The sequence below is a fragment of the Limanda limanda genome, chromosome 9 (assembly GCF_963576545.1).
Source record: "Limanda limanda chromosome 9, fLimLim1.1, whole genome shotgun sequence".
Lineage (NCBI taxonomy): Eukaryota > Metazoa > Chordata > Actinopteri > Pleuronectiformes > Pleuronectidae > Limanda > Limanda limanda.
The window spans coordinates 12245663-12376165 of record NC_083644.1 but is presented as its reverse complement, the minus strand read 5'-3'; the positions used below and the strand labels follow the sequence as shown (position 1 = coordinate 12376165).

The 130503-nt window shown below is 42.1% G+C and overlaps 3 protein-coding genes and 1 long non-coding RNA gene across 5 annotated transcripts; 2 read left to right on the top strand and 2 right to left on the bottom strand.

The window, feature by feature from the left end:
* Positions 1-14332: 14332 nt before the first annotated feature.
* Positions 14333-16466, bottom strand: nmur1a (neuromedin U receptor 1a). Its single transcript, XM_061078668.1, has 2 exons — positions 15554-16466; positions 14333-14718 (listed from the first exon to the last, which is right to left on the bottom strand). The coding sequence occupies exons 1-2, from the start codon at positions 16464-16466 to the stop codon at positions 14333-14335; spliced, it is 1299 nt and encodes a 432-aa protein (XP_060934651.1).
* Positions 16467-24669: 8203 nt separating this feature from the next.
* Positions 24670-25312, bottom strand: LOC133010936 (uncharacterized). The gene is made up of 3 exons (XR_009680705.1): positions 25237-25312; positions 25024-25117; positions 24670-24932 (listed from the first exon to the last, which is right to left on the bottom strand). It is a non-coding gene; the product is annotated as an uncharacterized LOC133010936 (long non-coding RNA).
* Positions 25313-42206: 16894 nt separating this feature from the next.
* Positions 42207-47708, top strand: hykk.2 (hydroxylysine kinase, tandem duplicate 2). Of its 2 annotated transcripts, none has more exons than XM_061078091.1 (5): positions 42207-42268; positions 43142-43446; positions 44318-44460; positions 44763-44943; positions 45063-47708. In XM_061078091.1, exons 2-5 carry the CDS (start codon positions 43143-43145, stop codon positions 45503-45505), a joined length of 1071 nt encoding a protein of 356 aa, XP_060934074.1. In that variant the 5' UTR covers positions 42207-42268; position 43142; the 3' UTR covers positions 45506-47708. The 2 variants fall into 2 exon arrangements, with proteins under 2 accessions (XP_060934074.1, XP_060934073.1); XM_061078090.1 differs by having other exon boundaries at positions 42208-42268; positions 43139-43446.
* Positions 47709-51078: 3370 nt separating this feature from the next.
* Positions 51079-117593, top strand: LOC133010648 (hydroxylysine kinase-like). Its single transcript, XM_061078245.1, has 10 exons — positions 51079-51085; positions 53338-53634; positions 54893-55035; positions 55656-55836; positions 57005-57449; positions 60622-60818; positions 99754-99851; positions 100030-100088; positions 100415-100521; positions 117508-117593. The coding sequence occupies exons 1-10, from the start codon at positions 51079-51081 to the stop codon at positions 117591-117593; spliced, it is 1620 nt and encodes a 539-aa protein (XP_060934228.1).
* Positions 117594-130503: the final 12910 nt, after the last annotated feature.

The window sequence follows — 130503 nt, the reverse complement described above, 5'->3', positions numbered from 1 at the left end:
GTCAGATTCCACTCTAAGAAGGTTATACATTTAAACAGATGATAAACGTAGTGATGAGGCAACATTTCATTGGATCTATGAAGCATATGAGGCTGAAAACACAGCATTCAACTGATGTTCCTCACAAAGCAACACTCCATTATTTCATTGGAGAACAAGAAGGGACTAACACAAACAAAGACAAAACCCAAAAGATTCAGTATCTTTCATAATAAAATATCTATTGTTAAGTGTTAACAAGTATTTTTGTATAATTTTTAAGATATGACTATAAATTTGTGGCATGTTTGCGTCATCAAAGTGTCTCAGTCTACTGCAATGTGTTTTCTGCTCATTTCATGTTAGCTGTACGACTTCTCAAAGCCTGATAATTACCAGCTCTTCTCTGCAATTTTTTGGTCAAATTAAAACGCCTGTCTTCAGTTATACATGATGACATTTTCGGATATTCCTTTGTTCTGGTAGTTACTCCTCCATCTATCCAACCATCATCTATACTGTTTATCCTTTGAGGGTCACAACGGGGCTGGAGCCAATCCCAGCTGATATTGGGCGAGAGATGGAGTACACCCCTTGCGGATTTACAGAGACACACATTCACTCTCACATTCACACCTACTTTCAATTTAGTCTCCAATCATTCTAAACCTAATCTGCATGTGTTTGGACCGGGGCAGGAAGCCGTAGTACCTGGAGAAAACCCAGGAACCTCCCTGCTGTGTTGGGACAATACAACCACACCACTGTACTGCCATGTAGTAACTTGTGTTTTACCATTTATTTCAGTAAATCTGCCTCCAGCAAGCAAACTAAGATGCTTTTCAGACTGTGTATAAAGACAAATGAGACAGAAGTGAGCAGTCAAGGTGATTAAGCAATGCCACATCAATTAGTCCAATGGCTCACACTCTAATTACACATAAATGCTTGATGATTCTGTGATGCTGCTCTATTTCTGGTTGCAGAGTGCAGCTGAGTTGTGAATGTCGTGTTAGAAACTCATACCTTACAAATATGATTGGTGATTGCAATTCCTTCTAATTAAGTGAGAGAGGTGACAGAGAAAGTGAATTTGTTGAAGATCAGAAGAATGTCAGCAAGGTGTAAAAAAAATGATCCATAAGTTCATTACTTTTGTGTAATTAATGATGAAAAATATTGGAATATGACTAAAAAAGTATTCGCACAAAAATATACACTGTTTTTCAAACTACTCTGAACGCCTTTGCAACCTAATAGGCAGCTATTTGCATTTTCACCCCATTATGTCTTCATTATAATTTATTATCTCCACTTGCTGAGCACCCAGTGGGAACTCCATATTAAACCTGGGTAGGACCTCCCTTTGCTCTCAAAACACCCACAGGTTTTCGTGGCATTGATTCGACCAAGATGTTGGACAGAAAATAAACCTCCAAAAAAAACATATTAACAGGTTCAGAGAGAGCCACATGTGAGGGATGCCTCTCCCAGGAAAGATGCTGCGTTTAACTTACATGACACTTGACAATTGTGTCAATGTTTAAAATATTTATCCATGAACAAATGTCTGACAGAATTAAATGAAGCAGCAGAGACAATTGAAATGGAGGAATTATGGTCAGTAATGGTTGAGAATGTGAGTAGACATATTGTATAGAAGCAGCCTAGTTGTAATTATAATTCTACGATCAGCTGCCGCCCCGATCAGGATCCAACTACAATCAGATGCCGCCACGATCCTCTGTTTACTGTTTACTCTCTCATCCAGAGGCTCGGTTTATCATATCTTTTTGATGCAGTTTGTGCTACAGCCCCAGTTGCTACGGCAACTGCCTTTGGGGAATGGTGCAGCTGGACCCTACCAGTGTCCTCACAGCCATCCTAGAGACACACAACATCTACTGTATACTGCCTTAGGGCCCACTTGATAGTAGTGCCTCATACCTAAATTCCTTCCCATGCACAACCCTGCAGAAAGCTCAGTGGAAGCCTCACATTGCTCCCCAACTATTTGAGCAGTCCATAAGAATTCTTTGTGAATGTGTTTGTGCAGTGGTTTGCACAGCTGCTCTTTACATTTTAAACAGTGGTTTTGATGTTGTTTTTCATTGTGATTCCACAATGACAGATGCTGGCTTTTGGATGTTTACCACTCAGGGAGCAGTGATTGTGGCGAGTTGTGTAAACCCTCTATTATCCTCTGCTCTCTCCTTCTCACTGCCTGTTGTCTTGGAAGTAATAGTATTGAATTACAGACTAATACTTTACCCAGTGAATAGGATGACTTCGCTTACTTGACTTAAGGCCAATTGCTTTATTTAGTGGATGCTGTTTTATTGACTTAAATTAAAAATCCCTGCTTAATATTCAGACTAACACCAGTAAACACTTCAGAAATGCACAGAACTGAAACCATTGACTAAGAATGTCAAGGTCGCACTGCAGAAAATGCTCTGTCAAATTTAAGCCCTAAATATCTATGTTTTACTCAAAACAAGCAAATTCGAGTCATTCTAGCTTCTCATTCACCGAACTAACCTCCAAACAGGCAGGTTTAGGACAGACCCAATACCAAGTTCTTTCGTTCCTTTATGACTCAATGGCCTTTTTTCCCTGATATGTGTGAAGAACATAGACAAGTTAATATTCCTCACCCTTGATGCCACCTCGGGTTATCTAAACCTTTCATTCTCAGCCCGCAGTTTCTCCCATAGGCCTAAGTGGTGAGTAAGCAGATCTATTGATTTTTCAGGGAAAACCCTGATTTCTTTTATTGATTTTGGGGCTTAAATCCAACAGATTTACCTGAATACATAGAACATAGAACATAATTCACAACCGCTCGTTGGAGAGGAAACAAGAGGACCACACCAGGCAATTCCCTGTGATATCTAAAGGTGTGAGTAAATGTGAGACTGAGTGACGTCGAAGTGGACACTCACTCATGCCCACCATGACTAAATAAATTCAATGGTTGAGCTGCCTGAAAATAGAAACACATGGTGACTTTCATGGTCTTATTTAATGCATGTTCTCACTTTCATCACCTCCATCAATGTCACATATTAATCTCACAGGACGTTTGATGCAATCATATAGATTTGTCTTAATTGGCTCCGACAGATTGGAAACCTAAACTATCAAAGACATGTACCCCTTCAATCATTAAGTGTGAGTTTCGGAGGGGTTTTCTTATTTGCGCTTAGTTTTATGTTTTACGTTTGAAGGCGTGATTGTATGAGTCATTCGCAATCATCAGCATATCACTCATCACTCACTGCCTCAAGTTAGCTGTGTTTTACCCCATATTTCATTTCAAAGAGTTATTAAGATTCATGGGCACATGTTTTACAGTTCATGAACATGGAATCTTTGGGTCACAGGTTTTCAGGTATCAGGAATTCTCTCCACAGCCCCCACTCCTTTCAAGGATTTGCATAGGTTATTCATCAAGGCAGACGAAGCAGAAGCAGAAGAAAACCTCACTGTCGACTATATTCATTTCTAAATGATTTGTCCATTTACATTGTTGGTGATATGCTGAACGGTATTTTTACCTAGAGGAATGAGGCATCTGACCACTTGTATCTTCACAGAATGGGGGGCTTTTGGTGAGCTGACGTATGCCTCATTGTTTCAGTAACAAAAACTGTGAAGCTTTCCTCTTTAAAATGTTTTTCTAGTTCTAGAACTACTGGTTAATGGTTATTTTCCAATGGACTAATAGACTGAAGGATGCATTCACATTTGGGATGTGGCTTGACTCGAAGAAACAACTAAAGATATATGACTATTATTTTCTTTAATATAATCCAGGCTAACAACATGTGATCAAATCAGTTGACTGTGCTTTTCATAATGATGGTAGTCCAACCAGAAATGACAATTCTCAGGTTAATTAAAATAGTTATATCATTAATACAATGACTGTTATCTCTTGAGATAATTAATGGCGAATTTGCGTTTTTACTCAAAAGAGCACATCGCATTATTATTATACAATTTGACACATGATTGTTTTCGTTCTTATAGTAGAAATATAAAAAAAAAGAAATGATGCATCGAGCAAGATAAAGGAATTCCTGGATCCGCCGATTAACCTGCATTTGCACCTTTTTAATGGCTTTTTCTCAGTCCCAGGCTCCATTCCTTGTCTAAGTTTGGGACCAGACCAATAAACCAACAAACAGACCATCTGTACATCATAAAGCTCAGTGACATTTTTATCAACACAAAGCAGAACTTGTTTTGTGCCTGGATAAATGTTAAAGTGAAGCGAGCAAACACAGGATTTTGAAGAGCTCTGCAGAGGAAATCTTAAAATACTGATCAGTCCAATGAGACTTTTGGCATCATGTGTATAATTCAAATGTACAATGTCTAATTAGAAGTATTCAGTCTTTATGGCTCAGAGCTGTGCAGTGACAATCAAACTCCCTCTTGTTAGATATATTTATAAATGACCTATAATTACTGGACTGGAGGATTTGGATGATACAGCCATTGCAGTGTTTAGCATAATTTCTATGAAGAACATGAAGAACTGGTTGTTAGTATAATCATACATTTAATATGTGAAAAATAATAACTGGCTACAGTTTGGCTGTTCTCTTTTTAGTCCCAACTCACTCTTATTTCCCAGTAATAAAATAACTTTCTATAATTTACATGGAGTAAAAAGTATTTAATTGATTGTCACTCACTGCTTGCTGAAAGCCTAACAGCGAAATTATTGTCCATCATGGTGTGTGACATTCCCCTAATTTATAGCCAGCAGTCACATATCAACCATTGCAAGCACCTTTGCAGCACAACATGAAAATATCAGTATTTCTTCAGGCTGTATCACGATTTAATTACAAACCAAAAAGTAATTGTGTTTACACCCTGTTATTTGCTTTGTTATCACCAGTGATGAGATGAAGGTTTGTCTTGCCTCTGAACAGGAGAATATTGATGTGGAATAATTTGTGGCCAAAGTTAATTTGTTTACATTCATTTAAGCTTTTTCTCAGATAATGGAAATTGTTGCCAGAAGGTCTGCAGAGGAAATGGCTCAGTGAGATGATAACAGAAACTGCCTTCCTCTTGTTTTACATTTTCAGAAACAGGAACGAGTCCAGGTGTGTTGTCCTGTTGTAACCACTGTGGGGACAGCTTACCACAATGTTCCTAATGAATGTGTTTGTGCTTTGCTGCGTTTTGTTTGGTGTTAGTGTTCACCATTATATTTATGATTCCATCTTGCAGGTTCACCAAGTGACAAGTTGTTATGCAAACAGGGGCCTTGAGTTGAGAGAGGGCCCCCAAGAATGGCTGATTATGTCCACAGCAACGACAAATTTGTAAAAAAAACCTTATATTGTATTATCAGCTATGTACAGGTGACTGCAAAGACCCCATGGTTCAAAACCACCAAATGAAGCCCCATGTGAGGAACTCCCAGTCAAAAGCTTGAGCGTCTGAATGAGTGTATCTGATGTTCCTCGGGGGATTTCACTTTCACAATCTGCACTTTGTTAATGATTTCGATAGTAAAAAAATCGTTTAAAGATTGTAAGGATGTGGTTTTGTATCAAGTGTGTCTCACGGAGGGGTGGGATGGGGGTCAGGTTGGTTCCAGGTAGGGTCCCCACATTGAAATGTTCCTGCATAAAGCTGCATATCTTTTTCTCTATATGATCTGTCATTAAATATGGACACGGTTGGACACATGCACACACAGACGATAAAAGGTCGTCTATGTGTCACCTTCTGAGACAATTTTCATTTGAAAACTGAAAAAAAAAGATCTTGTGAAGATGTTTGATATAAAAATGTCTCATAATGGTAATAAAGGCCTCAATAATATCTCTCAATGTGAGTTCTCACTCGGCCTCAGTAAATGCTTCTTACCTCTTCACAGCATTAGTTTTATCTGCGCTATCTGATGAAAAATCCCACCTCTGAGCTTTGTTGTTTAATCCCTCCTCCACCTGCAGAATGGAACTGGTTGAGAGTCCTTGTTGCTGATGGAATAATTATCATCCAACCGTCCATTTGCTGCACCAGTTATCCTTTGAGGGCAGGAGCAAATCCCTGCTGACACTGGGCAGGAGAGAACATGGAGAGGTCGCCAGTTCATCACAGGGTGAACACGTAGAGACAAACGACCACTGAAGTCCACTGATTACATAATTATCTGCTACTAAATTAAAAATCAATAATTCTTGTCACAATGCAGTGAGAAGTGATGTAAATGATCCCTGAACAAAAGGCAGATGATGGATTGATAAAGTAGGAAACTCCATGCCAACAATTATTTGTGAACAATTATTCATTTATCCATCACCATTTTCCTATGTGCTTGTGAATTGCAACCAGCAGACAAATGTATAAACTTTTGCATGAGAAAAAAAATGTCAATGTCAATACATTTTTAAATGTTCATTAATTCCCATTTCAATGAGGAAGAACTTCACCATTTAGATCCGCTGCAATAGATCGACCTAAAGTGGACACTGGGGAGGGACACATGTTGACTTTCACCTTCATACTCAGTGAGACATGTCCTGGTTTCCATAGCAACATCATATGATGACTGAGCCACATAATCTAAACTGGCAGCCTGCGGTGTTGGGTAGTGTGGGAGAAAAAATGTAACTTTCGTATACTTCTCTTGATATTTCCATAATACACCAATTTCAAGTTCCCTCTTCCTCCTTATGACACCGAGGTCTGTGCTGAACTGTTTAACATTAATTATAGAGAGGGAGAGGGGGTAAAAAGACTGACCAAATGGGTTAGTGGCAGATAGAAGCACTTTGTATTGTTAATCCTTTCTGTCAAATTGCATTCTCCTTTTGTTCTCACGCAGACCCTGATGTGTGGCTCATTCCACAACCTATTGTTTAATATTTACTTTAAAAACCTGCTGTGAATGTTGACCAGCAGAAAGGAATGTGTTGCCTTGCTGTGACGCTTTACAAATATAATTTTTTTGTTAGCAGGAAACTAATGTATGATCACCCACATTCAGGGCTGGACTGGGAGAACAAAACGGCCCGGGCATTTTTTGGCTCAGACCGGCCCACGTAATTAGCCGAGCACATCTGCCATTAAATTGACGTAACTTATGTCTTCTAAATGTCTTAAAGTAGCTCATATTAAAAGTACTTAAGTATCAAAAGTATCTGGTGTTGAAATGTACTTAAGTATCAAAAGTACAAGAACTAAAATAAAAAATGCAAAGCTCTTTTTATAGTAGGTCTATACAGACACAAAACAACCCAAAATGTTTCTCCTCAAGATTTATCTCAACTGACTGAAAAATTACAACAACAATATGCATATAATGTATAATTTTACCAATTTTGAACCCTAGATGCTGAGGTTCAAATAGTAATGGACCAGTGCATCTAGAGAAAACAAATAATTAACTATAAACAAGTGCCTCTTGTGTCTGCCCAAGAACATTAATAAACCGCAGTATAACCACTAAAACATTCTGTAAATATCACTAAACATGGACCTCTCATCAGTAGCAAGAGTGATACACAATGCCCCTTATGATAACTTAGCAAAGGGAAACCAGATCTAGGCACACAAAATAAGACACTATCTCTTATCCTATTCTAGAGGAAGTAAAAGTCGTAACAAGATTTCTGAAGGTGAACCTGCGGAGGGATAGACCAACCCCCCCCGACGGCAAACACGCCACCGGGACCTGCACATCTCAGGAGGGAGGGGGCAGCGAGTGAGAGAGCGAGAGAGAGGTGCGCCGTGGGTAGAGGCGTGCGACGCCAACCTCCGCTGCTCAAGTAACGAGCCAGTTTGGAGAATGTATTGAAAATTATAAAATGCGCGCTCACATGTCTGCCTCCACTCGCTCATCATTGTCGAGTCCTCCTCGCTCGTCTCCCGATGCTTCTCAGCGCCACCCGGGCGTTTTTTTACTCTTATTATCCATTAAGTTAAGTTTCTGTCTCAGCAGCAGCCAGTCCCGCGACTCCCCCCCCCGCCCCCGGTTTGTATTGTGATTGACAGCACTGTCGGGGCTCTCTGAGCCTGTCAGCCCATGATTGATTGACAATGACAAACAATAGACCAATAATATGTGTCGATGCTGGCAACACACTGCTAGCCCTCTGTAGCCAATTGGCCGGCCCAATTGGAGGGAATTTAGAGAGGAAGAAGAGAAAAAAAAACAAAACAACAACATAGCGGACCAGACCGGCCCACATTGGGTCAACGGCCCACCGGGATTATGCCCGGTATGCCAGATGGCCAGTCCACCCCTGCCCACATTGTTCAAAGTCCTTGGAGTCCAAGTTGTACAGAGGCAAAATCACCGCTTTGTACAGAAGAGAAATATGATCAGACATTGTGCATGTGAAGCTGCTGAGGAATCTCTCCCCTGTGACATGGTTGTATCTCATTCACTATCATATGTGCCCTACAAGATGTAATCACCCCATCTTATCACAGTCCAACTCCATGTGGTTTTGAAGGCTATACATGTTTTGTTCACTCTGTTAGGATTGTTCAGCTTTCTAGTTCCCCGCCAGCTGATGGTTTATTCATGAATCATGCATGAGCCTGTCTGAGAAGAGGGGTTTTTGTGGCTTTGTTATGAACAAGAATGCAGCCTGGTTTGCGATTTACTGTCCGAACGTGTCCCAAGAGAAAACTCATTTACAGGGACATGCAATGTTAAAGAAGATATAAGGCAATGTGACCAAAACCCGAAAAGTCAAAGGTTTTGTCTGATCTCAGTCCAACCCGATGTGTCCCAACAGATCCCTATGGACTCAGGTCACATTGTTGGAACACAATGAACAGAACTTGACACTTTGACGCTGAAATGTTGAAAGCAAGCTATATTAAACTGATAAGACATTATAGCAGCTTAGCTTCAGTCCCCACTTCGTTTGCCCCTGTCTTTTATTCCCGATTACTGAAACCTGCTCGGTGCAATCTTCAGTTAAGGTCATAGTGCAGTGAGGCGCTAAAAATACAGTCTCAATGTTCAATTCAGAGGTTATTATTCTTCTCATGTAAAAATGTATGTTCATCTCAGAGTCTTGGTTTGTGATCTTCCAGATGGGTTCAGAGTTGTGTGTCTGTGTTCATCATCTCCTGATGGACCCTGCTGAGAGTTGTGTCACTGCATTAATGAGGCCGTATTCTCCAAGCAACGGGTCCAAGGGTTTCAAGTATTTTGCACTGAACTCAAGACATGTTTCCATTAGGATCTGAGGCAGTCATCGACATTTCTGAGAATGTGCCAGGGTATGCCATATTTTTGACTTCCGTCCTTTAGCACAATGTTTTGAGAATCATCAATGCAATTATCAAGACAAAACCACAAGCAGTGCATAGCAACAGTACAATACAGATTGTTCATAGTTGCATAGCGTTTAATTTCCTTTAATAATCTCACTCATTGAGTGTTTTGTTTTATTTTTTTCTGTGCTTTGCCTGATACACCTCTATCGTTATACTCTTTAACTAATCATCTGTACATCCGTGTCCTATGTGACAATTTGTTTTCATATGTCATACAGTGACATCAGTGATTTAATCGTTATTCATGCTCAGTGTCTTGTGCATCTGTACTTTAATGCATGTAACATTTTAATTAGTAGGTTTTAAAGCTTCTTTTTGGAATACGTCTTCACTGTTGGAAAGAATATTGTATTTTAGCTGAGAGGACCAAAAATGCCGGGACAGACGCTTGGCTTGTGAAAACCAAGAACTGAGTGGACAGTTGTGGCTTGGTAGGTAGAGCTGGTCGACCACTGACCAGAGGCTCCAGTGCAAAGGATGAAGTATCCTTTAAAAACATACGGAACCTCAAACTGCCAACATAGGTGTGAATGCTATTGAAAAGGTAGAGCACGTAATGTCACTGTATTATTGGGTAAATGCTGTTTGTACTGTAACGCACTTTGGTTGACAAGACAAGAAAAAGCTCTATACTGTATGAATACAGTTCATTTACCATTTTATTTACAGCCTTTGTTTCTTCTGTCAACAAATATTATGCTTTAATTGTAAATAGTTTAATTCAATCTATTGAATGAATTGAAATTCAAAACCGAAGCTGAGCACCGTGGCAGTAAGATAATACAACTGCACTGAGCAAAGTGAGTAGATGAAAAGCAGTACCTACTTTGATCATAACGATTCAAAGTGCTATTTCTCCAATGACTCATATTCAAGAGACGTCCCACTGCTCTGTGATTTCATTTTAACTCCACAGAATTGCGATTGAGGGAAGGCGGGAGCTGTCACTAAGCTTAAGGTGTAATTTGAAGCCTTGAAAAGCTTTTGTGGTAATCACATCAAACTACAGCCTCTAGTGAAGCACCCCCATTATTCATCTGACTGAGGGCAAGACAGTTGCTGCCTCCGAGATATTTGTGCCATGCAAATGTGCTGCATGTAGGATTTTTCTCCTTTGGCTGTTTAGCACATGCAATAGAGTAAAAAATTCACGAGATGAAGGCAGGTGCGCCGTGAGTGTAACTTAACAACATTCTGTGTCTCTTGAGCTTAGGGGAAAAGGTAGATAAATGAGCTGGGTACAGCTAGAAAGCATCAGATGTTCAGATTAGTCCGATGAATCATGAAAAGCTTTAATTATTAATTCTTTAATGCCCTCATAAATTCCCCTGGTAAGACAGGATAGCTTTAATAAGATCTATAGCATGGTAGGTTCATGGTCGAGCTGTGGAGCTACACTTGTCGAACTCTGCACTAAAGTCGTTGCTTGTGATGCATTGGGTCTCAGTGTAGAAGAATACATTTTCGTCTGCTCAAGGGCAAAAGAGAGGATTAGTGTTGCTGCTGCTGACTGAAGGCAACAAGCTTGGCGCTAAATACTTTTCAGCTTCTTAGCCTTCAGGGTACATGTGAATACAAATCACATTAAGTGCAGAATGGGCCTTTCAAGTGAATGTCAGAGTAGATGAGGGTCTCCAGTGTTCAATTCAATTAATTTCCTGACAAAGAACAAAATGCACTAAGGTAAGTACAGTGGTGAAATCACATTAACTAGAAATACTCACAATGCCTGAGAACAGGTGAATTGTATTCATTGACAACATGAAGAAATTAGGAAGGCAATCAGTAGGGTTAGGGGGTTAGGGGCAAGTGCATACCTCCTACCAAAAAGGTATTTTGTTAGGTCAGTGTCCTTGACCTTTGGCCACAAAAATAAACCAATAAATAAACTTTTGGAACAATAAAATCCACAAGCCCGACTGCATGATGGTAACAAATTTGAAGAAATTCCCTCAAGGTGTTATTGAGATAGCGCGTTCACAAGAATGGGACAGATGGACGACCCGGGAACATAATGCCTTGGGCCACTGGCTCTCGCCAGCAAAGAGGAATAAATAGCTGCTGAGAAACAAGACAATGCAAATGTGGTTGTGCTGCACAATCAGTGCAGCCTCTTGATTAAATAAATTGTCAGTTAATAGGAACCAAACATGTTATTTATGTAGACAAGGCTCCTGAAGACACCACCGCTTTACCGAATATTATACAGACACGCAGGTTGATGCCCTTGGCGATCCTCTGCACACTGAAATGTAGCTGTGGAATGTGACATGAAATGGGATTGGACTAGTCTGCATTTCTAGAGAGTAGTTAGCTCTCCAGCCACTGCCAAAGTCCTGCCGCAGCCTGCTGCATCACTGCAGGCATTTCTTTTGTGGTTCACTGTGCTGAGGTCTTCGTCATCACCGAAGTTCATCATCAAGCTCTGAACCTCTTTGCTTTGATTTTGTTTGTCACTGCTTTGGCGAATGACAATGCACAAAAACATGGTCAGTGATATCTGGCAGAGAGGTTACACTTACAGCTTTTTTATGAGGTAACAGACCTACAAGAACTATGATGTTCAATAGTGCCTGCAACATCTAGTCTTGGATTTGTATTATTTTATCCCTTTCAACCTATTTTTCAATTTTTATACATAGTCATCTTTTATACTACTGTTTAGGTTTTATTTAGTTTGAAAATTGTTTTAAACTGTTCTTTCAGATTATAAACAGTTTTCTTCTAATTTTGGCCGTGTTGTTTTTTAATGTCTGGAATGTTAACGAGAATGAGGCACTGGTTTTGTGTTGGTTTAGAACTTTGGGTTAGATCACTTATTATTTTAATACATTATTTGGGTTTGTACATCACATTTTAGTTTGGTTGTGTAGTTAAACGTTTGTAGTATCACAGAAGGTAGTGTTTCTTTGTTAGTTGTGATTGCGAGGCGTTGTGTTTCCATCAGTTGTGCCTGTGGTTTTGTTTTATTGGCTTTATGTTTTGCCACCACCCGCGGCCCTCTACGCCTCACTTCACTCCTGATTTGTTTGTTTGCACGTTAATGTTCATTGAACACACAACCGCTTATTTAGCCTTTTCCATCACCAGCGGTTGTTGCTTCCCTTATTTCTTTTATCTATAAACACCTGCAGGGTTGTAACATAAAAAAATTTTTTTTTGTACCCTCAGATGAATATCATTACACAGATGTTGAGACGAGAAACTACATGACATACTACTACATTCCTAAATATGATGAGTGACCATTGAGAATCTCTGCTGTTCCAGTGAAACGTGCGATGAATAGTACACAGAGCTAATGATGGTGATAATGCTTGTGGTGCAGGCACTACATTCTGCATGAAATACAAAAGTACAGGTTTAAAGGAATCTGCCTCCCTCCATTAATATCTGTAATCACATGTCACAAGTGAGAAACTGCGTGAATTCTGACCCCTCCACACAAATGGCTTTGAATAGCAAAGACAGGTATGATGATGGATGCCTCTAATTACAGTCATGGCACACAATTATCTTGTCTTCTATTGTATGCTGGCAGATCACGTACAGAGAAGTTTTTCAAAACTTTATTTCTGCAGCTTTGCCCGTACGGGTAACAATTACATTTTTTGAGGATGTTGTAACACTGCGAGAGCCACGGATGAAAAATATGAGCTGAGAGATGATGACGCTTAAACAAAACACCAACTTTTGTTCAGCAAGTTTTAAAAGCGCTTATAGCCACTAAAGCATTTGAAAGCATTTTGATTGGCTTCCTACAAAACACAATGCAACACAGAGAAATGGTACAAATGATTTTTAGATGTACTTTCACGTAAGTTTACAAATTACTGCTGTAAAAAACAAAACAACAGCATGTGTCTTCATAAAGTACAACACACTTCTAAACTGTAAAAAGCAGAAGACACTCAGCAGAAATTACTTGAACACAGATGTAAACATTCTACAGGGCTGATATGCATTTTATATGCATATTATATTCAGATTATTTACAGAGTTAATAATTTGGTAAAAATAATTTCTCTACTTACATTGTAGTTGACCATGTTAACAATATATTGAATTTTCCCTCATCTTGCAGCAGTTCTTCACATTTTTATACATGCAAGCCATTTTTAATATGTTTCTTCACAAATCAGTGCACAAGATTCAGGCTTTTTTCAAGACTCTAACATTGAGATACACTTGGGCTTCCTGTTCATCACCAAACCTATAAATATATACATTTTCAAATTCTTTCTGGGCTGGACCAATAACTGCATTTTTGAGGAAATGTGGCATCATCAATTGAATGTACAATATTTTTCCAAATGGAACGAACAAACAATTTGTTTTCATTTGAAATGACATTACATGTCTTTATAACAAACAGCAAGGGAGCGAGTGAACTAACCCTAAACATTTTGAGTTCTCAAAATGATTTTAATATTTCCCTCAGCTAGCATGTTGTCATTGGTATATTGTTATTAGTCATACAGGGTCACCATATAGGCTGTAATAAGACTGAAACTGTCAGATAAATGGAGTTATTTTGGAATCTGGCATTTGTGCAGGTTAAAACTCACAGAAATTGAGGGAAAGTTAGCTTTTTTTTTTGTTTGCTGAACCATGAACCAGTTTAGAAAGTTTTCATGGGGAAACAGAAACAGTCTTGCGTAGGCTTGCTCGTTCGGTTTTGTCCTTCACTACGGTAAACTGCACTGTTTCCTGTGACTTGAGAGCGTCTCGGTTTGAATTGTGGCACTGCAAGAAATGTGGTGTTAAACTTCAATGTGTGATTTGCTGAGTTACAGGTTAAGTTTTCTTAAGCAGCATCGTAACACTTACGCTGCATTGACAGTTTCAGCTGATGAGTGCTTTGCCCACCTGCACTTCCTCCACTCAGACGATTCTATATTTAGCTGATGCACCTGTTTGTAGTGGATGTTGATGACAGCTGACGGATGCAGTGACTCAGAACGAGAGAGTTGTTCCGTCCACCATGCCACCCTCCCATGTCCTTCAAGACTAACCCCTTAACTTAAGTTGTAAAAGTGGTCTCATTCTTCACCCTCGCTTCCCCATCTTCTGCCTCAGCTTCAACAACAACAACGCCATTGCTCAGTGGCGCATCGCTCAGGGTGCTGCGGAGCGTCACCCGGGTGACACTAAGAGAATATTTCCTGGGAGCGATGTGAAGTGGCCGATGGCACATGACCTCCTTGAACATTTCTCTAAAGCGTGTTGACATGAGGTTGTAGAGGATCGGGTTGACGGCTGAGCTGAGGTAGAAAAACACACCGGAGATGATGTGCACATACTGGAAGATCTCCAAGTGGTTTTCGGTCCAGTCATGGATGAAACTCCACATGAGGCGATCGGTGTGAAAGGGGGCCCAGCAGATCGCAAAAACCACCACGAGCACAACTGGAATAAACAGAAAAAGCAAGAAGAAAAGTCAATGGGCGACACAGTTAGACGGCATTTTAAAGGCCATTAATGGATCTTCCCGACATGCTCCCTCTGTTCTCAATCAAATTGTCTCTCTGGGGGCTGTGAGTCAGTGATGCAGAAAAAACCTCTGCACTGGACACACAGCCTTTGATTTAGTTCTAACACATCAGAATACATTTTTAGACTCATAATTCAATCAATCAATTAATCACATTTTTAAACAATATTAATTATAATGGAAAAATACATCTTTGAAGTCTTACTCATATCATCTTCTGGTTCCTTGTACTAATCCTTGGTTTTTGCTTTGCATAGAAAATATCTTCACATACGACTCGAAAACCAATAAAAAGTGTAGCTATTATGAAATAATAGGTCTAGATTTCACCTTTGTCATTTTGGCTTGAAAAGTAATTGTTTTATTTTACTTTAGGGAGACATTTCTGTCTGAGTTGATGACTTTTTTAAAGTTTTAAAGTTTTAAAGGTGTGGGGAACAAGTTTTTATGCCATTGTGCCTGTTGGGAGCAGGCTTAGCCAGAGAAAATCATATATTCAAACTCATATACCTGAACTAGCTTTATTAACACATCCATAAAAAGGGTTCCAACAATAAAGCATCTGATCTTAAATATTATACTTACATATAAAACTCCTAAATATTGTTGTTGAACAAAGACATTTTGAGCATTATTGTTTTTCGCTTATTGGTGAGTTGGGCACGCATTTCCAAGTGAGGGTCATTTGAGAAAAGGCAGATAAGGAAGAAAACCTATGGTTTTGATAGATAAGGACAGTTTGTTACTCACACAACATTTTCGTGACCTGCCGGCGACGTGCCTTCTGCTGCTGTGTGCGGATGTTACAGAAGCTGTCCTGTCCAAAGCCCGTCTTGGCCTCCAGTGCCTGATGCATCTTCTCTCGCTTCAGCTGCAGCCCGATCAACAGGTAGAGAACGCTGATGATGAGCATGGGCAGAAAGAAAAACAGCAAAGTGGTCACCTGGATGGTCAGATTGTACATCCATAGTGGTTTCACCAGTGTACAGATCGCGGAGTCCGGGATTTCCACATTTTCGTTCCCAACTTGGCCGATGGAGCGACTGTAAAGGCTGGCGATCCCATGCAGACTGGTGTTTGGAACCGCACACATCACTGACACACCCCACACCGTCAGGATGACCCGTTTGGCGTGAGTGCGTGTCACAACGTACTTTGCGCGCAGCGGGTGCACCACAGCAATGTAGCGCTCCACACTCAATGCCGTCACGTTGAGGATCGATGCCAAGCATACTGTCTCGAATAGGAAGGTTTTGAAGTAGCAACCTCCCTTCCCCAGGAGAAAGGGGTAGTTATGCCACAGCTCATACAGCTCCAGCGGCATGCCAAGCAGCAGCACCAGCAGGTCGGACACAGCCAGGCTGAACAGATAGTAGTTTGTTGGCGTCCACATCACTTTGTTACGTGCAATGACACTGCAGGTCAGCAGATTACCCAACACGCCCACCAGAAAGATCAGCAGGTAGATGACACAGACAGGGAGGAACACCGTTGATCGACGAGGACCCAGATATTTTTCCAGGTAGCCTGCCAAGCAAGCATCGTCCAGATCCATGCTGCTGCCGTTCATGCCCGGGGTCAGATTGGTACACTTTTCCCCAAGGGGACAAAGCCACCCTCCTTTTTCAGCCATTAGATCAAGAGAACAGTTGGAAGTTGACATCCTGCTTGATTAGTCACAGTGGATTCGCAATCTGAGGGAAAGAAACAAAGAGTCATCTGTGTTAAATTGGTACAGACTCACACAAGATTAACGATGATGGACGGTAATCACATTCACACAAAACCTCAAATTAAACAATAAATTCCTACAGATGAGTGGTTTTCAATCATACTTGAATAGGATTCAAATCTTTTCTAAGGAGCTTGGGTGCCATCATCAAATAAGGGAAAGAGTTGTCTCACATCTTGACAGTCGTCATTCTCCATCACATTTCCAAACCAATTTTCCAAACTCTGAATTTGAGTAGCTATGACAGCTGTTTATACCAATGAGTTTTGAACATAATATATGAGTGATTGAAAGATTTTGAATTGCCATCTGTTTCCTGCCCTTTGGTTTGAGCTCGAAACCATCAGAAAGTCTGCCTCTGTGCTTCAATCTACTCAATCATGCAGATACGTGTTGAAACTGCGTGGTGACATGATAAAAGCTACTATGCTTTAGAAATCAACCAACCAGACTAATCTGCCTTGACAGAAGCTACTGTATACTGGGAGGGTATTATTGCTGTCTGTCTGTCTGTTAGCATATTACCCAAAAACTATATAACCAATTTTCATGACATTTTGCCGAGGGGTGGGGCATGAAGCGAAGAACCCATTAAATTTTTGAGCAGATCTGGATAAACTGTTGGATGCAGGATTTTCTTTTTTTTCACCTTATACATGGCAAGAAAGGGCGCTAAATCTTGGCGGATGTACAAACTCTCTTAACACTTTATTATCCGTATTGACACTGATAAGGAAACACTGAAGTTTGCACTTACTGGAGGTGTAATTTTTGTAATAGCTGCTCTAATTAAGATATTTTGAGTTGCAACAAATGGGATAACTACAAGCAATTTGACAGGGGTGCTTGTCGTCATTCACCCACAGAAAATAACAATATCCTAATGGATTTTTACCTCGTTCTGCTAATTATTTTAGTATAGTTTTATGAATAAGTCAATCCCGAACACAATGAAGAATAAAGCTTCTGAAGAGCCAGATACAGTTTATTCATAGGAAGGTGGAGTTGGTGGAGACCAAAACTGAGAATTACATTCACCTGATAAAAGAATCCAAATAGCAAATGTTGTATTATAAGTTGTTGCATTTCAAATGCAGATTGAAAAATGTTTCCCAAATATATGGATCAAGAGTTTGGTTGCAGTGGTCGGCTCAAGGCAGGAAAGTACGGTGTTCAAACTAAATAGTCGACATTGACCATTCTAAGTGGAGTTTACATGTTCACCCCGTTTCTAAGTAGGATTTCTAAATGGTTACCCCGGCTTCCTCCCACAGTCCAAAGATATGCAGCTTGGATTAAATTAAGAGTCTAAATTGCCCGTAGGTGTAATTGTGAGTGTGAACGGTTGTTTGTCTCTAAATGTCAGCCCTGTGATATGCTGTTGACACGTCCAGGCTTCACCACTCTTCTCACCCAATGTCCTGCAGTGCTGAAAGGATAATTGGTATAGATAATTGACGGATGGATGGATGGAAAACCAATTCATCATGAACAAATGCACCTTCAGCAACATTTATGGTCACAGTGCCTTTCTCCATGGTAATAAAGAAACACGGCACCTGGTTCAGTAGTGTGTCTCATTGACGTGTTTTATTAGCTTGGGAAATTAGAGGTCTATTACTTAGACAACGCTTCATGTACGAGGGTATAACTCTATACTTAGGAGAATTAATTCATTGCTGTCTTTGGTCTATTCATGGAATTTATTGACGGAAGAATTATTCACCCTATTTCAGAATTTCTTAGATCTGTCCATCAGTATATTTGTTTCACTGGCTGGAGCATGGTGATATGAGGCCAATACAACCAAATACTGAGATGAAAGGTCTGCTGTGGTAGGATTCCTATTATTATGATTACCTTGACTCTTTGAAGCACAGCAGGAGCAGCTGGCCAGTGGGAGGGGGGTGGGGGGCTCCTGCACTTATGTGACTGACCATAATGAACATCTCTGCTGCTCTGAGTTTGTTTCTCAGTCGGGGGAGCAACTTTATTTGCTGTACTGTGAGTCCTTGTGCCACTGACTCACTAGATTTAATGGACCACGGATGGTAAGTGTAATAGTTTTGTGTGCGTGGTGTCACACCCTTCAGGGAGCCAAACTAGTGGCTCAAGGGCGAGCCTCTGGAGCTTCAGTTTTCTTTCACTGCCTGGCCTCTTATTATAAAGTCTGCAGAAGTCGAGGTGAAACACAGCAGGGGATCCCACCGCTGGATTCACTGAGGCCGAGTGGGGGTTGGATTCGGACACCCGACAGACACAAAAATGAATAAAACAAAGAAAACATATTTTGGGATGAAAAAGTGCAGCCGCACATGTAGAAGACACTGACATCTGAATCCTGCGCAGGATCAGTTGCTGTACGGACCCAATTCTCTGGAGATGGTTCGCAGGACATGTCTTAAAACAAACTTTAAACAGACTAATTAACATTTTCCCATTATCTTATTTGTTTAATCCTAACTATCAAACTCATTTAACCCCCAGCATAAATGCAAATACGTAAATGTTTAATAGGCTAATGCTTCTATTTGTCTTTAAGGGCGCATCAACATCATCGAAAAGATGTGCTGGCGCCGCACTTTGACCACCTGGACCAGATCTATCCTGCCAGTCTGGGGATCAAACAGACAACCTTTCTGTGACCTTTAGGCTGCTGTTTGGGCATTACAGGTGAAGGTGCAAATCAGCAGATTCATATTAATGCCAGCAGTATACTGTTTGTCCTTGAAAGGTACTTTACCTTCTGTTCAAAGGAAAAGCAGATCACAAAGCAGTGAGTCATTTTATATAAATCTTTGAAGGCTTTTGAAGCTCGGGCTGATGGAAAGTAACTGTAACGAAGATGATAATAAGTCAGTCTAGATCACTTTGTCCTGATTTAACCATTTATTGCACAAATGAGAATACAGTTATGCGTGGCGCGGATGGCTCCATTTTTTGGATGTTCCCTGGATTAGCCACGCAGCATGCTAACATAAAACAGGGAACACATGCAAAAAAAAAACATGCAGTGGGCGTGGCAGGCAAGATACATTTGTTCAAGATTAATACCATTTACCACTAGCATGTTTGGACTCATTGCTAAAAGGTGGAGGCAAGTTGCCGGCAGCAGCGCATGTGTGGCAGTGTGGCTGAGCAGGGATCAGTGAGGCTGTGATTGGTTTAGTGGTTGGCGAGCCCCCATAAATTTATGAGCAGCTGACAGCTTATGACAGGTGAGCACAACACGATGCTTCATAAATAATGATATTCCTGGTTGAAGATGAAAGTTCCATTAATAAATGACTGTTTTTCTGTAAAGGATTTTTTCATTAATTTAGTGGATTGTAAGTTTATTACATAAAGGAAATTTCATTTTGTTTTACAAAGGAAATTCTGAGAAAGATTATTTCCGGCCAAGTCTTTGCATTCAGTCATTCTTCACTTGACGTCAGGGAACACGTTTCATTTAGCTTCATGCAAACTTGTGACATGGAGGTGAGGTGGAACGCTATTTGCAATTTAGAACATGAGAGCTGGATAATGAGAATGACAGGGAAAGGGCTTTCCTGCCAGTTACATATGAATGACTTCTGATGATGAGCGGCGTAAAATACCAAAATGATCTTACCCTACATTTACATATATCAGTCAGAGGCCTTGTCTGTCTGTGGCTCAGAGTTTCTGGGTTTCATCAGGATGCAGCTCATGTCTGTCAACCCTCTCCATCTTGACAGAAAGTGAGGCAGGTTGGTTGTGTATTATAAAGCCACATCCAGAGCATTAAAACAAACAGCATACCAGTGACTGTTCCCCTGTGGCTTTGAGTGCAGCCACTGCTGTGCCATAAATGAGTTCACTTGTCAATAGGATTTTCACATAACAGCGGCTGCTGTCAATCAGGCCAATTGTCATAGATCAGACTGTTGGTTACAACAGCTTATTAGCATTCTGACTGGCCGTATTTCAAGAAATAAGGTGGCAGGCTTTATAAATAAGAATACACTACTGTAAAGAATGTTTCAGGATCAGGATCGACGGTGTATTTGACGCATTAATGGATGACACATCCTCATGAGCAAACATTCTACGTAGAAAATCTCTGTAACTCTGGATTCTTTTGTTTCAATTTTTTCTAAATGATTAAACACAAACATCCTCTCTTATCTAATCTTATGAATTTTTCGATTTGCAAGCAATCTTGTTGCAAAGTATTTTCTTCCAGCTTATATAAATTGATGTTCCTTCCTCAGAGTCATGACTTGTTTTCACCTAAAATGAGGGAAACAAAGTCCTAACACGAATTGTCTTAAAATCGATGTATTAAAGTGTCAGCCCTGGAAACTATTGTATTCACTCTTCTCACCTGTCAGAAATCTCCAAGGAAGGGCAGTTGATTATTCTTTATTTATCCGCTACGGGAAATGCATCTTCTGGTTTTGAATGTAATGAGCTGAAGCTATACGGAGCTCGCATAACTACATAACTACATGCACTGCACTGGTTAAAACAAAGAACATAAATCAATGTTCTATACAGCTTTTATAAGGTGCACAGCAGCCGTGCATTGTACAGCTCATTACAGACAGTATTCTGCAGTAAGCCACTCTCACTCCGATGCAACAACATATCCAGCCTTCAATAGTTCACACGGCTTGTGTCTGATTCTGAGCAAACATCCGTCGCCTTGCCCTGAAGCTGCTGCCCTCCAGTCTCTGTCCTTGTCCTGAGAGCACCGACATCTCTGTTCTTTCCTCCAGAGCGATGTCATGAATAATCCAAATCACAAGTTCAAATCGTGTGCATTTGCCTTGAGAGAAGTCAACACAGCAAAATAACTGGAACAGCAGCACAAAAGCGTTGTTTTGCGACTTTGTGGGATGAAATTGGGTTTGAGCGACAGGTTCTGCAACTGGCGCTGTTGTTCACTTTTTATGTGTAATCAGCAGTAATTGTATGATTGGTATTAAGACTGAAGAACTTCAATAACACCGCATCACTTTTTAGGATCCATCACTTAACAAACTGATTCCACAGAACATCCCCGACATCAATATATATATATTTTTTATTGTACAGCTTCTTTTTGGAAGCAGAAAGAGCCTAGAGATATTTATTTGGTCACCAGGACAGCAAAGTTTTTTTTAAATTGTGTTTAGATGCTTTTATTTCACAGGTAGCCTAGTTACACTTGGTTTAAAACAGGCTGAAGCCCCTACAATCCAGTTATATTAAACCTGGCACTGCTTTAACAGAAGGTCACCACTTAGATAAATGAAGGTCACACGAGAAATTAAATTATAGCCTCCGTGTAGTAGCCTAAGCAAATCCCTTTTTTTGCTGGTAACTTGCATAAAATACGAATGTACAGTGTCCTTGATATTAAATATGTCTGAGAAAAACCAAGTTATTTATGAAGAAAGTCAAACATAACAATAATCACTAAATAGAATATGTAATGGCTGCGTACTGATCCACTTAATTCATTCTGATTTAAAAGTCAAGTGTTTATTCTAACATCATTTATTATCTATTTAAAAAAATTGGAAGTGGAAAAATTTAAATAGCTGGAGCATTAACAATCATTTAAAAACGTGGATATATAAGTTAATGAATTGGTTAATTACATGAAGACATCCACCAGGATCATCTCATTGTCCTTTCTATGGGAAATTATGGATTTACAGTGAATTTACCTAGAACTCCTAATATCAAATTTTCCAAAGAATATAAATCGTCTTACCTCTAATGTGCTTCCCTTGTTGTTACTCCCTGGTGTAAACACAGATTAGTGTCTTGAGAGGTCGGCTTACAATGAGCTGCTCTCTCTCTGCTCCCTTTCTGACGCTTCCTCTCCTCTAGCCTCACTCATGATCACACACTCGACATTTATTACAATCTCTCTCTCTCTCTCTCTCTCTCTCTCTCTCTCTCTCTCTCTCTCTCTCTCTCTCTCTCTCTCTCTCTCTCTCTCTCTCTCTCTCTCTCTCTCTCTCTCTCTCTCTCTCTCTCTCTCTCTCTCTCTCTCTCTCTCTCATTCTCCCCCGCCTTCCGCCCTCTCTATACCACACATGTACCTGAAGACATCCAAACCTTCACTTATAATTCTGCCCACAGTTAATTGTATAGTAAAAATTATAATGACTGTAATGTTAATAGGATAATGACATGCTGCATGAATATTGAGCTTTCAGTCTTCAAGTTTGAATATACATGCATAATATGTTTCACACTTTGCTCTTGTACTATATATGTAAAGTTGTCTTTGTACCTCGATAGCTTGGCATGTTTATTATTCCGATCTGTCGAAGTGACTCCCAAAATTTAATGAACAATTATTTGTTATCTCTACATGGGCTGTGGAGATCCTGTGGTATTACTGTACAACCCTGGAAAGAGAAGCGAGTGAGCGTGAGTTGCAGGAGACTGACGGAAGGCTGTCAATATTATCTGGTGAGACTTAGTGATCGAGAGCTGTGAAGCCTTGCGATGCATTGCAGAAAGCACAAGCCCTTATACAAATTCACGTGGCCCCTATAAGTAGAAGGAGAATTGACAAACTCTCCTGTTGAGACTCTGACCTTGTTTATCAGGTTCTGAATCCAAGCTGGCCTGTACCCAAAACAAGGCTCATCACTTACAGGTGTTCCTCAGAGACAACTTGTGCGAGGCCACAGGATGCGTCCAATGTGCTCCTCCTTCTCCTGCACTCACTATTTGGTAACATTTCTTTTAACACAGCCAGAATCTGAAAGTTGAAGAAAAAAGCATCCTACACCTCCCTCAGACCAAGGCCATCTGCCCCCCCCCCCTCATCTATTTCTCTAGGCTCCAGGAGTGATGGTGTTGTGCTGTTGTGCATGAAGTGGTCACTATTCCAGCTGCGTACAGATCCTGTTGATTATAATACAAAGGTCTCCTCCTCACCAGCATAACTGGCAAAGATTCTAAATCAGTTGTTCGCTCATTATGAATTCTCGACCCTGTGAGCTGTGCCCCAACACTTTCTTGTTTTAAAACCGAATGAAAAACCTCTTTTTTTGTGTGCAAATTTAGATTAAAGTATGACAGTAACAGGTACACCTATGTATGTATTACTATTGATTGTAATGATTCTCAGGTGATATGGTGGTGCAGTGTCTAGCACTGTCTACTCCTGGTTTGAATCCCAACCTGTGGAGTGCGGCTTCAGTGTGGAGTTGATGTGGTCTCTCTGTGTTTTCTCCGGGTACTCTAGCTTCCTCTAACAGTCTAAAGACAAGTAGACTGGGTTAGGCTCTTTGGAGACTCTACATGTGCATGGTTGTTTGTCTCAGTATGGGTTAGCCCTGGGATATGCTGGCCTCTCGCTTTTCGTCAGCTGGGATTTGCTCCAGTCCCTAACTGCACTCCTCAGATGACCTGAGATGACCTTACATATAAAATATGTCAGATTCACTGAACATATAATCACAGGCATTGTTTGCTCCCACCTGATTCTGTGCTGATTGCTTTGCCTCTAGTGGATAATAATATAATATTATATTGTGGCAGGACAAGGAAAGGCAGAGACGCAGGTACTGCTTACTGTTGTTTATTAAGTAGACCACTAGACGAAAAGCAGTATTATTGTCACAGTGAACCTCTACGGACAGGCCTAATCCCCTGCTGTAACCAACTGTTTCCATGATGTTACCTCGGCGTTCGCCAGTGAAGACAAGGTGGGTCTATCGGCGTTTGCGGACCTTAAGGGGGATTTGGAGAACAAAGGAGAGAGCCGCGGGGGGGGCTCGCTGAGCCTCGCGGACCGATTGCGACGTGTGATCTAATTAGCATATGAATCGGAGTCCAGCCGCTGGCTAGAACCTCTCTCTACTCACCATTGGAGGAAACCACAGACCCTTGAAACTAATGTCACTCGTGATTGGCTGGTAGAAGTGTTGCTATTGGTCACCTTATGGGTCATTGCAGTGCACACGTGGGGTCACAGCATTCCGCACGTGGGGTAAGCCCCTCCCACACAATATTTATAATAAAAATGTATATATTAATATTTATTATTATTTATAAGTAAGCCTTTACCAAAAGCACTGCAGTTAATTAAAACTAAACATTCATGTGATGCTTGATGCTATAGGTGAACATATTGTACAGGGAACAAATTTGAACAAGGTATATGTGGAGTGAAAGCTTTATTTACATACAGCAAAAATATTGTACAAAAACTCAGATGAGGCTTGAAATGTTTCTCTGCAGCCTCTGGGTCATGACTTCTTTGTGGGACTCTGTCTGAATCTTCTCCAGTGTGTAGACGTCTGTGGTGTGAAGCTGTGAGATCCAGTGTAGCTTCCAGTCTTATATGAAGTGTGGGACACAGGTCGGTGCGCTCCTGGCTGTGGAAGGATGGATCCATGTCATCTGTCCCGCTTCAATCAGCTGTAAACACATTCAGTAAAATTAGCACAGTTCAATGACAACATACACCTTTACATGTAACTGGAAAATTATTTAATGAATATAACCTTACCCTCTTTCTTCTCTGACAACTCCTCAATGCTGATGTAAGGTCTGGTCGGATCATACTGGCTCATGGTGTGTCTTTGTACGTCATGGACAGGCAGCTGGAAAACACCACATGTAACATGACTTTATTATTAATAAACGGAAATAGCCGCGCTGCATCACCGTTGGAAGATCCACAGCAAAAAAACACCAAAACAATTCATAAACAGTTACTTACATTCAATGGCTTAATTTTCTGCACTTTAAATCCGGACTTTCAGCGTCTCAGCCTAACGCCTCTTAGTTTGTGTGTGTGTGTGGGGGAGGGGCTGAGGCTGTGAAAACATACAGAAAAAAGTCACGTTGATGAAAAAACTTAACGAGAACAAACTGTTACATCTAAGTAATTCATACATATTTACACATGCACTAGATCTGCTCCAGCACTCGATGCTGTATTCGTATTTTAGCAACTTTCTCGCTATCCCAAAGAGTGGCGGACATGCTTTCAGATGTACCAGTTAGCTTAGTGGTTAGCATGGCGTCTCTAGCTCACCGTAACTCAGGGACTGTGCATCCGTCTTCTCCGCCTCGACTCGTCCACACCGGGCCCGCGGCTCTGCTTCCACACGCACTCATCTTCTCCTCCAGGGAACAGCGTCGTGTCGACTTCAGCAAGTTATTTACCCCGAAAACAGAGTCACTCGTACGGGACAAGCTAAACACGACCAGCTTCCTGTCTGCGGGACACTCGACGCTGCTGCACGGCGTTTACGAGGCTCTGATTGGACGAGTCCATCAGCTGATGACGCGAGCGGGTGACGTGAGCAGCGGTTACTTCATATGGGATAAGTATTTGACTGAGGCCAGGTTTATTTTTTGTGGTGTTTAGTACATTTACACACATGATTCACACTGTTCTGTGTTCGTAACCTTATAGTTGAATGCACTTATTGTAAGTCGCTTTGGATAAAAGTGTTGACTGTTTTAATGGAATACTGAGAAAGTTTAATAACAACAATTAGACAATTGAAGTTCAAATTATGAAGGAATTTAAGCTCTATATTGTGTCTCCTTTATATTTAAAATAATAATCAAACTGAGTGGAGATGTATGTTGTATCCAAACAGCCGGCTGCTGTGTTTTGTCACTGTGCAGTCCATGGGGGATTAAATATTACACTGAAAAAATAAATCATTAAATCAATGAATGTTTCATAGCAATTTTGAAGGTAGTGGTGAAAAGGTACCATTTATAATTCATGGAACAGCTTAGTTTGCCATTGACATGTGAATTTGATGCCAGTATTTTGGGAGGACAGATATTTTTATGGAAAGCCAGTAGAAGTTTGGAGCTTACAGTACACAGATGATCATACCCAGCATCATTTATTTGCTGGTAGAGGTGTGGTTTACACTTCCTCTGTGCATTTAACCAGCACAATTGAAAAAGTGACTGTAATCATTCCACTCTGTACAGTTGTTGAGATTTAGGATTGTTTTGGATGACAATAAAAATTTGAAATAAAGTGCATTGTTTCATTTCTTTTGACTGCATTGACCTTTGTTCGTGGTATACAATATAATTCATTATAGCACACTTACTTACTTAAGAACAATTTAAAATTTCAGGTTTAATATTTATTTTAAGCCTGGTTTACTCAGCCAGATAGTTTGTTGGTGCCTCTTACACATTGGTGTTATCTGCTCTCAGGGAAACTGATTTGCATTTGTGAAGCTCAGAGCATTGTCATTTGCATGTGAAAGCGTCCTCTAGGAGTTGGAGCAGGGGGGGTCAAATCTCAACAGCTCACAGGCTTGACAACTGCAGGAACCCTGAGCGTTTCCTTTGCTGCCTGCAGATACGTGTGAAAGTCGTTAACCGAAGGATGTGCCAACACTTCTCTGCGACACAGATTGACACAAACGCTTCTTTTCATGCAGTGGGAAGAACTAGCACATGTTCCCCATACGGGAAGTATATATAGCTTCAGCCTTTACATTTCCCATCAACCCACTGGGTGAGAGGACACACCCATGAGTGCACGCCACACAGCCCCCCCCCGAACACCCAGAGGGAAAAATACAAAATGGGACAAAAGTCAGTACCTCTCAGGGGGTTTAACGAGGCGACCATAACGGCTACGCCGATCCCCGTCCGCAAACGCAGGGGTGGAACAAGCAGAAGGGACATCATTTACAACAGGCACAGGATCAGGAGGCACAACTGGAGAAAACAACACAGGGGTCTTAGAAGACCACGACGGGGAACCCGGGCCGGTAGCACCTCTTCACCGGCCAACAGATGAGGTGGCTTAAGTCTGTCTAACGAAACACGCTCCCTGCGCCCGCCCATGTCCAGAATGAAACTTTTAGAACCCGCCTCTAACACCCTAAACGGGCCGTCATACGGGGGCTGGAGGGGAAACCGGTGAGCATCGTGACCCACGAAAACAAACCGAGCGGTCGCGAGATCCGTTGGCACGAAAGACCGAGGAGAAAAATGATGCACGGGCACCGGTGCACAAGCGGCCTGTGACGCAGGACGCGGAAAGGGGGCCGAACTTTGAGGCAGAAACTCCCCTGGGACGCGGAGCGGCTGACCGAGTACCAACTCTGCAGGCGAGGCATCCAGGTCAGCCTTAGGAGCCGAGCGCAACCCGAGCATCACCCACGGCAACCGATCCAACCAGTTTGCATCTGAGAGCGCAGCCCGCAATGACGCCTTAAGCGACCGGTGAAAACGTTCACACAAACCGTTAGCCTGGGGGTGGTAGGCAGTGGTACGGTGAACCTGTGTGCCCAAAGACTTTGCTAGCGCTGACCAGAGCTCCGAAATGAACTGCGGGCCTCTGTCAGAGGTGATATCAGACGGTGCACCAAAACGTGAGACCCAAGCTGAAAGAAAAGCGCGTGCCACGTCCGCAGATGTCGTGGAAGACAGAGGAACCGCCTCTGGCCACCTAGTGGTCCGATCTACCATGGTAAGGAGATGTGTAAAACCCTGGGAAGGGGGAAGAGGCCCCACAAGGTCGACATGCACATGATCAAAACGCCTGGCTGGAATCAAAAATGGCTCGAGGGGCGCCCTAGTGTGCTGGTGAACTTTAGCGCGCTGACACGCCACACACGTGGCCGCCCACTCCTTGACCTCTTTGCGAAGGCCAGGCCACACAAACTTCGAAGACACCAACTTCACCGACGCCCGGACACCCGGATGAGAAAGAGAGTGCACCATATCAAAGACCCGACGGCGCCAAGCAACCGGCACCACCGGCCGGGGGCGGCCCGTGGAGACGTCGCAAAGGAGGGCAGGCCCACCATTTTGCACAACTGCCTCCTCCAGCTCCAGACCGGTACTCGCAGCTCTCAGTGCAACGATACGCGGGTCCCCAGGTTGATCGGCAGCCAGTGCGGAAAAATCAACCCCAAGATGCACAGGGCACACCAGCACCCGCGACAGGCAGTCTGCAACCGGGTTCGCTTTACCCGCCACATGTTGGATGTCCGTTGTGAATTCGGAGATCGCCGCTAGATGGCGCTGCTGGCGAGCAGACCATGGCTCTGTCACCTTCGCCATAGCAAACGTCAATGGTTTGTGGTCAACATAGGCTGTGAAAGGGCGGCCTTCCAGCAGGAAACGGAAATGACGCGTAGCCAGGTACAACGCTAACAGTTCCCGGTCAAACACACTGTATTTTCGCTCACTGTCTCGCAAAACGCGGCTAAAAAATGCAAGGGGCTGCCACGCACCCGCAACACGCTGTTCAACAACTGCACCAACAGCCACATCTGAAGCATCGGTTGTGAGGGCGATGGGCACCCGAGACGCGGGGTGCGCCAGAAGCGCCGCGTTAGCCAGGGCAGCCTTAGCCCCCTCAAAAGCCTGGATCCTCACAGGGGTCCAGTCAACCTGGTCCTTGGCTTTCTTAAGCTTCAAAGCACCATACAATGGTTGCAGGAGTTGGGCCGCACGAGGCAAGAAACGATTGTAAAAGTTTACCATGCCCAAAAACTCCTGTAGCGACCTGACCAAGACCGGACGGGGAAAATCCGCAACTGCATGCACCTTCGAGGGCAAAGGAACCGCACCCTGCGACGAAATGCGATGGCCCAAAAAGTCTATGACAGACAGCCCAAACTGGCACTTGGCTGTGTTGACAATGAGACCATGCCCATCAAGGCGCTGGAAAACCTGCCTAAGGTGCGACAAATGCTCATCAGCCGACGGGCTGGCCACCAAGATGTCGTCCAAATAGATGAAAACAAACGCGAGGTCACGTAGCACCGAGTCCATCAATCGCTGAAACGTCTGCGCTGCGCCTTTAAGGCCGAACGGCATTCGCAGGAACTCGAAAAGCCCAAACGGTGTAATGACAGCAGTCTTGGGCACGTCCTCTGCCCGCACAGGCACCTGATGATAACCTCGCACCAAATCGATTTTTGAAAAAATTGTCATGCCCGCCAGATGAATCGAAAAATCCTGAACATGCGGATTTGGGTAACGGTCATGGGCCGTAATGTTATTTAAACGGCGGAAATCGCCGCACGGCCGCCAAGAACCATCCGCCTTGGGCACCATGTGGAGCGGTGAAGCCCACGGGCTGTTGGACCGCCTAACGATCCCCAAACGCTCCATGGTAGCAAACTCCTCCTTCGCGGTGGCTAACTTCACGGTGTCGAGGCGACGCGAACGTGCGAAAACGGGCGCACCCGCAGTGGGAATGAAATGTTCCACGCCGTGTTTAGTAACCGCGGCAGAAAATGCGGGCATTGTCAGCGAAGGAAATTCCGCCAGTAAGCGCTGGAAGACATCCTTTGACGCCGCGAAATTAGCGTGTGTTAACGGCCCGGGTCCCCCTGACTGACAAGGAAAAGACGCAAAAGACACAGCATCAATGAGCCTGCGATTAGCTACATCCACTAACAACCCATTAGTGCACAGAAAATCTGCTCCGATAATAGGAACCGTAATGGAGGCTACAACAAAATCACACAGAAATTTGCGTCCATTGAAACACACAGTCACAGACTTGGTACCAAACGTCTCTATAGCCGAGCCGTTAGCCGCTGTCAGACGCGGACCACTGCCACGGGCCGAGAGGTCCGTAGCTGCAGGAAGGAGAAGGCTCTTCTGTGAGCCGGAGTCCACCAGAAACTGATTACCTGATATGGAGTCATGAACGAACAGCAGCTCCTCTTGATCACCAGCGCCCACGGCTGCTACCGAGCGCCGGCTCTTCCGTTTCCCGGTGCCTGGAACGCGCACGGAGGAACGCAGCGGCGCGCCTTGCTGCCGAAGCGCTGATGGAAGAAACACAGCTGGCCGCGCTGTGTGCGGGTGGAGACTGCAGCCGTCACTGCCGGAACCTCGTTCTCCAACGTCGACTGGGAGGACTCCACGGCCACACTCTGCACGGAGACGTTCCTCGAAGTCAGCAGGATCCGGTCCGCCTCCTCAGCTAATCCACGGAAGTCGCCGGCCGCCAAGCAAGAAGAGTTGGCGAGGGCTGCGCGCACCTGCAGCGGGAGCTGGCGCAGAAAGATGTGCGGGAACAGGAAACCCTCATCCTCGGAGCCCAGCAACGACAGCATCTCGTCCATCAGGTCCACTGCCGAACCATCACCCAAAGCGACAGTAGCTTGTCTGCTCTCTCCGCGGCTGACAAGCTGTAGCGCCGGAGGAGAAGCTGCTTGATGGCGGTGTACTTTCCCCGCAGCGGCGGGGCTCGCAGGAGCTGCATCACGCGCCGGGTGGATTGCTGGTCCAAAGCCGCGACCACCAAAAAATATCTGGAGTCGTCTGCCGTTACTCCTCGCAGATGGAAGAGAGCCTCGATGTGCTGAAACCACGGTGCGGGGTCGTTCTGCCAAAACTCCGGCAGTTTAACGTGCCCCGCGGAGCTGGTCGCTCGCGGAAGCTGCTGCGCCATGGTCGTTGTGGAAACACGGTCCACGGGAGCCGGGGAAGAAAACACGTCTTCTCCCGATGAGGAAGGGACACAATCCTCCTCTACCTCGAACATGTCCAAAAAACGGGGTCACCAATGTGGCAGGACAAGGAAAGGCAGAGACGCAGGTACTGCTTACTGTTGTTTATTAAGTAGACAGGAAGAACTAGCACATGTTCCCCATACGGGAAGTATATATAGCTTCAGCCTTTACATTTCCCATCAACCCACTGGGTGAGAGGACACACCCATGAGTGCACGCCACAATATAATGATATGGCCATAGAGAGGAAGCCCAGTCGCAGCAGGTGGAATTACTGTACGTGTGCCCTGCTGGTTCCAAACATAAGTCTGCTCCACAGAGTAAGAAAGGAGTTCCCTTCTAGTACAGTGGAAACCACTTAGTGATCATGGAAATAGTTATCATCAGCTGATACGGATCAAAAAGCTTGGGACAGATTCGTTCCTACAAAAATACCGCTTACAGAGTTGGTTTTGGGTTGCGCCCCACCTTCTCCTCCGGCTCTCCATACATTGACTAAGTTTTAAAATTATGATGTTTTAACCCAGTCTGAGTTCACACATGTGTCTGATGACACTGTTTGAGTGTGTGCGTGCGTGTGACGGTGCGAGAGAAAAATATCGATCAATATGTGATGATCAGTGTTGATATTTTGACGTATTTTGACTGTAAAAACTCAGAGATGCCAGCTAAGAGAGAGAAAGAGAGAGAGAGAGCTAGTGTGGAGTCACTGTCAGTGTGTGTGTGAGCAAGGTTACCTTTGCCTTAAGTTCCACGATTATCATACAGAAGCTACGCAATTTTGTTTATAGTAATCAACCACTCATACTGATAACTTTGGCCCTGGACGAACGTGATCACTATAAGGGGTTTCCACTGTATTTGATCAACCATCAAAATAAACCATACATTAAATCTTCGGAGGCAAAGACTTTCAGCAGAGCTTATATGTTTCTTATTCTGGTTCAGTTTGTTCTGGACAGACATCATCTCTTTTGGTTGGGTTAATTTTTGGTTCGTCGGTCCAGCTTGTGGTCCGAGGCACCTTTCTCATCTGTTATTTATGTTCAGACTCATCTGAGTAAAAGTTCAATCGAGACTGAAAGCTACAAGACTCTGCAGCGGAGTTTCTACGTCGTGTCCTGCCTCCTGAGTGCTCTGCCCAGGCACCAGCCCACGCCTGAATGTGTCCCTGTCGATGTGAACGCGTCTGACCTGGAAAATCTTTTGTTGCGTCCTTCATATGTGAGAGGCAATCTTTTGACTTCATCTTTCTGAAACATCTGAAAATGGGAAGTGATCTGCCGACAGAACAAGACAAACTGGAATGTAATATAATGTAATCTCCAACATAAAAACTGCTCGACAACACAAAAATACAATATCTTCAATCACAACAACAAAATCATTTGTTGCTGTGATTGAAGACATTTATCTCACTTATCGATTTCATTCTACAGTGAACACGCTGTCTCTCATCTCCGCCACCTCCTGTCTCTCATTTTCTCTTAATCTCCTCCTCCAGTCTTGTGTCTCTTCCCTAACAGGATGCTGAGGAGCTGTCGAGGTGCTTTTGTGTTGATGCTCATTGATCTGTAAAGGACAGTTTTTTTTAGATTGAATCAGGAATGAATGAAACGGAGCCTTTAGGTTGTAGATTTGAAAAGAAAACATTATTTCTACTTTCCCTGCTGGACAGTGGAAAGGATGGAATGACTCATTGCAGCAGGAGCAGTGAACAATTTCTTCCATCCTTCGGGCTGCAGGCGGCAGAGGAACTCATATCACGTATTTTTCCTGAAGTTAGATTAAATTTTGAATTGCCAAACTACCAGGCTGTCATTTTCCAAACCATCCCTCAGGTTCTCTGTATTAACATAAAATCAATCACTTCAATCTGAACTCATTTCTTCTTTGTTGATTCCGATTATTAAAATGTCCGTGTGATTCGTCATTAACCTCTTTTTCAGAGGATGTGAAGACAATCTCTCAAGATTAATTATAACTCTACGTTACTGCAGTCATTTATAAAGTCAACAGGGCAGGGCATTTTTTTTCCATTTCCAATCCATACTGCTAATTAAGATCAGGAAAAAAACTGCTTCCACTCTCTGAAATATCAAAACACCGAAGCCTAAGGCGAGATGATTTCATGCAGTTTACCGAACAACGCATCGGGGAGATGTCTTTAAATCTCTCTCCAGTACGTGCTGATTGCCTGTTGGGTGATCAATCTCACATGGGTGAGGAATTCCATGGTGGGGTTGCATTTGCAAAAGAAACTTTCAGGCAGTAATCCAGGTAAAAAAAAACAGAGCAGAGGCAGCTGATAAAAGTGAATAATTTAAATAGCACACAGGTATCACACAGCATTTCTGTTTTTCATGAATAATCAGTTGGTGCTTAGCAGATGTTAACCTGACAGGACTGATGCATGTTAATAAGTGACCTTTTGCTCTATCTCTCTCAGGCACACACATACTCACTTTCACAGCTTTTTATGAGAATTCACACATGGGAGTAATATTAAGTACTTAATCTAAGTACGTCACTCACCTGCCACATGACATCTACAGAAGGATGTCCTGCATGTTGAATAATGATTTGTGATTAATACTTTTTTATTGTTACTAATTATAATGACAATGATGGCAGCGAGAAGGTTCTTGGTTCAGATCTTGATCCCCATTTAGAATCAATTGGTTAATCTCTTAGCACTACGGTCTGGACATTATTCAGACAAATCAGGTGAGGGTAAGCTTCTGGGGGGAGCATCAGCCCTCAGCACCGACAGCTCCTGAAACGCATTGTCTTTCCAAGATAAAGTGTTCTTTGGTTTTTCAACACCTTCTTCGACATCTCCTTTTCCATCCTGCAATATTTTTATTATGTTTGGTATTATTTTCAGTTTAAAATTGCCCATACTATGAATGTGAGAGAGCTGTTTGTCTCTCTCTACATGCTGGAGTATGCTGACGACCTGACCAAGGTGTACCCCGCCTCGTATCCGCTGGGATTGGCTTCAGCCCACACCCTCAAAGAATAAACTGTAAAGACAAGGTATAGATGATTTTGATGATATTTGAGCAAGATAGTGTAAAAAAGAAGAAAATGCAATATGATCCTTGACCAAAATGAAATGTCCATGTTTGCTAATGCTGCTGCTGCTCACTGCACATCTCTGACCAACCTTCACTGATGAATATTTAAACATTTCAATCTATCTATCTATATATATATATATATATATGTTTCTTTTTTATTATTTATTCATCTATTTATATGATATAAGGGACCAGCTGTAAACTTTGCTCTGTTTTCCAGCATCAAGGCAGGGATCCCATTTCATTCTTAAAAACACTATCCTCTACCAATAAACATTACTGACACCTGACACTGAAACATCCACCTTCAAGTCACCCATTGCGGCAGAGAGGATGCCACACCGAGCTGGGCTGTCAGGTTTCTTGTTTAGTACACCCATTGTAGCAGTGTAGGCCATGGCTGCTATGACCATGACAGCCTAATGGCTTGTCCTTTCAGTGCAATCCATTATTTCTGACACTGTACACCACATATAAGCTTGCTGAGTCTCCTTGGGGTTAGAGATTACAAGACCACAACAGCTGATGTGTCTGTCGAGTGTCTTAGAAGTTGCACGAGGCAGTTTCACATATATATTCACATGTATAACATCCACTAACCAGAAGGTTCATGGTTTGTCGCTGGCACATGCCGGAGTGTCCTTGGGCAAGACAATCGACCCCTGACGGCTGAATTGGCAGTGTATGAGTAGGAAAAGCGCAGTTGTCAATTTACAGCATATATTAAGGAAAAAGGACATGTAGTGTAATGATGATTCATTTTCATGTATTCTTGTGAATAGATGAGGGTTTCTGCTTGTAGCTTGAACTGGTTCACCATTTCACTGTGGCACATGTAGGACCACATTAGAACATTAACAGATAGTTGCTGAAGAATATCAGGTAAGATCATGAGACTACGTCATAGCAATCAGTGTCAGATGTCTGCTATTCACCTAAGAAGGTCAAAACAAGACTTAAATCAGTTCTAATGAAATGGCTGATTAGTTTTTTTCCACATTAGAGCAATTAGGGAACATTTGACTTGACGTATAATTTATCAGCTCATATGCAGAGCATGAGTGAATTCGCACCACTAAGTCAATTGGAGAGAGAAAAATCTGATAAATGAGAAATTACAAGGAGAAATAGTAGCATTGCAGTGGGATAGAGTTCTGGGTGGCTGAAGAAGTTACGATGATGTGACACGATGACACATTCTGAGGTTAGATGTTTAGACCACCAGATTTCATGGCAAACCTTCAAGTAGTTAAGGTATATTTTTAAAAGTTATTTTTAAATGTTCACCCAGCAGAAGAAAAGTAAAATTATCAACAGATCAGAAAGCGACAAAAGGTACTCTCGTATTTGTAGAAATATTTCATTCTGGACAAAAGCTTTGCTGTGAGCGTGTCTAAGAATAAAAAGGCATGAACATTACGCTGGCAGCAACAGGAAATCCCATCAGGATGCTGCATGGAGTTTACAAAAACAAAGAGGGGAGAAATGTTTTTACGCTACAGGATCGGCACATCCCCTGTGCTTTCGTAAACAAACCCAGGATGAGCCAAATGCCTACTGATGCTCACAGGATCAGACGCCTCTCAGTCCATTTCCATTCAGATCCATCGAATCCAAGATTTTGTGTGTGAAAAGAAACAGAAAACAGTCTTTTCATTCAAAGAATCCTTTGTGGAATAGATCAATGATTGTGGAATTGATTGTTGATATTAAATAGGCACTGTACGCATGATTGAACCCATCTAGCAGTCACTAGAACATGTGCCAGAGACCACTGATCTCGAATTGCTGCATGATAAATATGCAGTACACTAATGCTGAGAGTCAACAGTTTCTGTGACAGCTGCCATTTCAGACACATGTTGCTCAGGGGACATTTGATCAAGTCATGAGCGAGGGAGAGAAGAGGTTGGGACTGGCCGAGCGGAAAGTCAAATCATAAATATGAACAGGATGTCAGATGGAGGCTGCATACATAATGCATTTGTACTTTTTCTCCCATTCTCTTGTCAGAGGCCACCTTGTGTTCAGTGAAGTTGTATTTATTTCAGAAAGGATCACAGTTTAGATTGAAAAAAGCCTTCTGCTCTGCTTTCTTCACATCTACATATCTGATATAACTGATGCTATAGTAGCAACTAACCTTTTTAGCAGCTGCCATTAACAAACAGTCACTAGTCGCAGTTGTCACCACAGATATGCCTGTAGCTGCCAATGGTTCCTCCCTCGTTAGAAGCTGATTGGTCTAAACAACTACAGTTTGGCCACAAGCAAATAGTTTTGGCTGGATGGATTCTCACTTGGGAGAAATCCAGCTTCCCACTATGGGGTGCCGTTTGTCAAGCAGCTCATGCTGAAAATAACAGCAACATTTTGTCACATTTAGCTTCAAACCATGTTTAAAAAACTGGTGTGAATTTTTGAGAGTCACTTTTTTGCACATTTACAACAATATTTGTCAACTTGGAGATATTTTAAATATTTAAATCCAAATGTTAAATGTAACACTTAAATGTTAAATGTTAAATCTAAATGTTAAATCTAAATCTAAATGTTAAATCTAAATCTAAATGTTAAATTTAAATCTAAATGTTAAATATAAATATAAATGTTAAATTTAAATTTAAATATAAATGTTAAATATAAATGTTAAATTTAAATCTAATTGTTAAATTTATATCTAATTGTTAAATCTGAATCTAAATATAAATGTTAAATCTAAATGTTAAATATAAATATAAATGTTAAATCTAAATTTAAATCTAAATGTTTAATCTAAATGTTAAATTTAAATGTAAATGTTAAATTTAAATTTAAATGTTAAATCTAAATGTAAATATAAATGTTAAATCTAAATGTTTCGGGTGAAACTAAATATTTAGCTAATATGCAAATTCAAATGCCGGTTACAGGAAGTAGTAACAAAATAAAAGCTCGAGGAAGTCTTAGCGATGTCCTGTGTGTGTCTGTGTCTGCTTCCTCCTCACGTCCCTCTGTCCCCCGCTCACTTTACACTTTAACAATAAACACCAGCGCTGATCACAAGTTATTAGGACACCTACAGGACTGATGTTATGAGCTCATACTATCTCATAATAATGAGATACTGACTGCAGGGTCTGTCATGGGAGACTGTGTGTGTGTGTGTGTGTGTGGGCTGTGTGCGTGTGTGTGTGCGTGGGCTGTGTGCGTGTGTGTGTGTGTGTGTGTGTTGGGGGGGTGTATGCTTGTCTCTGTTCCTCTTCACTAAAACTGATAATCACATGTATTTTTTAGTTATTAAACGATGATGACCGATCATGACTTCGGATCGCTCCGTCACTTTAACGCTGACGGTCCTGACTGTGCGCGTCACGTTCTGCTTGTGTTGTGTGGAGCGGGGACTACGTGCACACGGTGTTTAAACATGTGTTTCATGAGATCAAACAAACACAAAGTAAACATCAGCGAGCGCGGGACAGAGGGAAGTGAGGCGGAAGCAGACACAGACACACACAGGACAACCGGACTTTTAATGAGCGTCTGTTCTGGTTATAATGATTCAGCGGCAGCACATCGCTAAGACAATGAACGCAGCAGAAAACATGGATCGATCCTGTTATGTCTCTGTATCGATGCACAGTCGCCCACTTCCGCGAGTAGGGAGGCTGTCCCCGCAGCCGCTCAGCCCTGCTCTGTGGCGCCCCGCCCACAACCCGTATCTCATAATAATGACTTAATATGTCATTATTATGAGATACCCGGATGTACATTGTCCTAAACTTTCTCGGGATCTCGCAAAAGTCATTTTGCTGTCCTCATTTCCCCCCGTGTCCCCTGGGGGGCTCCGTAATAAACACACTCTGACTTCCTCGAGCTTTTATTTTGTTACTACTTCCTGTAACCGGCATTTGAATTTGCATATTAGCTAAATATTTAGTTTCACCCGAAACATTTAGATTTAACATTTATATTTATATTTAGATTTAACATTTAGATTTAAATTTAACATTTACATTTAAATTTAACATTTAGATTAAACATTTAGATTTAAATTTAGATTTAACATTTATATTTATATTTAACATTTAGATTTAACATTTATATTTAGATTCAGATTTAACAATTAGATTTAAATTTAACAATTAGATTTAAATTTAACATTTATATTTAACATTTATATTTAAATTTAACATTTATATTTATATTTAACATTTAGATTTAAATTTAACATTTAGATTTAGATTTAACATTTAGATTTAGATTTAGCATTTAGATTTAACATTTAACATTTAAGTGTTACATTTAACATTTGGATTTAAATATTTAAAATATCTCCAAGTTGACAAATATTGTTGTAAATGTGCAAAAAAGTGACTCTCAAAAATTCACACCAGTTTTTTAAACATGGTTTGAAGCTAAATGTGACAAAATGTTGCTGCTATTTTCAGCGTGAGCTGCTTGACAAACGGCACCCCATATCCCACAAGGTCACTAATCTGTCATGCCTAATAAATCAGGCTGGGTATCAAGGGCCCTCCAACATCACAATCATGACTTTCAAAAATACAAGCTTCGACATAACATGATATTCAAAGCTTGATGTCTAACAGTGATCATATATGTGGCGATGTTTGCGAGCTAGTTCATGCGGCCAACTGGACCTGCACTGTTCCGATCACGTGATGTGAGTCACTCTGCACAGTCCTTTTTATTACACACCCTCCCAATCTGGCGATTTATTCAAGCTGCAAAAAATGTCCCATCACTCCCGTTGTTTGTTTGTAATAATATCCAGGGGGAGTGATGAAGCTGGAGCTCAGAGGCCAAACACTAACCCTGCTGCAATAAACACTTCAAGGTGAGTTATTTGACTGAAATGGCTTTACTGTATAATGTATAAACAAGCAAAGTAAATTTGATGTTTCGGGTAAAGTAGAAGAAAGCGCATTGCTATATCCAGGCATTGAAAACATTGCAATGTGCAGGAAGCATCATATTTAGTGCCCTCAACCCCAACATACAGCCAGGTCATGAATAAAGTCAGGAGTCAGTGCTATCCTTTGGATGAAGTAAAGAATCAAGCTAGTGGCTGGTATATACAGTAAATCAACCAGCTGGCATTTTCTCTGCGCCGCTGCTGTCGGTGTCGGTGATGATTTGTGACAGGTGGTCTGAGATGACCCCATTTTCGAGGCGACTGACCACAAATACACACACACGTTCACATCTGCCCATGTCTGAAAAGCATTGCCCTTCATCTAACAAGTTGCACACTCTGACAATATCTTTATAATGCCAAGACATCAGGAAATAAATAATCTATATATAATATGCAAAGCATAAGCGACAAGTGTTTAGATGGGTGTACCAAGTGGGTGATAAGCTTTCAGTAACTATCATCGGCTCAAACTGAGAATTACTGTCATTAAAATCTATTGCCGAAGCCGAAAATATATTTTCCTTTTAATCTATGAAAATTGTCATTAGCTTACTTTATCTTAAAGTCCCTTCAAGGAGTTTTTGATTGGTCTTTTTTTAATATCGCTGCCTCTTTATGACCTACAACAGCAAATGAAACACTCAGGGAGAACATTCTATTTTTCTATAAACTATTCTCAATGACTGGTCGGGACGGATTACTCACAAAGTCGGAGCAACAATTTAAGCCAGTCTGGCTTAAATAGCCTATTGGAGGGAGAGGAAACACTACCGCTTTTGTCCACAGAGGCGCCAAAATCGACAAAAATCTAAACATCCTTGTAGAACATTCAATGAAGTTATTGGTGTTGATAATTAAAGTTGAACCAAGTAATATTTGAGTCAAATGAATTCAGCGTGTACAAACCCACAGAGGTCTGTCTGACCTGCAGGGAAAATGCAGAGGCTTGTAGAAGTCAGGCCTAATGAAATGTAAAAGTGGCTGAGTAACAGGACTAAAAGCCAATGTCAGAAATACTTACTTCAACTGTCTGCAACTTAAAACAAGACATGAAAAATGCAAACCATCTCCTGGCACTGTTGTAGAAAATATAGAGGATATAGAAATGTTAGTTTGGCTCACTTGCCTGCACAAACTGTAACTGCAACCAATTGATACATTCATGAGCGCTTTCACATCCCTTTTGTTCAGTTGGGACCTTCTGACTTTTTAGCCTCTTCATTTCTAATGTCAATTAGGCCATGGCAGTGAGGTGAATCAAGGAGACAGTGTGGAAACCTGAGCAGGTAATCAGGGGATCCTGAGAAAAACCAGGGCTACAGCACAAGCAGGCAGCGATAAGAACATGATCCAACAAACTGGACAGGGTGTGGACGAAGCATGCCATAAAGTAAGGCTGAATCTCTGGAGAGGGGAGGTGGCGATCGGACCTGAGCTTGTATACTGCAGCAGTTATGTAGATGATTGCAAGATAAGGGACAACTGCAGGTAGTGATTGACAGGGAGAGGCGGGAACTGGAGGTCACGGCCGAACGAGTGGCACACCCTGTCAGGGGAAGAAGTGGGGTCTACAGCAGCTAGCAGCAGGGTTGATACCACATGAGTCTGTTCACAAAGTCAGCTCACTTCTCCTGGAACAATTGAATTAGCTTTTTCTATTAGTCCAAACCCACTGCAATGCAACTGAGCGGCTGGAGGGAATGTGAGGAGGTTATGGCTGATCATGCCCACGTATTTCGGTCTTTCCGAAGGTCTACTTACAATAATAGTGCATTAGATCATTTTCAACATAGAGAGAACTTTAATTCCCACAGGTTCCAGGATGTGAGAGGTCACTAGCGTTGCAATGGTGTAGTGTTGTTTGGAGAAGTTGTTTTACTTTTAATTAGTTTAAGTCACTTGTTATGAACAGTGACATGAAAGACAACTTTTGCATTTATTTCTTATGCAGATTTTGCATCAATAATCATCAACGTTCCGGGTGATGCGGCGACTTGATGACCTTTTGAGTCAACTCAGTCATCTATGGGCCAAACGTTTCTTTGTACACTGTTACTTGGAACAGCGTACAACCACCATTATAAAATTAACATGATTTGACCTGAGGCCGTTTGCAAATATCGCTGTATAAATATTACAGCTTGCCAATAGTAATATATAAATAACATTTTATTAGCATAATTTACACTGTTCTGCCATTAAAAAGTGCTCAATGTGGTTGATTTCTTCACTTTGAATTGTTGTTACAGAGGTATAATCTCTGTCACCATCAGCGTCTTCTCTGACAGGGGCAGCACCGAGGAGGCAGAGCGTAATGACACGTCTGATGCAATTTTTGCTTGCGTCTACCCTGCCCTACACCACTGTTGTGAGGTAATCCAGAATAAATGCAGGACCAAGGACCCGTAGCCCCAAAATATAACCCAAAAATTTTGTAGATTTTCCATATATGGGGGAAAAAACAACAGATTTACTCAAATTAAATTAGATTTGCACCTTTTCAGTTGTTGCGAAATGCCTCTCTTTGATTATTTGTGACGTCGATATTGTGGTTTCACCCGAACATATATCGTTGTAAATCAACCGATATCACCACGAGTAGTTAGAAGCTACTACATTTGCCAGGTTTGATCCTGCTGGTCCTCCTTCAGATGGTCACTCCACTTAATGTCACTTTCCTTAGACCTCGAGGGCTTTTGACGACTCTGCCGCAATCACTCGTAAGATAAAATAAGAGAAATTGGATATTTTACATCCACCAAGGAGGTCATGTGCTCGCCTCAATTGTCTGTTAGTTTGCTACTTTGGGCAAAAACCACTGATTGTAATGAAACTTGGTTGAAGGATTCGGATCCAGAATGTTTTTTTGCCTCTTTCTTTTGTATAAAAATGTTCATTGATCTCTAATCGAATAATTCATGGATCTTGGTGAAAAAAATATCAGGCATGTTTACTTGGCTGACATTTATGATTTTTGTGCAGATCCAAATCCACATATGGATGAATAAGTGCATTTAAATGTGGTTTCATTAGCAGACAGTTGGGACCTTCTAGTTTCGTTTTCATTCACTTTACATTTGCCTCATTCACTCCAATACATCGAGAGCGACCTCGGGACTGTGGACAGGAAGTGGAAAGGATTTGCTTTTATTTTGAAATGCCTCTCCGGACATAAATAGTGCGGCTGCACATTGTTTGCACCACACGTGTCCGGTAGTCAAGCGACGTAACGTTTCCTATGATCTGACCTCTGGAGTCTGTGTGTAGCTGCAGGTGAGTACAGATCAAAACATCCCTCATAACCAAACATGCTTTAGTCTGTGGATTCAGAAAGATGCTCCGCTGTAGCATGTTTCATGTACAGACATGCACCGGCTGTCACATGCATGTGCACTGTGTGTGTGGCTCATGATCTTTCCCCTGCTTTACCCTCCTGTGTTATTACCTCGAGTCACACTATAGTGCTCGAACCGGGGACACGTTGCAATTTGACCCGAGCCACCTGGTGTAAACCCAGCAGGAAAACAACCCGAGCACATTCACAAGTGTTGGAGTCGTTATTTCTGAAAGGAGCTCAGAACCTTTTCAGGATGATGATGTTGCAACCGAGTTTAGTTTTCAGATTTAATAGCGAGAATAAACTGAGGAAAAGTTGCTATTACATCATGTTTCTAGAGTTCAAGATGTCATCTTTTGTTTACTGTTAGGACACGAGAACAGCAACACACACAAAGCAAAAGGATTTGGTTTAAACAACAACATTTAATTCAGTTTTTAATGATACAAGTCTCAGATTTGCAGATTTGTATTATTTTGTATATAATCTAGTCATTATCTGTGATATCTGTGATAAATGATTAGTATCTGTGTTAAATGACTTAAAAGTAATGGAGTATTTAAATTGTTGCTCATTAGTACACAGTTTATCTAAAAAGTTTAATAGGAGAGGGAATTCACAGATGGAACAATTAACATACATTTATTATCACAATCACTCAACAACAGCAATAATAGTAAACTGCAAAAAAAAACAATAATGGCACAATGAAAAAAAAAACTTAAATTGGTAACATGCCAGACAGTTTGTTTAAAAACAAAAATTGCAAAAAAACCTTGTTTTTCTCATGGCACTTTTCCATTTAGCAGAATGTCAGGGCAACATTACAAGCCTAGCCTCAGTGAGCCTCAGGCGTCTGAGCTGGTGCAGAGAGTCTTCAGCCTGACGCCATCAGAGGTTCGCCCTCTGCCCAGCTACGATGACCAAAACTTCTATGTGGCCACGGTGGAGAGCGGCGAGTACGTCTTGAAGATAATGAACTCGGAGGACAGCAAGAACCCCAACATGATTGAGGTGCAGACGTACGCCATGTCCTTCCTGCAGCAGAACGGGCTTCCTGCCCAAACAGCCCTGCCCACCGCCTCTGGAAAGCTCATGAGTCTGGAAGAAATAGGTACGAGTTCAGCCACGCTTCTCTGCCCTGAGTAATGATGTAATCTAGCACGTTAGAGACATGTTAGAGATAGTTGTCATATGTTTAAAAATCACATCCTTGTTCTGTAGTGTGTTAAATCATCTGCTCCAGCACAATTTCTCACAACAGTCTCAGTCACTATTTTCATTTCATTTATACATTTAATTCATTCTATCATCCACCTCACAATACATCATACATAGCCACAAGAATTATCTAAAGTAAAACCAAAGACTTCTGTTAACTTTGGTACTTTGGTAATTTCCCCTAAAGACAACTAAAGGACGATTATTTTATCCTTTTTTAACTTATCTTATCCCTTGAGCAAACTTAAAACTGAGGCTACAATGAGGATTACAGGATGGCAATTATGAAATTAGAATTATGTGAGAATAATTATTACATGAAGAGATCAAATATATTATTCAATGTATAGATATGTGCTGATTTCTCTGACGGTCTAGAAGGCTCTTAAAAGTTCCTCAGTAATGGGAACAGATCTATAGGATACTTAATAAATAAATAAATAAATATATATATATATATTTTATATTATCCATCATCAGTGTATATTTCTATGGGCATGTGTGGACATGCTGACTATGTGAGACGGTTGCTGGTTCACAGAGCACATAAAGATAAGTGATGGGCTACTCAACCACCGGAGAAGGTACTCTGACATTTCCTGCCTCTTGGCGAGCAAATACCTTTCCCTCTATTATTTACACTACAGGAATGATAGATGTTCCTTTGATCAAGGCTGCAGCACACACGCTTTAGTGCAGAGACTTTAAGAGAGAGGGAAATGATTGTAATGCTAATCTAATGTGTTTGTTTTGACCTTCGGCAGACTCTGGCAACGGCTGTCAGAAGTGCCTGGTGCGGCTGTTGACTTATCTGCCTGGCACCACAGTTTCCAAGCTTCATTTAACGCCACAGTTATTGTATGAAATCGGCAGCACAGCAGCCAAAATGGACAAAATCCTGAAAGAGGTATGCTATTCACTTTGATTTTAAAATGTCCAATGTTATGTAGACGTCAAATACTGCAAGACAAAAACCCAATCATTGTTTTGTGAATAGTTCACACGTGATGAACGTTCAAACCAAATCATTATGCCACTTCACTTTCCCCAATGCCATCGTCTTGGTGTCTTCACTACTCATCAACCACGAAACGATAAAGCTCTCAACTGACAAATCTTAAATTATATTTTCCTGTCGTGTAGGTTTTTTTTCTCCTTCCTTCTAATTCTCAGCATTACTTCTGATGCCCCCCCCCCCCCCCCCCCCAGATGACACACCCTCACCTCAGCGTGCTGCAAAGGGAGGGGTTCAAGTGGAGTCTGTCAAATGTCCCTCTCCTGGAAGGATACCTCTATGTGTTGGATGGAGACCCTCTTCAGGAGGTTGTAAAGTCTGTCATTCAACAGTACAAGACCTCTGTGGCTGGAAAATACCCTGATTTCCGCAAGTGTGAGTTTGGTATTAACTCATTATACCCCCCACTTTGATCCCTGTCTGTCACTGAATATAGTAGTCAATAATATATTTCAATTCACCTAACAAATCTTTTTTTATTTCTCTTTTCCAAGGCAATAACCACGGCGACTTCAATGACCTCAATGTGCTCATGCAGCCTGATGAGACTGACTGCTACAGGATCTCTGGTATCCTTGACTTTGGGGACATGCACAGCGGCTACTACATCCATGAGTTAGCCATCGCTATCATGTACATGATGATAGAGCACCCTAACCCCATTGAGGTGGGTGGAGCTGTCCTTGCAGGCTGGGAGAGTGTCCTCCCCCTCAATGAAGCAGAGAAAGAGTGTCTCTATGTGCTGGTGTTGTGCCGCTTCTGCCAGTCTTTGCTGTTAGCTCGTTACGCCGTGACCTTGCAGCCAGAAAATGAAGAGTATTTGATGATTACATCCAGGAAGGGCGTCCGAATTCTCCGTGAACTCCTGGAGCTCGGAAAGGAGCAGGCCGAGAAGGCCTGGTTCCAAAGTGCTGCTCAGTTTGCTGACAAAAAATAAGGAATGTGTGAAGGAAGCCATTCACAAATTTCTACGCACAATAACTTGATTCCACTGGAGCGTTTGTGCAAGTGAATGAATTCTAAAAGCAAAAGTTAAAACAATAGATTAGAATAAGTGAGACAACTATAGACAAATATAGAACCGCTTTGTTTTCAACATAAGCCAAACTAGAATAATATTGCACATTGCACACACACATAAATATCAGTACCCTAAACATGCCTAATGTTTTTCATCATGATCCATGTATTATTTTCTGAGAAATTAATCCTTCAAATGTAGAGGAAAACACAGCCTAAAAAGAAATTCTGAAGTGTGTCTGAGTTAGAGATGAGCAGATTAACAAAAACTGCAATAGGAAGTATTGATACTGTATGTTAACAATGGATTATATACTGTAAAAGTAGCCAGCAACCGAACCAGCAGAGGGTGAGTACTAAAAGGTACAGTGTGTAGAATGTAGTGACGTCTAGTGGCGAAGTTGCATGTTGCAGCTAAATACCTCCGCTCACCCTCACCTTACAAACATGAAAGATAACCTGTGGAGGACCTGAAAAACAAGGAGGCCTCTGTCGAGAGGACCCGCGTCAGATGTAGACAAAAGGCCCATTCTAGTGTAAATAAAACAATTCATATAATTTAGATGAAACACACTAGTGAAAACCTCAGTAGTTTCGTATACTAAACATATGCCAATAGATCCCTTTCACCAAAATCTTGTACTGTTACCTTAAAGAAACATGTTCAGGAAGTGCCTAAGGTCTTCAGGGTTTATACATTTCTATGTACTTGGGTTTATACATTTCTATGTACTTGGGTTTATACATTTCTAGGTACTTGGGTTTATACATTTCTATGTATGTGCTTGTGTAACAGAATATTCCTCTGTATGGTAACGGGCTGCTTAAATGGACATTGGACTGTTTTTATTACCTGGGACTCAGCCAGAGGTCATGTAGGTGGGATATAGTCATTGTATGTTTATAAGTGAGTAAGGCCGTTTAGAATATTCTGTGGTAGTAAAAGTTTCTGTCCACATCCAGAAAGAAACAGGGTTTGATTCTCTATTTCTAGCCCAGATAATGTGATCTGTGTTTGATGAGGAGAATGTTCAGTCCACATCTTATGCCTTTAATTAGTAAAATAAACTACTGGATTCTGGAAGTGTACTGATGAGAGACATGTACGATATGTACTGTAAGATATGTCCTTTTAACCACAAAAACCAGTCAGTACATTGAGCATCCAGTAATCAGAATCAAACAGTCAACAGACACAACTCCTCTGCAATAAACTTTGTGCCTTCAGAACAAATTTGAATCTGGTTTACCAAAGACACATTTAATGCTCTGGAACTTTTACACTATTCCAATGATCTCTATAAACAAGAGCATTTCTTACAGTTTTTAATATGTTTAGTTATACTTAGATGTTATAACTTTACCTGTTTCTCATCATGAACTGAACTGGAAACTGAAAAGCTTGAGATTGTCAATTTCAATCTTTGATTCCGATCTGTGTATATATAAAGTAGTGTGCATAACGCCGTACAGATATTCTGAAGCGAATGTATCAATAATTGTTTGAAGTGAGATGGTTGATTGGATGTGAATATTGATGGAAACTCCTGTATAGAATCACTGGTGTTGAGTTTTTTGGACGATGTGCACTGAATGTTTTTCTTCACAATCCAAGAACGTTGTGACTTAATATGGACAGATTTCCTTTTGCTGTTTTCGCACTTGAATCGTTGAACTTTTTATAGCTCTAAGCTTCTGCAAATATTGAATGAAGTATACCACCAGCATTCAAAGTGAAGCGCTCCTAGACTTACTGTTTAAAATCTCACTGTGTAAACAGTTCTTTTTTAAATGCTATTAGCCTCTTCTCCGTGCTGTCAAACCACAGATTGTGTGTACCCATAAATCAGGTCAATATGGCTATTATTAAATTAATATTTACTGCTTCGAAAGTATATTTAAGCTATTAATCATTTCCACATGTGAATGATGCAGCAAATGAACAAAGAATGATGTAGTATTTTTCCAGTTGTGGCTTATTCTGGTAATGTGTTCATTGCTCATATAGTAGATCGGTGTCATGTGAATCATGAATCAGTCAGTTAACTACAAAACATTAAATATATAAGAACAGTAAATGAGCACAACCTGTCATAATCAGTTTTATACTTACTCATCTACAACCGTCTCATTCATAAATAACTGAAGTCCCTGCACTGAGAACAGTTCTGACCCTCATGTTCTTATCTTTATCTGTTGACCAGTTCATTCATTTGTACAACATTTAACCCTACATCATATAACCTGTTTGCAATTACTACACTTGTAAAACAAATGACTTGACCTTTGAACTTCTAAGCCCCCCTGGTATCAGGTGAAGAAGAAAAAAATGTGTTCCCTCAGTTTAGCTAAGGAAGTCCTTCTGCATGCAGAAGGAGGACGTTCCTATGGGCGTGGCTTTTCTGCTTAACAGTAAATATGCTTTTGCTGCAATTTTTACCTGAACCATTCTACAGAGGAGGACGAGCAGTGACTGCGACCGCTACTGACAGGTAATGTTAACCAAGTCCAGTTTATCAATTTTGTCACACAGCACAATATAGCATTAATAAACTGGACTTAGTTAACATTACTTGGCAGTAGCGTAACTAACCCTACAATCTGATGACAAAAACAAGGAACAATGATTGCAGCTATGTCTCAACAACCCAGCAAGTATGTGAAATGTTAACACCCCATTAAAACCTGTTCTGTAGCTGAGGACGTGTCAGTGACATTTGACAGTAACTAGGTAGTGTGGAGTGTTTCTGAATAACAACATGATGCAACTGCTTACATTAGGATCCCAGATTTCATTTTAGGTTTGGGAACCTAAAAGATGTCATCCGTGGTTGCACAAACTGCTCTAATCCAACATATCCCAATGACAACATCACACTAAGCCAATCCACACCACAACGATGGCTGTGTGTGCTCAGACAATACTTTTAGCAATCCAGCAAATCTCTTAACAAATACAGAAATCCCTCAAAGCTGCACGATGCCAATACGTTTTTGGAAAGTATAAAACAGAGAAACTGAACGTGTTCTCAGACGTTCAGAACAGGTCGTTTAGATACACACAGTGGCGGCTGGTGAAATTTTTTTTGGGGGGGGCGCACTTGGGCGGCGCGGTTTAAATAGCCCACCGCAATGAGAGAAAAAAAACTCCGGGGTGCTCCGGTCCTGTGCTCCGGTCCGGGACCCGGTCCGGACGTCCCCGGGGACGTGCTCCTCCGGGACCGTCCCCGGGGACGTCCCGGTCCCCGGGGAGGTGCTCCGGTGCTCCGGGAGGTGCTCCGGTCCCGGTCCCCGGACCGAGACCGGGTCGTCCCCGGGGACGTCCCGGTCTCCGGAGCACCGGAGGGAGGGGCACCTGGGGAGGTGCTCCGGTGCTCCGGTCGCCGGGACGTCCCCGGGGACGGTCCGGGTCCCCGGGGAGGTGCTCCGGTGCTCCGGGAGGTGCTCCGGTCGCCGGGACGGTCCCGGTCCCCGGGGAGGTGCTCCGGTGCTCCGGGAGGTGCTCCGGTCGCCGGGACGTCCCCGGGGACGGTCCCGGTCCCCGGGGAGGTGCTCCGGTGCTCCGGGAGGTGCTCCGGTCGCCGGGACGTCCCCGGGGACGGTCCCGGTCCCCGGGGAGGTGCTCCGGTGCTCCGGGAGGTGCTCCGGTCCCGGTCCCGGAGGAGCACGTCCCCATGCACGTTAACATGTGGTTAAAAATTTCAGCTGATTATTACTGATCGATAAAACTACACACACGACACAGTAAACAACAATGATTCTATCTGTCCACTGTCTGTCCTCTACCTGTCTCACTCAGTGCTCCGGGACCGGAGCTGCACCTCCGTGCAGATTAAAAGTATCTGCTAACTATGCAGCTCCTGTAGATCAGTGATAAGGTCTCTGATTGGACAGTCCTGTCAGCATGATGTATAAGAAACCCTTTCATTGGCTGTAGGCGCAAGTGAAGTGCGCCCATGGCTCGAACTGTCATCCGCCATTGAGAAGCTGTCCTTGCTCAAATGTTCCTGCCCCTTTTGTTGGCTTCCATAGACTTCCACTTGCCCGGCGCCCACAGGGAGGAGTGGCTTCTCTCTCAGTGATAATGAATGGAAAATATATTACCAAATATAATATATTAAGTGGTTTTTGACAGGGGCTTACGGTCTCCGGCACACATTTAACGCTTTAAAACAGTACATTTCTTATTAAATTATTTGATATATAATGTTTTTTGACATGTCATTTTTTTTTTTTTTTTTTTTCATCTCAAAATTGTAGGGTGGGCGGCGCCCCAGCGCCCTGTATGACGAACCGCCACTGGATACACATACATTTCAGATCTCTTTTCAAGTAGAATGTGTCCAATTAAAACATGTAATACAACTTTCTCACTTTTAAGATCTTGATATTTTAGAGCATATCTGTAGGATGGCTTCATCGAGAAGCTTCTGATATTCTGGATTCATATTTAATAGGATTCCTATGTAACGTTTACCCGTGCATTATTTTCTTTAAGACCGTGCTTTAAAATTGGTTTGATTAAAGTGTTTTTACTTTAAACTGACGTCTATCTATTCAATTATGGGTAAAATTAGATGTAACACTGCCCTCTGGTGGTTCTCAGACCCTCCCACATCCCATGGAGGTTGCATTGCCTTCACTTCAGAAGCAGATGCAGAACGATTTTAATTCAAATGTATATTATCAGGTCACGGTTGACATTGTCCCTGTGCTGTGTGTTAGGAGTTCAAGCAGCCACAGGCCACTTTGTTGCACAAGTTCCGTGTGGCCTCCCCATTATTTACCCCGGAGACCGATTTGTGACACTTTTCTATCCTCACCCAACAACCTTTCTCTCTTCAAGTGAAATGTTCTGGCAGTAAACAGCCGAGAGACATGCAAGAGACATGCTGCCTATAATGAAAACACTTTTAATGAGCCCTGGATATGCTGGTGCTTGTGCAAAATGTTCCGTAGCATGAAAAGTCCACAAAGGCATAACGTACAGCATGAAATCCCTGGATTGCATAGCAGCTACTCAAAGTTAGACACTTACAACATCCCGCTGCTAGAGCTCTGAGTTCACGACCTGAGGAATCTGCCAGTCGCGGGAGAGGCGTGCTGGAGTTTGCATCTCTGCTTTGGAAAACTTACTTCTGAGAGACTACAGGGAAGACTGCTCAAGGCTAACGACCTAAACCTGGAGAACCAGCTGATTGTCCCATCATCATCATCATCATCACGACCATCTGACATAAGACGCCTCACCAGAGAGCAGCAGCCATTGCATTAGAGAGATGAGTGTGTTCAGTAGACTAATGGGGTTGTTGATAAAGTACCCCCATCCCTAGAAGCCTTAAAGATAATTACATGTTTCAACCACCAAAACAACCGGTCAGACAACATTTGCTTCTGGGTGGGGCCGTTTTTATCTGGCTTATTTGGAAAGCTTAATCTCTCATAGAGTACTGCTACAGTCTCGCAACCCCTCACATCCTTAGGCAGAAGATGATGGGTAAGTGCTTGTTTTTTCTCTTCAATAATATTAAGCAGTGTCGCTGCTAAGTCTTGCCGAGAATGTGGATGTTTGCTGTGCTCCTGAAGTTCTGCACTCGGCTGCTGAGACGTTGGAACGGCCGCCCAACACGACACTTAGACCTCAAACGTGTGTAATATGTGTTTATATGTATGAATATAACCAATTAGAAAGAGTGTGGATCATACGCTTTGTACTATTTATTACAAACTGTAAAGGTGTGACTCATCTCTGGGAGTTATACTCTCGGATAGGATGGCCTGTTCAACTTTTTATACAGGGTCATTCTGCATGGGCCTGCTCCCTCGTTATCTGTGTGTCTGTGTCATGCAAAAATGCTTTGGGAATTCCTCTGTGCGTTTATTCTTTGTTCCTATTGTTTACACAGAAATTGGGGGAAATGCTTTTGCTTATTCTGCGCTTGCAACATTGAATTTATTGCAGAAGGACTTAAAGCTCAGTGAATTAATGTCACTCACCGCCTTCAAAACCAGTATGGAGGCAGATTCTATAAGATGTGGTGGTTTTTAACTTACCTGGTTGGGTGTTACATCTGTTATGGAAGTTTCCTGAAAAAGCTGGTGAAAGGAGAACTCGGGCAGCAGCTGATGTCTCATGTAGAAGGTTTTAGTGTAGACTTGATTCATCAAGTAGACCAGAAGCTGGAACAATATACAAACACTTACACAGTAACATGAGCAATTGTCACACCCAAGTCTGAAGATGTCTCCCACAGCTTCCCAGTATATCCTCCTCTACTTGCATCACCCATTCTAACCGCACATCCATGAACGGCTAGAATTGCTGTCACTCTCCATATTACATGCAGGTGTTCGCATCCTATTGGATAGTTAAGCCTAAGGTATACATTCCTAAAACATGTTGTGTCCTGACGTGTTGCTACTGGTTGAAATACCATAGAATCTGTGGAATTAGACAGGCACTATTATCCTGTACAGATATGATGTGTAATATATAGGGCTGGGCAACGATTAAAAGTTTTAATCGCGATTAATCGCATGATTTCCCTGATTAATCACGATTAATCGCATTTGTATACGCAAAATCCAATAATGAATTATAAAGTAGTGTATAGCGCAATTTTATTTTCAATGTTCTGCCATATGAACGAAAGTGCCATAACATTTGTTGTGCAAACACTTTTAACATCAGCATTTAATACAGTAGCAGTTAAATAAAATATTCAGTGTAAATCTCAACTTAACAATGTTATCAAACCAAATACAAAGTTAAAGCTCAATGCCACTGCCAGGGCATTAATGTTATCCTCTTCGTTATGAAAAACTATACTCCTCCCTGCGTCTAACGTAGTCTGCCGAAGCCTCGCTCCACTCGCTGTTTCGTTGAATGATTTGCTGATATCAACTGTGTGTTTTGCATTCAGGTGGTATTTTAGACTGGAAGTACTCCGGTGATAAGAAAATTCACCTTGGCAGTGGCTACAAATAACTTTGGTTCTGTCGACTCCGCCGTCTGGAAGAACTTTAAAATGAAAATGGCCATGTAAAAGCTCCGTACCCTTATCCATGGTTGTTTATCCGCCAATTATTTTCTTTTTTCCGGTTCCGCAGCAGTCAGCAACAGACTTTCACAAAATAAAAGCCTGACTTTCACAATAAAACAATAAATAATCAAACCTGAGTTAATGCGAGATAAAATAATTAGTTGAGTTAAATAAGTGATGAGTTAACTCGTAATTAACTAGTTAACTTGCCCAGCCCTAGTAATATACAATATACAAACTATATAGTGGCATATACAGTAATGTGTGAGGATGGTCAAATCTTTTTCTTCTAACCCCTGACCCTGCAAAGTCTCATTAAGCCGTTCTTTGAATCCTGTGAGACTGACAAACTGAACAATGCGCTTTGAGGTGAGCTTCAGCTTTACAGTCTGGCTAGACTCCGCGTACTCTCTCACCATTTGTGTCAAAGGAGACATATTATGCCCATTTACCACAAGTTGATATGGTTCCTTGGGGTCTTAATGAAATATCTGTTACATATTTTGGTCAAAAAAACACAGGGATCATTCAAAACAGCACCCTTTTTACTTTACTTGTCTAAAACAGCTCTTGGGTTGTTTTTGGGTTGGGAGACATGCCAGATACCCAAATTAACATATAGAAGCACCTAAAAGAGTGGAATTTTCATACTATGTCCCCTTTAAATTGATTTGTGTTGTTGCTGTTTTATGCATAAATCCCACAGCTGCCGATCCTAGGCCGACGCTCACCCCCCAGCAAGCAACCGAAGTGACGCAGCAGCTTTATGGAGTGACTGTGAGGGAGATCAGCACCCTGCCTAGTTACATGGACCAGAACTACCTCGTAGAGGATGAGGAAGGCTCCAAGTACGTCCTGAAGATCATGAACTCAAAAGGGAGTGAGGAGACGACCCTGCTGGAGTTGCAGACACTCGCCATGTCCTTCCTTCACCAGCATGGATTTCCTACGCAGACGCCGGTGTCCACCACCACAGGGCAGCTGATGAGTATGGAGGAAATAGGTAACAGCCAAACATCTCTCCAGCATAACATTTCACTCAAATGAAAACACAACTTATATTACTAATCACTGACCATGAACAGTTTCACGTATTCATCAATCGTATCTTACTGTGCCAACTGCCAAAATACCACCCAAATATTTTAAATGAAACGAGGGCTGAGGCACATTTGTGTTACATAAAGTTTCACTTTGAGGCAACTGCATTTCTTGGACTTGGATAACAAAGATAACTAGATCATTTTAATGTTATGGGTACAACATCCAAAAGTAGCAATTTAGTCTAGAACTCCCCTAGAAAAATAAGTCATTTTATTAGGGGCTCAAACTGCTAAATATTGATTCTATCTGATTATTTTGTCATTTGGTATTTACCAGACAAATGAAACTTGTTGAGACTGTCTGCCACTCCACCAGAAAGCAAGGAAGTTCTCAAAATGTCAAACTAAAACTGGACCCTCAAATTGGTATTTTAATGAATTGAACCAAAACCAAATTTTTTGATAGTAGTCTACCTGACTTTTTTCCTGAGGTAACTAGGTCTCATATCAAAGTGGAAGATCTAAGTAATCACTGTTGTGTCTTGACCTAGATTGAACGAAGAGAATATTTGTTGTGTATTTGTTTGTGATACGGGAAGCACAGTGTCCGGATGAATCTCTGATGATAGCTCAGGGGCACTATAAATCGCAGGTATGCTGGAGCAGGCGCTCGGTAGTGATTGAGAAATCGGAAGCCGGTACATCTATCTTTTCTGATTTGCAATGCTATGCAATGCTATGATGTATGTGCAATACTGTTATAGTGTTCCGGCAGAGGAAATTCACCTAGCAGCAGATTGTCAGAATGAGGTAGAAAAGAAAATACAAAGAGACATATAGTAAAAAATAAAAGATCTAATGAAAATCCAGGGAATATATGGGAGTATATATAATATACACCTTTCACTGGGGAAATATAGTTTGTGTATTGTTTTGTGTATAACTATATAAATATGTATGTTTATATATATAAATAAATAGGTAAATAGGTATATATGATATATATATATTATATTTAGTTTAAATAGTGCATATTCCTTTTTAAATAGTTTCCTGTATAGTGTTTTTTATGTATTTATGTTGTATTGTCCTTATCTTATCTAATGTGACCTTATCTTAATCCTTAATTGCACTTTTCTTGGAGCAAAACACTGTACTTTGATAGCGATGCTCTGGGACTGAACTGACTGTGTTTTTCTATCCACCCTATCGCCTCAGACTGTGGACAAGGTGCTCAAACCTACTGTGTGAGGTTGTTGACCTACCTCCCAGGGGAGATGGTCTCAAAGTCTCCAGTCACAAAGCACGATCTTTACAATCTGGGCAAGTTGGCTGCAACCCTGAATAAGACGTTGCTTCAGGTACATGTTAACCTCAGATCCCTTTGTTAAAGGAGGACTTTCTTCTCCACATTTGAACTCTGTCTGTCATTAGTTGCCGGGGTTAAACAGTGGGAATTAAGGGATTTTCACAAAAAAGGAAAAAACAACAACTGCATGCTGTGACTCAAACCAAAGCTATTATAGTGGTGAGACTGAACCAAAACAGAGTTGTGGGCTGTAAAACCTAAAAAATAAAAAGCTCCAGCTGGTGGGAACTTCAAAGTCTGGAGATGCTTCTCAGTGGGTTCTTCTCTGAAAGACTTTTCTTTCAAAAAGCTCAATAAAAATACCCCTTAGAATAACAGCTGCACATAATAACATTTCTATGACATACGACTAATGGCTCAGTGGTGATTAACCCGTTGTGAATTGGGCAACATCCATACTAAGATGTTTTTGTTTTAATACAATGTGGGCATTGGTGTGTCTGTGTAAACAAAGCATGCACATTTTATGTAAATGTGTCAATAAGCAACTATTTGCTAAGATGAAGCCAAACCTGGTTTCAGGGCTCATTATGTCTATTGTATATGCAAGATTCAACTTGTACAGTTCTGCCTCAATGTTGCCAAAACAGTTAAATAGTTAAAACTTTTCAGCTTTCCTCTCCAAACCTGGAGATGTTACAAAAGGACGATGAACAGTGGCATATGGAAAACGTTCCTCTTGTGGAGGGCTACCTGTCAGTGATGGATGGAGATCCTCTGCAGAGTGTGATCCGAGCAGTCATCCAACAGTTTCAATCACATGTGCAGCCCAAAATCAGCAATTTCCATAAAGGTAACAAGTCAACATTGATTATGTGCTGTAATTTTTCTTTTTGCTGTGAAACCCTGTCAGTGATTTTTTCTTATTTTATATAATTACGTTTGTGTAAACAGTGTGAAAGCTAATCCAGGCCAGAGTACCTAGAAATTAAGTTTTTTTTTAAATGGGGATGAGCAATATGGAAAAAGCGTCATTCCTCGATCTAAGTCCATTTGTTATCACAATATATTGACCTGATGCAAATTTCCTACATCTTTCCATTCCATGTTGGTGATTGCAAAGCGTTATCCAAATGATGAACATATTCTATTGTTGTGTCTTGATATTAATTGCTATTCTCAATGACATACAGTATATCATCCTATTGGACAGCCCTAGACAAAATTACTTCAGTTAACATTTGTTTTGCTTTTATCCATAACCACAATACAAACGTAGCTTTAATTAAAACATTTAATTAAGGCTACTTTAATTAAATATTATTTAATCTGAGTTTTTAAAACCCTAAACCCTAACCCTAAACCCTAACCCTAACCTCAACCATACTGCAGCTGCAACGTGCAGATATTACAGAAAGAAGGGTTTCACAGAAATTATCTATTGTTGATACAGTTATATTACAGAGCAAATTCAATTATTCATTTCTTTGTTGTAGTTTGACTGATTTAGCACAAAAAAAGAAGCAAAAAGTCTTTACAATTGCAATAGATCCCATAAACTGCAGCCTATATAAAGATGGATGACGTCTCTTCACTTCCTCTAAGTGGTGTTTAAGCAGTTGTGATCGTAGAGTTGAGCTACACTATTGATGTCCCGCCAATTTTTGGCAGTTCTATTGTTAGTCTCAGCTGTAAGTCATGACATATTGAACACTTTTTTATTTTTTAAAGAAACAGTCTTTGAGATTTTTTTTTCATGTGGACTTTAACTTTCTAGTTTGGTCCATGTCCCATCCTGTAATAAAGAGGAGGGGCATTTTTACCTTTTCTGCAGCCAGCCACCAGGGGGTGATCAAGATGACCAGACTTCCCTTATGGGAGGATGTCATGTCATCCATCTTTATAGCTTTGCAATAGAGCCAGGCCCTTTGTGTGAGGCTGCTACTAATCTCTTTCTAGCAACCTTGAGAAAAGAATGGCCACACTACATTTTAAAGATCTAAGTCTTTGTCTTTACACAGGGATAATACACGGGGACCTGAGTGACCAGAACGTTATTGTCACACCACTAACCAATGGGCACCATGAGGTTTCAGGCATCCTGGACTTTTCAATGCTCATGGCCGGATGCCACGTGTATGATCTGGCAATAATGATCATGTACACGATGCTGGAGAACCCGAGTCCCTTGGACGTAGGTGGCGCACTGTTAGCCGGCTGGGAGAGCGTCATGCTGCTCAACAGTGATGAGAGGGACTGCCTCTACCTGATGGTGCTCGGTCGGCTGTGCCAGTCTCTGGTTTATGGAAGGCACAGTGTCAAGAAATACCCCGACAACAAGGAATACCTATTGACCACAGCCAAACCTGGGACTCAGATATTATACAAACTCTGGGAGCTGGGCAAGAAAGAAGTGGAGAAGAAGTGGTTCACAGACGCCAGCACATTCAAACAAGAAATAAATACGTATCCGTGAATTAGCATGGAGGTTTAAATCCTTACAGTAAAAGGGAAAGGGACGACAAACTGTGGGATATGCAAAACGTTCCTGTCGTGGAGGGCTACCTGTCAGTGATGGATGGAGATCCTCAGCAGAATGTGATCAGAGCAGTCCATCAGGAAACGCGTGGTAAACAGTAGCAAAGCGACTGCTCTAAAATCATCTCATTACCCTGCTTGTTGTCCTTGGTTTTCTTTAAAACACAAATAAAATAAATAATCTCTACAAGGTTATAAATTGCACAATTGTATTCAGAATCATTTATATATTTATTTATATTTATATAATTATCATTAGTGTCACGATAACAAGCAATTGGCCTTTTCCTGAAAATTCCATGAAGAAAGCTGGTGAAAGAAAAAGGTTGAACACTAGATGGAGACAACCAACCACTTATCCTGCTGCACATGTTGCATAAAGGGCTCCTTAAAAAAACTTTTAAGGGCCACATATCTCGTGAGAATTTGTCATTTGTGGAAAAGTTTGTGACTTCATAGTAAGTGCTTCAAATGTGAAAACTTTTCCATCTTTACCCAAAACAAAATTATTTCTAAATGAAAGATAAACATTGTGGTGTGAAGAGGAAGGTGTTTAAAGAACATGAACAGAACGAAAGAGGAATCCATGGTTTAAGGAAGTTAATTTTAATATTGGTCCCATCATTTTGAGTAAAGCAGAACAAATAAAAAATGCACAAGATGCACAGATGAAACTGTCAAAAACTAGAGGATTCTTTTTCTTCAACTGGATCTCACCTCACAAGTGCTGCAGTGCTCCAGACACCTTCCCCCCCGCACACACACACACACCGTCTACCTTTGTATATTTCAACCTCCCACCTCAAAGGCACCATCTGCCCTCCACCCCTGCTGCACCTCTTGATATGTAACCTCCAGTCATGCAGAAAAGAAATCACAGTGTGCGTCTGCCTGCATTCATGTTTGTTCTCCGTCTGTTTCCCCTGAAGCCGGCGTCTGAGCACAGCGAGCCCAGAGAGGCACAGATCTAAACCGTTCCACAGTTTCCCTTATGAAAACGGCAGTCCCTTTCTCAGTCTCTTCTGCCTTTTCTCATCTTATACTTTAAAACCATGTTCCACAAACCAGAGATGAAACAGAAATGGCAACACTCAAAGGACTTAGCTTGATCCACCAACCCCACTTATCAGTGCCATTAATCCTCTTGGCATTTCCAAACGGAGCACCGGGTCTAAACTGCACCTTTATGAAAATGCAGCAGTGAAATTTAAATCACACTCCAAAGACCACCAATCTGCATGCCTTCAACGGCAGAGTTAAGTGTTTTAAAAATAAATGCTGCACACATTGTTTAGTCTCTGGAATGACTTTAGGTCTGAATATTCTTCCAGCTCTGTTCAAACAAAGGAAACATTGTGGTACAGTGAAAAACAACGATGACCGAAAGAGCTCAGTTACTCGTCTTTTGATGGTTTATTGATAATTCACACCTTCTTGTATTTTACAAAAGACACAACGTCTCTAGAGGCTGTCGGGGGTCCATACTGCGTCCACTCGCCAATCACAAGTATCTGAAATGACGAGCTCAGCGTTCCGGATTTCCATTTAAGTATATTTCTGTTACTGTGGTTCAGCTCCTCAGGGTCGTTTGTCTGATTTTGTTGGACCTTACAACCGTGAAGGTTTCCAAGCATTACTGCAGTCTTCACCAATCATTGACGGGGTTACTGAAAAGCCAGGCCACACTTTAACTATGCAAATTCTGGCTTGGAAAAGCTTGAAAAAAAAAAGAAACTTATTTCATTACAAACTAGAATGTGACTCAGTAGAGAACACGCCTCCTCCAAGGCTAGGAAACCACATTTCAACTCACCAGATACATAATTTTTTTAATCTGCACCAAATTGCAGAAACTCATAAATCAGTCCTATAAATATGCTTGATTTTTTTGGCCATGAATTACTTTTTGAAAAATCAACAAACTCATGTTAAAAAGAAAGTGAATAAAAAAATCTTTGATTCTCCCCATGATTCAAATCTACCCCGCCCCCCCACAAAGGTTCATGGAACTCGGTTGAGTAGAAACCAGCACACGCAGACGAAAACACGACCTCATCGTTGGAGGTAATAAACGCCATCGCCAATTATAATGACTAAGTAAATTAAGAGAGGTTTATTTATATAGCTCATTTCACAGCTACAAATGGCCATAAAAGGTTCTTAAGAGAGTTTTACAAGCTCATGAGAAAATGCAAAACAGAAAACACTACAGAGTCCAGTAAAGAGGAAGGAGGGACACACATCAAATTAGAACCCTTGGTCAGTGGCGCCACAAATTCAAAATGTCCGATACTATCTCAAACAGGCATTTTAGTATTGTCCCCCCCCCCCCTGCATCAACTGAGAATGAAAAAAAAAAGCCCCATCATCCCACCTCTTCCTCTTCCTCCTCCTCCTCAGCCGTGCCTCTTTATTTTATTGAAAACAACTGTTAGTCTCTGTCTTTAATATGGATTCATCACAGAGCTGTAGCGGCGGTGCCAAGCCTTCACTGCTGCCAAGCTGAACCGTCCGGACTAATTCACCTCATGGATCCCTGACAGACGCTCGTGTTATGCATATTACGCCCGGACCGCGCAGAGTGGCTAAGATGTCAGTGTTTGATACCAGGCTAATGGGTCTCTCTCTCTCTCTGTTAACATCGATGTCTCTCATCCATTATGTTAGTCGACAGTTTGCTTAGGTCCTAAACAGGTTTACACAAACAAATGTGCGTCCATTACTTAATTGTGTAGCCGATTGAGCGTGCAGGTGCCTGACATTTATCGGCGGGCGTTGCTTACTGAGACTGATTGAATCATACAAATTTATCGTGCTGAGAACGTGGCTTTTATTCTTCTAATTCAGTGGCAGCATTTGCATTCCAAAGAGGGAACTATTCAAGGTTGGAGTCACCTCGAAAGTGTGGCAACTTTCTAAAAGATGCATAATCACAACGGCATCCAGCCGCCAGAATCATGCAAAAAAACAAAAGGGACGCTCCGCACAGTCAGGAGTAAATCTGGAGACGAGACAGAGGCTTCAATTAGTAAGCGCTTGCCGTCGCTCGGCGGGTTCTTCAGTCTTATCAGTTTGTTTCAGAAGGGTCCGGGCTTTGCAGACGGATGCTGGAATCGGTCGTCTATCGCAAACCGTTCCCCATCCGACCTACAAAGCTCACCGACGAGAGAGCAGAGAGGCAAAGCGTCAGCGGGAATTCATTAAAGGCCTTCGCACATCACATCACGTGGCGCTTTTCAGCGGACGCCTCCACATCTGCGGAAGCAGGCGTCATGGTGGCCTATCTGCAGCGAACAGGTGAGTAGAACAGTGGCCTCTGAGAGCGCCAACATCAGGGAGGCGCACAGAGAGGGCGGCTAATCGATTAGACAAACCGGATTTACTGAGTCACAGGGAGACTGTGCAGGCCAGGGAAGAAATCTGTGTGTGTGTGTGTGTGTGTGTGTGTGTGTCGGAGTGTACTCATTTTTGTTACCTCTTGAGGACCTATTCCAGTATAAACACTGACCCTGTCTGGATGGGTAGACCTCACAGGGACCAAAGCTAATGAGGCCAAACTTTATTTCTGAGGTCCTGGTTAAAGTTAAGGTTAAGATGTGAAGGTGGTCAGGTTAAGGTTAGAGTTCGGCATGAATTGGTCATGGTTTAGGGTAGTGATTAGGTTTTGGTTAGGATGTCCACAATGAATGGAAGTCAATGCAAAGTCCCAATAAGGATTGTTATGCAAGCTTGTGTGGGTTTTTATAGCAATATCTGTGTGAGGACCATTTTGGGCACAGACCTTATGGAGAGAGGACATCTTTAGAAAGTGAGGACATTGTTGGAATTTGAGGACATCCTTGCAGGACTCAAAAGAGATGTTTAAAGGTTCCTACTTTAGAAAGTCCCTTCCATATATGAATTATTACATTATATCTGTGATATTGAATGTTTTATGTTTTCAATATTTTACAGGTGTGGTTTCCATACAGTGGTTTCTACAACACCCAAATATTTTATTCTAATATCAGGTGTTTATTATAATAGAGTAATAATATAAACTACGTGATGTCAGACTACGATGATGTGCTGAGATTGATTGTCATTGCAACTCAGCAAGCCTCAGTGATACCAAGTCCATCAAGGGAGAGAAAGAGCAGAGACCTGGGGCCGAAATAATATTTTGAAAAACGATGATCAGGACCTACTGAGAGATGTAACTACGGCTGGGTTAGAGTACATTCTCTATTTTTATTGGCCAATTTCCATGCACAAGAGATAATCATCGCAAAACAGAGTAAAAGCTTTTAACACACTTGAACTGTGCTCACAGCGGGGGGGGGGGGGGGGGGGTGTGTGATAGTGGAGCCTCTTATCTCATTATATCAGCGCACTGTTGCCACACGAAGCTCAGAACTGAAGCTTTTCACTCATACCAGCTGGATCTGTACCTTTTTATTTCCATATTAACCTTTGCACCAGCTTTCATCTCGATTACTTCTCTTTGAGCAAGGCAGGGGACTGTATTTCAGCTGTTCTTACATTGTGATATCTCTTTTTTGTTTCATTCTTCTTGCAGAAGGTGGAAATGATAATAAAAGAAACAGTTTTCATAAAGTTTTCAGCCCATTTAAATAACATAGTAACATCATCCTTATAGCAACAGCAAGTTGGACATATTAACTATCTACACACCCATTACTTTCCAATGGTATAAGTGATATTATTGTACACTTTGCAATTGTCTGTTAATGTGATTCACATCCTCGACTCTGTCTGACTGGACGTTGTTGTGTCGTTGATCCGCCCACACAGCAAATGTACAGCTGAACTCAAAGTATAGAAATTCACACTATGTCTGACTCCTAAAGATAGTTTCAAACACCCCCACATGCCCCACAGCCAATGGACACACAACTCTTGTCAGTATCATATGTTACTAAACTTTCAACTGCTCCTGCAGCGCGGCAGGATTGGTTTACCACACAAAACTTTTATAACGCTATCTGAATTTCATTACAAGAGCCAACACAAACTATGCACCCTGCTTTTAAGGTTTATTGCTTGACAGAACCAGACATAGTGTGTAGAATAAAAGTGTGAGGTTTAAATTGTATCCATGCTGAACACCGCAAAGCCGCTGACTGTCAGAAGGATGAACGCACATGCATCTGGAAGCTGAAATTCAATCCTGCCTACATCCTGCCATTTCATTCTATTCAGGAAACTGATAAATGCTTGTATGTATGCTTGTAAATGCACAAAAAACGTGAGTGGAAATATTTAGAAAACTGGCTTTTTGATTTTCATACTAGGAAGGAAATGCACTCAACATGTTTGTAAGTGTACATGTAATGCATTACTCTGAGGAAAATATGCATCATCATTGCTTGATTACAAGAAAACAGCATTACTGCTCACTTGTGACAAAGTTTGTGAGCTGCCAATGTGTGGCCTCAAGTTTTACATATTGTATCTCTGTCCATCCACGTCCCAATGCATGCTGTGCATTATTGTCTCTAAATGAAACCATCATTCACATCAGTAACATCATGCTGTATCGAAGAAGTCTTAAAACTAGACCATAAACTCCTTATGAAAATGTTTACTGACATTATAAATCAATTAGTCATTTTCTCATTCACTTCTTTTTTCAACCACTGGAGTCGCTCTCTACTGGTCAATCTATAGAATACAAGCACTTGCACCTTGGCTTCAGTTCCCAGACCCGGAATTTCACATATTTATAAATAGTCTAATGACCACACTTGTAAGTAATATCTTAGATGTAGCTGTTAGTTAACATTCATTTTTAGATTAGGGCCAATGCCAGAATAATATTTAAACCTTTTGTTTATAGAGGGGTAACTGCGCAGTCACTCATTCCTTCATTTACTGTCTTCTTTTCCTCGTTATTTGTCTAGATAAGTGGGCATTAAACCCCGAGTGGAAGTGAGCTGTGCTGAAGACAAATCCACCATGTAAGAGGCGGCTCACATTCCCCCCCAAGCACTGCCGGGGCTTTTTCTCTGTCTGACACTCACGTCATGCACAGCTCAAGGTGAGAGACACGTTCAGGGAAATGACCCAAAAACCCAACACAGCAACACATTTTTTAATTGAGGAGACACACGTTTGTAACACACAAGGGCAAACAAAGGGCGAGGGAGGAGCTGGAGAGTGAGATATGACCGTGTGATGGTGTATCCACTCAAACTCAATCACCAGCTGGTCTCAGGTGGGTTCAGCCCGATTACGTAGGAGGAGAGAGGACCACTGATCTCTGTTGGGACTCAAATCCTCTGAGTTGTTCCACAGAGTTTTTCTGCACGTCAGAGGGAGTTGATTTACATGGTGAGGCTTTTAAAAAAACAAAAAATTTGCAGGAAGTTCCTTTTCTATACCGCTTATCCTTTGAGGGTTGTTGGAGCCAATCCCAGCTGCCGTTGGGACAAACAACAATTCATGCTCACGTTCACACCTACGAAAAATTTAGAGTCTCAGGTAACCAAAAGGGGTGAAATGCCAAATTCATATTTTGTGAAAATTGTCCAGATTATATTCACTCTTTCCTTCATTTATTGTTTTCTCCTGCTAGTCTGGAAAGACGTTTACTTTATACCTTCATAAATCTAAAATAAATAGAGGCGGAGAATAACCTGACTTTCTCACAGGGGCGGATGATGTACTCCAGTCCCGCTTAGTTTTTAGAATCAGTGTAAATGTTAATAACAGAAGTCTTGGATTCTGTTCTAATTCTAAGCTTAACGTCACCAGTGCTCTGCTTTTTGTATTTGGCCCAGTGTTTGGTCAGTGTTTGAAATAGACCTTGGACTCTCTCCCATTCTGTCAAGCTTAAGGAGGGACTGAACAGAACTTTCAAATCCAAACAGATAGGTAAAAGAGGAAAAAAGTTATTTTTACAGACAATATCAATTTTGTTGGGAAGGTCGCCTGTAGCAGCATCATATGCCAACCGACGTCGTTTGTATAACCTCTGCCAGGAAGGTTACGCTCCGAAAGAGAAATGATCTTTAGATTTTTTCATTTGCTGGTTCTTTGTCTGTTTGTTATTTAGATGGTTTACGCAGAAAGTACTTCACGGATTCCATGACATTTTTATGGAGGGGTGGGGCATGACCCAAGAAAGAATCCATTACATTTTGGAGCAGCTCTAGATAAACGGACAGATCCAGGAATATTTCATTTTCTGTAACTTGGCGAGATAGGGCGTTAGCCTTTGCAGAGGTATGTGCTCTTTAAGCACACTGCTATGTGTGCAGTGGACGAGGAAGAAAACATGATTATGGTTCCATTCAGAGTGTTATAGTTTATATCATTGATTTATTATACTGATGTATTACCTTTTTTTTAAAAAAACTCTTTGAAAACATACACATTTGACATTTTAGAAGGCAAACACATCTTAACTAACAGGTATCTATAGCTTTCGGATAAACAAAGCTGAATAAAAACTGCCCACTGAATGTGAGACAAAAAGAGAAGAAGTATAAAATGGAATAAAATGAAATAATTCAAATTAAGTACATGTGCCTCATAGCTGTAATTGATTTCAGTGCTTAAGAAGAGGTATTTAGTAGCTTTACACCTGCTTACTCAATAACCTGAGTTGTGAGGTGCTTAATGTTCAATTGGACGATGGAGTTTGTGTGTGGGCCTGTGGGCTAACATTAAATGCTGTTCTGATTCATTTAGAGTGATTAACTCAAGCTCCTTTATGTGATGTGCTCCAACAGCTGTTCCGCTGTCGCTGCAAAAAAACAAGTTTTATCCTTCAACCACCTCCAGCCATTCCACTTTTTTCATTAAACCCATTGCACTGCATCTGTTTCATGTCATGAGGTAAGTGGTGAGTATGGCGAACAGAAACGCCACAAAGTAACAAGATTAAAGATTATACAGGAAAAGTCATTCGAAAGGACGCGGCTCCGTATCCGTCCTAGTTGATCCAATCTAACTTGTTAAAGGTTTTTACACGACAATTACTTGGTCCATCATCTTCCTGAGGTTAAAGCTGCATCATTAGAGTGAATGTAAACACATTTTGTGATTCAGTGGATTCATAATTGACTGTGACACGAGGTGCGGTCCCGTTCATTGGAACAGATTGCACAAGTCAAACACAGTTCATCACGTTGAAAATAATGCAGCCGTGTCTGTAGGTACGGTGGGCGGCTGTGTGGGTGGGTCAGCAGGACTGCGTTTCTGTGTGTGTGTGTGTACGTTTGGCTTATTGTCAGCGTTGGTGGGTCAGCATGCAGAGGATGATGGAGAGAGTGAGAGACTACTGCGTGGACAGTTAACTATACGAACAGATTATCATCCTGGACGACAGCCTGCAAGCGTCACTGGGAGTCTTGCTGCACAGCAACTGGAATCAAGAATCATTATATGAAAACAGATGAGTAACAGCACTAATCCCAAAAGTTCTTCTGGGAGAGAGGAAGAAGGAAAAGAGCTGAATGTCTTCCCTTCTTTAAATCCCCAAACTAAAAGTGTGTTTATCTATCTCCCTTTTGACAAATGACATCCATTAGAAGCAAAGTGGAGAAATTAAGAAAAAAGCTGGGGGTGGGAAAAACTATTTTACTGAGACAATAAAGTAATGTAAAATGATGTAGGGTGGCAGGAGTAGTTAAGCCAACACAGCTTTTTTTTTGCTAGCAGTCCATAATATTTTGTCTCTGTCGTAAAGGCCCAATGTTTATGGATGAAATTGACTTTTAATTCAACATGTAATTTCCAGTAATTCTGCAAAACCTCCCCGGCCTTTGAGGGGAAAAATTGAGGTGACGCGGGGTTGATTTCCCGGCAGTTGGGGAGATTGAGGAAACACAGTTAAGACGCTTTTCCTTTTTTCCCCTCCCGTTGTTCTTCCATTAATGTTTCAGCAGTTATAATAGGGAACATAATATTTTGATTCCTCTCCGCATTAATTTGCGGGATCTAAGGAAGCGACGAGGACATGGGTTTCTGTCGAGAGTCGTGTGCGTGTGTGTTTACAGATAGAGAGTCTGAGTCTAAATGACATTGGAGACAGAGTCAGACAGATGGCAAGAGATCAGGAGGAAGAAAAGTGAGTGAGTGGGATGTGTGGACATCGAAACTGTGAATCACGCGATCGGATTGAGGGGGTAAGCCCGACCCCAATGACTCTTCACACCCATCCACATGATGCAAAACCCCTCAGAGGCCTTTTTCTTGGCCCCCCTTCACTAGTCTGTTCAGCCAACATCAAATAACGCTGCGTTACCCATGAGGCTCTCCTGCAAACATGCAGGCTGGATCATTCAGCTTTGGCTCCGCAGCACCTTCTGAACTACAAATAATGTCCATCACAGCGAGGGAATGAGATTAAATATTGTGCTGGTGTTTTGAGAGTTTTCACTTATGATAAGTAAAAACACATGGAGTCAGAACGCCAAATGTCACGGCTCGGTTCAAGATTTCATTAAAACGACACGTAAGTGGAAGAAAACATCACAAAGCAAAGATACCTCACAGATTTATCATTGTTTGAGATTGTATGAGTGTGTTTGTTCTGGGGAAATCTGATCTTCCCCAAATCAAAGCCAGCGAGGAGAATTTCTCTTTAACATACATCACCAATAAATATTTCTCTGTAATAAAAAAACAATTGGGTTGAGCCGGTGATAAGTTTTGGATTGTGACATCCATCAATTATCTGTACCGCTTTTTCCTTGATGTTCGCTGGAGCCAATCCCAGCTGACATTGAATCAGGTCACCAGTGCATCACAGGACTGATAAACAACATTCTCACATTCGGGCAAGTCAGAATTTAACCTCACCCTACATGTCTTGATATGTAAATGATAAGACACAAAGACAATTCCTCCCTGAGTGTCAGACACCACATAAGTCACAGTCAATAGACCGACTGTGACTTATTTCACCCTGTTAGCACATTATTTTTTAAGTTATCTTCTGCTGTATATACTGTATACGTATTGTACTTATATTATTTTGCATTTTCTTATTTCTATATTGTATGATAATGCGCATATTTTTAGAACTTTTTATTTTACACTTTCACCTGTTTGTTGTCTTGGTCTGTATCTACTCCTATTCTTGGCTGGAGCGACTGAAACGAAACACAATTTTTATTTTACATCTATGTATTTTTATATGATTACTATTATATTATGTTTAAATCTGATTCTGAAGGTGATGACATGATTGTTTTAAAAAGGAACCACAATGTTGGCAACCAGTTTGAAATAGGAAACATACAACATCTCCCATGTCAAAGTTCTGTCCACCAATCTGTCGTCACCTGACTTCCTCCATTGTTCCTGTAATGATCGCTACATCCACAAGGGGGCTTTGTGACCTCAGCATGCAAATGCATGAAAAGACTAATACTGTCTTACACAACTGCTGGATGTTGCTCAGTGAAAAAACATAACTCTGGGTCTTTAGGGTCGTTATTTATGAGAGGATGGTCTCATGTCTCCTGCAGCGTTCCTGTTGCCAGTGACCGGCACCTCTTCCATTCCAGGTCTTAATCCCCTTGCTGTTCAATATGAGGCTGTTTCTGCTTCTCATTCAGAACCTGATTCTGTTTCCTGTTTCTGAGTTTGTCTGTTCAACATATTATTTCATGCTCCTCAGCCTCAGCCTCACTGTCCCAGTCTGGTGTTATCTGGTGAGTTGCAATGCAGTGCAAACATAGTCGTTTATCTTACAGGACAGATGTAATTTACTGCATAAGGGCAATTAAGATTGTGTGACAGCTTAGCAGTTTTAAAAAACACACACATTATAAATGGTCTGTCTGGCTGCGTTTGTGTGGAGCTGTGCATAAATCCTGCCCCACGTGCACCTTGTGAATGCACTAAAACACCCTCCAAAGTGTTTTTGCAAAAAACTGTTTGACACGGGTCTGCTGCGGCACCATCTATAAAAGTCTCTCTGCTCAGCGCCTCGTGATAGACAGAGAGACAGAGAACTGTGGGAAAGGAGGTCATAGGCGTTGTTGTTCTGGCTGAACGCTGTAGCCTCATAAATCTGATTGTTTATAAACTGGAAGGACACAGACGCAGAGTTGTCTGCTGGGCCCGTTGGATCAGAAGCAGGCAAACAGAAATAAGTGCTGTGTTTATACGAGTGCCGTGTGTGTGTGTGTGTGTGTTTATGTTTTTGCTCTTAGGTTTAAACATACTTGTTTGTGTACATATTTATTCTTCATTTCCCCACAGGGATCATTAAATCTCAGCTTAGCTCGCTGTGTGCCAATTTGCATGTGTTTGTGAGTAAAAATATATAGAGTAATATAATATGAATATATGAATATTCACATTTCCTGTTCGTACCAGTAGATATACATGCTACTATAACTGGTTAAGTTATAAGACTGTTTCTTGTATTCATAGGGGATTTATGGCCATTTATCTGAGTGGACATTGAAGATAATAAAATCCCAATGAAACACTAAATCTAGAAATGACGATCATGTCTGTGGAGGAGGATTTATATTCATGCTGTGAGTCATGACTCTATTGATGTGAATTGATCAATTACAGGATATTTGTTTGCGTATGAGCTAAGACTCAAACTGCATTTGGATGTGTACGGTGTATTGTGAAGCCTGGAGACTGAGTTCTCACTGACAAACAGCAACAAACCGAGTTATTTGACACACTAGCATGGATTTATGATCCTGACTGGCTTGTTTTGTTCTCCCACGGAATGATCAGCTAAATTCTGGATCTGATCAGTAGATGGGCCACGATGTGCGTTTCCTGAGCCAAGAAAGAAAACGCGAGTGCAGTCAGTGTGACTATTTGACATCTGGAACCAAGCGGGATGATATAACTGTCAAATTCCAGATTAGTACGTGCAGAATGTGAATCTGAACATTTTCCCAACATCTTTGACATTTATGTTCCTTGATAAAGAAGCAGCGTTTGATGTTTGTGGAAAAACGAACATTGTCATGATATTACGATCCATGAAATCCTGCTGCTTGTTTTTGAAACTAGAACGACAAATGGTATAGAGTGCATACTTCCACCAAGGCTCCACAGTCCCCTTAAATTCAATCAATCTACACCAAATTCCACACGCTCATAGATATCAGTTTCCTAAACATGCCAGATTTTTTCATGTGAAACAAGAGACCAGACCCACTGTGCAGAAAGAAGCAGAATGCAGAGGTAGAAGTAGCCGTTCCAAAAAGCCAATCATGTTTATTAACACATTGAAACTCCAAGGGGTTACAAGAGTGGCAGGCAGATAATTTGGAATGAGCTGAGCCTGGAGAGATCAGAGCTAAGCAGGTGATGAGACCGTCTTCAGGGAGAATCACAGGAAGGGAGATTGGACCAGGGCGAAAGAGAACAGCCGAGTATAGGTGGACCTGATGAGCAGGGAGACAGCGATTAGTCTAAAGCAAAACATGTCGAGAATCAATGCTTGTAAGGTTAGTGAAAGCACAAATATGGGACATGAATTCAATATCACCTTAAATTCCATTAATTTTAAGTATTAAAAGCGTCAACAGAATTCCCCTACATTCCCCTGTTCTGGATCCTCACCACAATTTCCTGAGTTCTTCCATGAACCATCAAGCATCCTTCTACCAAGGGGAATTCTGGGAAATGTGTTGAGTAGATCCAGCTAATTTACAATCAAACCAGCAATCAAACCAGTGGACAAACAAACCGATGAACACGGGTGAAAACTTAACCACCTTGGTGTTGAGGAATTTTTGACAATCCTCACACATAACTGTATAACCCACTATATATTATGTATATTGTATATAACATATTATATCTGTACAGGAGAATAATGCCTGTCCAATTCCACTAATTCCAGATACTCCATTCTCTCTTTAAACAGTACCCAAAGTCAGGTTGGGCCGATCACCACTACATCTTGGTGTCTAAACTTAGGGACTTTCATATCTAACTCAGATGCTCCAGACAGAGAGACACCAACTTCAACTCTCACTAAATTCAACTCTTTTGCGTATTTCACCAGCGGCAAGAGGTAAGGACACAATGTGATTTAGGAATGCATACTTTAGGCTTAACTTTCCAATAGGATGTGAACACCTACATGAAACATGGAGAGTGACAGCAATTCTAACCATTCATGGATGTGCTGTTGGAATGGGTGACACAAGTAGAGAGATATATACTGGGATGCTGTGGGAGACATCTTCAGACTTGGGGGCGACGATTGCTCATGTTACTGTGTAAGTGTTTGTATATTGTTCCACCCTCTGGTCTCATTGATGACATCAAGTCTACATTACAATCTTCTGCATAAGACATCATTTCTCCTTTCACCAGCTTCCAGGAAACAACCATAACACTTGGCGCAAACAACAGACCTACTTTAAAATTTTATTTTAAAGTTTGACAGACATAAAGTTCCCCTTTTCAACTGATGGGAAATAACTTGTCGGGTCGCATTCATGGAAACAATGGATACAGAGGAAGAATCCAGGCTAAGCCATTAAACACAGGTAACACAGCTCCACTCTCAGTGGCTCCTTTTTCAGTTTCTTCGCTGACTAAATATTTTCTTTGTTGTGCTAATGACCTTTCCACTAATAAGTCACTGTGGGGACGACCCTTTACTATAATCCTGGTCCTTCACTTACATTCTCATATGGTTCGGATTTAACAGAAAAACAACACGTTGGGTTATTTCTCGGCCCAGAGGAAGTGATGCCGCTGTGCCTGCGGCCATGTCCTGGAAGCGGCGGTGCTCAGGATGTGACCCCACAACAAGTGCCGGGCCGACCTCCGGTAGCTTCAAATTGAAAGCTGTGTCAGAGGCTCTGCAGGAGTCGTTCAATCTGACAGCTTGAAACACTCTAATGACGTGTTTGAAGCAGCGAAGCCCCAGAGAGATGGAACTCAGTATTTGGCTCGTGAAAAAAAAGCCTGGGTGGTGAACTAACAGTTTGACCCAGAGCGTTTGAGACCTGCCTCCTTAGACCTGATTTGTATCATCGGATTATTTCTTCACTTCTCTCCAAATGTAAAAGAAAAACTTCATTGGCAACAACACGTTCACCTTGTCAAACCCAGACAACTTGCCAAACTGAGTGAATCTCCAGCATCTCCAGCTCAATTAACTTTCTGTGTGAAGCCGCATCTCTCATGAATGGCACTGTGGGATTTCATCAATGTGTGAGCCAACTTCCAGGAATCAGCTTTCCTTCACAGTGTCAGCACAGCACACCTGAGCTGGTGCAGCACCAGAAACCCACACACCCACGGAGGAAAAGCCCTCTGCCATTATAGAGTGAGTTCTCCTGCCTCCGGACTGCCAACAGTCAGTGGTCAGAGGCCTTGTGTTTCGGGCTTGTAAGCGTCGGCCTATCCCAGTCTTTTGAACACGATTTCTCAAGAACGCCTAGAGGAAAGTTGCATCAAATTTGGTATGTTCTTGGTTGCAAAATCGCAAGTCCACTTTGAGGTGATTATCTTTAAATTGGTAGAAACTTGAACTCAAAGGTGAACCAGTAAGATTTGGGTGGTCAAAGGTCAAGGTTACAGAGAGAGTTTTTGTGAATGTGACATACCAGGAGCACCCAGGGAATTTCATTCCATTTAGCACAAATATTTTCTTGGACTCTAAAATGACTTGAATGGAACTTGAATGTGAATGGTCAACTCTTTTTTGCCTAATTGAGAACACACTGAGAGCTTTTATTTTTTTTTCAAAGTCTGCGCTAATTGTCATTCAGACTCAAAGAATAATACATTTGATTTGGGAGGTCAAAGGTCAAGGTCATGGTGGACTCATAAATCTAAATCTTTTTTGGTCCATGAAAATCTGCCTTAAGATAATTCCTTCAACTGATGACCAGTTGTAAGTTGGATTCAAAGATTAACTGATTATATTTCAGTGGTGAAAGGACAAAGGTCACAGAGTCCTCATCTGAGTCTGGAAAAAAGATGATGTAGACTGAAACTGCACTGGTTGTATCGATGGAAACATACAACCTTGGTGCAGTGATGCTAGTTGGCTCTGAATTAAGATTGCAGTAATTTGCATGGTGTGGTAGAGAAGTAATGAGTAGGAGATGGAATGTGAGCGTTAGAAGTCTCTAGTCACTGGAAGCAGTGATGGATGTTTCTGTGTTTGTGTGCATCACTTTATGTAAAACTACAACTTCATCATCACAATGACAGTAATTTTGATAATACAACATCCAATTTAAATTCTTATTATATTTCATCTCACTGATCAGAGGAGTCACTGAGCATCAGGATAATAACACAACATATACTCAGCAAGTGGCACTGATTCAGAGTAATGACTGTATTTTACTACTAAATTGAAGGCCTTGATAAACACATTCCACAAATAACATTGAGTAGATGTACATTCAGTCTGCTGTGTAATGCTTTACTGAGTACAAGGACATCATTTATGTATTTGATACACTCTCTTCAATACTATACATCTGGCTATCCATGCACGTTGATGTGCGTTTATGTTTTCTACTAAGTGTCTCTTTGCCTTCCAAATCCTGTAATAAAAAACGTTTAGAAAATCGAATTTCTGTCAGAATCTGTCCTCTCAGAATCCGCCCATCTTTGAGTTGTGGTTCATTTCCACAGTGAAGAATTAAAATCCTACAGAATCCAGCTTGGGTATTTTGTGGTAATGGGTACACTGAGACAAGAGACAAGTGATTTAATGTTCTATATCAACGCATAACAATTTTCTCCTCTAACTATTCATGCATATTTCTTAGTGCATGAACACGGTCATCATTTAAGCATCTCATGTGCAGACTGCATAATTTAAAGCTTTAATAAATATAATTAGTGGCCTATGGGTGTGTGTGTGTTTGTGTGTGTGTGTGTGTGTGTATGTATATAAAGATTGACTAAATGGCAGCTCCACAAAAATAAAGCCAAAGCATCTCTATCGCCACCTGGTGGCTGGCTGCAGTTGGGATAATAAATCCCGCCTCCTCCTTCATGTTAGTTGATGGGACATGGACCAAACTAAAAAGCCTGAGTTAACATCAGATATTTTTTCTTTTTTTTTTGTGAGATCATTCTCATAACAATGTTGAGGTGGTTTTTTTTTGTTATTTGTTTCAATAAAAATGAAAAGTCGTGATTGAAAGCTGAGACTGATTGAGTGGGTGTATCAACGGGACCTTGCTAGCACAGTGTGACAGTGTGTGTTAATACACACCTATAAATGTGTTTATATGTGGGTATTTAAGTTTGACTAATGACCCATTTCGTTTTTTCTGATGTTTGGTTTAATTTCTAAACAAATTAATCACTAGAAACACTTTCCCTCTTCCAAACACAAATGATTCAGGCGCCTTGCTCCCATCGTTGATTGGGACAGTTTACGTTAAGGTCATGATATTCAAATTCACCGTTAGAAGAAGACATTAGTTTTTAACAGGATGACACTGTGACTCGCTTTGGAAACCAAGCTGGTGCCATTAACAATAAACCCCGGTAGCGGTTGCATATTATTCAACCAAACCACAAGTATAAACCTCCCACGGCTTTAAACATTAAACACATCACAGCCCTTTGCTTAATCACGTTTTCCCTATAAAGTCAAACGCTGCAGAATAAAGTGGTTCAGGAAACCACACACAATCTCTGCCGCCTCCACAGATTGTGTTCTTGCTTGCATGACTCTTTGAGAAAGTCTACGAGACCGTTGGATGCTGCCGCGTTAATGTTTTTGGACACGGTGCTGGAATCCGTCGGCCCGTGTGTATTTTCACAAGACGTTTGTGACGTGAAAAATCTACTGTCGAAACGCCGGTTGTATTTCTTTGGCACGTTATAAAACAAAATATCCTTGAGTGCGCTGTCGCATTGTCTCCTGCTTCTGCCCCCTCACTGACTGCACTCGGGGCCAATCCAAGCAAATAAGTCAGCGTGCCCATGAAGATGATTTGGAAGCAGCAGCAGTGGGGGGGTTCTCTTTCTCAGCCGCGTGACTCTTTAAAAGCAGAGACGTTGTTTAACTGCTTGGAGAGGAGGGTCTGTCGCTCGGATGTTGTCCTCTTGTCAGTGAGACAGACATTACATCACTGAGAGCAGCTGTGGGACACTCTCCTCCTCTCCTCGTATGTTTTGGATAAACCAGTAAAACTCGATCGCTGTCTTTCTTTCAGTTATTTCAAAGCCGGACAGATCTACCGATTGATGCACATTGGCAAATGAGTGTCGTTTAATTTTTGTCCTCCCAAGAAAACAATAAGCACGACTACTTGTTCTGTTCTCAAATTTCACAATAATATTACGACCATCTGCCAACCTAAGAACCGTCCTTTTCGGCATGAATGGTTGGTCATTCATCTACAATTGTCTGGCGATTCATTAATTTTAATACTGTATCCATCTTCTTCAGCAGCTATGACACTGTGGCCGAAAGGTCCTGCCGAGTCAACAGCCGCAGGAAACAGGAAACCTCTTAGTAACAGGAGAAAGAGCTTTATTTGTCTTGTAAAATGTCTTGGGGACACGGGTGATGAAACCATTAAATGGTTACGGGAGATGTAATCCTGCTGACACTGATGGTATCACAGATAAGTGGGTGGGGAGCGCACCACATGAAACTCAACCCGCCGCCCCCCCGCCCGAAAGCTTCGCCGCTCACCTTGCCGTCCGCAAATCAGGGAAATGGAGCCATGAAATTCCACTCATCAGCCTCCTCCCCCCCCATCTCCCCCATCTCCCGCTTCTCTTTTTCCCCTCAGTCAATCAGGATGGGGTCCAAGTCCCCCCCCCCCCACCACTACCACCACCACCACCACCAGCGCCGCTCACTGCTCAAGCTACCATTTCCAACCCCATTCTCCTGCTGACTAATTAGTGTTATGGTTAGTTAGCATTTTTGGCAGCCGGGGGGGTTCCCAGTGACATTATGTGTAAAGCACTTGTCAAAACAGCGGTTGGGGGGAGCCGTGCTGGTCCACCGGCTGATGGGGTTGAGGTAACGGATGGGGTGGTGGGGGGGTGGGGGGGTTGGTGGTAGCCAGGGAAATTTGCGGGTGGGCTAGAGACGGGGGGGAGCGTCTGGCATCTCAGCCCAGGCCCTGACAGCTCCAGTCTCCAGGCACTCTGCCCGCCACAGCACCGGGAATCTGAAAGACAGGCAGCATTAGCCGAGTTTGGCGGCGGCGAACTGCAAACCGATGCTCGCTGCCCAGAAACAATCCGCTCCCCCCCCCCGACACATCAGGTCCTATCTGCTCATGTGCTGCAGCGCTCCAGCTCGGCTGCTGTCGTCATCTGACCATAATTTCACCGAGCGCAAAAAGTAAACAAAGGAGAGAGTATTCCAGGGAGCTTTCATCCCGCCTCTTCATATTTTACCTCCTTTTCTGCTTCTTCACCGTCTCCCCTGTTGTCTCCTACTCCCTTTTTTTCCCTTTATTCGTTTGCCTCCTCCTCTTACCCTCACTTCTTCACACTCTTTTCTCCCCTCACACACTCCTGCTCCTCGCTTCTCCTCTTTCCTCCCTCTATATCAGATTAGACCTTGAGCTGGTGTTTTTCCATGTGTCTTCTGTTTGCCTGGAGTCGTATCTCCTGCTCACCGCCCATCTACCTCTGATCTGAACTGATGCCCCACTGACAAGCTATCAGTCATGTCAATAGGGAAATCCCTTCGTAATGTGGCTTGTTATGAGAGTCTGGGAGCATGTTGGGCTCCAGAGAGGAGACGGGTTACACATTCCCTCCGGCACAGTGAGGAGGTCATATGGAGCACAGAGGTGACCTTTAGGCCTTGTCCAGATTGTATCTTTTTGAAGTGGTAATTTTCCCTACGGAATATAAATCAATCTCTGTCCAAACGAGAACACAATAACAACTACAGTCGCTCAAAGAAGCATAACAGTCCAGCCGATGGACTTAAGGTCGACATCAATGATCCATCAAATGCCAGAGAAAAACGCTGCGGGTAACATCGGGCAGCGGTGTTTAATTTAGCTGGAAACTTCTAAAGATCTTGTGTGTAGAGACACCGGTAGACAGCCGCCATTGTTGTTGTTGTTTCTCGCACATGTTCATTACATAAAGCAACTGTGGGCATGCAGGACCAAATACTCTTCACTGACATGTTGTAAATTGCTTACAAAATTTGCTTATGTAAACTTATAAGGAGTTCCCGTCTTTGCACATCACTCTTTTAGTATTTTATTGAGTTATCAAACTGTCAATATGACTCAGAGCATTCTGGGTACGAGATAGGAGTTGGCCTTACTGAATTTGTCTCGAAACCGATGATGACTGATACTGATACATTTTATTATTGAAATTGACAAATACACAATGTTGTTTTAAGAGTTTAATATCTCCTTTACAAACATAGTCACTGCCAAATATTTTCCTTCTCTGTCGGTCAGTTAATCACATCATTGTGTGAATTCTGTGGGAAAACAACAGCAAAGAAGCAGAGAGATCATGTTTTCGTGGGCCAAGAATGTGAAAGTGAAAGGCCTGAGAGGAATCCATCATTCTAACAATATGTAAAGACTTGCAGAAATGGAAGAATTTTATATTCCAAATATAACAACCAAGATATGAGAGAATACAAATGCAGTATCCACCTTAAAAAGTAATAACTACAGTTTTTATCAGTGTTATGTACAATTTAGAACTGACTTAATTTTTATGTTTATAATATTTTTTTAATTTGGCTAATGCAAAAGCTGAAAATGACTAATTCCTTAAGAAAATCTTACTCGAAAAATGTGTATTTAGAATATTAGGGCTGGGCAACGATTAAAAGTTTTAATCGCGATTAATCGCATGATTTCCCTGATTAATCACGATTAATCGCATTTGTATACGCAAAATCCAATAATGAATTAAAAAGGAGTGTATAGCGCAATTTTATTTTCAATGTTCTGCCATATGAACGAAAGTGCCATAACATTTGTTGTGCAAACACTTTTAACATCAGCATTTAATACAGTTGCAGTTAAATAAAATATTCAGTGTAAATCTCAACTTAACAATGTTATCAAAGCAAATACAAAATTAAAGCTCAATGCCACTGCTAGGGCATTAATGTTATCCTCTTCGTTATGAAAAATGTATACTCCTCCCTGCGTCTAAAGTAGTCTGCCGAAGCCTCGCTCCACTCGCTGTTTTGTTGAGTGATTTGCTGATATCAACTGTGTGTTTTGCATTTAGGTGATGTTTTAGACTGGAAGTGCTCCGGTGATAAGAAAATTCACCTTGGCAGTGGCTACAAATTACTTTGGTTCTGTCGACTCCGCCGTCTGGAAGAACTTTAAAATGGAAATGGCCATGTAAAAGCTCCGTAGCCTTATCCATGGTTGTTTATCCGCCAATTATTTTCTTTTTTCCGGTTCCGCAGCAGTCAGCAACAGACTTTCACAAAATAAAAGCCTGACTTTCACAATAAAACAATAAATAATCAAACCTGAGTTAATGCGAGATAAAATAATTAATCGAGTTAACTCATCACTTGAGTTAACTCGATTAAAACGAGTTAACTTGCCCAGCCCTAATATATATATATATACGTGTACTATTTATAGAAGTCTATACATTTCTATAGGTACACAACACACTAGCTTGTAGTCAAGAATTTTACCATTTGTGATTTAACGTCACCCACCTTGTAGATGACTTTTAACTCTCACCTCACTTACGGCCTCGATCCTCTGCCAGTGCTTCACTGCCCAGAATCCGACCCCATATCCCCCCGGTCCTGCCCCCCCGCCCCTCTCCTGAGAGTGGTATTTATTTGAAAAGTACAGTCTACTCTCATTGATTTATGGCTTTTAAAAGAGAGGCTTTATGGTATCCCTGCCAGTTTAAGGCTCCCAGGGTTGCTCACAGGTTTTTTTGGCTGGATGTGAACTTTCTTTGTCAGACAAGACCATTACTCGTCATCTGTCCACACAGTACAGTGCATTCACAAGTTCACTTTCTCAGACCGTCGTACAATACCTGCACACTGCAGAATAGCTTTCTTTATTTTTCCATCAGCGGGGTTTGCTCCCGCTGGATGCAGACTTACGCACAAAGCTGAGTTTCCTCAGAAATCCCCTCGGAAGCCCTTTTTTCTCTTCCCTCTGGATATTGTGGTGATATAGAGGCGAGTTTTTCTTCAAGTCCTCAAAGTCCCGATGAGTGGTGTTAGAGAAGGAGGCAGGTTGCTTATCAGCATTTTCCATCCGTGACCCACATGTGTGATTTCACACCACACACTGTTTCACTAAACAGGCCTGCGGGGCCCGGTGCAGAGGCCAAGAAAGCACTCATGCAGTCAGACTCTCCTGTTTGTCCATCTATCCACCCTCACAATCATACACACACATTCTCACACACTCTCCCACTTCCTAAAGTCCAATCCAACCTCGTCTTGCTTCAGATACTGTTGCAGCAGAAGCCCTGTGTAGTGCAGAGGCTGTAAGAGAGAGTTCCACAGGGCAGAGGAGCTCATTAATAATGCAGCAGAGAGGAGCCGGTGGCTGGGTGCGGTGGAGGGGAGCATCTGCCCCCGAGGCTTGGAGGTCCGGTCAGGCCCCACAGGCAGAGTGATTGGCTGATGCCCTCAGGGCATTGGGCCACTGACACCAGAATTGCCTGAGGAAGCCTGGTGAGGAGCCCTGCTGTTTGGATTAGCCCCGCCAGACTCATGTGTGTGTGTGTGTATGTGTGTGGGTTTTCCATGTGTGTGTTTATGTTTCTCCGCGTGTTTGCTTTTGTGTGCGTAAGAGCGGGCGGTGCAATCAGTAACTATTAGCACCTCTGATTATTATCGCTGTATTTAATGCTTAGTGACAGGCTGAGATGTACATAAATACACACACAGACGCACACTGATAACCGCAGCATATGCATGAATGAGTGAAGCCTTCTCGAAAAACCTGGCTGCTAGCCGGGCCTTTTGGTTTTTTTGTTCTTTCGCTGGTGGAGTCTGCATGACAAGCAACCAGTTCCAACCACTGTGTCACTGCACAATGTCACACAGCACACTGAAGCCCTTGGAAAAAAATGTATCATAAAGTCTTACGGCGTTGTAATCTCAAAGCGTGTTTCCTTTGATAATCGCAGTTTAATGAAACTCTGGTTATTCTCAGCCAGATCCGCTATTATGATGCACGCAAAACCCCCAATTGCCTGTCAACGCCAAAGAAGCTCAAAGTGGCCGTAAATCACGCGGAAATATGAGATTTGATTTTCCCTGTGTTCGTTGTGTTACTCACTAAGGAGACATCCCCACAAACAGAAACCCGATCTCCACTTTAAAGTTTCCGAAAAGGAAAGCCCCAATTCTTCCAATAGCAGAACGACGCTGGCTTATCTTACCGAGGTTCTCTGTTCTGTGATGGCTGCTCGCTGTAATTACCACCAACACTAACCAGGCTCCAGCTGTTCACAAGATGGCTGTGCGACACCAACGTGGTTTGGAACCGTACTTCTCCTGAGAAGCCTCGGCTGGGGAGAAACCCCACCACTAGTCCGTCCTCTCCCCCACTTCCATATCTCCAAATTATAGGAATGTGAGTGTGAGGGCATGTCTGGTTTGTGCTGCAGACATTCAAAGAGCAATCTCCACTGTTCGGGAAGGGACCGGTGGGCTTCGATTCAAACCTGCAGGTGGTTACAGTGCAGTGGCTGTGAAACACATTATCACCGGGGTGATCCCGCTCTTAGCTCCCCGTCTTCGGCCCCCCTTCCTCCCACCAGGCGGAATGACATTTATAGGGTCCCGTGCAGTGGACTGTGACCGTGAAAACCATTGAACGCACATCCCACCCTTCCTGCTCCGCAGCATGTCAGTTAGATAGAGGAGAATGGAAAGTCCGCAGGGTAGAGCAGAACGCTCGGCTGGCTAGTGAGCGTGGTCTGCTTTATCTCAAAATATGGAAATGTGGGCTGTGAGCTGATTTTACACTAGTGACCTACGGAAACGTGTATGCAAATATCAGGCTTCTGTTGTGTTCATCTGTGCTATGTCTATTTCCTTTTCTCTTCAATACACATTTAGACTCCCTAATCAAATAATGATACATCCAATTTAACATGATTATCATTTATTCATAAATCCCCAGTAAGAACCTTGAATGGAATATACTGCAGTTTTGTAGAATTGCATTATTTTTCAAAATATTCTCATGTAATAAGATTTGATCTGTCAAAAATGTTATCATCTTTGTTGATATAATTTTTTCTTCGAGTCTGATTCATACAGGGAGGAAAACTCATCCTTAAGATTTCAGTACAAGTTGATTTGGCGACACCTGTGGTTGATGGTGGTACTAGCTTGTGCAGTTTAATTCCAGGGCAAATACTTGCAGAACCTACAGAAGAAGAGAAACTAGAATGTATTTAAGTTAAGTTTTTAAAAAGAGTCGGAAGAGTGCAGTGTGTCGATTGTAGTGTTTTACCTATTGTTCACTGTAGCTTGTCAATGTTATTAGGTCTCAGTAGAATAGGCTTTTTAAAACTTTAAAGCATGTGTTCTGCTTTTTAACAGATAATCGCTAATTATGGTGATGAATCATTCTTTTGATTGGAATTTAATGTGCAGCATATTCAGGGAGCATTAGCAATAACTTGATGCAGCTCTGATATCTGGCTGGATGAAATGACTGCAAATCAATATTATTATTGTTAAAAACTTTGACCTCAATTACGATTTATGAATGATTATTTTATATCTTCAAACAAACTGAGGATCAAACATATTTAGTTATCAATCGATGATGTCGGATCATAAAGCCGATCGTTAAATATTAATAAACACAAAGTAAACGGTTCTGTCCGGGTCCGGATAACTTCTGCTTAGCGATTGTGTTTCCTGTTCAGGGGAGTGAGGAGGGAGGACACGCGTCAGGTTAATATGACAATACAGCACAAAATGAATGCAGGGGAAACCTGACAGTTTGTGAATGCACCCATCGGGGGAAAAGGATTGACCGAATTAACTGACATGAGCAAGATTAAGTTGATACATTCCCGGTTAATTGCCAAGTCCTACTCTGATAAAGTTTAAATTGAAGTCATTATTCAACAGCGAGATCAAATGAAAAAAGCAGCAGTTTCGTAAAAGACATGGACGACTCTGACTCTAATGATGAAAACTACCAGTGAAGAATTTTAAATACGTTTTTACATTACTTTATGTTTAGATTTAATTTTACACCAATTTGTCATAAAATAAAAATATACCATGCTCTATTTGATTAACTGGACTAGCAATGAAAGTAAATATTTCGTGACTCTGGTACTGGATTAAATGATTTTAATGAGTAGGATGTTTTTTGGGAGGTTTTCTGGGCAAACATGCACTTCAAAGAGCATAAGTAATGTCGATCCACCACAGACTGCTTGTAACGTTTCCCATTTGCTTGTAAAACCGGGCAGATAACAAGTTGATACGGAATCAAAGCGAGTTGCTGTTTGCTGGTGAAGGACAAAACGGAGGAAACGTTGGGGGGGGGGGGGGGGATGAGGGCTGTGGAATGTCTGGCAGTCTGTGTGACTGGTTGGCTGCCTGGTTAGCTGGTTGGCTGCTTTCTCTAAATGTGCCTTTCATGGATATTTATACACACAAGTCCTGAAAAGACGCCCAAGTAAACCGCCGTCACTTACCCCCTCCCCACCCCCCCCCACCCCCAGCACCACACCCCGACGACACACATGGCCGCACGGAGGACGATTGCACAGCTTGCCACTCTCTCCTCCGCCTTCATTTCCCATTACGACACACACGTGTGCATTAAAATACACATAAACATTCTCAGCAACCAATCTCCTCACTCAACTCCTCGTGCTCACACACAAAGGGACTGATAAACCCCAAAAGTGCTGCTTTATCGTTTGCAGATATTTATTTTACACTGTTTATAGTTCTGAATGTCAAAATCATCTGGGAAAGTGTGCTCCGACATGTTGATTTAAGAGAACATTTACATAGGCTGCACTCGGTCCTCTCGCTTCTTTGTCTCTCCGTTTCCTTTCCTAACCAGAACCACATTGGCCGTGCCTTTGAACGCCAGCGCACCGAGAGCGGCTCTACGTGTGGAACCAACTGAGCGGGCACACGCGCTGCTGGGCCCAGGCCAGGCTAATAACTGTACCATATTAGCAGGTCACAGAAAAGCCATGTTTTTACATGTAGTGAGCTGAAGTCAAATAAACCGACGGTTTGCCATAAGCTTTGCCTGGTGCTCTGAATGATTACCTTGTCAAAATTACTTGGGGAGTATATATTCATTCGGCCGCTGATGAAGCTGTAAGAATTGGTCTGACGTGAGGTTTGCGCCCCTTCTGCTCTGCATGTGAGTTTGCTGCAATTACATGAAGGTTTGTGGTTAACGTGACAGAAGAGACATGTTTCTAATGTGCATTATAGGTTCGTGGTCAGGGTCTGCACAAGAGGTAAATGTGAACAGTGCCACACGAGCAGTTTAAAGGGTTATCAATAATACTTATACTACCAAAAAATGCCTTATTAATTTAATTTATGTGATGGTTTGGATTAAATATTAAAATCACTGATTTAACCAAATGACTCGTCAGATGATGAGAATTTGTAGCTGTACACTGTGCCAAACGGGAAAAAAATATTCTTCAAGGAATGTTTGAAATAATACAGTGATTATTTTCATGTAATTTATGAGTGCAGGGAACATAGGTCATCTCAGTTTGTCATTGAATATGAACAATTTGGAGCAATAACCTATAAGAGGAGCCAGACTTTTTTATTAAATCTAAGGGGTGTGAACATATTTCTCTCCTTACTCCTTATTCATTTCCACATTAGTTTAGTTCGAAGTCATTACTGGCCTGCTGATACAAGCAGAAAGACTTTTCCATACCATACGTTGTTGAATATTTAATGACAAGGACAGAGGTCATGTTTTCATCCCTGTCCATTCAATTGGTTTGTGTGTTTGTTTGTTTGTTTGTTTGTGAGCAATATTAAACAAAACAAATCTCATCGGATTTTGATGAAACCTAGTGGGAGGTGGTGGTATGTGTGAGAGAGGAACCCATTACATTTTGGTGCAGATCCGGATCAGGGGGTGGATCCAGGAATAGGGTTTCACTTTCATTTGAATTGAGAAATAGGATGTTCAAGTTTCAACATTTTCCCAGGGAGAATCGATTTTGAGGAAAAGATCCGTAATGTTTTAGGACCTGATATCTGAGTGTAAATGGTACATTGTTTTGTATTTATAGAGCGCTTTTCTAGTGTGGATGACCACTCAAAGCTCTTTACAATACAGTTTTACATTCACCATTTCACACACACATTCACACAGTGCATCTCTTAGCAGCACTTTGTTGTTCTATGAGGGGCAATTCGGGGTTCAGCATCTTGCCCAAGGACACTTCGGCATTGCAGATGGGGAAGTCTGGGGATCGAACTGCCGACCTTCAGGTTGGAGGACGACCGCTCTACCCCTCAGCCACAGCAGCCCAGTGTGTGTCATTTGGTGCAGGCTAATTGAATTTAAAGGCACTGTTGGGCCTTGGCGGAGCTTTGCTGTCTTTATTTTACTGTCGTTTAAGCACAAACAGTGACAAGCAGGTCTTGTGTTTAAGAAACATGGAGATGTTCAGTTCTAAGACTCTGGTTTATTGGCTTCCTCATACTGACATCTTCTTTTGCCAGGCATTGAAAATCATCTCACGTGCAAGACACAAAAAAAAATGTAATTCTAGAATTACAAAGCTAATTATAAAGCAACAGAACCAACAGCACGACAAACACTATGGCTCTCACGACGATTCACTGTCTCACCTCTACTGCTCCGATGTGTTTACTGTTTGTCGGAGTCAAATTTGAACGTCTGTGGGGAGATCCATAAATCCTGTAATTAGGAGTAGCAAATAGACTCAATTAATTAGATTTTTTCCTTCTTGAAGACAGAGAATTACACTCATGCACAAACAGAAATGAATTCACTTGGAAGTACTTTATGTATGGACAGCTGTCGTGTGTTCAGTCGGGTAGATTTAAGTAGATTTAAAGTAAGAAGATTTGGCTTTAAGTCTTATCTATACCATATTATAAAGGGAATAAGAGGGGATGGTGGGGGGTGCTGAGTGGTGCACTGACATCCTCCATGACCGGACTGACTGGGCAGACTTTTTGTTAGAGGGTCAGACGCTGTGACCACTTGCTGCTCCCTTTGGGATTTACATTTTATTGTGAAGTCTGGTCTACTGCAGTGCTGCTTCCTTTTTCACAGAGATAAAAAGAAATTGCACAAACATCAGCCAACATTCAAAGGAAATTAACGCTATGACAGTTTTGTCGGTTTTGTGGCATGCATGGGATGTATGACATGATGTGACAACAAAGAAACCGCACCTTTTTATGCACAGTATAGTATTGATATACACACCAGCATCTGAGTGTTGGTTTGAATCCTAGAATGTAAATAAATATGGATGACACCTCCCACTTTACAAAAATGAAGCCAATATATCCTATCGATGTATTTATTACTTGGTTTGTTACGTGTCCTATTTGATAACATGGAGGTGGCGGGGTTGATGACATACAGTATATTATTGCCAGCCACAAGGAGCAGACACTTTATCATCACTTTTGGGGCTCCGTCATGTCATCCATCTTTACATACAGTCTATAATGTATAGTTTGGACTTTTGGTGCTCCAAAGTTCAATTGTGTATGTTTGCATTGTATTGATATACGGGATAACTGTTATTCTCTGGGGGGAAAACGCACACATACGCAAACACAAACACACACGCACAGCACTTATTTTGAATCCCTGAATGTTTATTCCAGTCCTTCTCTACTCTCCGTCGGTGTAATGCATGTTGTCAAGAAACAATAAAAGTTTAAATCAAAACAGAGCCTCCGCTTGGAGGAAGGTAATGGAAGTCATTAGAGGACGCCATTCTTCAATAGTTATGCGTGTGTACTTGTCTATCATGTGTGCGTGTGTATCTGTAATAACTCACGTATTATACTGCTATGCATGTGTGGACCTCGGTCACGTTGAGGCACACTCACATGCATCTGCACAATCACTCTGTTTACAGGCTTCAGACAGGGTCCCTGAGTTCCAGCCATTACTCACAGCGTTAGAACTTTTTAATAGGAAACCTGGTGAGATTTGGGTCGGTGGAGACTCATGCACAGACAATAGCTCGTTGATGCTAGCGCCGTGTCACTCCTACCTTCTCACTCCCTCTGCGCCTTTAGGTGCTGACAGACTGATAGGCAGCTATTGTTCCTCGTCTGAATCGGAGGAAGGCGAGCTGTGGCCTCTCCCCTGCTCTCTCGCTTCCCTCCCTCACTTTACGGCCTTTTTCTCCCTCTCTTAATTTCTTGCTCGCTTTCATTACGTCCCCCTGCTTTAGCTCCTAGCACTCTTTTTTTCGATCTTGATTTCGCGGATCTCCCCCGTTTACTTGCCCACTCATATCCTGCACATTTTCCCCCTTTGTTCTAGTTCCTCCCTCTCATCTCACTGTCTCTTGCTTCCCCCTCCCTGGCTCTTCCCCACCGTGCATCTGTCATTCCCACTCTCCCTCCCTTTTTATCTCCCGACTGTACGTATCCGTCTATCCGGGCCTGGGGTGCCACAAGCAACTTGGCAGGTCACATTCTCTGCTCCTCCATCTGCTGGCTTGATCTCCAATTTCACTTTATCAACACTGTCATCTCGTTTTCTGCATTGTTCCCCCTCTCTCACTGTCTCTTGTGCTCTCTCCATCCGTCTGTGTCATCACCTACATTTGTCCACGATTCCGCCCGCTCTCCTAGCGCTCTCCGCCCAAAGTAACCCCGGGGGACCAATCTGGGGCAACTTCATGGTGAAAAGCATGTTCAAAGTTCAAAGCAAAGTTTGCTCTGCGGTGGCAGTTTAAATTAAGACAACTGTTATCTTCTAAAACTCGCCGCAGCGGTGTCACGCTCTGATAATTGCTGCAGCACTTTATGATAATTGGGGTGTTATCAGAATTCCACTGTGGTAAGGACACCAGATATCCTGTGTCTTCAACGTGTCCTGTTTGAGCACACGGCAGAGAGCAGGGTTTTTAGTGTGAAGGTGTTAGAGCAAACAACCCTGATGTTTTTTTATTTCTCTGAAAATTAAAAGATTGTTAAATGAAATGAACAGTTTGGGAAATAGCGCTGTTCACTCTCTTGCAGTTAGATGAGAGGATCAACAGCACCCTCAGGTCTGCACATTAAACACAAAACTACCTCCAGCAGCTGTTTAGCGTAGCGTAGCGTGAAGAAGGGGTGACGGGGGAAAACATCTCGACTCTGCACTTTCCAAAAAGTAACAGCATCTGCCAACGAGCACCTGGAGTCTGCTTCATATTTACCGCACGGACCCGAGGGGGCTATATAGAGCTACTCTCTTAAGCTAAGCTAACTGAGCTGAGATTAGATGAGTAGAATGAATGAATAATTTCCAAAGTGTGTTAAAGTTTTAAATACCACTTTCAGGTGAAAAAGAGTTTTCCATTGTGGGGTTTCCTCTTTCTTTCACATATATCAATCAGTAACAGGCCCCTGAAAGCTGTGCCAGTTATTTTTTGGAGTTCTTGACGTTTCTTGCTATATACATTACTTAATGCATTTTTAAATTCACAACATATGGCAGCAGCTGTTTCTTAGTATATGTGATGGAGGCACAGGGGAGGATGCCTCTTTCCTCCATCCACTCATGCTGCATTCTGGCATCAGTCCACTGAGTGGCAGTGTCATGTCACGGCTAAGGCTTCACACAGGCACCATCTCCTGCCACCAAAACACACACGCACACACACACAAACACACTTTTACAGCTATCTTAGTGAGGACATTCATTGGCATAATACATTCCCTATCCCCTAACCCTAACCATCCAAACTAAATGCCTAACCCTTAACCTAACCTCAACCTAATCCTAACCCGAACCCTTAAACCAAGTCTTAGCCTCCACACAGTTCATAAAAGGGGGGTCACAAAGTGAGGACCGGCCAAAAGGTCTTCACTTTCCCAAAATGTCCTCACTCCGTAGTTTGTAGACTCAAACCGGTCCTCACAAAGATAGCTGTACAAGAGCACACACACACGCACACACACACACACACACAAACACACACACACACACACACACACACACACACACACACACACACACACACACACACACACACACACACAGTCTTTTCACAGACCAGTTGGAAAGCTATATGGCCAGAATGAGGGAAACACACACACACACACCAGGCATGCACAGACACTCACATGCAGTAAGAGAACAATCTCTTCTGTCTCTGACAGCACCAAGTGACACTTTACAATAACACTATGGTCTGAGGGGAGAGAGGAAGTTGACTTAACGAAGTGTCTGGGAATGAAAGGTGGCCTGTCTCACTCGCTCACAGGAAAGGTCAAAGTGGAGCAGCCAGAACAGGCCGGCCTCCGAGAGAACGGGTCTCACTTTCACTCTCTTCGGGGATGTCACAAGCACATTTTAAAGAGTGTCCACTCAACAAATGACGTGGACTTGCTCAAAAATAATGGCCAGCACATAATAAAAACGTTTAAGTCCAGGGCACATTGCAATATGTCTCATTTTCCCCCATCTTTTATTGGACCCTCTATGACTTTTAATCAAACACCTGCCTCATTCTGTTTTTGAACAACAAATCCTCAACCTCTTTTTGAATACCCTCGCAAAGTAAGTTATGTTTGTTTGTTATTCAGCAGGATTACACAAACACTATTGGATGGATTACCACACAACTTGATGAAAGGATGAGAAATATAATAAGTTTTAGTACAGAGAATCAAGGAATTCAAGAGTTTTACAAAGTTTTCATGGATTTCTTTGAGAATAATTCATGGCTCCTGATATAAAAAGTGCGGAATGAAGGACTGATATTTATGAGTGTGTGTGCAATTTGGTGAAGATCCAAATAAAACTGCAGAATGAGTGAATTTAAATGTGGTCTGAGGGCCTGCTGGGCGGAGGTGTGCACTCTCTGATTGCCCTTCTAGGTTGATATTGAATTTATGCACTATGCTTTAATATGTTTGACCAGATAATTGAGGATGTTGCAACCTTACTTGCTCCTTTTTATATAAACAATATGTTCAAGTGTTTTAACATGTGCTACCTTTAAGACAAAGGCAAAAAATGTTTGCCAATCTTCTGCAACCTCCAAATCCCAAATATATCAAATTTAACAATCCCTATATCAAACTATGGCAATGCATTCATGTTTACACATTTTAAAGAGTGTCTCAGTGTGAAAACCATAGCAGCAGAGTATTAAATATAAATGTGGCCGTGTACAAATGTCCACTCGCTGCTTTATTTGCCTGTATGTTCTGATTTTTCTCATTCTGCACATGCTCATCCCCGACAGTGCGTCTGTGTCCACTTGGCTTTCATTTATAAAGAATGGAGGAGTAAGCCTGTTCCTGGCACACGGACACACCACATACTGTATACATTCACTTCAGACAGACTCCTGTTAACTCCTTAAAGGTCCAATCTGTAAATATAGCACGGTGTTGAAACACTGCTATGCGACTACTGGCCGGGTTTGCTCCGTGATTTATTGCATTGAGGACAATGTTTTCAGGGAAAGTTATTGTCTCGGCTCTGGATACAAGGACTCACGGGGTCTGGCGGTGAAACATGACTTTTACATGTGTTTGGAGTCTGTACAAGGTTTATACAGAAGAGTACAACCACAAGGCAGAGCTATTAAGATATAAGATTTAGATATAGATATACACTAGATGATAATGATATCTAGATAGTTAACTGTAGGCCATGTAATGCAGTGTGTGCATTTGATAAATTCATAGATCAAATATATAGGTTCAATTATTTCAATAACATTGCAGAGAATTTACTTTTAATGTCTTAATCACCATTTAATCCAACAACCATCTATAATAATACAATACAATAATAATCCTGACCATTTGACTTTCCTCGTACTCATATTGCTGTTTTCTCAGGAAGTACAAAGATGAATCGAGGGCTAGCTTTCAAAGTTTGTCACAGTAAGTAAATAATCGCACAGTCAGATAGCGGAAAATTGGACCTTACACTTTCAGAATGGAAATGTATTTCATTGTGTTGCTATCTATGACTTTCACAACTCATGGAACTCATGAGTTCCCCAATGAGGTTATGTTTTCCCCCCTGTCCATTTGTTTATTGGTTTGTTTGTAGGCAGGATTACACAAAAACTGCTGAACTGATTTCCATGAAACTTGCTGCAAGGATGAGTTAAGTGTCATCCTTAACATGTAGCTCTGGATCCAGATCAGTGGACAATATCCAGGATTGTTTTCACTTTCTTGAACATTGGGAGACAGGACGTTAAACAACCAAGGGGGAAAAATGCACAAAATGTCATCACATTTCAATCACATTTAGGGAACTGATACTGTATCTATGAGTGTGTGAAGTGTGGTGCAGCTTGATCGGTCTGTGCTGTACTGTGCCAAGCTAGTTGTTGTTGTGCAGCTTCACAAAGAAAATCTGTGTCATGACTCTGACACTAATTCCTGGCAGTTTGGGCCGATGATTGAAATAGATGGTGATACTATTGTAGCAGATCACTATAACATTACAACATTGTCAACTGTGGCCACTTATCCACTGGAAAGAAAAGCCAAACAACAAATAATGTCTTATGTCTTTCTGGGTATTATTCTTCAAAGATTTAGTTTCTCTGCAGCGGATTCTTTCTTATGCAATTCTGGCTTCATCTGAAACAAGGAGATTGTCAATATCATCTTTAAATACAAGACACAAGTGCAACTTTACAGACTGGCTCTTTCGAGAATTCCAGTAGATTAATGGGAAAAGGAGAGATTCCTAAATCAAAATCCAAAGACAGTTTATATCCCAGCAATAATTGGTTACAGAGGAGAAAACAAAGGTAGCAAATGTGGAGAAGGTGTATGCTGGGAGAGAGCTTTCCGTTGATTTGTGTGTTGGCGGCAGCAGCCTTTTAGTGCAAATGTGTGTGTGTGTGTGTGTGGAGATGGTAGGGCTAGAGCTTCCAGATGTGGAATGGGCAACCTGCCTGCCGGGACCCAAACACAGGAACTTCCCCCTGACGGCTGAGATTAATCAAAACCTGGGGAATCTCTACAGCAAGACGAAGAGGGAGTGTGTGTGTGTGTGTGTGTTTACTTGTGGGAGGATGAGTATGTTTCTATACATGTGTTTTTGTGGGTGCGTGACTACCAAATTCCTGTACAAAGGGAGAGCTGCGAGTCTTTGCCAAGTCTGTTGATTTGTCGTCCGCTGCCTAGAGAAGGAATTCGACCCTCAGCTTTATTGATGGTTGCCTTTGGGAGGAGACTAATACTAACGCTGTGATGGGAAACACGTAGTCATCCTGGCACGCACGCAGTATTTACAATACACCCAACCAACGCAAAGTATATTTTCCCCCAAAAAATTTCAATCTGATTATAAATCAGCACATGTGTCCGTACAATAATCACCCGGTCAAAACACATTTACCGCATCCCTACCGATGGTTTTCAGACTCAAAGTCTTGCTGGTGGAAACACATGCGCTTGTGTCAGAGGCAATCAAAATGGGTTTGCAGCCTTTCATGGAAGACTTACAGAGTTTGCCATAATCTCAAGGGCTTGGTGCAATTTAAAACTCCCTCTATTGCCCTCCACTATCAGTTGAGGGCTTTGGTAGGTTAATGGCATTTCACTAACTTTCTCTTAATGCATTTTTCAGTCTTTGATTCACGCCCCAGTGCACTCTTTTGCAGCTCTTCCCCGCTATCTGACGGGACATCACGTCCTGGCGTTTATCAATTAATTGCACACTGCTCCTGGGTGCCATTGTGAGCCATTCAGATTTTTTTTTTCCCTTCTTCAGTAAATGAGTGATGCTCGTCTTTACGGAGCTTCCCTAGGTGGAGGAGAGTAATTACTGACAGGCAAGGCTCTGGACACATCTTTGGGTCCTGCTCCAACCTGCTGTGACATCGGTGCTCATTAATGTAGGGAAATCAATGGTGCCTCAGCAACACTGAACCATTCATCATTGTCCTGTTTCACAGTTTATAAGGGGGGGGGGGGGGGGGGGGTTGTAGGTTGACCCACTGAATACAGCTAGATGCAGACATAGGTTTACAAAACTAAATATCAGTTTGGTTATTTTGGTTTCCGTCACCAGTCTCTTACAGAAAAAACTAAACATTTGGGATACATACACTTTCTTGCTTTCTCGACAAGAGTTCGGGAAGAAGGTTGATGTCACTTTCATATCGGCACATTGGGAACTGGAAGGACACTATGGGTCCAAACTTGCAGTATCAGCTGCTCACTCTTTAGTTTGTGTACTCGGAATTTGTTACATGTAAGTGCAACCACTGGACCGCAATAGATTGATTGAATTCTGCGGGTAATACCATTTTTGGATATGCCCATTCATTGGGATCAGTGCCAAAATGTAGCGGGTTCTTTGCTGCCCCACACTGCGTCCTTCCACCAAGTTGCATGGCAGGCTAATCTGCCCGGTAGGGTTTGTGTAATCCCGTTAATTAACAGAACCACAAGCAGAACCTACTTGGTGGATGTAGTGATGCTAACATTCCGAGGTGATTAGCCTAGCTTAGCAAAATGACTGGAAAAAGGTTGGAAGTTCCGCGCAGTGTCATCAGGCTCCCGAGCTTCAGTCCATCTGTTCCAAGCCTTTACAAGTTCGGTCTGGTGGTCGGTAAAGTTGGACAGTTAGAGACTAGTCTTAAAATGTTGAATTTGAGTTGTTTGAATTATAGCAAACAAATGTATTCCCTGAACACAACTATCAGGGTTAGGATAGCTTCTTTGAGGATAAATACTGTAAATCTCCCACTTCTTGCCCACCAAGCCTCATATCAGCATTTTAAGATTGTGCAGATAGAACACAAAAATATGATCACTGCATCTTGAAGCATCCTGCAAACGTCTGCTTGCACTCTAGCTGATATCCTCAGCAGATAGGAGCATCAGTTGATGCCTAATGTGAAAATGATATTCACTGTGGTCCAAGGTGAAGTGCAGCGCAGTGATAATAGGTCAGGGATGAAGAGTAGGGTAGGAACTGTTGGAGGAAGAGGAGCAGCTCTCTACAGGCCTGCAGAATGTTTTGTTTGTGTGACAGCGTGCAGGATGGGGCCTGCAGTTGTGTTTGTAATAGCGTTTGTCATTCTGTGAATACTCGGGGCTGAAGTTTAAATGATGCACATGTTGTACAGCTGATAACGATTACAGTTCCCGGTTGAAATTAATTGCAAACACACAGCAGCAGTACACACGTGTTACACAATTACTTTGGCCGATGCCTATCAACTGGATTCTAAATCCTTGAATAGGTACAAACCCCCTCTTCTGTCTCTGCACTTTCAACATAATTCTCGTCTGTGCTGCCTCTCTGAACGACAAGCTCATGACGGAACATCTCCATTCAACTCGTGGGGGGAAGCACAAGATTATTGTAATTACATGGATGTGCTCTCCCACTTAAATTAGGAGCATTACATTTGTGACCCCTAAAATGAGGGAGCAACTATCTCTTAGCAACCCACACCAGCAATAAATAACGAAAGGGGCTCGTACTGGCGTATTAGCCGAGAATGCGCTTTTGCTGTAATCCTGCACAATTTGCATTTCGATGGGCCGCTGGAAAATAGGTGAAGGCGCCAGGCAGATGGTTCAAATTGATTCTTCTGTTCATACAGATTTTAAGCCTGAGAAGATAATCCTGAAATATAGTGCAGTGCCAGAGCTTGTCTGCTGCTGGCATCACCGCAACGCCCATGTGCAAAGATGAAGCCATGCGTTCAGTGTAATCACAGTGTTGATTATGACGTAAAATATAGATGTGACTTCATGCAACAGACTTAAGTGTGTTAAGTGCTTAAATACATTTATTAGCAGATCATTTTCATATAAAAGAGAACAATTTTAGTGTTCTCCTTTGTTTGTGCATTCTGTGTATATTCCAGTAAAAGTGGATTAAAATGAATAAAAATAACTTTCCGTATAAACAAAACTTTCTGCAGTGCATCATGCAAACTTTTCACCCTCACCTCCCAGGACTGAAAAATTCCCTCTGGGATTAACCCTTTATTCCCGTATGCTAACATTTTAAGGAGCTCAAAAAACCCGGGGCCAGGGAGTTCAAACAGGGACCCCAAGCTGGCTCCCTGAAGGAAAGTCAGGGCTCATTGGCTCTGCATTTCCTCAGCTTCCTTGACTGCGTTGGGCCCCGTGACACAACGATGAAGCTGACTCAGGGGCGAGCAGAAGCAGGAGTGCGGCGTCGCCATGAGGGAGCTGTGGTCCCTGGTGTAAACTGGGAGGGGTCAGAGGTTGGGCGCCTGGGATTAGTTTCACTCTGTGGGTTTGAGGTGTTTACATGTTTATGAAGCCGCGAAGGAGAGAACATGGAGCTGTTGAGGCCATTTATCATCGCAACATCTACATTTTAATTAATAATCCATAGTGAAGTGGGTCTTAGTGTCTCGCTCAATTATTTACTGTTGGAAAAGAACTGTGTCACAAATAATGTATTGTTACAGCCTTATTTCACTCTATAAAACTATTTTCTAACCGAGTTTGTAGGTTTTTTTGTCATTGGATTCATGCATTTTCTTATTAGCTTACTTTTAACCACCTTTTCCAATGTTTATGAGGAGGTTAAAAGGGGTCACTTCATTACAAAGATAAAAATGCCCTGGGTTCAGGGGCAGATTGCTTTATATTGCTGTGTTGTTTGTGCTCTGCAGGGTTAGTCCATCAGTATTTTCCCGTGAGCGCCTCATTTGCTCTTTGCTGCCTGCCTCTTCGACCACCTATTAACAAACACAATGAGATAATGTAACCAAATACACGCTGCAACAGGGTTCTAGTCAGCACTCGGAGAGAGGACGCTTCCTCCTCCTCTTGGCTTGCGAGTTGATTAATGGGTGAAGGAGATTTTATCTACTTCGTTATTAACTTTTCTCCCTCCTTGACTCTTCTGCTCCCTCTCCATCTTCCTCTTGCACATTCCCAGAGTCTTACCTCATCCGAGGGAAGATGGGCTCGTCTTTTCGTGTCTCTCCAAATCAGCTCCCCTGATGATGCGTGTTTCTCAATAAACCTGATCTCCAAGATGTTAATATTTCCAATTGAAGTCCTGCTTTCTTTGTCGCACTGCATTATCTTTCTTTTCTTTCTCCTGGCTCGTAGACATGGGATCAAGTTATTAGCAAATTCTTGTCTGACTTCTCCTTATTTTCAGATGCAACATTTAATTTTCTTTTTATGCAGGACAGTAGAGTTAGACAGAAATTAGAAAGTATTGCTAACATTTGTGTCAGTTCATAATTCTTTAGGAGATTAACTTTTCACGAGTAATTAAAGTCTAACTTCAACTTTAAGTTTTGGCTGAAGTGCCAAACACCCACTCCCATCTTTTTTTCCCCCTACACACACTTAATATACCAATTAGCTTGCTAAAACTATCTAGGTTGTCTGACTATGAGCAACAACTTCAGAAGCAGCGCACACACTTTTACGACAGAGATCCCATATTAAGCAGAGGCTTCTCGCCTGTGGAGTTTTCTGACGACCAACACCACGGCGGAGATAGCCCGGGCTGAAGCGAGCGTGTCTGAGGAGCGCAGTGGTCCCGAGCCAGATGTGTCGGAGGATAGAAGGGGCAGGAGAAGATGGGGACGTCTCTAAATGGTTGACAATGTGGCTTTTCAGGAGTTTGGTTTCAGCATAGATCTGAAAATGAGCACAGCTTTTCAGATTCTTACTCACGAGCATACGCTGGGGGCTGCTCACCTTTGTTTAGAGGGTGTTAACTTAGTAATTCATATAGTTTATAAATGTCATCAAGTTCCAAACACTAAATGGTTTTATTAGCCATTTTATGAATTAAAACCAGCATTACTTCATTTCAACAAAGAACAGTCATATCATTTAGTTGACAGCATTCTATTGTGCAGTATCTATTTATAGGTTATTGTTGTAAAAATAAATACTGGGTGTAAATTATTAATAGTTTAAAACTTAAAAAACTTAAACAGGACTGAGTGGATGTTAGAGCTGTGGTTGTTGTTGTGTTCATCATCCTAATTAATATGTGATCCGTCATAAATGTTAGATGCATCTTTGCCTAAACCTAATCAAGTAATTGTTCTTTGCCTAAACCTGACCAAGAGTAAAGACTGAAGATAAGAAACATGACAATGCTCCATTCACACCACGTGAGCTACATTCTTAGCGTGTTCTCGGAGATCCGTGTTCCCAGCAGCAGACATACCTCAGATGTTGTGTGGTCAGATTTAATTGACAGCAGCCATGGCAACATAAACAACCCCCATGACTGCTCCGCTCTCAGAGTTTGGTTCAGATTTTACTCAAAACAGATTGATCCACAACAAGCCTGCGACAAGTCCTCTTTTGTGACCGAGGCCCGGCCACTTCAAAGCAGTGGAGCGAACTCAGAAAAAAAATCTAAGAATCTCGTGTTAATGCTATCACTCCTGGGTAATAGTTTTTAAGTTGCTTTAAAGAGAGATTAAATGTGACAAACCAAATGGCCTGAGTCACCTCATTCAAATAGAAAACTGCAGAAGAAGACTACCAGGTTCCTAACGTCCAAATTGCTGGAGCTTCACTTCTTCAAGTATCTGGTGTGTGTGTTGCACTCAAGGGGTTAATGGTTTTGGAAGACTTAACGCTGACATTACTTCAACGTCAACTTAGGCTCGTAGATGTCAATTAAAATGTTGACGAATTAGCTATTACCCAAATAAATACATTTCATTGCCATTTCTGTTTCCATGTGATACTGTGGGACAGCGTCTAAATCCCGTCCATCTGCTACCTCCAGGCGGTTTCGGCAAATGTTGACAGTTATTTGCAAATAAAGTATTCGATTCGCTGGTGTGCGGTGTCACTCCGAACTTCCCCCCGGACGCACGCTCTCTCTCCCTCCGCCTCTCCCTCGCACTGCGTGAGTCTGCCGGCCTCTGCAGTTTTGGGTCTTGGGTTTCAGGGTAACTGGAGCCGTGTTAGTGTGTGGCGTTCCTCAATCCCCTCGAGGTCCTCAGCCCTGTGTTATGGTTTCCATCAGTCTTGTGCACAGTAGGTGTGTGTGTCGATGCATGTGTGTGTGTGTGTGTGGGTTTAGCCATGTTATTTCTCAGCCACTATGATTCAGTTGTTTTACTGTAGTAGTGTGAGTCGGAGGATGTGCTTGACAAATGCCGCAAGTCAACAGCCTGATTTAAACACTGCTATAGTTTATATCTGTGATGCGTCACATAAACACATGACCTCATTGGTTTTTTATTCTACTACACTTATTTCTAACCTCTAACATTTTCCCTCGACCTTCTTTAGATTGCACACGCAGTAATAACGGCTCTGGGTTTTGTTAAATGAAATTGTGTGCGAAGCCTCTGGCCCGCCTCCTAATATTTCACACTGCTGTTGGGACATTATAAAAGGAAAGTCGCTCACCGCTCATCTCAACCTCTCAGCGTTATTGTGGCACGTCTGGAGCTCGTAAGTCGCCACCAATCAAACGTGAGCTGGTGATAAAACAGGAAACAATAATGCACTTTGCGCCGTGCTTTCAACAAGTTGCAGGGCCAAACTCTGGCCTCACACATGTGGGAAAATCACAGCTTTTCCTGTTGTTTATCGCACAGTTGTTAAAGGGGGACCAGGACGAATGCTTCCAGTTTCACTTACAGATCAACCCTTAACCTTCTATAAAGATAACAAAGGTTTAATTTCCCACATTTTTTGAGCACACAATCTCCAGTGAGGTCATAAGCATAAAATGTGTTTTTTTTTTCTCCCCGGGAGGGAAGCTTACTGTTCGTCTCCTCCAGTTGCCCCCACCCCCACCCCCCAACACCTGCCACTTATCATGATGAACCAACTACCTTGAAACAGCATCTCACCCGAGGGTGACGGACCTCTGCAAAGTCACCACCGGCGCTGAAGGAGCAGACGCACGAAATCCGCGTTAAATGCCAAATATCCCTCAGGTTTTTCAGCTCCACGAAACTGCACTTATTTTTGCTCTTGTTGCAATGACTTCCTGGAGCTTAATTCACCAACTCACCACTCTCTCAGCACATCAGCGCTGAATGGTTTATGCTCCAGTACATCCTGAACATTGCTGTAAAAGAAAATACACCAAAAAGAACAGTTTGAGATTCAGGGACAAGGTCACAGAGGGAATCATGTGTAAAATAAGCAGTTTATTGATATTTTCAGGTCACTAACATCCAATCACACATATTGAAGGAGTGTGAAAATAAATTGAAAATGTTTCTGATCATTTTTTAGGCAATTTTGTCCATTTTACTAAAGCCTTATAAAAAGGTCTTGCTCCAAAAATAATAATGAGACATTTTTTCTACTTGTGTATTTGGTCTTTAAATGCAAAAGTAGGGATATGACGGGATATGATGAATATAATGTATTGTATATAAAATATGAGAGGTTAAATTCACAAAACAAAGCATAGAGTTTGTTTCATAGACTCCACTTCCTCTTCCTCTCTCACAGCCGAAATATCCTGGATACAAATTGTCTATAATGATGTTTCACCCCTTATATTCCATCAAATATCTAATATTTACCAAAGCCATTTTCTGTAAACCTTCAGCCTCTTAATGCAAGCAAATACAATTTAAATGCAAGAAATACACAAACAAAATGTGCTGATCCTCAGAGAATGAGAAATGTTGTCCAAATTGCATCAAATTAAGTTTTATGTTATTTTTATGTTATTTCTTGAAATTAAGTTAAATCTTATTTACATATTTTTGTGGATTCCATTAATATTAGTATTATTATTATTCAATTGGGCGTCAAGCTCGTAATGGGCAGCCGTTTATGACAATAACACTTGAAGCACATGAAAACATCTTAAATCTCCTGTGACCTCAGTGTGACCTGACCCACATGACATGTGTAAGGCGGCAGCAGCCTGAGCCCTGGCAGCCAGCGCTGGGCAGCTTTGTTGTGGTCATCGTTGACAAATCAAAGTTCCCTGTTAAGTCTGTGGTTTTCAAGGTCAAGGGCTCAACCAAGGTTTTTCTCTCATCGGATTAAGAGAAACAGAACGGTCTTATTTATCAAAACAAATGGCCTCCTAATCTGAGAGGTCCCTCTGTGATCTTGTGGCCACAGTTGTGAGGTCGGGCTCACTGGGTCACTGGATCTCTCCTGGTTAAAATAAGTTTAACATCACAGCCCCTTGTTCAAACTTCCCCAGATGATAAGTAATGTCATTCGTGTGCGGAGCATCTGTTTCTTCAGAAACCACTGAAAGAAAACATCTACTGTGTCTGTGTTCATCTACATTGAGGGTGTAATTGTTTGGGTAAATTTAGAATGAGATGTTTAAAAAATAAGACGAGATATGGTGTTATTGATGCAAAAAAATAATAATACAACATGTGGAATTTGTTGGCGTCTTCACCATATTTATAAATATTATACTGAGGGAGAGCACAAGACAAATTATAAACCCGACAAAAACTGCAATGAAATGTTTCAAGCAAGTTATCAAAACATTTTGCCCAGATGAAAGAATGAAAGCATCGAGTGATGGTTTGGTCTGATGACAAACTATGTTGCATAATAGTGTTGCAGAATCCGTATGATCTCTAATTAAACCCTTTGTCCATAATGCTTTAAAGAATAATTTCGGATATGCTTTAATGTCACATTTAATATGTTTTCTTTCGTTATTTACTTAACTTTTTATCTAATTTATTCTATTGGCAGTTTTTTTAATTCTTTTTGATTACATTTTTTTATTGAAAATATTGGATTATTGTTATTATGAATACATTTGTTGATTTAAGCAAACCTAATTGTCAAGCAAAGGTGCTAAAGGTGGCTCGAATTAGTTTTGTGCATTTGGGCCATTTTCACCATTTATCTCATGGAGATTATTCTTTGTCTAGAGCGCTGAGTGTTTGCCATACTAGTCTCACATTTGTTTCGGGATATTTACGCCACATTTGCTATTTTAAAAGTTCAGACAGTTCAGGTTCATATTCTTTATGTTCGGGCCAAGACCAGAAGTCCTGCCTCATCACCTGAAGTAGCCCACATCCATATGCTGTCTGGGAAACTGAAAGTGCCTTTATTTTTTCACCTAATTTGAGTTTACTATTCTCCTGGGCTGTGTTTCTTGTCACTCAGACCTCTACAGTCGGCCTGTGGCGGGGGTGTGGACAGACATGGCACCTTCTCAACACATGGTGTGTTCCCCTGGCAGCAGGGCGCTGCACTGGGCCAGTGTAACACACATGAGGTTCACTGTGTTCCCCCCATAACCTAACCCTGAACCCCCCCCCCCAGGTAATCAGTACAAGTCACGTATGACCAAACTGAATTGAACCCTGGGCCTCTACTAGTTAGCAGGACTTTAACCTGTCCACCACCTGTGCACCCCTCCCTGACGGCTCTGTCCTCCAGTCTGGCCACTTGGCAGCCGTCCTGGCCATTCCTCAGGACACTTATTTTGAGCTAACAAGGTCAGGCTCCTCTAAATTAATGGAGAGGCAGCCACAACTGCACTTTTAATGGTGACTGGGAAATTAAAAAACAGCATGGAGACAATCACCAGTCAAATCTAATGAATACAAATAAAAACAAAAACACTAAGAAAGTTGGGAGATTTAGCTTTTTTCCAAACTGCTTGCGTCATTGCATCAACCTCATTGACCTGATATGTGTCTCGTCTATGTTATAAAGCTGATTGGCTTATTAAGTGGAAGAGTTGAGATCACACAATAAAAGGGTCTTCATGAGGAAAGACTGTGCTGAAATCGCTCTTCTTCCTCTTTACTCATGTGTTCAGCTGTCCATTTAGCTCTGAAGGGATCGAGACTCTGCATCTTCTCTCCGACATAGAGACGGATGTGGACTGGGAGGCCGAATATACACAGGGCGTCAGTGGAGGTCTCGGTAGATGCATCATCCATTGTCATATTGCCATAATTTATGAGTGACAGCACAGATATGATAAGAGATGTGGCCGAGTAAATCAGATTCCCAAAGGTCAGTGGCAAGGTCTAGGGGAGGGGATCATTATAGCAGATTTTATCGATGTCCTTCCATCGTGTGTGTGTGTGTTTGTGTGTGCCTGTGCGTCTGTGTGTGTGTGTGTGTGCGGTACGTGTGAGCAGGGACACTGGTGAGTAAAGCAGGAGGGACAGAGGAATAAAGATGAAACCAGACCAAAGTAAGTGGGAGTAGTTTACTGAAACTCATCCCGCGGGAGCTCAGTATATGCACGCTTGTCTGTGTGCCTTTGCGTGTCTGTTTCTAGGTGTGTTCATCTGCTTTTTTTGGTGTGTATGTGTGCAAATGTCAGACGACCACAACTGTGTGGTTAACAACATGTGCTGCTTGCGCGTAACTCTTTGCGTGTGTGTGTGTGTGTGTTTTCCTGAGGTGGGAATGTGAGAGGATTTCGACCAGCAGTGTAGGGCAGCCTAATTCCTTTTCCATCTTCTCCTGGCCTTGATTCCCGACGCTTGCAAGTGTGACTGCAATTTGCACGCTGTCTTCAGGTTAAAATTTACGACCTTTCATGGATTTGCTCAACAAAAGGAGGGATTGAAGGCGGAGGGATCCATTGGACCCCACCAAGCCCAGTTCTTCTGAACGCCACTTAATTGATGCCAGATCTTCCGCAGGGGCCAATTCTAAATGTATCAGGAGGAGGAGGAGGAGGAGGAGGAGGAGGAGAAGGAGGAGGAGGAGGTGGATCACTGTGGAGTAACACACTCCATACGCTCACGATGAGGAATTAAGCGTTGGCATGGAAATCCCGGAGCCCATCCTCTCTGCTAAGAACTGAGGCTGCACAGTCTGGGCCTGCTGCATGGAGGCAATCACACTGGTAAAGTGTGTGTGTTTCTGTGATTGTGTGTGTGTGTGTGCGCACGAGCATGTGCAAGGGGCTTTCTCACAAGTGTCAGTGCCTCACTGTGGCGTGAGTAAGTAGGGTGCTGACCCCATCTATCCCTGGAGAGCATATGGATGCAATCACGCAGCGTAAGAGAGAGGGAGAGAGAGAACTTATAAGAGGCTGAAGAGGAAGGAAAGAGCGAGGGAAACCGAAACAGAGAGAGAGAATAAGAGAAGAGCAATAAATTGGCGTCTGGCTTGTGTATTTGGAAGACAGAAAATCTCCCTAATTCCTTGTTCCTCCTTTCCTTTATGGATTTGCCAGTGGAGGGTTGTGGTTAAGTCCGGCTGTGATGGTTTCCTCACCCGCTCTTGTTACGAAGGCGAGAGATGATTGTGGTCACTTTGATTCTGCTCTTTGGACACGGCCAGTAGCTAATTAGCACAAAAATAGCACAATCCCCGTCCTTGTTTTGAATTATAGGAAACAATAACTTATTGTCGTAGTGCGTGATATATATTGTGTGTTTACGAGGATCTGTTTTCTCACGGAGAACACGAGGAAAGGAATGACACATTTGCAGTGTAGTAAAAAACGCTTGTCCCAAATGATCATCCACAGTCTCACTCCGACTTTTAGTACATAAACACTCACACACACACACACACACACACACACACACACACACACACACACACACACACACACACACACACACACACACACACACACACACACGCAGCATCAGCATCAGCATCAGCAGCCTGCGCATCCCTCTGGTGTGATTCTGTTCATTTAGTCTGATAAACATCTCAGCGCTCTCAGAGTCCATTACTTGCAATTTACTTCTCCCCCCGGCATGTGGACACCGGCAATCCGTATTGAAGTTATACCTCACGCGCTCGCTCGTCTCCGGCTGCGGGCGCCGTAGTTTAACCAGAAAGACAAGTTGTTAAACTGACGGGCTAAGTAATCACCAGAGGGACACCTTAATTAGTGTATCAGTGTAAACATACTGAAAGCCAGTTATGCTTTGAGATTATTTTTGCTACATTAGCCAATACCCCCCCCACCACCCCCTCTGCCCACCACCCTAAACACTGCTAAATGACGGTCTTTGAAAATGCCACATGTTGAAAACACATCTTGATTTTGGCGATTATCAATTACCACAATATACCTATCTGTCGTAAAGAAAAACAAAGTCCAATCGAATCCTTTCACAGCGAATGAAACGGCCCCCCCCCCCCCCCCCTCGCTGGTTTTAGAAGCCCAGCTATAAAACAATGAAATACAGTTTTTTGGGGGGGGGGGGGGTTTCTTCACTCGGAGGGTCTTTTTTTTTTTTTTTTCAAAGGGACTTGTTTTTGGGCTATTTGCATTTCAGAATCTGAGGAGAGAATCAATGATGCTAATTAGCGTTCCAAAGGCAGACTGTGCTGTGCACTGATTACACTGAACTAGGTGCCAAGGGATTAGGGTGGACTTGCCTCACAGACTCAGGAGGCAGAGGAGCTATTAATTAGAGATCTGTGGACTGTGTGTGTGTGTGTCTGTGTGTGTGTGTGCGCCTCCTTGCACATGTGGGCCTTTGAGAACGCACCCTGCACCATTATTCCCGCCTTGACTTTCCATTTCTGTTTGAAAGACCGGACCAAATAAACACGGCGCAGAGCTCGGCCGCACGCATCTCTTCCTCCTCCTGTATGTTGATGCATTGCAAACATTTACCTGCCAGGACCGATGGGGGGGGGGGGGAAGCAGGAGGATCTCCAAAGTGCTGCTCGGGGGGGGGGGGATGTGTGTTTACACATGCGATTATCGCTTTGACCTCTCACCCCACGCGGGGCCATTGGTAACACAAACAATAGGAGACACCCCCCCCTCAGGTTTTCCGTGGCGCTCGGCGACGCCCCTCTCAGGAGGAAAGAGGGCAGCTCTCGACTCCTCTCGAAAACACCTCGCCACTTCGGAGGTCACATGTTTCCCATTGAGAACAGTTTACTTCCATCGAGACATATTTCCGTAAGCCTTTGATTCAAACCAGAGATGGAGCCGCGTCTCTCTCTCTCTCTCTCACTCTGTCTCTCTCTCTTGCATGTTCCCCTTTTCAAAAGCCTCAATCCTGAAATGATCTTCACCGGCAGGAATTTCTGCATTTCTTTTTTTTTCAACTGCACTCCTTCCACAGTTTTCCAAAAAGGTGTATTGAAGGTTATTTTACACTTCATTATAACTAATGGACCTGGAAAGCATGACGTGTGGGACAGTGCGGGACTGGGAATGAGAGGAGGCATGCTCGCTTGACAGAGCAGGTCGGGTTTACATATTTATTCCCCCCGCTCGCTCAGAACCAGCCCGCTTTTAAATAAGGCTTGGATTTCACAGGCCACTTCACCCAACCATATGTCCTGTCCGTTTGAATTAGACAGGCCCTAATCACCCCAACAGTTTGACAAATTTGATAACGTCTCCTCGCTCAGATGTGCTGTGATCGGTGCCGTTCGTTTCCCCCGGGGTCTGATCTCCGTCTGGGTAGCGTTATGTCAGAGAGACGCATTCATCCCCCCTCATGTCAGGGACGGCAGGCCTGATAAAACCTTCACATGCAATATGGATGCTTTTTATTACATTGCGATGGGAAAATATCAATGCTGATGCTGTTTATACACTTTTACTTTTTTGTTACTATTTCTTGTGAAGTGTGAACCTCAGGTGTAGTTGACATGCAGAACCCACTTTTCAGCTTTTATTCTTGACATCATTTTATATAATTGAATTTGTTCTTTTCTCATTAGCCTTGTTAGTTAACAGCTTTAGTGTTTGGCATCACAGTGGGCCTACCTCCTGATCAGTAACTACAACCCTGAGGAGAGTTGGTGCATGGAGATATTTTTTCCTCATGCAAATACCTCTCCATCCCTCTCCTGTTCTCCCCACTTATTCCTCATGCATTTAAAAACCCAATTTTTAGTGGGTCAATAGTTATTCAAATTGCACAATGCAAGTCTGATGTAAAGTGAAAATGGAATTGAGTTTGTGAAAGGTATGAGCTTGCAGAATGCAAATGAGCACGTTGATAGAAAAAACCTTTGGCGCAGCTGAAAATGTATTTGTTTTTCTACTCAATTTTGACGGATTACGGAGAGGTAAATACATTTGTTTGTAGCAACATATTATGATTTTATCTGCGCACCTACAAAATGTTCTTTTACAAAGGCTACAACAAAATGTTTAGATCACTCTTATGGCATTACATCTATCTTAAAAAATAATTCTGGGAGTCTAATTTAAAACCTGCATAGCACAAATCAAAATGAATATCTTATCACTAAGTCTTCTATAAAAGCCAGTGGAGTGGCTGCAGCAGCCTTGCACAGGATGAATTTGCTACTGTAGTGCATCCCTGTGGTGGAGCTACTTTGAATAGGAGTGGATGAACTCCTCTTCGGCTGCCAGTCCACGGTCTTGGGATTTTCATAAACAGATAGATGCGTTTTGATGTCTCTGTGCAGCTGCACCCCGCGGTGATGTGGAGCAGCTACGGGGGAATCAGCTCCAACAACACCCACCGAGAGGAAACACATGAGTGCAACACGAAGGAGGAGAGGAAGAGAAAACAACAAACAAAGTTTAATTGTTGTTGAAACTGAAGATCTTGAATTGCAGCGAACGCTGTCGCACCGGTGATCAGTGGTGGAGAGAAATCATTTTAAAAGTGCTCTCAGACCTGTGGGGGTGGGGGGGCGGCGGCGGCTGTTTGTTACCGGTTCATTCAGCTTCAGTTGTCCAGTGGAAACTAAGCTGTTTTATAAAGGATGTGAAACTGAAATTTCTTCATCTCGTTAAAATCCCTGGTTTATTTGAACAAAAAAGACCCAAAATAGTATCGCAATCAAAAGGTAAACTTCCAAATACTGAGAAGAACAGTAAATACATGAGTGCTCACTGTACAGGGTGTGATGTAACAAATAATTAACGTAAGCTTTTTCTAGTCACTGTGAAAATTGTCCAGACACATGTGAAGAATGAAGAGATTTTTGCATCAGATATGTTCACACCAACAGAAGATTCTCTGCAGCATTCAGGTAAGGTGCAGCGTCTGGGTAGAATTCAGGTGTTTTTGTTTACAGCACAACAGTTTGCACTTGTCACCAAATGCTCTTGAATCCTGTCGTCTTTCCAAGTTGACGTCCTTATCGGCTTCTTCTGAATGTAAAGCACCTCTTTTTCATCCTGGGATATGTATTATTTTTTTTCCTTCAGTTTTGAGTCTGTCGCCTGTCTCTCTAAACTCACTCTCTTGAAATTTTTACCAGGAGTCCTCATATACGGCCCATCCAGATAATTTCAGGAGACCACATCAGTGCATGTCTTTATCGACACTCATCTGCTTTAATCCAATTTTAAAAATAGAAAAAATATATATCTATCAGCTTATCAATCACGGGGTAATCCCTTCGATTATCTTTCTTTACATTTAATCATTTTACGTGTTACCGCCAGTTGCATGGTCTCAGGATGGACCTCTGGAGCATTTGCTATTCTTCCTGTAAGTAAAAGGGAATTAGAGAGCAATTTTGGGGGAGGTTTGGTGCATATTACCTCTAATTGAATTACTCCTCTAATCCCTTTAGGCATCCCCCCATTTAAACATTAGGCAATACTACTTGTGTCACATTCGGAGGCCCTCCTTCTCTCTCTCTCTCTCTGTGCGGATAGGACTCTTATTCAATAAAGCTTGTATTAAAGACACACAACTCCCACACCCTTAATTGTTTACACCCTGATTTAATAAAATATGTTATTAAAAGGGGATTGAGTTGGCGGCTCCTCTGGAGAGCCTTGCCTATGTTTGCATTTCGCCAAGATGGTTGAGATTACCTCCGAGGGCCCGTTTTAACTGAAAGCCTAGAGACAATATTCCAATTAAGGAAATCACACAGGAAGAAAGAGAGGGAGGAAAGAAAAATGTGTCCGTTTTCAAGGGTCCACATTAACCAAATGTATTTTCTAGGTGCGGTTCAGGTAGTGTAACATTCACAGGGATTTCCAAGGGGCTGTCGAGTATGAGATTTTGTGTGGCGTCCACTTGAGATTGAAAACGTGTTAAGATATTTCTATAGATCTCAGTGTTTACAGCCATTTGAAGGAGACAAGTTATTCTGTTTTCTATGTGAAGATGGGATTAATCCCGGACTCTTGCTCTTAGCGGGCAGGATATAAAATCCTATTCAAATGCACTGGATGACTGTCTGCATCAAAGACCATCATGAATATACAGCAGCTAAGTCACGTCCCAGAGGACATAATGTCAACACCGAGTTCGACCCCGCTGCCAAGTAGTGTGTGTGTGTGTGTGTGTGTGTTTGTGTGTGTGTGTGTGTGTGTGTGTGCTTGGCTCGGGTTAACAACGTTGTGCAGTGTCTGCCATCAGGTGTGTCTCCACCGAGAGGATGAAGGCAGGGAAAACAAACAGAGAGACAGAAAGAAGAGGAGGGATCACAGGGAACACGAGTGGACAAAGAGGGAATGATCTTTTGAAAAAAAATGTATCTGGATGTTTATTTGAACATGGCACAAAAGAGAGGGAGGTCACAGAGGGATTTTAAAGTAGGAGTAATAAAGTCAAGATGTCGTCAAAGCCCCCCCCTGGTGGCTCGGGTCACTCTGCCTCCGTCAGGTCTCCGGAACTGAAATAAGAGGACGCTGTTTGTCTATTTACACAAACAGGAAAAAGCTGCCCTGCCACAACACCAGTCTGACGTGGTGTTGTGTGAAGTTTAGATTGATGCTGTAAATTACTATTTTAATAGATGCGTTTTAGAAGGTGTGTGTGTGTGAGTATAGATTAGAAGTGTCACCTTCAGATGCTGCCACGTCATTGAAGTTTACAGATTGCCTCATTAATGTTATCAGGTTCCCTTAGGGCATAAAAAATATTGCAGAGGAGGCATTTTTGCTTTTCACTGTGTCCCCAATTATTACACTCTGTTGGTCAACTGTTTTTCTGGAAAACTGATTTGGGGAAAAAGCTCTCTCTGTAAACTAAGGTACGTAAATGATATGTGGACGTTGTTTATTTAAATTATTTATTTGCTCATCAGATTATCTTCATAACCATACCATGTATATTCTCAATCATAGGCCGTGAATACCAGGCTTGGTTCCCTGGTCGATTTGATGCAGGAGGAGGTCAGTGGCGCAGTGAGCTGTTATTTTTCATGCACGAACATGAGGTAAAACTTGTGATTTGTTCGTATACAGAGGCAGGTGGAGAACAGCCGCTGCCAGAGGGCGGTCGTGATGTTTGCGGCAGTAGCCGTTGCCATTAATCTGGGTCTGAATTTTACAGTTTGTCATGTTTTGTGTTCAATTTACCATTTAAAATATAAATATATAAACATATTTTTCACTCATGTTCATTTGCTGCCCTCAAACATCATAATTTTATATTAGTGCGCCCCATGTGGCCACTTTCCTTCATTACTTGGCCTGAAAGTTTTAAAATGCACCTCCAAAGTATTCCATCTGCCAGAAATGAGCATTATTATTATTGTAGGTTACATATAAATTAATCTCAAATTAAAAATAAAGCTGTGTTTGTCACCATCCACTGTTTTGTCCGCAATTAATCCACCTCGTATACATGAAATGTGTGGGACGGGGACTTGCAGGAACAATTTCTCTGCACAAGAGAGCTCCCTACTACTACGACTGCAGAGGACATTTTCATCTCCGTGGACTTGTATTTGAGTTAAGTGGGACGAAGCTTGGAACCATTGTTTTTAGCATGAAATTAAATCAAAAACACAATAACTCAAAGAAACAAACTGAAAATAAAATCAAAAACTAAAAACACACACAATTCTTGGGTCTTCTTCAGGTCTTGGTAGGCATGTGTAAAAGCAAAATATTTCTATCTGAGCTGTGCGGTCCTTCCAGTACAACATTCAGAGCAAGAGTGAGTGAAAAGGCTGAGGTCTCCTCTATTTATAGGCTGACTCTCACAGACTCCTCCCCCTTGTCTATTCTAATGTGATCCTTAAATTCTATAACTGTGAATAAAAATAAACTTATGATTCATGATACCGTGTATCTATGAATATATTATATTAAATTGGACTTAAATTATATATTTATAAATAAATCATGTTGTTATTACTACTTCTTGACGTCTACGAAGTCTTTTTTTATAACAAATTTGACTTCTTTAAGCAAATTTCTAATAGATAAACTGATTGTTTTAACTTATGAATTACATATTTATTTCCTTAGTGTTTATTGGAGTTTTGTGATCCATCATGTTGTTAACATCGTCGTAACATCCACAAATTGTCTTTTTTTCAATAGTCTTTGTGAGTTTCTTTCTTGTTCTTGAGAGTAAATCAATATATACAGTGGATATAAAAAGTCTACACACCCCTGTTAAAATGCATGGTTTTTGTGATGTAAACAAATGAGACAAAGATAAATCCTGTCCGAACTTTTTCTACCTTTAATGTGACCTATAATGTGAATGATTCAGTTGAAAAACAAACTGAAATCTTTTGGGCGGAAAAATAAAAAATAGAGAACTTACAATAACCTGGTTGCATAAGTGTGCAGTGTGAAGATTGTTGTCACATGTAGTTCAGCCAGTCCTTGCCAGAAATTCCTGCAGCTCCTTTAATGTTGCTGTAGGCCTCTCAGAAGCCTCCCTAACCAGTTTTCTTCTTGTCTTTACATTAATTTTAGAGGGACGTCCAGTTCTTGGTAATGACACTGTTGTGCCAAATTTTTTCCACTTGATGATGGCTGTCTTCACTGTGTTCCGTGGTATATCCAATGCCTTGGAAATTATTTTGTACCCTTCTCCTGACCGATACCTTTCAACAATGAGATCCCTCTGATGCTTAGGAAGCTCAGCGCGGACCATGGCTCTTGCTGTAAGATGCAACTAACGCCGGGTTTACACAGGACGCTGAAGCCTCGCGTAGATCCCTAGTGCGCAGGCGCCAGGCTGGTCACAACAGACACGCTTTTCTCCGCGGCGGTCATCCTGCGTTTCCTCTCCGTGATCACACATACAGCTGATATTTGTCATTAACTGCAACAGCGTCGTTGTCTTTATACACCATGTGCCGAGGATCATACAGCTCACTATACTACTTCTCCACATCAGTTATTAATTTAATGTCATCCATCTTCAAGAACTTCTCCACTGTTTGCTCCGTTCAATGTCGGGTATTGAGGGTAAATTACGTATTCTCCACTCAAGCCTACAGGATTTATCGTTGTCTCATTTGTTTACATCACAAAAACCTTGCATTTTTACAAGGATGTGTAGACTTTTTATATCCACTGTATCTATGTGTGTGTGATAATTCTTTTTGATTAGTGTAATTTGGAGAATATGTTGTACAGAATATCTGGACTTAGATAAACACTGTTGTTCTCAAGTTAGAAGGTTTAAGTCTAGGCAATAGTAGAGGAGACTTAGGTTTAGGCATGGGTTAAAAATGGTTAGGGTTAGGGCAATAGGCCAGGGCCAGTCTAATTTAGTCTAGTCAAGGGTTAAGTTTAGGCAAGGGTCTATAGTGGTTAGGGTTAGGGCAAGAGTCTAAGGTTAGGTTTAGGGGGAGAGAGTGTGTAAGTTAGGTTTAGGCAATAATAGAGTAGGTTTAGGTTTAGGCTTGGGTAGAAAATGGTTAGGATTAGGTCGCGAGTCCACGTCCAGGATTATATTTCCTGGCCGCGTGTCGGGTCCTTCTCGCGGTCACCTGAGCTACGGGTTAGGGTTAGGGTTAGGGCGCCGAACCCTAGCGCCGAAAGGCCGAACCCTAGCGCCAAAAGGCGCTAGGCGCCTTTCGGCGCTAGGCGCTAGCCTGAGTCCAGAACATGTGGACATGCTGACATTCTTACATTACAACACACATGTCTAACTGACGTTTGAGTCTGACCATTGTTTCTTATACTTTAAACATGTTGCACTTTGTTTAATATGCAGACCTAACTTTTTTATTTTGATAAGGGGTTAAATAGAAACTTTGATATCTTTTTGAGTTGCACTGCTGACTCAACTTATAAGGGTTAGGGTTTTTGGAGGAAAATTAATCGTTTAGATTAATCGACTATTCGATAAAATAGTCGTCCGATTAATCAATAGAAAAATAGTTGTTAGTGGCAGCCCTACTGTACACTCTATGAATTGGGTGTCCTGGGTGCTGAATATTATCTTCATTCTAATTAAATGCCCCGTGTTGTTTAGGAGTCATGAAATATTTATAAAATTGTTGAATTTATTTAAACATTCAGGCCAATTGGTTCTTTCGTGTTTAGGAGGAAGATCCATCTTCTCTCCATTTTGTTTCGTTCTATATCGGTCCAAGACAAATTCTATTGGAGGGCAGCTACTATTGATAATACACCACTGTTCACACACATACACACACTTTAACGTGTAGTCAGATACACATAATGTCCTTTGAGCGTAAACGCACACACATTCACACACCGTAGCCAACTTCAGATACACACACACATCTCCAGCTAGTTGATTGAACATTCTCATACTCCGTATCAAACAGGGAGTCTAATACACAACAGATTAGAGGTAGGGGAGGCTTTCTCTCACAGTGCTTTCATGAATAACTTCATTATATTAATTTCTAAAACGTCCTCTCTCCTGTGAGATCATCAGTCTTAGAATGCTTTGAGGCCAGAACACTATGACCTCTGGTAACCATAGCAATGGCGTGCACGTACAACGTCATCACGCAACACCAGGAGGAGGACCCAACGCCAGGAAGGCAGGACCGTCTAGTCTCGACCAATCCCAATCCAAGAAGAACCTCTGTCATGCCCAGTATCAATATATAAGCTTTGTGCGCACTCTGACTAAGCGCCATTTTTCCTGTGCAGGATCAGTGGACCATGCATGATCATTTGCTAAACACCGCAGTTTCCTGACTTGTGACCTCTGAATAAACCTGCTTAATTTTAACTTGAGAACGACGCCTCCTGCCTTTGATTTCCACCCGCAACACTACTCTCAGTGAGCGTGGTCCATGTAATATGAAGTGTTTGACTACAGGAGTATTTGTGTTTTTCTTGTGTTTCAAATTATACATGTGTACCATTTTGTGGCTATGGAATTTTTTGTTTCTCTTACATACTGTTTTCCACAGAATATTATGTACACGCAATTGGACGTCTTGGGTGTGAAATGCTGTGAAATTATGAAATTGAGCTTGGTGTGTGTGTTTCTGACGAAGTTTACAAAACACTTGTATCAACATATTGTTTTTCTTGTGATGCATTGGTGAGTGTTGCCTTAGCTAGCAGGTCTTTTAAGTTTGTGTTCCTCCTGTAAACCAAAAGTACTTGGAATCTGTCCAGTAATCATTGATCTTGTATCATTGTTCGAAAATTGTTCTTAAGTTTGTTGTTCATTCCTCCACTCATAGTAGAGAATGTTGTAATAAGAGGAATCATTTCTCGATCTATTTGTGGTTTTTGTTCTTTATAATTTTTTAAACAGTGTCTTAAAGATGATCTTGAATATCCCCTATTTCGTAGAGCACTAAACAGTATTTTGACTGCTGCGTTGAAATCTTAATTACAGTACATATTCTGCGTAAACTCACCAGCTGTGACCTTATTAGTCCCCTGTAGGTGTGTCTGGGATGAAAGCTGTTGGTGCAGATACAGATCCTGACATACATTTTTTTCTTGTGGATCTTAAGTGACTGATATTTGAGTTTGTGTGGCTTGATTGAATTTAAGCCTATTGGACCTTGGTGGAAGTATGCACTCTACTTAGTGCCGTGCTGGTATTTCTATTAGTGTATCTAGCGTTATATTATACTTTTTGGATTTACATTTATTTGTTATCTTCATTATGCAGCATAAAGTATCAAATGACCCTCCGACAGTAGTGGAAACCATGACCTCATTAGGAGAAACATTCAGTGGCAGAAAAAAAGTTTTCCAGGGACTGTGTAATGAAAGTCCTTGTCTGCATGGCGCCTGTGAAGCTACCTCACTCGCTCGCCACTCCTCTCTCCTCTCTTCACAGATCATTAGCAGTCATGCTCCTGCCCTTTGAAGTCTGTGAGGTCGGCTGTGTCTTTCATAGCCATGCAAATCCAGGGGACAACCCCAGCCACCTGTTCTTAGACACATCTGTCCACGGTCCGAGGCTTTACTCCAGCGCTGTTCAGCTGCCTCGCTCCACTCTGATCCTCAAAGGGCCACAGGATGGCAAAGCGGCTATTTTTAGGGGCCTGCTTGATATGGCAGTGCAGACCTTATGCTCTCTAATGAACATGCGCCTCAGTGGGAGCGCAGGCTTAGAACAGAAATGTGTTGCTTGTTGGTGATATGCTCTCGTCTCACTGGTCAGCGCTCCGTCTCCGTTCTGATCAACTGAATTTTTTACTGCTGTGTTTATTGCTGTCTGCATCAAGATACAGTAGAAAATATGGACGAGAAGAAAATAAACCATACTTTTTTATATGACACATTATATTATCATCTCAGTCTGATTTACTAATATAACCATATTTATCATAATATGCTCTATTCTGATTTTACACCCACGGATCCCAATTACATATAGTGCCTCATAATAATTCACTTCAAAGGCAAACTGTGTTGCTTTGAAGGAGATTTGCAGCGAAATAGCGGCAAAGTCTTTGTTTAGAGAGAATAGTTGATGCAAGTTCAGTCGAAGCGTCCCTTCAGCACAGATACGCTGTATTGCTTCTAATGAAGTCCTTTATCTGCTTCACTAGCCTCTCCTTGCCCTCAGTGCTGTGATATCTCTCTCAGTTGGTGAGGAACCAGATCAGAGCACTCCAGGTCCTGAGGGAGGTTCAGCTGCAGAATGATGACCACACTCATTAAACATTTCAAATTATTTATTAGCGCCCAACATTCTCTGACAACTGTAATCTGTATATCTGAGTGTGAGACTTGGCATGCAACTATGGGCAGTGCACCCCTTTGTCTACATGCATCCTCATGGGGTTTACCCAGGAAGTATTAGATGTCTCAGCAATCCGCTTGGTCTTCTACAGACCGAGGCACCTGGCTTTCATGATGAACTCATCGCACAGCGTTCGGGAAGCAGGGCAGAGTGACATAAGAGCTGGGCGATGCCCAATCTTCCAAAGCTATTTGGTGGGTTCGCCAGTTTTTACCAATTGTTTTGCATGCGTCTCTTTTCCTTGACAGCCGTATTGTGGTAGGAGCCCATTGTAAGTTGACCCAGAGGGTACGTGCTGAGGGATGTGGGTGGAAAGCTGCCTTTTGATTGGCTTCCAGCTGGATTGCATGTTTAAAGGCAAAATTGTGAGAGGCCACATGAGAGTTTAACGGGGGGTCCTGGTGATTGTCCACCGTGACTCTGGACTCAGGTTGAACTAAACAAAACTTGCTATGAAACACATAAAACGAGTACAATGTTATGATTATTTATGCCGGACTCTCCAGGGGACCCCAAGGCTAAACTGAAACACACACATACCTTGCCAGATCCCGTGCCACACTTGGAATGGAGTACTCAGTGTAGCCGAGTTTATTGTTACGCCAACATCAGGAATACATTATTCAACAAAGGCTTTTGGAGAGGAATACAAATGCCTCAATGATAATTCCCCCATCTTCCATGCAGTGCATTTTAAACAGATTACTGGCACAATTAACAAAGCCAGCCCGCGGGGGGTTGCTTTACTACTGACCCAGCAGTAACAGGACATCAAGCATCTGTCAACAACCTATCTGGAGAAATTGAATCCCCAGGAATAAAGTCTGCGTTGTCACTCTGCATTATACAACATGAAGAGTAAAGTAAACCAATACAAGGCGAATATAACGCAACCCTAGCCTCTCAAGCGCAGAATCGGTGGGTTGTTGGACGTGGTGAAACATTGCCGCGACTCGGTTACAGTAGCTCAGCACCGCATAATGCTGTATTAGAAGTCTTGGGAAAGTTTGCAGCTGTGTAGCCTCTCCCTCTGCAGCGGGACGGAGATCAGTGGAGTGTGTAAGAGTAGATGTGCATGAGGGGAGAGACCTGCTGATCCAGGTGCTGAACGCTGCCTGGCACTCTGACAGCTGAAGGGAAAGAGAGAACACATGCTTTGATGCATGCTTAGGTATTGTACTGATACTGTACATGCACATGCATAGCCTACAGGAAAACATGCATTGCAAGAGTCCGGTACACTCATGCAGGCAGTGGGTTGTGCCATGTTGTTTCCACCAGATGCAGGCTGCATTATCCTGCCAACAATTCACTTGGAAATGCATGAGACAGAAATTCCTGTTTGGGTGATGTGCCAGGGTTTGTGGCTCAACACCGTACAACTGTCCCCTATATGTGTGCGCTTTGAGCCACGATGAATCGAAGCTCATGTGAAATTCGCTTCACATCCTAGGAGCAGCAGACTGTTTTGTTGTGAGTCAATTACAACAACATGCCCGAGCCCATTGTACATTCTCTCACAGCTCAAATCCATGAGGAGAAACCACCAGACTCTGAACTAGCTGTGCCTCTGGCCCCCTTCTGTAAGGAATAGGACTGTGGCTGTAACTGCATCCAGCTTCACACCCCTTTGTTGTTTTAAAGTTTTAAAGTTTGTAATTTTTACCAAAATCAAGCTCTTGTTTCACAGCTCTCTGGGATTAAGGGATTGATTCAGAATGACCCAATAACCTCAGAGTTTTACTTTTAATCAGCACCACCTTTAACACCACAACAAATGTCATGTTGTATTAGGTTAAACCCACCACATCAAGTTAATCTCATACAGAACATGGCATCTCCTTCATTACTTAGTTTGAAAGAGATGCCATGTTTTATGGAGTAATTTTAATTTCTACATACCCATTTAACTATAGAGTGCTTCATTAGCATGGCAATAATAATGAGAGAAAAATATTTTCATACAATCTCAATACCCCGTAAACTCATCCAGACCGAAGTTTAAAACTAAGAGGATGTCTCATGCTGTGCGTTTGGCACAGTTCAGACATGATTGTCACTATAATTAATGTCATTATATTTTTTTGCTGGTTGTTTTATCATTTAATGAATATTTATTGAGTTTATTAGTGTCAACACATAGCGATACATACCACTGCAGCTTCTTAAACTCCATAATGGCTATAATGCCACTGAATGTTCTTTGTGTCCAGAAATAAAGCAAATATTTAGAAGCTGAAACAAAGTAATGTGTCCAATTTTTGCTTGAAAAATTACTATACTGATTAACATCAATATCTAAGAGATTAACCATTCGTTTTATTTCAGTTGATTAGCTTTGAACTGACTTAACTTGGCTCTACACTATCAGTATTTCAGTGATCAAACCTGGCTTGAACTTACTGAATCACATCTTAGAAAACGAGCCCCTCACCTCAGGAAACAACTTGTTATACCAAACATCAAGTTAAGTGCACAGTGCACTCTATAATGTGCGGGTTTCAACTCGTAAAACTCTGGACCCAAAGTCACTTAATTTACCCTCAACCTTCACAGACGAAATTGAAAAGCTTGACGGTATATTACTCAGTTGGCACCCATTATGTGAAATTCCATTACAGCCTAGTTAGCAGGCTGTGATTGAATGCAGTCCATTCTCCACACATGTATGACCACAAAAGCATTGTTCTGTTTACCCTACCATTTCATTTCCAATTAAACACCAAGTCACAGAACGGTGCTTTTCACTTCAAATTATTTTCTGACTTCATGTTTGATCTCCAAGTAATGAGTCCAAGGAATGACCTCTCGCTCATTACAGTGTGCCTTACTGTACATGAATGGACTTGAATTTTCCACATCCTCCATATTTCCACATTACGCTGTCCAGAACTCAGGAGGTGATTGAAGTGTGTGCTGTGATGTTCTCCTGAAGTGCACGGGTACTTTCCGATTGGGAGTCCTGCGGCTCCCAGGCACCCGGTGTGATGAAATCCATCTCAGGCGAGGTCATCTGCTCGGTCTGCAGGGTAATTGCAGACAAACAAAAGGTTTTTTGACTTGAGTCCTTACACCATCCAGTTGGTATGCCTTTTGAAAAGCCGTCACCGACGTATGGCTGCTGGTAACGGTTAGGGAAACATCAGTATTCTTCCAATCAATCCCTCAAGAAAGGGCAACAGTGATTTGTCTGCGGACATTTTCCCTGTCAGAGATGTTTAACTTCCTTGCGCATAATAGCTCTTGTACTCTGGGTAAACAGCCATTACTAGCCTGTTTATTTGGAAGGAGGGGCTCATTGTGGATCTGACCCGGTTTTCAAATGACAACCCATACCGGAGAGATGGAGAGAGGGAGGAAGAGCAAAGGAGGGAATAGAGAGGAAGACCCAATTTATTTTTGAGTAATTGGCTCCACTTGAGCAAACACCCTTTGCTTGCCCAGTGGTCGCCTCAGTCCAAGTCTGTGCCAATAGCAAAAAATAAAGAAAAATATCCCATACCTTGTTCAGCTACATAGACTAAAAGAGTTGAGGTCTGCCTCCCCCACAATAATCCATTTTTATAACTATGGCACAGCTCTAAGATCCTTTCCAGTGCTGCATGGATTTATATTTCTCAAGGAAATGTTTAACAAATTTTACTCAACGGCTTCACAAATGAATTCAGCCGGACTGAGGAGGAATTATCCTCATTAAACTTGCTAATTTTCCCTTCAGGTCTAACTACTTCAACCATAATCTTGACCGAGGATAACTCACTAATAAACTCACACTTGACATCTTTTAGATCAATTGCCTGTTTAAACAAAGAAGTTTGATGATTTAACAATCTGGCCTCACATTCACCTTTATTTCCACTGCAGTAAGGAAACATTAACTAGAACTGTGCACAGACTATTTTTGACATAAGCAAACAAATGAAGACATGAATCAAAATGGGACAAAGCCAGCACAGCACTTTCAGCAGTGAAGTGGAAATGGACAGTTGGCTTGTCATTTTACACGCTTACAAGCAAAAAAAAGTCCGGCTCTTTCATTCAACCATATAGCCCACACCTTTGATAGTACCAAGTGGCCCCAGGCGGTTTGCCAGCCCCATGGTGCCCCCCATCCAGCAGGACTGTCCTGTGCAGGAAGAGGAAACCCCCTGAAACAATATGGCCTTGCCAATTGATAAGTGAGACATCTCTGGGCCTCCTGACAGATTGCACAGTGCCGGGCCAGTTGGGGCCTTTGCCAGGAGACGCCCCTGTGGCCTGTGGAGCGAAGTGGGGGTGAGGCGGCGGTTAGGGCGGATCCCCTGAATGGGTGTCACCGGTGGGTCACTCTACTAAGTTATGCGTTGTGAGTGAATGTAAACATGTTGCTATGTGAATGCATCATGTCTGTAGATGTGAGAGTCTGTCTTTGTGTTATTTGTGAATTAATTTGTGTTTGTGTGTACAACTTACATGGCAGCGGCTGGTTTAAAGGCTGGTTCATGTGGCTGGTTTCTTAATTTGCTGACCCGGTATTGGCCAGTCTTGTGGTTTCTCTTCCCTGAGGCTGCCTTAGATGTAACACACCATGTGTGACTAACATAACTCTATCCCCTTCAAACAGAGGCAGCAGCTTCCTAACTTGCATCAACAGCCTACACACACATACAGTATATAGAGGTGTTGGATAATGACAGAAAATATCTATAAGCATAAGTAAATAAAGTTTACATTATTCCTTATATTCTTTGTGATGTTTATTTCCCTGATGGAGAAACAAGTTAGTTGTCGAGCTTTTTTTAATGACACATTCAGTCACATCCAACTATAAACGCACACATGCATAGAAGTACAGTACAATAAGTGTCTCTCTTTATTATTTCAAATAAAAAAATCTGTGAGCGGGCCCCTCCCCCTCCACTTTCGGTAACCAATGCGTTGAACCGCTCACCTTAATCGCTCTGTCTTTCCATTAGAGTTGCAATAAATGAGCAAAGGAAGAAGCATTTTCTGTGGCTGCGTAAAAGAGTTCCTGGGGTCAAGTGGCCCTCCCTGAGGCATATTTAACAGCTGAAGCGCAAATGAAGATAAACACTAGCCCTAATTGTTGCCTGGAAACAGTCTCGGGGTGGTAAAGCCCTGTCCCGTGGCTGATCAAAATTCAGCAAGCCAGCTACTCGCCAGACTGTGTCTCTGAACCTTTATTTGTCTATCCTTGTGTGCACACGCACTGTCTGGGAACTGGCTGCACTTTAAAAAAAAACAGGACTTAGACTGATCATCAAAACAGGAAAAGTATGCAGGAAAAGTGGGCAGCTCAATGTTTCTCAGATTCCGAGTTGGGTGTTGTGGTATTACACGGTCATCTGGATAGTGTTTATATATTTATTGCAGGATCAGACATGGATTCAAGAACTCAACATGTTGTAAGGCAGGAGAACACAGTGTACATTAATCACTTCAGATGTAGTGATCAGACTTGTCAGCATAGCCTTCAACTCACAGTTGAAACTTTTTCCATTTTCCATTAAATGATAATCTCTTTTGACTTCTCCCCACATCCTTTTTCTAAGTCACTGTTACCAGTGAGGAAATCATCAAAAGGTTTTGACCTCTGATTTTGTGCGGTCTATCTATTCCCATGAATATAATAGTCAGAGGAAACATGGTAAAAACCTAATTGAAAGAAACAACCTTTGTAGCTTTTTTGACCAGGGACGGACATCAGCTTCTTCTCAAAGCCAGTTTGATGATTCATATTCATATCTTAAAGGAATAGTTACTCCCTTATTAGAGAAGACAGTGATAAGACACCTATATCATATCATTAAATAATAGGCTACATAAAAGGTAATAATATCTGGCCACAAGCATCTCTGAAACACAATGATTATAGTGTGACATCTTGTTTGTTCAATCTGTACAAAAACTGCAGATAAACTATGATTGGTTGTTTTACAGGAATGTTTTAGACTTTTGCTTAGCTAGAATCAGCATCTTTTTGGAGACTGTTTTTGACTGTTCAGAAACAAGAAATATGTTTTTTTGTCCGGATTAAACAAAGACTTAATTTCAGGTTCTTCTGGACATATTCAGTATGTGAGAAGGCAAATGTCTGAGTCCGTTGCTTCTGACATTTCCCACAATTTCTCCTGCCAGCCCCCTGGGAAAAGGTCTGGAGAATATCAGAGTGAGCGACAAGCTATAAATAAATATCTCAGGATGAAAAAGAAAAAGAGGAGCCATACACGTAGAAGATGCCAACTTGGAGAGACAAGTTTCGAGAGTCAGTACTTTTTTCTTTCACTATCTTCGATGTGGTGTAAACAAAAACACTGCTGACCGCAGCAAAATTGCGAAGTCTTAGCTCCTTTTTCTATTGTTTTTCCTCAGCTAAGCTACCTGGCAGACTGTAGCTTCATAATTAAAAGGCAGATCAGAGATTGGCGACAATTTTCTCAATCTCTTCTACAGAAAAGTACAACAAGCCTTACAGAAAGTTCTTCACTGCTCCACAAAGCCACATAAACATCGGTAAAACCAGATGTCCGTTGCAGCACAGAGTCCCTCGCAGCTCTAAATCATGTCTGTTGACTATTTTGTCCTTGTTGTCAGTCAAAGCCACATCCTTAGTGGGGACTTATCACAGCATGAATCCCTCCACACGTTTTACCGCCCTCTACTTTTAGTTCACAGGTTTTACCCACCTCAATATGTGTGTTACTGCTAAAGTTAATAGGCCCACTGCAATGTTGGCTGTGGCTCTTTGAAAACACATTTCTTTTCACCTAGAGGGAAAAGACGTGAATGACCAGAGCCTCAGTGTTTTTCTTGGACATGAAATCGAGTGTCACATTTTTTTCACCCCATTTCAAAGTGGGTTTTGTAAACACAGAAACGCTTGACAGCGTCTAGAGGGGCGACAACCCATCAGCAGGTCTTTGAAAAACAGGTACAAAATATCATGGGGGTGAATTTGCCCTACATTTGCACATGCTGGAGAGGAATGCAGGAATGGAGATTGACTTGAAGCCCACGCACTGTATGGTGTGGTCTAACCTGTTTATAGCTGTTGGTTTCTATCCACCACATAATTTCTTGATTTCCATAGTTCAGTTTTTTTCTGTGCACTGTCACTTTTGAGTGCTTACATGAACCATTGTGGTCAACCATATTCACTTGTGCACATGCACTGCAGTTCCAACAAGTCTTTTTCCTAACAAGGACCTTGCACAATTTCAAAAAAGACAGAAAAGTGCAGGCAAAATATTTCAAAGGCAATTGAATCAAGGCCACATTTAAAGCAGATGGAGTGGAGATTGGCCTCGGGATCATCAAATAACATAACAACTAGAAATTTTTGAAAATTGTTTCATAAATGTTAACATGGCTTGGAATGTTTTTGCAAAATCCAAACTCTCCGGGTGTATTTTGTAGCTTTCTCTGTCTCCTCTCGGAATTGGTGCGTCAACACATTTGTCATAAACTGTACGTGTGTGAAGATGAGTGATAGTGTTTGGGCTAGCCAGGCTGTAAAAACCCCAGTTCAATGATATCACAGCCTTCTGGATCCAGGTCTCCCAATGAGAATGTTGACACAGGCCCACCGCCAGAATACTGTCTGCTCCTTAGGATACCCTTGTCCGTCTCGTCAACCGGCCCCGGGGGCTGAAGTGTGGCCATTTCCTTTAGCACAATAGCTGAGCCACAGGATGATGTCACCGTGTGGAAACCATGCGTCGTCGGTGAGGGGCAAAGGGGGGTCCTCAGCGTGCTCTGCAGGATGACACCAAGGCTTGCTGAAAACCAGGGTCTCCCAGGTTCAGAAAAACAGGTGCTCAGATGTGTACACAACCTGCTTGACACTTCAAAGAATGAGGAACTAGTTTAGCATTTAGCTCCACAAAGGAACAGATATATCACTCAGGAGCCTGGACTGAAAAACAATACAGAGCTGAAGGGTGCAAGGGTATTTCTCCTTTTAGTTAAAAGCAATAATATAAAGTGCTGCCACAAGACAAAAATACAAAAACTTGTGGAGAGGGTATGACTTCAAATTTGCCTCACTGGTTAATAATATACTGATAAGATCCCATGCAGCCATTTTGAGAAGATGTAAAACCTTATGGCCAGAATTAATCCTGCAAATTATATTTCCCTCTCATGTTTCTGCTTGTGTGTTAAAGATTTCATTCTAATTGCAATTTCATACCATTGCTTACCAACAAGCCAAAAATATCCATAAAAACAAACCATTAATATCTATTCTTGAAAACGTTACTGTACCCTGTCATTTACATGAATACCACAGAGCACAAAGATGCATGTGGCCTCTGTGGTCTCTGCTATCAGACAAACAATCATTGCCTTGTACCAGAAGACATACATTTTTAAATGTTTTTGCTTTTAACTTCAATTTAGTCTGAAACTTGAAGACCCACAGCATTCCTAGATTTGTATCACAAAACCTCTCTCTCTTCCACAAGTTCTTTCATTCCGTAGTCACTGAAACCTTAACCTTCCCTTATGAATTTTATACCCTCAACTTAACCAATCATACCCTGTCATAATATATGTGTGAGAAAATCGGCGGGCACCAAAGCTCCAACGCTGCCCCTTGGGCCTGTTGCTGGTCGGGTCAGCCTTCCTCTCATCGCTCTTGCCTTGTCTTCAACCTTCCTGTAGGAGCAGCCTTTCAGTACTTCCTGACATCGGATCAAAGTGGGATAAACCGACCATTCTCCCTTCTCCCAGAGCTTGGTTGCGCTTGTTTTTGGAGCCGCGCCACCACCTACCTCTGATCCCGGCAGTGATCTAACTGGGCTAATGCTGACTCTGGGGGGCATGGGTGGGTTTCAGTGACAGCACATACTTTGCACGGTTCCCCGGTGAAATCTGCAACTCAGCTCTGGCTGTGCCACACAGAGAGGACGTGGGATTTTTGCACCCCGCTGATTTCTTTGAGGACGAAAACAAAGGTGTAGTGTCTGAGTGCATGTTTCTCCGTGTGCAGCGGCAGCATCGGAGGACGGACTGGTAGAAATATACATAACTAAACATCCTCAGGTACACAGAAAAATAAGCGGGATGCAAATAGGGGCAGTGAACATCAAAGAGTGGTTCCAGGATGTCAGGGGGGTGAGAGGAAAGAGGGGGGGGGGGGGGGGGGCTTGGGCCTGGGTTCTGAAAATCTCCATGGTTGCACACAGTGAGAGCTTGACCTGAAAAGCAGTCTTGCCTTTCACGGATGGAAGCATGGTAACGCTGCAAGTCAATATTGTTCACAGGTATTCAAGGTGCTGCCTGGGGTCTAAGAAATGAGTCGGCATGATGTTTGCAGCACAATTCAAAGAAGGGGAGGGGGGTGGGAGTCTGCCTTCGGCCATGTGTTTTAATTAAAAAAGCCGGCCGAGCATGCTTCAGGGTTTTCTACGGCTGCGTCATCCTGCAGGCCACAGTAAGGTGCGAGACAATTAAGGGGGCTGCATCTTTGAGTGAGTTGTGCTCTTATCTAAATCTTAGCCAGCCTCGCTCTGGGCTTTGCTGTTCCCTCGCTTCTCTCCAGACTTCAGTGCGTTACCCACGCTGCAGATGCCTCCACCTTGAGCCCTGACTGAGAACAAAGAGCAGACAAACAACATCAACTCTCATTTTTCTCTTCCAACACGGCAATCCGCGGGAGGATGACGGGTTCCTGGAGTGAGCTGTTCTGTTTTGATATCTCCCAATAAAACGAAATGATATGGTCCCTCCATCTGGATCCAGTTGCCAGCCCACGCCAGAGGTAGACGTGTCAGTTGTTATTATTATTTTCCCCCTGTGATGTTTAGGTCTGGTTGCAGATGAAAGAAGGTCACTTGGCATACCTTGCGTGCTCTCCTGTAATTATGGGAGTCACTTGTTGAAGGTCACCTAATATGGCTTCACAGGGCAACGCGTTGCCATGCTGGGTAAAAACTCATACACAGGAAAAAAAATCAGCCTTCAACACCACCACATACCAAAATACTAAAGTACAATAGACAATAGTAATAAAACAATAATTTCCTCTGCTTCTCCCAAATGTAATTTATTTCATTAATCCAACTGTTTCTGATAACTGTCAAAGTTTGTATCCTTTTGTTTAAACAATACTTGTTTTTAATATTTACTTTGATTAAACTTGTGAGTGGCCATTAAGGAGTTTCAGACAAACAACACCCATCAAGGACTTTTATGGCAGGTCACAGCAATGTTTCTAGGAGTGCATTCATGCATTGCAAGTGATGAAGCCGACATAATTATATTTTGGGTGTCAGCCATTTTTCTTTTGTCAGAGTTTAAAAGGCACTCAGCAGGAGAGGTATATTCCAGTGACAAGGCTGTCTGCCAGCCTGTTAACTCCATGATTGTTTCCAGACAAGTGTAGTTGCCCTCTGGACAGCACGTCTCTCAGTTCTAGAGTAATGGCCAATTACCAGGAGGCAGTTTGTTGAAAGGATGCAGCCAGGAACTACATCTGCCTTCAAACAGACCCTCAGATCCAAACATATGCTCTGGAACAAACTACCTTCAGAGATGAAATGAATTCAGTAAGAACCGAAACTGCCTCCAGAGCGTCCTGCGACTGTTGAGAAATTCCTGAGCCAAGACTGACATGAGGGTTGTTTTTTTTTAAAACCAGAAATTGTTTGTGAGGATGGAAAAGACAAGATGGTTGTTGAAAAGTCCTTGATGGAGTTGACATGTGGTGTGTTTGTAATGCAGTGCGTCATTTCTAACTGACTTGTATCGTCCGCAGTCTGGAATCAAACGTGGCATTTTATCAGGAAACATGATGCAGCTCCACACACACAAAATTCAACCTCAAGTTGCATCCATAATTACAATGTCACTTATATAACGGAAATGTCCAGCGAGGCACGACAGCCCTCTGATGAAACCACATTTCCAAATTTCGGTTTAGATCTGCATCAAATGGCACACACTCATGAATATCATTCCTCTAAATATGCCCGACCTTTTTCATTAAGATCCCCCACTTATTCTCTGGGAAATCAATAAAAAAGGCTGAAATAATAATTTCTTGATCCATCCCCTGATCCTGATCTGCAACAACATATAATTAATTCTCCCCCGACTCATACAGCATCCTTCCATCAGGTTTTGTGATCATCAGTACAGTAGTTTTGGGATCATGCTTACAAAGAAATAAAGAAACAGACAGGGGTGAAAACATATCCTCTTTGGCGGACATAGTGACTCATCGAAGGAAGAAACGAGAGGTCACTCCTCCACCAGCCAGCGGCACCTTTTTGATGTGCGTCACAAATATTTTGCACTTGTGAACGACGGAGCTGATGTGACGCTGCACACCGTAGGCATAGCTCGCACCTGCAGCTCTGTCAACAGGCTTCTGCAAGGGGCCAAAATGAAATAATTTCCGGAAACCAACAGGGGTTCCAACCAGCTTCTTTTGTCACCATGTCAGCACCAGCAGCTCAACACAGACCTGCTGCTTTTACAACCAGCCTTAAAGCACAAGACAGTGTCAGAACCAAAATATTCCAGCAGGATATGGAAAGGGGAAAAAAAACTAAATCTCCTTGTTCGGACCTGTTCTCTGGGTTAGTGGTCACTGCTGGAACACCAAGTGTCCGCCAGATGTTTCCCTGAGCCTTTGATATATTTACGGATCCTTCTGGAAGCTATCAAATAGAAACCAGCACATGAAAACAGTGCGTAAAGAGAATATTCCTTTCCAGCAATCCCTGCCACTCACCTGGAAAAAAGAAATCCAATGAAATGGAATGAAAATAATTGTAAAAGGTTATACTGCTGAAAGATAAAACCAGGAAAACATATGATTTCATTTATTGATTTTGGTTAGTTGATTTAAATGAAAAATGGCAGAGAACTTAGGTATGTTAAAAATCACAGTGAAAGATTACATTTATAAAAATAACACTAATAAAAATTGCAATTGTACAAAGAGTTATTTATTAAAGGAAAATACTGTCGTTATTCCTCTAAAAATTGGATATATTTGAGAAAAATCTAACTAAAATATGACTATTCTCTCTGAACTGTCCTGGTATTTATGCTTTATCATAAATTCTTCTCCCGTTTGATTCTGTAAAACAGTATCAGAATGATCAGTTGGCTCTTTGACCTGAAACCTGCTCATGATATGGGCCTGTGTGTTATGAGGACGACTTGAAAAGCTGTGTTTTGCGTGTCAGTTCGGCCCCATGCCGTCACCACAGCTGCTTCCTCTTACCACTGATACAGAGCAGGTGGAGACATGACCGGCTGGCAGGCAGATATTGATCTATCAATCCTCATATTGCAACTTTTTTATCCTAATCTCCTAAATGTATGGCAAGTTTTTTACCAAACCTAAACGCAATTTCTCTACATTTTAAGTTGTTATACATAATAGTAGATCTGACAAAGGATATAAGAAGCAGGAGCTGATGGAGACCAATGAACCCAAACTGACTCTCAATCTGTGACGCATTGTGCCATTGGATTTGTACCATAATTCATATTTATCTTTCTAATCAGAAATTTTCAATTATCCAAACTGATGTGCTTGGCATAGTAAAGAACAGACTTTTATTTTGTTTAACCCCTGAAAATGAAGCAGATTTTGTTCTCAAATTCAACCACCGAGACTGTGGTAGCAATTTGCTCTCATTGCCACCAGTACTTTAAAAACCTCTGTCATTCGAGATCCTTACATCCATCTGGACACTGCGGCAAACCTCAAAAATATTTTCCCATATTTTAGATGGAACTTTTCCACATTTATATTATCTGCAATTTCCTTCTCGTCCGGCCGCCTGCCTTTTATTTTTTTACCACAAATTTGGACAAATTAGACGTCTCCTTTAATCTCTTGATTAGATGCTGTTGTGATAGTGGATATCCGTAGAGGATGAAGATTGATTGACTCCTCTGATGCAGTTGTGAGAATCCAAACAGTCCCGTTGCCGCCGGTGATGTCACGACGTTGGAAACCAGGTGCGGAGGCCACTGAGTGCATCAGAGAGGCCCACTGTAATTCAACGCACACTTAACAGCTAGTCAACATGGCTCAGTATGATCCTTTAGTGTTTCTTAACAGCATTAAGTTAAATTCCTTGAGATCGTATGTTTCAAATTCAGACAGCTCCCATTTCAATCATCTAATTGTGCCTGCACCTTTCATGGAGGATTTCGGTTCCTCTATTTATGAAAACAATGGGCCGTCGAGGGTTCAGAATTTTTGAAACGCTGCAATGGGGCCTGGGGGTGAACTTAAACCTCCACCTTCACATGCACGTGTTGCTGTGGACCTTTGATGATTTTCCACAGCTCTTGCTGCGTCCCGACAGGAACCCTGCAAATAAAAACATCAGCTAATAAGGCGGCATCCTGTTCTTCTGCCTCCCTCTTGCTGAGATCGTGTTTCTAACTTTCAGGTTGTTGTTTTTGATTCAAATGAAGCTACACAGAACCATATAATCCCAATTCGACAAAACATACATCTGCTTCAATTTGTTAGGAAAAGGAACCTCGACCGGCCGAGGGGTAGTCACCGGTGCAGTGAGGCAGACGTGATCCCTCACAGGTTTCCTCCAGACAACATTGATAATACTGTGTTTTGCCCCAAAATGAGTGTGTTATTTTCTGTTTCACCCAGGAATCCCAAACAAGCGAGTTTCAAAGGGTTCCATGATTAAAAGTCCTTTTTCTAACATTTTCTTCACAGATAATGTTACCACATCGGAAGGTACAAAAGACAAACAACAGTTCAGGAAATATCTTGTTCTTTGAAAACTCCAAGGTTCAAGCCTGTGTACACAACAATTTAAGTAAATTAAACTATAACCCCCAAAGAAGCAATTTTGTTAGAAACCAAAATAAAATCACAAGGACAAAGGCTGTTACTTCAGTGCTAATGCCAAGTGGAAGCTTAAAGTGTGCTGTGGGAACATGTTAATACATAAAGCATTGCACTCAAAGCATAAAGCTTATTCAGGTTTGAAATATTTTTGGATAAATTCAGAAACTATTATTCACTGTTCTTAAAAAGTGCTTTACAACATAATTTGAATGAAAAACACTCAACAAATATAACAATATTTGGTGTCAATCAATGTCAACCTGTGTTATTGTTGCATTATGTGTGATAATTAAATTGGAAATCACTGGCCTGCCCATTTCAACCACTCTGCACTTACACTGTATTTGTCAAGGGCTGCATGCAGTTGTGTAAATAACCATAAGAAAAAAATATCTAATATTTTATGATAACCAATGATTTATTCCTTATAGAACTCATACACACATAGGTAATACTTTATTGTTTTCCTACCTATGTTGTTATTATTATCGGTAGTAATAACAGCAGTATTAATATCAATGTTAGTATTGGTCTATATGTGTATTTATCTTGACATGCTGTGAGTCCAGATGGGGCAGGAGGTCTGTTGATGTGGAGGGGGGGGGGGGGGGGGGGGATCTAAAACCAGACTGCTGCTCTGCTGTGTTCAGAACCCACATCCATATAGTCCATAATCTGTTTTTTAACTGGCGCGTACATATAGACGCCTCCTTCCCTTCGCTGCTATCTCTCACTGCTGCCAGGGGAATTGTTTACCTGCACCACAGTGTTGCTACGTCTGGACTCCGTGAGGCTGCTCAGCGCCGAATTAAAGATGCAGGAGCTCCGGCCCCGCAAGGCAGCCGTGTGTAACTGTATACTCCCCCGCTGCTCCGGCTCTATCAATCAAACCGCGGACTGGCTGACCCTCTGATGGGATAAATGATTCCAAATCTGACTAAAGCCATTGCTTTGGCACAGGGGTATAAATCTTGGCCTTAAATTTAATAATGCAAGCTCGGAGGGGTGAGGCACCTGAGCTGTGATTGGTCAAGCGGATGTGAGTCACAGAGGGGAGTCCTTGGGTACTGTTTTCTCTTTAGCCCCAGGAAGCCGTCCGCCTGCGTCTCTACTTCAGCGTGTTCGCTCCAGGTGATAAACAGCATTACATGTTTTAAATTAAATGTTGTTTTTTTTTTAAACTCTCCTCCTGCCCAACTCTCTTACTGCTTCTCTGTCTCTATTGCTTCCTGTCCTCCAGTAGAGGTCCGAAGGGTTCGAGGGTCATTCCTCTGTTTTACAAACTCCTGAATCATCTTTAATGTGCAGCGTTGGCGGAGCAGGCAGGGGAGAAAACACGAGTGATGGGGTGAGCCGAGGCTTTCATTCGACCCACCGTAATACGTCTCGCAGACTCAGATCTGGTTTCTCCCTGGCTGGTTTCAATTCAGTGGCCAGTAATCGCCATTCCCGAGGAGTTCTCTCTTTATGTCCTCCTGTCCTCTTCTCTTCAGCCAGCAACAGCAGGTAGTCTCTCACGGAAAAAAACAACTGCAAAGCACTGACTGGTCTGGTCCATTCATGATGGAAGACAAATCACACTGATAGGAAACAGAACAGAGACCTTTTTTTCTGTATCATGTCCATGTTTTGAAGCTGGTGTTGAACTTTAGTCTGGATTAAGTTGCGAGTTTTGAAAGAAGGAATGAAGAGTACACGGTTTAAGAAGAGAATGTCCCTGAAGAGCGGGTCAGTTTCTGTATTGACACACCGACTGTGGTAATCAATGCTTAGAGATGGAGCTATAACTGCTCCCATATGGCAGGGGCTTGTATCGGAGTAAAGCACACATGCGGCTTCACAAATAACAGTCTGGAGGAGAACTTCTGTAATGGAAACACATGTAGTTTCCCTCTGATGGTCAGGTGTGGGGCAGAGCTCCTTTATTTAGATATGTTATACGTGGGGAAGGAGCCTCTCGTTCAAGGGGACATCTCATCGCTGTGGTATCCCTGGGATTTGTTCGGCGCTGCAACCACGACCATGTGTTGTTACAAAATGAGAGCTTTGACGAAACACAGCGCTCAGACTCGGTGTATTTTGATCCTTCCCTATTCTCCACAAAATGAACAATTTCACCATCAGCAAATTTTGATGATGTCTTTGGGATGGGGCCGTGTAGAAGTCAGTGGAGTGTGGATGCTTCACCCCTCTTCAAGTTTAACTAGAATTTAAAAAGAAAGCTGTGAAAACCCCATGAGTGGAAATCAGGGGTTTAGGGGTCTTTTCAGATGAAACCAGTCATTTATAAAACGTGATGTGATGAAAGTTCTCTCCTGATTGCTGGTCCGTTCTCTGTCACTAAACGAGACACTCCATCTTCGATCCTTTCATCACTCTGGGAAGTTGACCGACCATCACGGCACGTACTGGCCCGTGCGACCATGTGCGTGTCCTCATGTGCATCAGACACACTGGTGGGCGGTTAAGTGAGACCTGACGGATCATTGGCTCTCTCAGCTGTTGTCTCCTGTTTTATTTGGAAATCAGACAAGGATGACCTCATCTCCCTTGACTTCTTCTAGGTCATCAGGCTGTGTAGAGCCCCGACTGTCCTCTCATTTGTTCCCATGCACAGAGGTCCTACAGTGTGGGAGGCATTCAGATGCCTGCAGAGTGACCCCGGACAAGTGGCCAATTAACACGTCACACAACACTGAAGGAAATATCACAGAGAAATGCCACAGTGGCTCCCTGCAGTGGCAGACACACTGGGAAAAACAGCAGGGAAATGGAAATTATGTATTGTATCTCAGAAACAGGGGGAAGGAAGAGCAATCGATCATGAGAAGCAAAATCATTGTGTTCAGTGTACATCGTGGTATAGAGTCCTGTGAAGCAGACATATGTATTTTCTTTGTGTCAGTAAATACGACAGAAAGCACTTGACTACATTGAAGACATTTCTGAGTTTATTTGTTCAAAACTGTGCAATACCTACATTGCATGCTGATTACTGTTTTTAAAGGAAAGCAAGGAAACCTAGATAAACCAATCTCCTCCTTACAAAAATGTTCAAGGTCAAACCATCCGTATTACAATAAAATGAACTTAGGGAGAGTTTAAATATGTCAGTAGTGCAGAGTAATGCTTGAAAATTTAAAGAAGAAAATAACGAAAGGCGAGGTGTCATCCTTTGGAGCCAGATTACATATTTCACAAGCAAGCTGTTTG

Bases quoted from the DNA above. Each gene is read 5' to 3' on its own strand.
- nmur1a (XM_061078668.1), bottom strand. From the start codon at position 16,466: ATGTCAACTTCCAACTGTTCTCTTGATCTAATGGCTGAAAAAGGAGGG. The intron at 14,719-15,553 runs GTGAGTAACAAA...TGTTTATTCCAG, and splicing joins GCAGGTCACGAAAATGTTGT to TTGTGCTCGTGGTGGTTTTT.
- hykk.2 (XM_061078091.1), top strand. From the start codon at position 43,143: ATGTCAGGGCAACATTACAAGCCTAGCCTCAGTGAGCCTCAGGCGTCT. The intron at 43,447-44,317 runs GTACGAGTTCAG...GACCTTCGGCAG, and splicing joins CATGAGTCTGGAAGAAATAG to ACTCTGGCAACGGCTGTCAG. The intron at 44,461-44,762 runs GTATGCTATTCA...CCCCCCCCCCAG, and splicing joins TGGACAAAATCCTGAAAGAG to ATGACACACCCTCACCTCAG.
- LOC133010648 (XM_061078245.1), top strand. The intron at 60,819-99,753 runs GTGAGTAGAACA...CTTGTCACTCAG, and splicing joins GGCCTATCTGCAGCGAACAG to ACCTCTACAGTCGGCCTGTG. The intron at 100,522-117,507 runs GTAGATGCATCA...CACCTTTGATAG, and splicing joins GGGCGTCAGTGGAGGTCTCG to TACCAAGTGGCCCCAGGCGG.